Source organism: Xiphophorus hellerii, chromosome 6, assembly GCF_003331165.1.
Source record: "Xiphophorus hellerii strain 12219 chromosome 6, Xiphophorus_hellerii-4.1, whole genome shotgun sequence".
Classification (NCBI taxonomy): Eukaryota; Metazoa; Chordata; class Actinopteri; order Cyprinodontiformes; family Poeciliidae; genus Xiphophorus; species Xiphophorus hellerii.
In genome coordinates, this window is record NC_045677.1 from 6,177,346 (window position 1) to 6,321,524 (window position 144,179).

The window sequence follows — 144,179 nt, forward strand, 5'->3', positions numbered from 1 at the left end:
TCCTTCAGAAAAGGGCCAGTTGAGACCAGTGCACCAGACTGGAGACTTTTATCATCCAGTTTTTGGTAGAGAGAGACGAGTAAAACGATGAATTATGCAAATGGATATTATTAAGCTCGTTTTAATTTAGCACGCGATTCATTGATTTGTTGCTTGTTAAGACAGGTCTACTCTATAATGCAAAGTCATCTGTACTGTGGTACTGACGAGGCTGGGACCGTGTTCAGCACCCTGGACAGCGCCAGGAGAAAGAGGAGCAGCTCCTGAAACTTTTAAGGCGGACTCGGTTAATCGAGGCCCTCGGCACATCAGCTGTCGGCACAGAATCCTCCCTGAAGCGCTGGATGGTCCCGCAGCTGGATTTCCAAGCGGCTCTTTCGTTAATTTGTTTTGGGGGTTTTTTTTCCCGTTTTTTAAAAATTGTATTTATTTTTTATTTCTGTTTCCCGCCCAACCGGTCCAGTCCTCCCCCCACCCCCACCCCTCCACTCCGGGAACGTCAGCTGCCGCAGAGCGGGGCGGCGGTGATTTAAATACGGTCCGAGAAGGGAAGGCGACTGGATGAGATACGGCAGCGTCTCTGGGAAGGATGAGAGTTAAGAGACTGCCACACGGTGGAGCAGAGCTTAACTAAACTTTTCTCCTGCAACATTTTTACAACACCTCTCCAGATCCCCCCCTCCCCTCCCCCTCTCCCATTTCTCCTCCCGTCCCCCACGAACCGACCAAAAAGAAAAAGAAAAAAGTTTTAAATTTCCCACCTGAACAGCTTATGATCTGAAATCTGCAGGTTTTTCCAACTTGATTTTGACTCTTTTTTTAAATTTTATTATTATTATTATTCTTTTGTAAAGGAAAGCGAGTGGGTTCATCTCTTTCTCCACAAAAACAAACTTAAAAAAAAAAAAAAAAATTCAGAAATGTCGCCGCCTCATTAGTCGCCGCGGCCGCCCGGTGTGTTTCCGCCGCAGTGACACGGACCGCCATGCTCGCGTCCAACGCGAGCCTCGGCGGCTGCGCGGAGTTCAACAGCGCCCTGTGCGCCGGAGCCGGGGAAGGGCAGCCGGGGGGCGGTTCGCTCCGGACCACCCTCAGCCCGACGGGGCACCTGGTCGTGGCCGTGTGCCTCGGCTTCATCGGAGCGTTCGGACTCCTCAGCAACCTGCTGGTGCTCGTCCTGTTCTGCCGCTACAAGATGCTGCGCTCCCCCATCAACCTGCTGCTGATCAACATCTCCGTCAGCGACCTGCTGGTGTGCGTGCTCGGGACTCCGTTCAGCTTTGCGGCCAGCACGCAGGGACGCTGGCTCATCGGAGCGGAGGGATGCGTGTGGTACGGCTTCGCCAACTCCCTCTGCGGTGAGTGCAATGCGCAATATCGGAGAGAAACAAAGAGAAAACAAATCATAATCTACGGGGTTTGTTTGTGTTTGTAGCCTTCTTTTTTTTTTTTTAACCGGGTTTATGTCACTTGGATTGAAAATCTCATTTTCCAAGAGAGAGAACCTGTCCAGGAGGAACATTTACCTAAAACCACACGTATCAAAAACCGAATAATGTTTGTTTCGCGTCTTTGTGTTTTGTTGTAAATCCACCTTTCGTGTCGCGTTGTTTCCGTTTTAGATGTGATTTGTTTGGGCACTCCGGGCAAAACGTCTTCGCAACGGTACCGACTTGTGGTCGTAAACTGTTAAAACGATTAGAAGAAACACTTTCAGCTCGGGAAACTTCCGGAGGGGGAAGAGACCAAATTGGATGATTTCATTTTTAAAAAAAAAATTATTATTACCGAGTTCAGCTGGCACGTTCAGGCGTCGATTTGATCGCATTCGAAGCTGAAAACATGCTTAATTTAAAAAAAAAAGAAAAAAGTTATGGTTGCATATTCAGCGCTGATTATCTTCTCTTAATAAAAATAACATTAGGTGCATAAGCGGTAAATTTCTGCAGCTGGAGGCTTAACACGTGTATGAATACTGTCATCTGTAGCAGGGAATACTTCATAAAAAATCAAACTGGTTAGGTGGAGTTTAAGAAAAACATAATGGTTATTATTATTATTATTATTATTAGGAAAACATGAACTATTGGGACGTTTCGCTGGTGTGTAAAGTGTTGCCTGGTCTGGCTCCGCCCCCACTGACTAATTTCATTAAACAGAACCAGAAGTTGTCCAGGAGGATCTGTAAAAGAAACAACTTTACAATTTACGGGAAGTTCTCCAAATCCTTACAATTCTACTTGGTGATTAAACTTGTGATGACTTGGAGATCGGTGTGTTAAACTTGCGTCTTGAACTTTTTCAGTCGTTATTTTACAACTTAGAAAATCCTGCTATGTATTTATATATCATTTTAAACCTCTTTTCATCAACCTCCCAGAATTGAAACTCTTTGGCAAAAAATCTCCAACGTTTCCGTGATGAAGCTTTAGGACTATGGTGCTTCCGTTGAAAACCGAGTTTATGTCAAAGCGTGAAACGGTTCCAGTTCAGATCCTAAAGCGAAAGATTCCAGTCAGGCCCAAATCAACCTCAAACTAATTTAGTTCCCTTTAATAAAAACTATTCATATTTTCACACTTAGACTCAGTGACAGACTTGATCCTAATCTAATCCAGCAGAGTCGTTTTAACGGGTCCGTTTAGGGATGGTGCTGGTGTCGCTGCAGCCACTGAGATTGTAGAAATCTGTCGCCGCGCCTCTTCTGCGGATGCGGCCGATGGACAGACTGTCGACTCGATTCCAGTCACCTGTGCGTTCAGAGATGTCGTCAGGAAAACAGGTTGTTTGGCTACTTAGTCTGACGATGCCTGGTGTGCTGCTGGCTCTGGCGATGACCTGTTAGCAGGTCCTCCGGTTGAATAAAGGTCCACTGAGGGCATTCTGAAGCTTCTAAAAATGACATCAGTCTACCTCATAAGTCATGTGTGCTGAATGATGATGAAACTCGGATTGTGGGCCGTTTACTCGTATAAAAACTATGTCGAGATGGAGAAGAGAAACGTCAAAGAGCTTCGTTGGGTTGCGCTGTAGATCAGAGATGCTGTCGGAGCTTAAGAGGAATCGGTGATCGGGTCCACATCAGGTAAATGGGGGTCAAACACCATGTTTGTGTGCGAGATGCTAAGCTACATCATGGTAAAACAGACGGATGCTAAAGCACAGCAAAAGAAAAAAGCATGACCACCCTGACAGAAGTTGGGGTTCAAAGGTCACTCCTACAATCTGCCACACCAACAACAAACCCACTGACTTTGTAAATACTGATTCAGGGGCGTCTCCAGAAAGTTTTCAAAGGGTTGGCCAGATGATGATAAACAATCATTTATGGTGATTAAACATCATAAATGAGTATTTAAATCGAAGTTTTCTCTTGCCTCATTTATAGATGAATCTTTTTCCATCTACATGCATATTATTTTATTTAAAATTTAGGTCGCATTGTAAATTACCTACAATATTACATTCATGTATATATAAACATTTTTATAAAAAAAATCATTTATGGTTATATTTGTATTTAGCAGTTACAGTGCAGTAGCTTGTGAACAAATATACTTTATTAACCCCTGTGGGATTAATAAAGTATATTCTAGTCTAGTCTATAAATCCATGTTTTTTTAAGTAGCTACGTGTAAACCAACCAAGATGGGTTTTTTTTGTTTGTTTTTTTTTAATAATACACCAAAAACTTTTCCTGCTTTTCTATGTTTAAACATTTTTCTCCAGCTCCCGTAAAGTTTTATCTTCTGTGACCTGAGCTACTTCCGCTCATTTCTGGCGTAAATAATCAATCACAGTAAAAAAAAACAACAAAAAAAACAAAAAACAAAGTTGATCGTAACATGATTTATTTATAACATGATCTTATTTATTCCTGCATTTTTTTTCTCCAGCTCAAAATAAACCTTCCAAAGCAAGATCTGTTTTTTTTTTTTTGAGTTAATTATATATGTGCTGCTGCTAATTTTTAAAAACGTAACTTGCTATTCTTCTTCACTTCTTCACTTAAAGGTTTTAAGCACTTCTTCTTTCTTGTTTTGTTTTTTTTCTTATGATTTCTTTAAAAGATTTCCACTGAGACAACCTTGGAAGAGCAGGCGGTCTGTGATATTGATTTTTAAGCTCTGTTTTATCCTCTCTCTCTCTGACATTAGTACATTATAAGATTCTCAAAGTCTTTTTTCCCCCCCTGTTGCTGCTCTGTCAGACTGCTTTTCAGTGGATGTTTGACAGGTTGTACACAAGTCTGGAAGGCGTTAGGATAAAGCAGGGCAAGAAGGAGAAGATGAATTTTGTATCAACTTGATTCCCCTCTGCGTTCGGTTCTGTCTGCTCAACGGTTGTCCAGTTGTAAGGCAGATCAGGTGAAAAAAACACCTGCGCAGGAATCGTTAATGAGCCCTAAATCAACTTTTACGAGGCAAAAGTTCGATTGTAAGAGAACCTGAGATAATTTGATCACCAGGAGTTCGTAGCTGAATGGCGCCCTGCGTGTGCGCCGTCTTTTTGTTCTCCAAAAAACAATCTAAAAATGATCGACAAAAGGAGTAAACATCTAGTTAGTCTCAAAGTTTTTCCAAAGGAATCTGCAGTCTGAATAATTATTTTTAGGTTTGATCAGGCGGCGTTTCAGAAAGGGACGCACCGATTAGCTTTTTTTCCACTTCCGATACCGATATCTCAGGTTTAGAATCGTCCGATACCGATCCGAATTGACTAATAATGTTTTTTTTTTTGGAAACACAGTCAAAAATATACTAAATTATAAACGTATCTCACACCTCTGAACTAGTGCAGCACACTTGCATACACCAACAGCGTCACAAGCTTGGTCAAACATGTGAAAACAACACGACTTTAATTTGTTCAGTCCGCATAATTAGGAGTAAAACAGACAATGCAAAGTAAATAAGTAAACTGACACTGACAAAAGGTCAAACGTGTAAAAAGTAAACTGCAATAAAATTTCTTCCAAATGGTTCTGAAAGTGGAATTAGGAGTTTCACATATAATGTAAAAATAAATAATAAATCATGATGTCACTCAGAGCACAAAGCATAGAATTAGACTAAATAGATCTGCCCCCATGACTGACGTCAAAACCCAATCTAGAATTTCTTTTCAATATCGGGACCGATACAGATCGTATCGGATTGCTGCATCTCTAATTTGATGATCAATTACAGTTTAGATTGGTGGGAAAAACATAAGAACACAAATAAACACATTTTTTTTAGCTAAACTCAGTGTACCTGAGTTTCACAGCCATATTAGTTTTTAGTTTTATTTATTTCAAACAAATTCAAATACCGTAAGAAAATGTATTTGATAACTACTTGTTTGAAAAGCAGGCAGCCAGATGTATAAACTTACTTAAACGGACAGGAAAGACTTGTTGATGCTCACAAAGCAACAAAAAGCTGTAAGAGCATCAAAAGTCATGTCTTTACTCTTTCATAAATACAGAATAATATTAGAAATAAATAGAAAATCAATGTAGCAGAAGTGGCAGTGATAGCAAATGTTAACTAATGAAACATATTCCTTACAGTAAAGTTAGTAAAATATTGCAAGTTAGACTGAAATAATTTTCTTTGGAGAATCTGAGGTGACTTTCAATATTCAATATTTCTCTGGTCTTGTTTTCAGCAGTTGTGCTCACTTTCTTTTGAAATCCTGACATTCATTGACCAAAAAGGAAAACATGTCAACCTTTTTTTTTCTTTACAAGTTTGAGAAATATTTTTTTGGTCAAATATTTTTGAGTTCCTGAAGCCTCAGCCTCTGTTGGTAACGTGAGAAGGTCGGCTGAAGGTCGGTGCTTTTCAGAGGGTCTATTCTCCCAAAAGTCAAACACTCAGACTAACTAAACATCAGAACTTCTAAATCTTTTCTCATTTTAGATGTTTGTTTAACTAGTGGGAAAGAGATTCATCTTGCAAGAGTGTTGGAACCGTGTGAAATATTTCACATGTTGTAACGTTACGGCCACAAACTTGATCGATTTTGCAAGCATCTGACATAGCAAACCAGTGGATGAACACAAAGATAATTTATCTTTTTCTGCTCAACACTAACTTAAGCGCCCAACATTTTTTCAGCTTTAAATCATAGATTTAAAATATTAAAAGGATCTTGCACATTTTTTGTAAAGAAAGGCCTAGAACATACATTCCATGTAGTGATGCACCAATACGACAATTCGTTCTGATATTGATAGCTTAAATTAATATTGCAGTTATGGTCGATAACTGATATTTACCGACATTATGTATATTGCCCTACCATTTTGACACCTTTGGGGAAAGAACCCCCACCAGAAACAGACGGCAACAACATAAAAATGAACATTGGTGGTTCCTATCAGCCCAGTTCTGTTTATTGGACCGATACAGAAATGTTAAAAAATGACTAATATATGTCGATACCAATGCTTGTGCCGATATATCGTACATGCCTAATTTCATGGGTCAATTTTGGTCAGTCAATTTGAAAACAGCTGTCTACGGGAGTGTGTTTCGATTCTTGAAGGCATGTTTGAGGAATCCTTAAATCTCCCGTTCAAAATGTGCTAAATGTTAGAAATGAAAGTTTCTCGACCTTTGACAGGGCGTACTTGTACTATTATGCCGTTGCCTTTATATTACTTGAAAATGAGCTTAAAATGAAAATACTATTTATCGCGATAACTTCTGGGACAATTTATCGACTAGCAAAAGTTATCGTGACAGCTGTAGTCGAATGTTGAAGGTGAACTTTTCCCCGACATGAACTCTGATGGAGCGCAGCAGGCAGAGCTCTTAATCTGGATGTTTGCTCAACGATGACGTTTCATTTTGATGATCGTCCTTCAACGCTAGATTTGGTTTTTTCCTTTCACTTCATAATTCTATGCCAACATGTATTTGTCTCGCATGGAATTGCAATAAAAGTTTTGATTTGTCAAAATGTTTAAATTTTCATAGTTTTGTAACAAATTTTAACTTGACCGTGCATTTTGTAAAGGATATCAAAATATTCATTGGGTATGAACTTAAATCCTGATATTTGAAATTCTTTTTTAATTCCATGGAATTAATTCCTGCCACTTTCACTTTTCCAACAAGAAGTTGTGAATTTTAACACTTTTCATGAGTTGTGTCACAGTGAAAGAAAACCCAGTCGTCCGATTACTCGTTCATTCATTTGGCGCTAAGACACGATAAACATCGTCTCAAGGCACTTTATGAAAAAAATCATTTCGATTCAATTGCACGTCAATTCCAGTTGATCCTGGTTACCAGACGGTACATTAAGCTGAACTAAATATTCAAAGTAGTTAAAAAAGTTTCCATCTAAGGAAACCCGGCGGGTCAGTTAAAACACGAGCTCTGACTATGTCCACAGTCTGTAACTGAAGGAGGACCGACATCCACAAGGAGCCAATTTCTTGAAATCTGCTCACCAGAACTTTTAAAAATTTTAACAAACTGAACCCTTTCCGAAACACAGACGGAACGCCGAGCATGTGAAAGACGGTGAGAGCTGCCAGATATGGTTAGAGTGGGCCGACATTGGTTAGGGGCGAGTAATTCCTCAATGGGCTCATAAAACAGGAGCGAAGGGGAAAAATGAAGGAGGATCTGAGAAAGGAAAGAAGAAGAAGCAAAACTGATTGTTTGGATGAATGGTGCTTGTCAGCGAGCTGTAACAAAGCGACTGTGTCCATCTTCACTGAAAATCGACGACGCTTCCTCCAGTGATCAATGCTCCTCCGTCGTGAGAGACGCCGCGAGGCGCCAGGACGGTGCGTTCGTGCGCCCTCGTTCAAATAGATTTCTGCTCTTCCTCCTGCTTGTGAGATCCTCCGCTCTGGCAACTGACATTTTGCAACGAAATTCACCTTTTTCTCCTTTGCAATAATCCCCGCTTTGTAACTTTTTTTTCTTTTTTCTTTTTTACTCCTTCACCTCTCCTCAGCTCCTTTTTAGTATTCTCCTTCTGCCTGTCTGGCTGAGCTAATATTTTCTCCCTCAGTTCTGAGGAGGAATGGCTCCAAATTCCCATTTCTGTCTCTGCGAGCGTGTTCCTGCATGCAGCCGGCCACCTTCTGCCACAAGTGGACTCTGCAAGCCACCAGTGAATTAACCTTGCACCACTGAGCCAATGTGCAGCATACTGAATCAGTGCATACACACACACACACACACACACCCACACACACACGCACGCAGATGAGAAGAGAAATGGCTCGAAACAAGAGAGGAAGTGATTATAGATGTACAATGTGTTGGCAGAAGCAGCACCTGACCTAAGTGAAGTTAATTTGTTGTGGCGGTGCGGAGCACAAAGAAGCAAAAGCAGAACAGCAGCGCGCTGGCAGAGCAGCCAGAATGACGAGCTGGGCAACGGGAAATGAAATATGTTTTTGAAAAAAAAAATGGAGTGGAAAGTAGAGATGCGAATCTTTCAGAAATCGGCTTTGATTCTGATTTTTAGTGTCACTATTTGATTCAGAAGTGATTTTTGAGAAACAATTTTTGATTCAGAAAAATGTTTGATTTCGAAACCGTTTTTAATCCGGAAAGGATTTTTGATTTGGATCATCAGAAATGATCTTTAAGTCAGAAACAATCTTTTTTTTTTTGTCCGAAGAGTTTTTGCGGCGCTAGTGGCTCGTATTTTTTGCGACAGTAGGCAGACAGAAAAGAGGGCAAGGAGAGGCGGGAGGACATGTGGCAAAGGTCGCCGGGACCGGGAATTGAACCTGCGACGTCTTCGTCCAAACGTGGGGCGTGCTAACCCCCTGCGCTACCACAGCACACCCCAGAAACAATCTTGGAGTCAGAAACAATCTTTGAGTCCGAAACTAATTTTTCTATTTAGGCTTGCTAGAGATTCTGTTTAAATGACGTGACTGACAAGAGAAAGTCAGTGTAAACAAATACATTTGTTTAAAACTCTTCCTTAAGGTTCCATGATGCATCAAATTCCATCAGCTTACTGGTATGCTGAAACAAAAATAGGTTTGAGTGTCAAATTCTGCGTCTTAAATCCCCACTGTTAGGTTAGCTTAGCTGCCTGGCTTTTTCTTAAGTTAAAAATAGTAATTATTCAAAATTCATACAGTTGGACAGACGGCCTTCGACAGTGTCAGAGTGGAAGCGTAATGCAGCATACTCTCAAATCGGAGCGGCAGGGATGTTTTGAATCGATTCAGAATTCCCAGGAAGAGGAATTTCACTTTTCTATAGAATAAATTTTTTTTCTGCACCTGTAACATAAAGTGTTAAGAGTGATCATAATGCTGAATTTGTGTGCCAAGCAATTCCAAATGGTCGAATGCTTTCAGATTGATGGATGTACCTGTGATGACTCAGGAAAAGAGGCTGGCGTGAGACTTCCAGAACAATCGCATCTTTCCTCAGTCTTGTGTTTTCCCATCGAACCGTCTTTGGATGGATCAACACTTCTTCTAAGTAGCTGACATGAAGACGCACAGGCACGGCGACTGGGGCGGTTCTAGAAACAGTCAGCTGTTTTGATTTTATTATCACGCCGTAAAACAACAAGTCGTCCTACGATTCAACTGCTGCGTCCCATTTAGTCAGAGTGTTGCCTTTCACAACCATATTACCGTACACTCCCTCGGATAAAAGTGTTTTTGTCTCCCACATAGCCTGCTGCGTAACCAGACACATGATGAAATCCTGAAGAGTGAAAGTACTCTACGTAACCAGCTGAGAGAAAAGTGTTTTAGAAACTGAAGAGTTCCCATTAGCAACAGTATGAAGCCTGGGAGCAGACAGTCTCAATTTGAAGTTTATTTTTGCATTCACTCAAAGTTGACACTCATGGACTGCAGGGATGAGTGTGATTGTTACGATCACTTCATTCTAGTCCATCTGCGGTTGTCGTTTGGTAACGGCAGCGGAGGAAGCGAACAAAGTCAGTCTGTGTTGGCCGCACTTCCAAATATCACGCAGTTAAACTCGGAGCTAGAGGAAGGTTTAATCTAGGGCTGCAACTAACGATTATTTAAGTAATCGATTTTTCTGACGATTAGTTGATTATTCATATAAAAAAACTATCACATTTTAGACTTTTCATCCAACAACTGAAGTCTTTTTTATACAATATTTGAAATACAGTGAAAGACGCAAGTAAACTATTAACTTCCATTTGTAAATAGAAACATTACATATTATCATTCCTTTAGTAAACGCTTGGTCATTGGTAGCAGAGGATGCTTAGGAAGCTCAGCCGTTTCTGCTTGACTTAGCATCACTACACTGAAGGGCTAAAGTGTTTATTTTATTTTGTACTAACCAACTAATCGGCTAGCAAAAGGTGGTGTATAATTTTTTATATATATTTTACTGAATTTAAACCAGGATGAAGCTAAAAACTATGCGACTGGAAGAGTTGTGGTTAGAACGTATTTACAGTAAAAATAGTTTTAAATCTTAAACGTAAAATGTCTATTTTGTATAGTTTTGGATTAATTACAGCTTTGACTGTTCTGTTAGAAAATGTTTATTTTGTTTTGAGTGTTTACTCCAGGTAACGATTAAGCAATTACGCGATGTTCACTATTAATCCGATCAATTGTTTCAGGTCTATTTAAGACGTTTTATAGCTGGCAAAAATGTGGTGGCCCTACTCCCTACGCAGATGGTTGTTTTACGGCGCATGCAATTTCTGGAATGCTCCTTAGCGTAGCTTCTTTTACGATTGATATGGCGCATTACAAACATCACGGCTAAATGTTAGCAATTAAGGAAAAATCATAAACAATTGTTTAAACTTTCGACACAGCCTTGAGGAAGCAATCATTTCTCGATATCCGAGAGTCCAGACCCTCTGAACGAAGCGAAGCGTAGAACGAGAGGCTGGTTTTTATAGGGCTAAAACTTCCAATCTGATATTGTTATTCATCAGTCAGACTAAAGGAAACACATTTAAAAACCTTCATATGTTCCCAAAAGTTACAGAAGATTTTTCTAACATTGAGGACCACCAGACTATTCTCCAAAGAAATGTTTTCTAACCCAACAGTGCTTCCACCCTCCTAAACACTCAAGTGATTTTTGCATCCTCAGTACTCTTGTAATTAGCAATGACGCTCGGCTGTTAACACTCCCGCTAAGTCTCCGGTTTGAGGATGACACCAGCTTGTCCGTGCGCTGCGAGCGGACAGTTCTGCCGTTGTCTTATTTCACACCTGACTGAGTGCGGAGAGGAAGCGGCGGAGGACGAGCTGGAGAAGCTGAGCGCCGAGCCAGGCGTCTTTCGTCAAAAACATATTACGTCTCAAACAGTTTTCAAGCTGCTCGCAACGAGTCACGGCAGATCAAACAGAAGCTTGTTTCTGACGCTGTGTTGACTCTTTGCTTCCACGGAAACTGAACTAATAGGAGCCATGAGGAATAGAGGAAAAGACAACACGAGTTTTAATACAAGAGAGCAAACAGACCAGCGCAACTGTGACGCTGCCATGTTGGTCGTTTTTCTCCACTATGCAATAAAAATATTCAAGTTCCCTTTTTTTTTTTCCACAATTGTCTCATCTATAACCCAAATGTCAAACAATCAATCAATCAAATTTTATTTGTATAGCACATTTCAGCAGCAAGGCATTTCAAAGTGCTTTACATCATTACAAACACAGAAACACAATGCAACATAGAATCAATAATCAAAACACGACATTAAGTCAAGTTCCTTCAATAAATTTGTAATTGATTACGTTTCAAATACAATCCTAAACAGGTAGGTTTTTAGTCTAGATTTAAAGAAAGTCAGTGTTTCAGCTGTTTTACAGTTTTCTGGAAGTTTGTTCCAAATTTATGGTGCATAGATGCTGAAAGCTGCTTCTCCTCGTTTGGTTCTGGTTCTGGGGATGCAGAGCAGAACCAGAACCAGAAGACCTGAGAGGTCTGGAAGGTTGATACAACAACAGCAGATCTTTAATGTATTGTGGTGCTAAGCCGTTCAGTGATTTGTAAACTAACAACAGTATTTTAAAGTCTATTCTTTGAGCTACAGGGAGCCAGTGGAGGGACTTTAAAACTGGTGTTATGTGCTCTATCTTCCTGGTTTTAGTGAGAACGACCAACATAAAGCATTGTAATAGTTGGTGGAAGGAAAACGATACATAAATTTAAGTTAAATAAAGGAACTAGTACATTTTCATTAGTATTGGGGAATGATTGACACAAAACAAGCTCTCGCATTTTGCTGAAAAGTTACTTGTAAGTTAGTTTTGTCTTGTTTCATGTGTACTAACCTACTTGCGTTAGAAAGTAGACCAAAACTACTTTGTATGATTTTGTACTTTTGCAGTCAGATTTTTCAAACTCTGAAAGGTTTGGTGTAGATAATCCCTCGTCACTGCCGTACGCCTAAATAAATCTATTGCTAGAAAGTCCGGTTCCTTTGGGGAGGTGTGAACACGCAGTCGAATTCTGACACGGACCAAAACGGCAAACACCGGTCCGCCTTTAAGCTCAGTTTGGTTGACATGAACTCTGTTACGGCTTGAATGCACATGTGAATAAAAGCTGACCAGAAACCACTCTTAAATCAGGAAGCAAACTATAACGCTGGGCATTCTGGGTAAATACAACCAAAACAAACAGCGGAGTCTAATGTGAGTCTGTCAGGACTCTGGGTTTTTGGCTTTCCATTTTGTTTTGCTTCATGTTTTAGTTCACTGTAGTTTAGCCCTTCATGGTCCTTTTGATATTATTATTTGAGGTATTTAGTCTAATTAGAATTGTCTTATTGCTTTCCTTGTTTTCAGTCCTTTATAGTGTTTCTAGTTGGGTTTTATTCTTTAGTTGCCTTAGCATGCTTTCACGACTATAGTTTAATTCTATTTTATCCTTCTAGTTATTTCTTATTTCAGCTTCCCTGCAGTGTTTCTAGTAATGTTTATTTCTTAATTTCATCATCCTGGGTTCAGTTATTCTTCCATGTCCTAGTCTATATTTCTTTAGTAATTCTAGTTAGGTTATTTCTTTGTTTAGATCTTCTAGTTTCTCTAGCTCTATGTTCCTTAGTTGTTCTTGTTGTTAGATCAGCCTTGTTTCCATTTAGGTTTGGTTATGGTTTCCCTCATATCTTTCTCTCCTACTTTATCAGGTTTTCTTTACTCTTAGTGTCTTTTGTATTAGTAGTATTTTTCAGTTCCCCGTTTCCTCCCTTTTGTGTTCCCAGCAGATCTCCTTAGATTCCCTGTGCCACCTTCTCCCCCCCTCAGCTCCTGTGCCAACTACTCACACCTGCAATCACTCCTCTCATCTAACTAGGCCATTGTTCCATTTACTACCTCCCAGTATTTAAGCTCCTCTGTCCCAGTCACAACTCGCCAGTCCGTCTCGTCACTACCCATGTTTCCCTTCCTGGATTACTTGTTGTTCCCTCGTGTTTCCAGTTTGTTTTGTTCTTGAATTTTCTTGTGTTCTTGGATTTTTGATTTTTTGTTGGTTGATTTTCTTCATTAAAACATCCACTTATTTCTACGTTTACTGCCTGCTGCGTTTGGGTCCACCGCCACACCACACCTTGACAACGACGAAGGCAAAAAAGAAATCCTACAACCGCTAAAATTTGATGAAGAAGGAAGTTGTGCTCAGGCTGAGTTTTTTTTATGAATTTATTTATTTTTGTTGCTTCTGTCAGTGATTCTCGGTGCAGCGCCACCACAGGTGAGGAGGTGAATAGGCTTTTCAGTTAGTTTGGATTGTTTGACAGTGCAGTGTGAAAGGGAACCACACCATGTGGAAATGTAGCAAAGGTTGTGAATGTGATCAAACCGAAGTTACTGGACTATCAAGCATGAAAACACCCTAAACTTGAGGCCGTAATGTGACAAAATATGGAAAACTTCTGCAAGGTGTTATGTGATCAGATGGCAAATTGTTACCACTTTGACTGGTGAGCTAAAATTTGTTTCCATCTCATTGTAATGGCTCTCACTTCCTGTTATTTTCCTCTTCCCCCTTTTGTGCTGAGTGGCCGGCAGACGGCTTTCGTAGAGGTGCTCCCACTTTAAGTCTCCTTCGCTGCCATTGAAAAGCAATGGGCTTTACTGACAGCCCCGTGGATCATTATAGCTTCAAAACAAATAGCAGGCAGGATGAAAAGGCCAAAGGACTGGAGTAAACACTGAGCTCAACGCCCTCGCTCTTCAGTGTCAGAACCACAATGCAATAGAGACGCGGGGAGAGCCAGAAAAGGCACAATGAAGATGTTGACTGAGCGATCAAAAGAAGACATTAAAGACTTTATAACGTGTCGTTTTTGACGAGCTCCTACAAGAGACAGCTCGGGTTTTTGCCATTGTTTGATTTACAACAACTGGGATCCGGTGTAGACAGCAGAAAGTGAACGAAAAATGCAGGCCTGTTGGAAACAGTTGAACCGTTCCGCACACCCAATTTAAAAGAAACATCATAAATCCCGTGTTGGCAGCGTCTTTTTTTTTTTTTTATTATTATTATTATTTCAGAGAGAGCTGTGAAATCTTTTCAAGGCAGTGGGAGGATACACACTTGGACATGCAGTGCGATTCAGTCTCCAGTTTATGATCCAATTGAACAGACAGAAGAACAAAAACATGTCTGCCGTACTTTCTGCCGGGCCCATGTGTTTTGTTTTCCGTTGCTCGCTGTTTGTCTGAAGTTCATCCGCGCCGTCTTCACTGCAAAAACACAAAGTCTTACCAAATATTTTTAGTCTAGTTTCTAGTGAAAATATCTTAGTACATTAGAAATAAGACAAAACTAACTTGCATTTCATCACAATATAGGCAATTATTTTAAGTCAACAATTCCTTATTGTTGATGAAAAAGTGCTAATTCCATTAGCAGATTATTTAACTTATAGTAAAGCATTTATCCCTTGTGTGGAACTAGTAATCCTACATCAATATTAAGGAATTATTGACTTAAAACAAGCTCCTATATCTTACAGAAAAGTTACTTGTGAATTTGTTTTATCTGGTTTCAACTCTGGGTGTTTTCACATCTGACAATCCGGTGGGGTCTGGTTAGATTTGGGACCAAAATTGCATCATTTTCAGCTGGTGTGGTTAAGTTTCACACAAACGGCCCAAACCCTTTGAAAAATCTGTTCACCTCCTCGCCTGTGGTGGCGCTGCAACCAAAAACTACTGAAGGAAACATTGAAACCTCAGAAGGAGATACTGAGTAGTACTTCCTTCTTAACAAAATGTAAACAAAAATGAAGTAGTGTCAGATTTTAGCGGTTGGAGGATTTCTCTTTTGTCATTGGTAAAAAAAAAAAAAACGCAAGATATTTCTCGTGCTAGTATTAGGCACTATAAGCTATGATCCAATCCAACGTTTGTTTTAGTTGTATTTACCCAGAATGCTCTGTGCTGTAGTTCTCTTCAGTGCACTTCTTTTTTTGGGGTGGGGATTGTCTCAGAGTTCGATTGCACATTCACACCTCCCCAAACAAATCAAACTTTCTAGGCAAATGAAGCAGAGTTTGATTAAAGTGGACTGAATAGGTTTAGTGTGAATACACCCTAAGATATTTGCAGTAGAAACTTAACAAAAATACTTGGATTTTATTGTTTTGGTGATGGTGAAACTACATTTTAAAATAACTTTATGTCACCTTTCTGTGTCCTGTAGGCATCGTGTCCCTGATCTCCTTGGCTGTCCTCTCCTATGAGCGCTACAGCACCATGATAACCCCGACCGAGGCCGACTCCTCTAACTACCGCAAGACCTCCCTGGGCATCCTTTTGTCCTGGGTCTACTCTCTCTTATGGACCCTTCCACCGCTCTTTGGCTGGAGCCACTACGGTCCAGAGGGCCCCGGAACCACCTGCTCAGTCGACTGGACAGCAAAGACTGCGAATAACATGTCTTACATCATCTGCCTGTTTGTGTTCTGCCTCATCGGACCTTTCCTGGTGATCGTCTACTGCTACGGGAAACTGTTGTACGCCATCAAACAGGTGAGTCACACAGGACAGCCGATGGGTACCTTTCTTAATTATATGGACATTTTAATTGATCATATACAGTAATTGCCCAGTTTGACATTTTGGAAAATACATTTGCTTAACAAGCAGGATTTCTCCCAGTGTATTATAAACCCCCAGGCCTTACTTGCCACCCTACCAGGCTAGGTGTTTATTTTGAACAGGGTTTTTTATAGACCAGCGACAGTAAAGACAGTGACAGTTAAATGCGTCAACTAACTTATAGTCTAACCTACAGTTGATGTATTGAACTGGGCCAATTGTGCCATCCCTGCACCTACCCATTGGCCTCACATGCTATTAATTATAATGCCTGCTTTGCATTTCCAATTTTTTTTAAACTTTTAACACTTTTAGCTGAAAAGCCCAGTTAGCTGCTGTTGGATTGTCCTAGAATCTCTACCACCAGGCTTGGTAGAGCATGTTCTCTGGGGGAGAAAAAAAAAACTCGTTTTTTTAATAAAACATTTTGCCAATAGGACAAAGTGGTTTCCAGCCATATCAAAATTGGTTTATATTGCAAAACTGCAAAGGAGACCCTTTTTTTCCCGCATTACACAAGTCATGTGATCAACAACCGGATGTTGCCACTGGTGCAAACCATGAAGAAGAAGACAACATCAGAAAGTAGTTGGAGAATGATGGCGTGATAATGACTTATCGGGTAAACAAACTTATTCAGGGCGTGCCGTGATGGCGTAGTGGTTAGCGCGACCCGTATTTGGAGGCCTTCAGTCCTCGACCCGGCCGTCGCGGGTTCGACTCCCGGACCCGACGACATTTGCCGCATGTCTTCCCCCCTCTCCTTCCCCGTTTCCTGTCAGCCTACTATCACATAAGGGACACCAGAGCCCACAAAAGACCCCCTGGAGGGGTAAAAAAACCCAACTTATTCACAAGTTATTTTTATTGTGTTTCTTATTAGCGGAATATTAACAAAGTTTTGCACACATTTGTATATAAACGCAGTCCGTGGCTGAAACATATTTTACACAAACAAAGGCTAAAGTTGTCCAAAACTTAGCCAACATTTCTGCCTTTGGTCTTGTCTGCTAGTGGAAATGGCAGCAATTACATGAAAATAGTACTGCTCAAGTTTCATTTATGTACTAAATAAGCACATTAACTTTAGAAAAATATTTCTTTTTATTCTGAAGGTAAAATAGTAATTTCAATTCAGCTTAAGTTAGCCCCAATTCCTGACAGATGCCATCTCAAGGCACTTTACAACATAGATGCAATTCATATGCAAAAATAGTTATTCCACTCAATCAAATCACATTGACAAACTTATATTCAACTAAATGCATCCCAATTTGAGTCTAGTTATACAAGAAGACATATAATATATAATAAACTGATCAAGTTCAGTTTATTATATGGGAAAAAAATCTAGATGGGGTGTCTGTGACGCTGTTCCCAATCAATAAGAGCAGATCTATTCAGTCACTGACTGAACAAATGAAAGTTACTTTTTACATGCTTGACCAAGCTTGTGAAGCTGTTGATGTGTTTTGAGTGTGCTCTTCTGGTGCAGGGTTATCAAGTAAATTTGTTATTCAAAAAATTAGGTCAAATCAGCTCCGTTTTTCTCTTTCTAAACCTCAGATATCTGTACCAGTTCATCCCTGGTAGTAAATGCTTGATTTGTCCAGCAAAAGGACAGTGCAAATGACATCCTACATAAAGAGACATTAAGTTTTTGTTCCTATTAAGTCAGCCGATGGCCGCCTCCATGAAGGTTTCACAGCTAAACATAAATGCTGGAACAGATGTTAACTTTTATGATGAGAAAACTTTTTCAAATAGAACGCAAAGCTAATGGCAGTAATAGTGCAGATAATGCACAATTGGAGAGGAATAAGAGAAAGTAATAGTGAGTGAGGTCAAGTGGTCAGTGTGTCCTCAAGCAGCCTAACCCTATGCAAACATAACTACAGTTGTGTTAGCTACTCAAACTAAAAGCTTTACTCAAAAGAAAGGTTAAACGCTTATTTTATGCTAGTAACAGTAAAAAAGATATATATATTCTTTCTATACTTTGACATATATTTCAGACTTTCCAAACAGTACAGGATGTGTGTTCTGGTTTGTTACGTTAAAAAGACATACTAGGGGGCGTGCCGTGGTGGCGTAGTGGTTAGCGCGACCCGTATTTGGAGGCCTTGAGTCCTCGACGCGGCCGTCGCAGGTTCGACTCCCAGACCCAACGACATTTGCCGCATGTCTTCCCTCCTCTCCTTCCCCGTTTCCTGTCAACCCACTGTCATATAAGGGACACTAGAGCCCACAAAAATACCCCCTGGAGGGGTAAAAAAAAAAAAAAAGACATACTAGCTGTTCCACCGTTGTTATGCGCTAAATGAAGCTATCCCGCTTGATGAAAAAAAAAGACAGCTGAAATCCCCTTGTTCTGTTTGAGCTGTATTGTGAGGTCGCACATTACTTCATGAACTCTCACGTTGAGGTGACAGTCAAGTTATTGTCCTTAATCTCCAATATCTTTTCTTCTTGTTCCCAAATGTACTCTTAACAAATAAATCCATGCTAGCTCTCACTTGAAGCCACAGCCCATCAACTAAACCCCAGCGTTGGCCGACGACGCAGCTTGTGCAGCAGATTTAGTCAGGTTTGTCTGAAAGAGTAATGGAATTTTTAATAGAACTTTGATTTAAATGGAAAGTCACAGTCACACCGTTTGGTTCACACATTTATTGGAATCCCTTTAAAGGAAAAAGTAGATTAATATGGTTGGAAGTCGAGCAGTCTGTTTGATTCAGCTGATGATTGTTCCCTAGCATGACTCAATCATTGCGTTGCCTCTATTCTGTCCTGCCTCGTGTTGCTGTTGCCTGAATCAGTTGGGGAAGTAAATAAAGGTCACTGGTACCAATTGTTACCGAAGCGTAAAGGTACATCAGGTAAGTGTGGCTAATGTCATTTTGACATAAACGTTCGAATTCTGGCAACATTTATAGAGATGTTGGTTTAATTAACCAGATGAAATCTAAATACTGCAAGTCTTGTTGTATGTGTGAGAAAAGTTGCCCCCCCAAAAAAGAAGCCATTCTAGTTTATAAAACAAAGAAGAGCTTAAATCGTCCAGTTTCAGTCGCCAACTTCTTGATGCATATCTGGTCGAAAGACGTCGATTAAACCTGACGACAAAGTTCTGTTATGTCACAGGTTGCTTCAGTGAAGGAGCCAATGATTCAGCCAGGGGTTTTCACAGTGTCTACAAAAGGCCAAAGAAAGTCATAAATTCAGTTTTGAAACGTCCACCCTGCCTGAGCAGTGCTTTAAATTCCATTTATTTCGGTCTTGAACTCCTTTCATTCATTTGTTTTCCCTTCAACAATATTTTCATGGAAGACATCTTTAAAAATAAATGTCTGGCTTACTTCTTCAAAAACTATTGGGCAATCTTCGGCTTCAGTATATTCTAAGGTTTGTACTGTAGTAGTCATAAGCTTGACTTGACTGTCAAACGATTGAAAAAACGTTTTGGGAAACCTGTTCCCCTCCTCGTCTGTGGTGGCGCTGCAACAAGAACCATTTAACACAAAAACCTCAGTAAAAGACTTTTACCCAAACTCCTTCTTCACAAAATGTGACAAAATGGAGTGCGTCAGATTTTAGTGGGTGTAGGATTTCTCTCCTGTTTTTTTCTTTTGGTAAAAGACCACGAAGTGTTTCAGCCGCTAGCGCTAGACTCATTGTTTGTTTTGGCTGTATTTACCCAGAATCCCTTGTGCTAAAGTTCACTTCTTGCTTTTGGAGCGTTCTCCAGTCTGCTTGGCATTCGCATATAAATTCGAACCGCACCAGAGTTCTCTTCAACCAAACCAAGACCTACGTTTTTAGGCGGACCAGAGTTCGATTGTGCTGTCACACCTCGGACCTTCAAACGAACCAGAGTTCAATTAAAGTGGAATAAACAGGGCAGAGCGTGAACCGCAGCAGAGTGACGTCTTGAAGTCACAGAATCTCTATGACAACCATTACACTGTTCATGTACAAATCTCTCCCAAAACTTTATTCTGTTACATGCTACATATGTAAAGGTGGATTTGAAGAAGAAAAACAAAACAGGACTTTAACTGAAACTGCATACTTTGGTCTGATGAGAGTAAAATTGAGCTCGGTGAAGGATGAGTGATGCTGAGGGTTTGTTTCTGTTCTGAAGACTCTTGTAAAGCACCAGAACATTTCACACTAGGAACATTTGTTTGTCTCCACCAGAAACCTTCAAATTAATCATCATTAAATCATTAAAACAACATCAAAGAAACCAGTCTGAGAAAACAAAGTCAAACTTCTTCCATAGAAACTAGGGACTCTGAATGATTTAGAGAGATCTTTTAAGAGGAATAGTCAAAGGTTTATCTCTGCGTGCTCCAACATTGTGGATCAAGTGCTGTGTACTGGGAAAGCCGGGTTACTTAACGGTTTGTGATTTTGTTAGAAACAAGTATTTCTTATCATGGAATTTGTTTTACTCTGAATAAATATATTCTGATTAAAGTTTGTTTTTTTCACAAAAAAAAACATCTTGAGTGTAAGGTTATGCCACTGGAATAAATGATTAATTTATTATTAATACTGCTAAAAGAGCCAGCACTGTATTTATCGCTTCCCGATTCGGAGACGCCATCAGACACTTGATGAATATTTGACCTGATGCGGCGCATAAATATTCAGCAGCAGTCGCCTCGCTCCGAGTAGCGGATCAGACCATGTTTTCCCAGATTTGCACCTTTTTCCCCCTCGGCTACAAACTGTAGCACGAGTTAAACCAGTGTTTGGGTTTCCGCGCTGACTCACTCACACCCCCCCCCCCCCCCCCCCCCCCCCCCCCCCCCCCCCCCCCCCCCACACACACACACACACACACACACACACGTCCCGACGGCCGGTTGAGGAGCAGTTTCATTCATTGCAACAGCTCGCTCCGGCTGCGTGATCATCACGTTTCCCCAGACAAACGGTGAGAAGTGAGTCTGTGGTAGATTCATGGGAACGATGTTCTCTTTTGGTTCAGATGATCAGTGCTGCCTGGTGTCAAGATATAAGGCAAGGAGATCAATTAAATTTACAGAGCCTGATGACATGGAAGGTAAAAACAAACAAAAAACAAATGTGTGAACAAACATGACTTTTGATGAAGTCTTTCTCACGAAATGAGTCGTTCCCATGAGACATGAAGTTGTGGGCACAAGTTATTATGGTGCATTCACACCAAACGCATTATGCATGTCAAAAACTTGTCCAACGCTTCGAGTTTGACGTGTGCGCACTTTGAATGCAGACACTTGACATTTCACTCTACACCACGTGTGTCAAACTCGAGGCCCGTGGGCCAAATCCGGCCCTTTGTAGCTTTTTATGTGACCCTCTAGATTCTATACTAAACACTAAGTGTGCTTAAATATTATGTTATCAATCAAATCAATGCAGTTTTTATCTGTTTATTGCCAAATTATATCAATCAGTCCCTCCAGTTTCTTGGGAATTGTCGTGGAAATTCACATAAAATCAACAAATCCCTGCACTTTTTTGCACTAATACATAACATTGAGTTTATTGCAGATTTTTCTCAAAAATTGTCAAAAACTTTCTTTCTTGTACTAACCAGCTGCCTCAGCCTTAATTGATGTCAGATTATAGTCTATGATCTAAATAAAACATCACATTTATCATCATAAATAAATTAAATTGAAAATATTCCAAATATCTCCAAATTAGTACCACAAACACTTTGATTTCTATTGCAAAAAATCACAAAAAAGATCACAAAATCCTGGAGGAACTGAAAATTTGTTCAATAGCATTTAATTTTAAGAAATCATTGCTATTCTAACAGTTTGTGATCAGGTTTTATCAATACACACAACCGGCCCTTTAAGAGCATTCATGATCTTGATTTGACCCAGAATGAAAACTAGTTTGACACCGCTGCTCTACACCTAGCGTTTTGCATGTCTGGTTTACATTCAAAGTCTATGTGGAGGAGCGTTGAGAACGCATCGGATGCGATAGATCTGGCTGTTGTTTTCCGTTGGGCGCTCTTGATGCGTCAAACATGCCAAACTGTTCAAATCACGCCACACTAAACGCTCAAAACGCACCTCCACGGCCCTCGACGCGCCTCCACAGAGTAGCATGTAAACCAGACGAGCCTGACGCTCAAAACACGTTTGGTGTGAACGTACCATTAAGTCGTTTCGACAAAATTATGTTGTTTCCACAAATTAATAAGTAAGTTGTTCCTACAAGTGAAGATTTTTAGTAATAGGCACAAGTTATACTGTCATCCCCACAAGATATTAAGTCATGGCCACAAATTAAGGAAATTGTTCCCACGAGTCAATTCGTGGACATGAGATTTTAAGTCGTGGGTGCGAGGTATTCTGTCGACGAAATATTAAGCCATTGTCATGAGATATTATGTTGTGCCCACAAAGTCTTGGGCAAGAGCTCAGTCTTTCCCACGAGATATTAAGTCATTCAATTAACACACAGAAACATTTGTGAAACCAAACCAGTGGTGTGTTGCTCCCAGTTCCCCAAGACAAGACTACCCTGGGTGGTGTAGCTCTGTGTCAGGACGAGAGCAAAGTCGTTGGTTGTTTTTCCACTGTTCGGAAAGGAATAACCGACCCGGATGGGGAAGGTAACTATTCAGAACAGACAGTTGGTTCAGATATCCCAGATGTGGTGAGGACAGAAGACACACAAAACGGACAAACGGACATGGAAAACACAGAGGAGAACGTCTTTAGATTTCCAACAAATTCCGAAATAGATGGGTGAATGCCAGTTTTCAAGCTATCTTTAACCTGACCGTTACTAGAAAGTGTTCCGATGGAGCTGAGAGACAAAACTTTCATCAGAGGTGGGAAAAGAGTTTGAAATAAAATGCTTACTGGAATCTGTGTTAGTCTGGCTGGACTCATTTGGTGGCAACACAGATAGGAAATTGTACCTAGTGTAAACGTGAGACAGATTCCTTAGAGCTCCTGAGTAACAGCCCCCTGGTTGTCCTTCCATCGGCAACATCTGTCACCAACATAGCTTCTTTCTTTAGCAGTTGGGTAGATTTGAAGGGCAAAACTTATTGTTCAGGTTGCAGGTCAACCTTGAAGAAAAAACACTGCCTTACTGAGAACAATCTGGTCGACTTTTTTCTGCAACGGTTGGCCGGGTGTAGGGATTTAAATCAAGTGATTCCCAATCCCACCATTGATGTTTCTTGAGAATGTGGGACTGAGTGGTACCACATGTACTCTGTGGTTTGTGGTGATTCTGAACCGGCCCACTTTTACAACTATTTAATTATTGGACAACAGACATGACAAACATGTCTTCACTGCAGGTAGGCACTGCAGTGAAGACATTTATAAAAGGGGATTCATCACAATACTCGACAGGAAATCACACCTAACAGGATGGTTTCTCCAGGACTCATCCCAAAGGAGAAGACCCAAAAATATTTAATTTGGAAGACAAAAAAAAAAAATCTCAGAAGACTAAATAAGCGACCATTTTGAGGCAGGAGAAGTTTAAGTGATTGGGACAGAAAATATGTGTAATGATGTTTTCATTCACGACCAGAGAAAAGAAAATGTATGGGATAAAAGGGCAAAAGGATTTTACAGTGTTCCTGTTTGCAGGTTTCTCTCTGGGCGCTCCGGCTTCCTGCTACAGTCTAAAATCATGACTGTTTGGTTAATTCAAGCACAACCGCAAGCCGAGCAGAGATTACGTTAAAAACATAACATTCAGTCCACTACGATATTAGGTTTTCAGGCCTGATATTTATTTTACAATTAATAATAGGTTCTCTCCTGAACACAGAGGTGGTTGATTAGCTAATTTAAACTCGGTCTGCGTTTCGCCTTTTTTTTTTTTGTCTGTTTTTTTAGTTCAATAAAATAGAACCGAAATGCACAGAATTGCGCAACACCTTGTTAAGACAATAGTTATTGAGATCATTATTCTTACTGGGTCATTAATTTCAACACGTTTTGTTAATTTAAAAAATATTCTTTAATAAAGTTACAAATGTTTTGGATCTTGGTGAATATTTTGATAAGTGCGTCAGAAGGGGACGTGCTGGTTTCAAATCTACGTATTGAGCTCCTTTGTATTAAGTCGTGGCCACAAATTAAGGAAATTGTTCCCACGAATCGATTCGTGGGAACAATTTCCTTAGCAGACTTGAAATTTTAAGTCGTGGGCACAAGTTATTCTGTCGATGAAATTGTCATGACATATTATGTCATACCCACAGAGTCTTGGGCAAGAGTTAAATCAATCCCACAAAATATTAATTCATGGCCATGAGTAAGTCATTCCTACGAATTAAGTCATTTCCATTAGTTAAGTCGCTTCTACAAGATTTTAAAGTAATTTCCACGAATTGAGCAACTCTTTCCCACAAGTTAAGTCAAGGGCACCAGTTGGCCACAAGTTATTTTGTTGTTCTCACAAGTTAAGTCGTAGCCACAAGTTATTAAATCGTTGCCACGTTATTGTTTTTATTTTCTCCCTTGACAGGATACGTAGACATTAATCAGAATAATATTTCTTTCACTTTGCTTTTCTTCGCATGTCATCTCAGTATTTAGAAAGGATTTTGCCCTTCTAAGCGCACCCTATTTCTTGTAAAGTTAAACGATTTTGCTTCCTTTTTTCCCCATCCTTTACTCATCGACAGTAACAGCATCGGCCTCTATGTTTTGCATTTCTTGCATTTTGTTCCTTTTTCGCGTAGGCTCACGCGAACGATCTTTGCTTGCACCTCTTTTTAATTGCTCGCAATGCAGCTCCCTGGTCCTCTCGCAATGGAGAGCAAAAGAGACCGCTCCAGCTCTGCTGTCAGGCCACATGGTTTAGCACCGGCTGGGCCGGATAAAAATAATTTCTCACTTCCTGTCTGAATGTGGAGAAAAGAAATGGACAGGTACACAAAGAGAAAGGGAGAGACACGCCGATAATCAGCCAGAAAAGTGTCTGCTGGCTTACTCACAGCTGACAGTCAGAGTTCTCCTTTTCTTTATGTCACTCCTCCCTGATAATGAGAGTGAGGCTTTTTATAAGAGCGGAAAGCAATTCCAGCAGTGGCAGGCTGTGCGTTTGCTACCTGGGACTTCAGAAGGAGTTTACTGATTTAATCCACCTCTTATGACACTACAAGTTATACAAGCCAACAATAGTGCCTCCAGAATGTTGAGATGTTTTTTAATGATTGTTGTGGCCTAAAATTACAGATTTTTTCCGCCCCCAGAAGCTGGGCATTTTTATTTAATCTATATTTTAGCCACAACATGGTCTTACAAGGAAGTTGAAATTTGTTGCACATTACTTTTCCAAAATGGCAGGATTTTAACATAGTTAAAATTTAATAAATGTAATATAAGCGCAAATAACATTTTCAAGCACCTTCTTGAAACAGCATCCATAATACAAATCATCTCCTGAGGAAATCATAAGGTGTAAAGGAAGAATTTCATGTTGGTTATTCAAGTTACCATGAACTGTATGACAGTATAAGCTGAAATGTATGAGCTAATAAATTTTGAGATGTATAAGGTAACATCTCAAAATAGTTTTTCTAAATAGCCTCACACATGCTTTTATCTTACAGATTCGGCTCTCGAGAGACATCGTGAAACAAGAAGTTACATTAGAAGGGAGCTGAGGGGATTGGTCAAAATTCAACCGGGTTGCAGTGATTGGCCAGAAAAGGAGGAGATACCGAAAATGCTGACGTGATTGGTCAGATTTGCCCTCAATGTGTCATTCAAACCTGGCATAAAATAAAAACAAACGAACAATTATTGCTGAGGTTGTGCTTCGCTAGCGAAACATAGGAGTTATACGTTGGTTCTGACTAGATGATCAGAGAGAGAAAAAACTTATGTCACTTTGGTTCTTCTAGCAGGATCTTTGAGGCTAACCTGAGATGCTGATTGGTTTTTAAAAAAACAGTTACACTGCTATTGCTGGGTTTCAGATGACGTAGTACTGACGTCACCCAATGCAGATGGAGGGCCGGAAGTAAATGCAGCCCATTTATTTTTTAGTTGATCCAGCATCAAAATGTCACCAGAACAACCAGTTACAGTGAAGCGACCAGTTTCTGTAGAACCAGTTTCAGCAAGGCTACCAGTTTTACCAGAACAATCAGAGGAATTAGAAAATCCACGGTGGCAACCAATACCTGAATGTTTCCATTTCGTACATTGTCTGGAAGGTACACCTGTACCTAGTCTTTTGAGAGTTGAATTGGTCCCCGACTCTCCTGGTTCTTCATCTCCTGCTGCTCTTCGTCCTCCTCTTCCTGTTCAGCCAATCTTTCCTTAAGCCGAGCATTTTCAGACTTTAAAGCCAAGTTTTGTCCACTAAGTTTCTTGATGTCTTCACAATCTCTCTCGTGCTGGCTTTGGAGATTGTCTAATTCATCTGAAACACTCTTGAGCTCTTCGGATCGCATTTCCATACATTGCTGTGCCTTTCTCAAGGCCATTTGAAGTTGCTGAAGTCTTCGTTTCAGAGACTGTAGTGTCATTTCCAAGAAACGCACTGCACCTCTCGTGTCCTTGTTTTTAAGCTCTGTCTTCTCAAGAGCTGCACGAAGAGATAGGAACTGTGGATAGAGTGCATCATTTTCATTTGCAAGCATATCATATTGTGCTTGCAGGTCTTGTTGCCTGGTACTTCCTGCAGTTTTGGAGCGCTCAATTTTGCGACAGAGATTTTCTATAATCTGTTTGAGTTCCTCATTCTCTTTCTCCAATCTCTCATGCGTCCTGTCAAGAGAAGACTAGCCAGATCAGCAGGCACACACCAGTTACAACCACCTTTGGCCATTTTTTAAATTTAGCAAATTGTTCCTCTGAAATGCAGGAATAAAAAAACTATACTTATCCATACCTGTTTGAATCAGTTAGTGATTCGGTGGAAAGTCTAAGATGTGTTGGCGTATTTTGTTCTTCAGTGTGAATGCAACTTAACATCTGGAACAAATGATGTTCCAGATCATTTGGTTAAATTTGTTTCACAATTATTCAATCAAAAAAAAAAATCTCAAAAAAATTAAATTGCGAACAAAACTTTTGGAACTGCCATCATTTTTTTTAAAACAAAAATATTTTTGTTAAATATATATATATTTTTATTCAAGTCAAACATTTTGTCTGAAGTGAGAAAGTTATTTGCAAAACAAACTTATTTGTGCATGTCAGAAATCCTTGTTAGCGATTTTCTTTTTTTTTTTGGTTGCGCTTCTCAAACTTTTGCTTGCGATTTTAAGTTTTTGCTTGCGAGTCAAAGTTTTAGTTTTTAGTTTTAGAATCTCACATGAACATCCTGGGCAGGACGTAAAGTCGAACATTGCAAATAGAATTATATTAATGTAGGCAAGTCAAGTATCCAATAGGAGTGCACCGATTTATCGGTGCAGATATCATTCATTTTGGGAGATCAATGATCGGTCAATTTTTACATGTGAAGCCAATCTCATTCATCGATCTTATCTAGCTTGGCAAAGGTATAAGAATCGACAACTGTCCTCTTTTGTTCTCTGGTGATAAAGGTTTGACTGAGAGATCGGCACACCAAGTTATGTCTGCACGTTTACAATTAACAACAATTACCCCACTGTAGCCAACCTAACAACTTTCTTGCTATATTGAGCAACATTTCAGACAAAAAAAATTGGTATCGGCCAAAATCGGACTGAGCAGGTGCAGCTTTTTAAAAGATCAGTGAACGGCCAGAAAATTATGAGGGTGCACCCCTCGTATCCAATGGTGCTGGTAAGAAATAATAAAAATATAACTTGTGATGTCAGCAAGTCCCTGGGTCTCAGGAAAATGGAATGTGTGGTAGAGTTTCATAAGTGCTGTAGTTTGTTGGTTCCAATGAGCTTTGTTGCTACCGGTCTTGTACTAATCAGATAAGCCTCATATTAAAGATATTTGATTGGTTAAGATGCTATGGCAAAGTTGGTTTTGACTGGACAAATGTAAACAAGAGCATGCATATTTGTTCATAATGGCACATTGTTTATGTTGTCTTTGGTTGGGTGAACAAAATCCTGCCTAAGAACAGAAGGCTGTAAGTGATCAGTAGCCCTCTGTTGGCGGATGTTTTGTGTTCTACGAAGCAGAAAGCTGACATTGTTGTTGTTTCTCCCTACATCCACTGGGTGGCGCAGGTTTCTACAATCGATAGTGGCCACACAGGCACACCGCTAGAAGGAAACAAATGCACCCAGTGCACCACACTTTCATTCTATTGGCTGAGAGGTTGCCAGGCGACTGTGCCAAAAGACAGTTTTATGTTTCGTAAGCGAGCAGAAAGTCCGAGCAGAGACTAAGTGTGAGCGCGAGGAGAAGTTTTGAGTACAATCGTTCAAGTTTTGAGAAGAAACACATGAAGTCCTGCTTTCAAAATGAAAATGTGTGCTCTTGGATTATGACAGAAAAATTCCCCTATACAATAGGTGAACTGTAAAAGTTGTGAACGATTTCCTGCGCTGCTTTATAATTATAGTCTGCCTATAGTTTTAGCAGAAAGTGAAGGAAGCCATTCAGTCCGTGTTGGACACGTTTCCAAATATTGAGCTATTAAAGTCTTAACAAGAGAAATGTTTAGGACATTTTTTTGCTTATTAACATAATAGTTTATTTAAGTTTGTGGTTTTATGTCATGTTTTCTGAGTTTTAAAATATTGCATTATTTTCCATTTCCCTTCAACCTGGGCAGATATGCAGCTAAACGCCTCAAGACAGCCGGTCTCCTTTCGTTTAGAGAATAATAAAGCACCAAATCTTTATTGCAGCAGACTAGGATCGGAAGATATTGTGCGTTGCGCATTCACAATCTCCAAAGCAAGATCGTACCAGGAAATTAACATATAGACAATATAAATATCTCTGAAATGAGCCTGGGGCTTAAAAGGGGGATTGAAAAATATTATCTTAATGCATCTGAAAATCCCTTGTGTGAAGGAAGGAATCCGGACAATTTCTTTGAGCATAAACAATAACATAAAAAAAAAAGCAGCAATTGATGGCCAGCACTTTCGAAAGACAAATTACAGGGTCTGCACTGAGGCAGCTGATTATTTCATCAGTAGTTGTTTAATCTTTGATTGGAAGCTGGTTCCACTGGAGACTGTGTGTGTTTTTTTTTTCTTCGTCTCTGGTCTTTATGAACGGCTGCAGCTTATCAAAGCACTGGAAGGGCGTTGCGGACTGTGGCGACACATTTTGTTTTCTTCTCACTCTCGAAGGAACGCTGTGACTCTGTGTGGTTGGAAAGGGAACACGCTGAAACACAGAGGCAGGAATTGTGTGTGCTCTGTGCACCACAACCAGATCACTATTAATTAGCTTCAGTAAAGTTGCAGCAGACTTCCGTTTTGTTTCGTTTCTTCCTCGTCTACGTCTCATACCCCTTTCACACTGCTGCTTTGAGGGATTTGAAAGGCATTTCACAGTGAGAAAATGATGGTTGCTGACTTGCTTCCTTTGCGTTTAACTTTATAAAATCATACACCACCCCATGTAGAGGTAAAGTACTTCTGCATGGTTAGGGGTTAGGTTTCTTTACCCAACTCCTAACCTTAAAGGGACACTATCATGTAAAAATGGACTTTTTTTGCTTTGCGTTATGTTATTATATTATTCCCTCCTCAAAAACAAATCTGGACTGTTGCTTTGATTCTTTCATACATGTTTTAGAAATCCTTTAATCTCCCACGGCAACTATTCAGCTGTGCAAAACGCCTTGTTAGACCATCCTGCAGGATGTGGGACGACGGAAACCATTATTGCTCTGAGAATTATTAGACTACTTTGTGTCACTTCTGGAATGTTGAGATTCCTTTTTCAGATTATTAGTTTATCCTCTTATTTTGAAAATAGTGACAATAAAACAAGAAGCTGATGTTGTGGAAAGTAACACACCCGGTCAGGAAGGAACAGGACACTGTGAATTTCCCCCCATCAATCTCCAGTTTCCGTAAACCTTTCACAGCAGGAGAACATCGAAAGTGACTTTGGTTTTTGTAACTCACCCTTGCCATTGAGCCTCACATATTTTCAGTTGGGTTTAGATCAGTTGAACATATATGATGGTCCAAAAGACAAACATTTTTCTCCTCCATAAACTGCCGGGTCAGATGTTGAAATGCCGTGTCATCAGACGAGGGGCCCTTCGTCGCCCCCTCACACTTCACCCGTTCCCATGGCAGCAGCAAGAGCCGAGCAGAAATGTGTCCCTGATCTAATCAAAGTATTTGTAATAGACCTATTGTTTCTGCACTTTAGGCAAAGCTCAGGGGTTCAAAAGATGTTTGCTCAGATACTTACTTGATTTATGTTGAGCGATTTAAAAAGGAATTTTGGTTTTGTTTAAATTCGGGCCGACCTTCGGAAACCGCTCAGATGCGGTCGAAGCGATAATGAAAAGCTTTTCATGAATCACAGCATAAGCAGACTCACAAGACGGGAGGCAAAATGGATTAAAGCTGAAAAGAGAACCAATAATGTTGGCGCTCACACATGCGCACACACACAGGCAAGTTCGTATTTCTACCAATATTAAGACCGTTCATGAACTTTCATTCATTTTAGTAACTGCATTTATGCCTAACCCAGACACTATCCCTGACCCTAACTATTACTAGTTTATTGACCTTAACCAAAACTTAATTCACACCATATTTCTAAACGTAACCCCCAACTCTTAAAGGGACAATAGCATGTAAAAATAGACTTTTTAGCGTTACTTCATGTTATTTTATTCTATCATCAAAAACAAACCTGGAGTGTTGCTCTGATTCTTTCATGCATGTTTGGGAATTCCTTTAATCTCCCATGGCAACCATTCAGATGGTCCTCATAAGTAAATATACCAGAAATGGTACAAAGAAGAATAGCTAAACAAGTGTACGCACACACACACACACACACACATATCAAGTGGTCTTCGGTGAGATAACCAGCACTTAATTGTAGAATTGGCATCTTAACACTTGGTTTGGATTTGTGTTAATCGTACGTCACTGTGGGTTTACTCCTGAGTGCTGCAACATTTCTTCCAGGTTCTGCATGTGGTGGAAACATGTTGGCAGGTAGGAAGACAGAATAGAAATGACATTTATTCAGGCGGACCAGCAGCAAAAAAGACACGCGAGGCATTCACTTCAATCCAGAAATTAAAAAGCAAAATATAAACGAGACAAATGAGGACACATTTACATCATTGAGAAAGATGGAGGCATCAGGAGCGAGCGAAGAAGGCAGTAGGATGAGAAGGTTATCTTACTAAACTAGTTTACTGCTGCTTGTTGGTGTTGCCAAGCCTCTCAGTGGGACAGATGTGCTGGTATCGATTAGCTGTAGCTAAAATGGAATTTCCTGGCTTCTTCACAAGTCGCCCACTCTGCTTTGACTTGAAATCCATGTAATAGTGAAAGCTTGATCATTTATTTCTATCCCACTTGAAATGTCAAGATCCACCGAGTACAGATATCCGTATGTGGGTCTGAATGTATACGCTTCCCAAGTCAAACGATGTGGTGCGTCAATCTGAGGTGAAGTTTCACAAACCAATGTTTGCTCGGTAGACCAGGGATTTTGTTAGCAAGAACCTTGAAACACACATCGGGAGAGTTTGAGAGAAGATCATGTTTGATTACAGCACGATGACAAAGCTGGTAAAAACCCATGAAGCAGCAGAATAGTTTGAGAATGGATTGTTATTGTTGATTCTCTCCATCTGCTTTGGCTGTATTTGACTTGCCATGGACTTCAGTTTTTATAATATTAGTAAAAATGTCTTAGTATCCCTTACACTGACTAGGTACTGTTGTACATTTAATGCACGACATTGATAAAAAACAAACTTCAAACACCTTCTAGAAAGATCTGTTCTGATACTGGTTATCCTAAAGGGCTCTGCACTGTCCCTTGGCAAACTTTTCCTCCCCGTCTCCATGCTAAACATTTGTATAATTGGTCTGAATTTAGTTTTTTGTGTTTGTTCATGTGGAAAACACCCCAACTACTCGACTTCCAGATGTCGGCTTTCCAGCCAGAGATTAGGACGGATAGTTTTGAAGAGCACATTGACCGAAGCCGTGAGGAAGTACGCGCTCGGTTCTGGTCCGACATAGTGGGGGGAACATCTCACCGGTGCCTTTGTTTGTTTTTTTTTCTCTCTTTTCTTTTGATGACGTGAAACGGACGTAATTTTCCAGCCCGTCAATTATTATCTCTTCCTCCTCCTCCGGACTTGTGAGGGAATCCACAGGAACTCGACCCGTGAAGGGTCTGTGCGAAAACAAACATCCGAAAAACTGCGCGAGCGCTCGTCAACAGTCCAACTTTTATCCAACCGTTCTGGGCCCACAGGATCCAGAAGATAAATTCTGAAAGTGCTGCTCTGAATCAGACGTAGCACTGGGAATAACGTTTAGCTGAAAACGGATTTTGTCTCGATCCATCTTATCATTTTATGGCCTGCTGTCATTTTTCCCCCTCTCCTCCCACCCAAAACATCCCAGCCAGAGTTGACTTGTGTTTGGGGTGATTTCAATGTAAATGAATTGCCACAGTTGGGATTAGGAAATTTCTCAAATAATTGCTTGCTTCTCTACTTTTTTTTTCTTGCTAATGGCAGCGGGGAAAACTTCCCCAACCTAATTCACATCTGCATTTTATCTGCGTTTTAGTCTTTACAAGCCAAGATTGTAGGTTTCTGCACCAGAAGGCCTCTGATGTTCTTTTTTTTTCTTTTCCTCCTCAAACTCTTTATAAAATAGAAACTGTTGGTGCTTCACCAGTCTTGTCTGTGTGTGTGAATAGGTAAATAACTGAATGTTGGGTAAAAAGCTACACAAACAGCAGCCATTCACCGTTTCCCATGTCAATATATTGACATTACCTTGACAGTGCTTATTGCTTTATCGAAATGTGTTACCATGGAAATGCAGACGGATCAGTAAGGCAAATGAGAGAAAAGTAATTAGCATTGGCTAATCGGGTTAAATCACTTAAAAAAATAAAAGACTAGACACTTTCAGACCTTGGGTTCTGAGGAATTACCACACGCACCTTTAGAAATCTTTTATTTTTCTTAAAAATAAGCAAACAAGTTTTACATATATGCGAAGAAAGGAAGATATCTGAAATTTCTGCAAAGCCTTGGCCTAAAACGAAGGCATTTGTTGGATACTATTTGAGAAAAGCTTTTCATAATCAAACAGAAATGGCAGGTTATAAAAATGGATAACGAGACTTTTTGTTTTCTTGAATTAACCTGGAAGTATTTGCTGTTACAGATGAGTTTTATAAAGGTCTTTCTTAACAAATGATCAAGCAAGCACAGAAATGAACTCAGGACTCCTAATACATTGACAGTTAGCATGCTTCCTAAATTGTCAAAGACTTACTCTGTAGTAATCCTTAACACCTTCAGCAATTCTCTTAATCATGTACATCTACACAAAAAAAATTCAGCCAAATGCATCAGTATTGCCAGAAGAAATCATTAGCTGTAACACTTTGTTACTGTTATTTTACCACCGATTAACTTTCAACTAATAGAATAAAAATTCTGGTTTAATGTTTGACCTAAATGTTGGGACCAGCTGAAAACTTTTTTTTTTTTTTTTTTGCATTGGAGCAACTTTTTTCTTTTTTTAAACGACAAACTGAAACATCAATGACAAAGACCACAATGCAACATTCTGTGGTTCGACTTTAACAAAAACGGAGAGGATTAAAGGGACACTATTTACCTTTGCATCATGTTATAATGTTATTCCCTCATCAAAAACACACCTGGAGTGTTGTTGTGATTCTTTCATGCATGTTTCAGAAATCCTTTAATCTCCCATGGCAACCATTCAGCTGGGCAAAACGCCTGGGTGGATCTGGTGCTCCTTCAGACTAGCCGGCAGCAATTAGCAAACACCTGGTGGAGCTGTATGTCTGCTGAGCTCATTACAGGACCTGCTTCTCTGTCAGCGCTCCTAAGAATGATGTTAAAGGCTTTTTCAACAATTTTAAAGGCCTTCGTTTTTAATAAAGGCTTTTTAAACCATGTTAAAGACTTTTTTAGCAATAAATGTGTTTTTGACCATGTTAGTCTTCTTTTTCACAATGCTAAATAATTTTTTCAAAACATTGTAGGCATTTGCTAGCAATACTAATGTAAAGGCTTTTTTGTAATAAAAATGGCTTGGAAGAGGAGCGGTGTGATGACATGCTGAAAGCAGAACGTCTTAAAGAGCAGGAGCTTCTTAAAGAGACAGAGGCCCAATTTCAAGTTGATTTACGAAGTCAAATTTTGTTGAAAATGCTTGATTTACACACAATTTTTATAACAACTGAACAAAGTTACTTGATTGTGTTATAAAATGACACCATCTGACTAGAACATCTAATGACTTATGTGAAAGTTATTCACATGTGACTTTAATCGCATTTCTTATTCATTTCGCAATTGAGAATTTATTTTTGGGACATTAGCACAATATGAAAGTCTTGCGCACATTTGTGATGGAAACGCAGCTGGTCTTGTTTTCCTATATCATGAATCCATAATATACTCCAGGGTCCCTGATCACACATTAAAAGGAAAAAAAAAAAAATCAACAACACACTGATGTCTGTGATAAGTTCTTGACCGCAACGTCTATAACAGGACCTCGACTCGTAATGGAGCTCCTCCCGTTAACGCGAGAGACACGAGGAGACGCAGCTGTGGGGGGTTGGGAGGTTCTTGGGAAATGCTCTGAATGAAAACCACTAACACTCTGCTTGATACGAGGGGATGTTGGAGGCTAGACGGAACAATTCAGGCGGAAATTGGTTCTCAGATGGTGCTGGGATGAATCCCTCGCTCTGTTTATCCGTGGTCCATGAGTGGCTTGCTTCTTGGTACTTGATTTTGTGTTTCTTGTTTGTTTTTTTGGGTTTTTTTCTTTTCGTTTTCAATCTTCTTTTCTAAGTGTCTAACTCTGATTTCATTTCAGCCCCTTTGATGTTTTAGACCATAAGGACCGTCGCGCGTGCGTTTTCTCAGTTCTACTTCCTGATTGCTCACGTTAAAGCCCTCCTTTTGGGAATCCTGCGTACGCGCCATAAACCAGCAACTCCCTTCATTTTTATATGCTGACAGCTTCAATCCATGCTCTCCTCCCTGTTTTTTCTTTCTTTTCTCAATCTTCCTGAGGCTCCCTTGCTCACATTTTCCTCCCCCGTTCACACGGGCTCCCCCTTTCTGTGCCATTATCATCCATCTTCTTCACCTTGGTTGTCGTGGTTGCCATTATTACTTCCATTCCATCTCCACCCCTCATCGCCTCTGTGTGGAGCAACTCGAATTGCACGGTTTGTGTTCAGGCGACACAGATGTTGACCCCAGACGGCAAAAGTTTCTCGTCTGGGGAAGAAATAGTGCAAAAGTGTTCACACCCCTCTAACTTTTACGCATTTGATCTCATGACAAAAACAAACTTAAATGTGTTTTATTGGGATTTTATGCAACACATGGTAGAGTATCAATTGATCAATCAGTCAAGTTTATTTGCAGAGCACAGTTCATGAGGCTTTACATCATGGAAATATAAAAACATAAATGCATTGTACAGCCAACAATTGTGAAAACCAGTAGCAGACATTACATTTTATCAATCGCCATCATCAAAAATCATCAATGCACGTCAAATTCATTGCTCAATGTTTCATTTAGTATTATTCTGAACAGGTGCGTTTTTAAGTCTTGATTCAAAGGAACTCAGTGTTTCAGCTGTTTTGCAGTTTGAAACTGAAATGGGAGATGGTTTCCAGAGTTTTATTAACAAGGAATCTGAAAGCTGTGGCATTCGAATTATAATCAAGTTCAACCGCTTGCCTTCACAAGCCGCCGCGCTTGTGAACCGCTTGTGAAGGTCAACCATATTTAATTTGTGAATATGGCTGACCTATTCGTAAAGACCAAGGGACCCAGTCGACAAGGTTAGGTGACAAAACAATGTGCAGAACTTTGAATTTCTCAAAGTCTCTGCAAACCGTTTATCTATGACCGTTAGTTGTGCAGTACACAAATCAGGTCTTTGATGAAAACTGAAAAAGAATAAATGAAAGGAGCGAGCTATTGTTGTCGAAAGCCAAAGAAGTCCAATTTGATGTTTTCCTCCAACCTTTTACACAAAACCATCACTTAGCTTTTTGGCTGACGTGCAAAGCATTAGGGGAAGCAAAACAACTAACGCTGTATACAATACCATGTGTCTATATCATGAGAGTATAACATGAGATAACCTGTGAAAAAAAATCTAACTTCTCTGGCTTCTTCCTATGCTCCTATCTACTGCTGAAATACATCACTCAACCAACCAAACAGAGCCAGGAGGAGGGCTTTAGTGCTGTCAATCATGCTTGTGTACTCATTGCATATAACTTTCTCACTTTCTCTTTTGCTGTAGCTGGTTCAGCGCAACATACCGTGTCATGAATGCTAAGGCTAGTTAGCCTAGTCACTGATGACTACGGTAACTAGCGCATACACAAGCTGATTAACAGCGCTAAGACACTCCTCCTAGCGCTGATTGGTTGTTTTCGACCACTGACACATTTCTTTTTAAAGTTAAATGAATCAGTGTTCCAGAATCCAAACCTAAAATGTGTAATTTCTTGACATTTTTTTATCCATAATTTGCCTGATCAAAGTCAATTTCTACAAGTATTTAAAAAAACATTTTGAGATTATAATGACGCTCAGCAAGTAAAATTCATTTATAAAACTTGACTTACGAAGCACACTGAAGACTACAGTGTAGAAATTGGTGATAGTGGTTTGTAATGTACATAAATAAGTTTGTAATAAGAATTTATGGGTCAAATTTTCAGGTAAAGAGGCAGAATACAGCCTTATAATTTGTGCAACATGTGGAGAGAGAATAGTAAAAGTATTGCAAGATGTTTGCGTAACGTCGTGATGATGATGATGATGATAAGATGTTGCCAATTACTGTGAAAAAGCCAAACAAGGAACTTGGAGCACACTTCTGACCCCAGTCAGTGTCACTGATCTATGGTCCAGATATTAAGGTCGGATCAAAAACTTTAATGAGACGCTCAAAATTCAATCCAGGCTGGATTTAACTGCGATTCTTCTTTATGCTTTTGGTGAGCATGACATAAATAAAATGATCTTCCTTTGATGTGATCCATCAGCAATCGATTGCAACAGTTTCTTTCATTTTCTCGAGGAACGTTTAGTTTTTATTTATCTGCTGTTTTCCAACGGCAGAGCTGTGAACTGCACACTATACAAAACCCGGCTTCATTGGACACTGTTATTGCATCTTGAATTATATATCACTGAATTAATGTTTAGTTTCTGCGGTCTGTGTTGCTTTGGGGACGCTGCACAGAAATAAGATGCACTCAGAAAGATTGTGTTTGGCCATTTCACAGAGGTGCCACGTAATCCAAATAAATCTGAAAAAGAAGAAAACAATCTTTATCTACATGCAGACGCAGCTCTACTTAAAAACGAACTAGTTTGTGTTGAATTCTGCTAATGGGTTCAAGATCAGGTCAAAGATTTTTGACTTTAAAGTTGGAAGGAAAAGCAGATGTGCCACACATAAGCAGAGCCATCCCTGGCATCATGGACAGACTGTGGGGTCTGAGCGCTGAGCTAAATGGACGCTGAGGGAACAGCTGGAGCGGATTTTATGACCGGAGCCAGGCACGGTTTGATGAGCCAGCAAAAGGAGGACAGATCCAAAGTCACTGACGACTATGCAGCTGTAATCTTTCTTGAACGGGATTTTTGTCTATTAGATTGTCCAGGAAGCTTTCCTACTTTTTCTTTACATTTGAATTAAATAGGGCAAGTGTGACACACAATCCCCTGGTTGTTGTCCCCACACTGTGAAGCTTTAACAGCTTTACTACTTCAGTGAGCATTGTCAAGGTTGAGGTGTGTTAACGCGCTTCATCCACCCCTTTTGTTGGGGTGACAGTGGCAAGTTCCAGGGTAGCTGTGGCTACAATGTAGCTAACCACCATCAGTGTGTGTATGTGTGTGTGAATGACTGGATGTAGTGTGAAGTGCTTTGGAGTTCTCTGGACTAGATAAAACCTTATAAAAGTACATGATTTCATCCAGAGGCATGTATTTGAGGTCAGACACTGATGTTGGTCTGGATCACAACTTCTGCTTTAATTGATTGCAATTGTGTTCTGTTTAAGACTCAGTCAAAGCTGGTTTGCAGAGACTTTCACACCAAACTTACTCAAGCCTAACATCATTGACCTTGTTTTGTGTATTGGCGCAAAGTCACGTGAAGACGTGAAATGGCCGCACGATCGTTCCTACAAAGTTATGAGTATGAAATTTTTCAAAATGTCCTGGCATTCTGAAACATTGAGAGACTTACCTAAGCTTCTAAAAATAAAGGCCCACCACAAAATCTTCCCTCCATCTAAAGAAACACTTGACAAATGACATCCTGGTAATCGCCAAACCCAGTCATGCCCACTGGATTTCTTGAGAAGCGTAACTTATCATGCCAGAGAATTTGTCTCCACTGCTCTAGAAGTCAGTGATGATGTGCTTGTAAAACCTTGCTAGATGATGGAAACCACTTGCATAAAGGTCCTTAAGCAACGTCTTTGTGGATGCGTGTCCAGGGTGAGTCGAGAAGTCTCGCGGCACATCCTGAGCGTCTAGCGCTGCACATTTGAAGCATTAAAAACATTCAGCATGCGTCAAGCACATCCAACATGGCTGTTGCTAGAGTTGGAAAATCTGAACTTTTGCCACTGGACACGGAGCGTCAACCAAGCAAAAAGACTAATCAAACTGGATTCGGGTGAGATGACAGTAGCGCTGAAGGCAACCCTCGTCACCACGCATGTAGGTCGTGAAACACGTAACACCTCTGAATTATCTGGAGAATTCAAACACACCCGACAGCATTCTCTCGCTTTCAGTAAATAAAGCCAAGACACTCCGGCAATATTTCATCCACCATTGTACAAAGAGACCGATGGAGGAAAAGAAGCCAAGAGGTTCCTCCCAACGGTCGATATCAAGCGTTTGACTTCAAAGTTCACAAGCGTCCAACTCGAGGTTGGAGGCGGAACAGGTCCAGTCTGAACGCAGCATTACACAAATCACAGCAATGGAAGTTCAAAGAGTTTCAAAGACCTAAAGGGCCAAGTCAGGTTGTATGAGGGTGCAGCAGTTTCAGCAACTGGTTGGCTTGTCAACTACGGACCTGGTGCCCTCTTCTCTCTGTCAATGGGGAGAAACTTCATCATCAGCATAACTAAAGACAGATTTGTCTCCTCCTAAACAACCAACCTCTGATTGTGCTAGGCTTTGACCACACACTGCTAGTTACTGTTTCTGCAGTGGATGATTTCCGGATTCTGTTTCAAAGTTTCTTTTTCGAAGGTTCAACGTCTTTTATTCAACCAAGAAGCTCAAGATGTTTCATCCTTACGGGGTGCCAGGATGAAAGGCAAACTTTCTGTCTATGTGTCGGCCTTTATATGTCAGTGACGTCAGCAAAGTTTCTGGCACCATAGTAAATGCTTGCAGATCTAGTTTGATCAGTTTGTTCTGTTCATCCCGTTAGATTGGCCAAACACATTTTTGTCTCCAAACGTCCACTTGATCCTTAAATATGGAACAAAATATGAGGGTGACATCGTGTAACCCAGATATAATTACACACTGTGAATTTTACACCTTACATCACAATACTCTCACGCTATTCAAGACGGGCTTGCGTCATTGCCATGGGACTTGCTGTTCCTAACAATTCACTTAACTTTCTCACATTTAGGCCCATATGACATTAGCTTTTTTTAGATGTGCCAGCAGACGTTGCCAGAATAGAAACGGCATGACAGCAGTCAGTCAGTCAGTCAGTCAGTCAGTCAGTCAGTCAGTCAGAAAAGCCACCATCCTGGGGAAATCTACATCCTTAAACCTGACGTAGATTATCGTCAGTTTGTGGCGGCTCGTTAATAATGTGATAACATTTTTTTAGAAAACTTTAACATAATGTTTTATGGTGACACAAATGATTTCATAAATCCAAGATTAAACTAATTATAGGGCATTTCAGAAGTTCAAGGTGAGGACCTGGCAGAGGGTTGGACACACTCTGCTTGCTTCTTTACTATCTAAAGCACAAAAACGGCATGTTTTCACTTTTAAAGAACTAAAAATTCAAATCTAAGAGAATTACTCATTTAACATGAAACAAACATTGGTAATTCTTTATAAGTAGGGCTTTTTATTAGTAAAGACGACTTCAGTAGGCGACATGTACGATAATATTTCTCTGTGTAGATTCAGGGAATAGATTCTCTTTCTCTGGCAGCACAAAACGCCCCGTCTCCTGTTGTTCAAACATGGCTGACGAAGTCCATGTAAGCCTTCCAAACACTGATGACCTTTTATATCTGTCAGTGCAATTTGACAATTATGGTTTTATTTATGTTAACAAGCTCTTACCCTAAAACCACCTTCATCATTCCAGTGTATTAATAGCAAAAAATCCTTGAAGAATATGTCCAAGTTGGGTGTCAGTAGAATCAGTCTCCAACCCGGTTAGGTCTGTGGATTTTATTTTTCATTTATTTTTTTTATTGGGTTTGCACTGCTTAATTGGACTTGGATCTCCCTGAAGCCTAGCTGTGTCCTTCATGCATGTCAAGGTGTCCTGGTTATCCCACAGAAGCTGTGGTGCCGCTAAGAAATATTAGATCAGGTGATGAGGGGGAGATGCAGCCGATAGTGATGGTGGAAGTCAAAAACAAACAGCATCCTGTTTGTTTTTAAGGCCCTTAAAGGGATTGTTTAGAATCATAGGAGTGAGGTTTGGTTTGAAGGTTGAAAGCGATTCATGGTCTACCTGTGGCAAGGATCTCTCTTGGTGTCCATTTTCAATGAGATGTTGATGCCAGAGACTGGTGACAACAAGTAGTTCATGACGGACACAGATTAAAGTGGACTTCTACTGTTTTAAAACCAGAGAAAGCTACAAAACTTTACACCAGTTTATGCAAAACCAAGGTTATGAACGCTTAAAGAGGCAGTGTTACGTGTTTTAAAGCCACAAACACCGTGTTCCAAATTATTATGCAAACTGGATTTAAGTGTCATAAAGATTACATTTTTTGTTGTGCTATTAAATTTATAGATGGTATTGTGAGTCAGGGCTCTTTGAATCACTATAATTTTAGAGAGCTGGTTGATTAGTTTGTCTGGTGAGCTCAATTAAAGGAAATCTGCTTAAGAAGGATGTTCCACATTATTAAACAGGCCACAGGTTTCAAGCAATATGGGAAAGAGAAAGGATCTCTGCTGACGAAAATCATCAGATAGTGTAGTGCCATATGACAAGGTATGAAAACATTAGATATTTAATGAAAACTGAAGCGTTGTCGTACTGTGAAAAAATTTGTGGCTGATTCAGAACAAAGATGGGTTTGTGCAGATACAGGCAGAATGAGGAAGTAGAAAGCTTTCTGCTTTACACCTTCCCTCTTCAGTATTTGCTCCGCACCGCCTCCTTCCTCCACTGCATAATCATGGCTCTCTGCTTAAATAACCGCTCAATGCAAATGTGAGAGCTGCGTAAAGATTGATAAAACAGCTTTTGCATAAACCGCTGAGATGTTTCATGATTGAAGTTGTCTTAAGATGATGGACATCTGCTTCGTTCTGGGCCTCTCTGAGACTGGCGGTCAGCTTTAGTCTGTTTGACCAACTATTCTGGTTTTATACTGAATGAAGAGGCCAAACAAAGAAAAGAAAAAAAATTAAGGTAACTGCTTCTAACATTGTCACAGATCACACACTTGTACACCTTTAAGTTTTTTATGAATTAATTATTACATTCATAGTAAAAAAAAAAACAACAACAAAGAAGCACACTCATTTCACACACATTTCCATCTTAGCTAATTCTAATGTTATGCTAATAAACGTTGTCCTGTCTGAATCTACGTTTGAATAGGAAACAGAAAACCAGTTTTAGATCAATTTCAGATACAAAAATTATTTATATTTCAGTAGGCAGCTATTGTATTTTGAAAATAATAGCAATGAAAAATGCATCCTTAAGTTCATTCATCTGAACCTAAGGCTTTGAAATAAATCAATTAAAAAAAACTAAAAGTTGGTCTTAAATACAGGTCTTAAATTTTGTCATGGCATAACTATTTAATCTTGTATTTTGTATGTAACTAGGGTTAGCAGTGTATGTAAATATTGGTCTCAACTGGAGATATATATACAGTATATATACATGAATAATAATAATAATCACATTCAATGTGATTAACAAAAAAGTACACTTGTTGGCTCAAAGACTGTTGGGTAAATTAATTAGACTTTCCTATGATGTAAAAGTTTCAAAATAATGAGATGCATTTAGCTTAGGAATTCCCATGCTCGGTTGTCAGCGTCATTCCTAGTGAGATGGAAAGTTTTCTGTATTTATTTATTGACCCAGGAACTCAAATACATTCACCACTTGGGTAAAAGCAACTTAATTATTTATAACCACGCTGCATTAATTATTGACACACAAGCCAAGGCCCTCTGCCCAAAGGTTAAAAAATTTGCAGGATGGCCTCAAATTGTATTTTTTTTTTTTTTTTTTTTGAAAGCCGTTTGCAGGCAGCGCACATCTGGTAATTCCCATCGCATGTGTTCTCACATCAAACTGGGACAGGAAAATCTGAAAATATCAACCCCGTTCTAGCTTTGCCCACGCTTTCATGTGGCGTCCCAGAAAGGAAGCTGAAGTTGTTGCCTTCAAAGTTATAGGGAAAAAAGTAAAAAAGACAAAAACACTCTCCAGTTGCATTATTGAATGATCACATAGTTTTCAAATTTTTTCAGACGCAACATCCTGAAGTTGTACAGTCGTTAAAAATCTTACACACCAGTTTGACGTCGACTCTGGAATGCTCGTCTTTTGTATGCTAGCCTAAACGCTCACAAGCAGTCAGAACAGTGACTCGCATGCACAAACGTTCAAAAAACTCGGTCAAGATAATAAAATCTTGTATTTGTCATGTGACCAAATTCATTACCGCCCTGCGATAAATAAGAAGCCTCGGGTCGTCGTTTTTCTCCGTTTGGGTGTGGATTGAGGAACGCCACGTTTCTCCAGGAAGTCGGCTGCAATGTATTAATGCGTTGATGAGGAAGTACTTTTGTCTGGCACTGCCAACTTCAGGAGCCATCTGTCTGTAAGACATAGCACCGTTGCAATGTTTGGCTGAGGCGCACACCTCACACCCATTTATTGAGCAGAACAGATGAACAGCGAAGCCTTCCATGGAATTATTGCTGACTCCCATCGCTATATCTTACAGGCCACAGGTTTATTAAGGATGGCTGCCTGCTATTGTGACAGAAAGGCGCGCTGCCTGTTTTTTGGCAAAGGTTATAAACCTGCCACATTCAATTTGGAAAGTAGAGCTGCACGTTTATTATGTCTTTTGGAGTCTTAGCATTGATTTGAGTTACTTACTTTTTTCTCTCAGATAATCTTTAACACATGTATGTACGGTATTCTGTTTCACACTGCTGGGGCTGCATTATACGGCTGAAAAACTTATCACAATATGAGCATTTTACATAAGTCTACATCAATAATTATTGATTTGTTCTTTTGTGTTCTAAATATTTTAAACGCTGCCGAACTGGTGGCATGTCCTTTTCTCTTTCAGTCACAGTTTTCACTCCACGACATTGTTTCATTTTAAGTAGTTATGTGGCACAGCAGCGTAGCATGAAAGGGTTCGGGTTAGGGAAGCTACTCAACTTGCTGTTGCTACGTAACCAAAGAGCGAGAGAGTTAGTTGATGCCACCAACCTTGCTTAGGTAGCTGTGGGAGGTGGAACAGCTAAGGTCATTCCTCTGCCTACATCTCCCAAAGTGCTGTGCTGTTCTGGATTGGAGTTCAGAGTCAGATATGTATTATCTATTGATGGATCACGTTTCTATTGTAAAATATATCATTGATTTGTTGTCAAGCCATACACACTTGTGTTACAAATTCTTTTCACTTTTTTGAAAGGTCTGAACTAGTTTTTTGTTCAGGAAAGACTTTTTTTCTCTCTGTTCTCTAAAGAACCTCAACATAACTTTTTAATGGATGTAGGATCCCTAAAAAGAAAAGCTATACTAGCTTGCTAGTATTGCTATTATAGTATAACATAGCATACTAGCATAGCTATTATGTACTAGTATAGTATAGCATATTAGTATAAAATGCTATACTATATTAGCTAGCTTTACCTGTATACCTAGCTATGCAAGCTAGATATCTAGCTAGCATAGCTAGCTGTACTAAGATAGCTAGTATCCTAGAATAGCATACTATTGCTAGGTGGCTCTGCTATACCAGCTATGCTGTGTTGTGTTAAATTAGATAAGTCATGCAACTTCTAGACCCGTGTTGAAGCAGAAGAAACTGTTCAAAACACCTTGCAAAATTAAATATTAATCACACTAAATAAATAAATATTGTGCAAATGGTTCCCTGGTGAAATGCAATAAACTTAAAGTATTTTTTTTATTTTATAAGAGGAACTTATAAAATAATAGCTTTAATATGAAATGTGTGTCTGACACTTTCATTACAATAACTCCTTTAGATACCAGACTCGTCTGTTTTTAAGAGCTGTAACAGATTAAATTACTTTGAATAACTCGTAGTTATTATGCAGTTGTACAGTTGAAACTGTGTACAATTAGGTCATCTTCAAGGCTGACTTTGTAAAATATGAAACTCTGATTAATAAAAGCATGCAGAAAAAGTGAAGGTTCCAGGTTTAGACGGCTTATTGAAGGCAGATAGTTTCACGTTTCGCACTATGATGCTCTGCATTATGACTGTCTCTGCTAGAGATGATTCCAGGCTCCCTTAGGGGCGCCTCAGCAAGAACAAATAGTTTGTCGTAATTACATTTGTTAACCTAATGAAAGATGATTTATAACTCTGATACCGGATGGATTATGAAACACAGGAGGAGAAAAATCATCATCCACAAACGCCTGTTATTTCAAAGATTGACACACATTATTTCTTTAATATACTTTAATCTACTCTACAAGAAAAAAGTGTAATATGTAAAATCCATTTTCTCCCGGTGTTGCAATAAGAGCCTGTTTTTGAAATACACTTGAACTACTTTTAGAAAACAAAAGCATGCAGTTTCTCGCTGGTGTCTTTGACAAAACAGCGTCTCTAGCTATCACATTTTAAATCTGCAATCTGTTCTCCAGGAAAGCCGTTCTTTCTCTTCGCTCTGAAGTGCAGCTCAGTTAAATCAGGAATTGTCTGTTCCTACACTGGAACAGTTTGCACCTTTTCTTTTTAACAACTGAGATCTGTTTGCCTATATCCCGCCACGTTAGCAACATCTCCAAATGACTAAACTTTCAAATTAATCCTCTGGTACCCCCCCACCCCCAGACGTGCTGGATGAGTCCAGAGACGTATAAATCTTGAAGTCACATCAGTAAAGTCGCCGAATTACCATTTCCACTATTTTTCTAAACTAAATATTCTTCCAGATGATTAATTTCCTTCTTGCAACTTAACGTCCCCCTGCGATATTAAAGAAGTTCTGTAACAGGGGCAATCAATTACGCTCAACCTGAAAGGTGTTTGCAGCGGCGTTGTGGGCAGAACTCCTGGTTTAGTGTGTGTGTGAATGCGCGTGTGTGTGTGTTAGGCAGTTCCAGGACACGCTGAGTGATGAGCTGAAACTCCCTGCTGTGAACTGATGAAACACAAGGAAATAACGGTTATCTTTTGTGTTTGGGTATTTATATGCACATGTGGCTTGTGTTGGCCCGTTTGAGCGTGTGTGAGGGAGCAGGATACAGCTCCATGCGGTACACCCAATTAGCAAGGGTTTCGTTGTGCCAAATCGTTAAAGGGGCATCCCGCAGATTCCACGGATATAATTCATCCTGTCGGCAGACGCCAATGACGCCATTGAGCAATTTCTGCATCAAAACCTCAGAAAGATCAACAGACAAAAAAAAGCCTCTTTGAGGATTATTTATGAGCGCCCCAGTGCACTTTGCATGCAATCTAAAATAGTTCTGATAAAACTTTTATCGCCTCAGAGCAGAAGAAAGGTTGTTGTGAATTGTTATAGGCCAACGCCAAACTATGGTTTATGATTTCTAAGGTTTTATTTTTGTTTTTTTGAGCCATCGACTCATTCAAGCTGAAAACAACGGTGGAACAAAAAAGATTTATTTGTGGACTTCTGCACAAGGTGCGAGGCAGTCATTTCGTGCTTTCGCTCAACGTTGTTGCATACGAAACGGTTCGATGTGAACGCCGTTTTCCGCCAAGCAGCTTCCTGTAGGCGGTCGTTCAAATTGACGTTTGTGCGGACGTGTCTGGCGAAGTCGAGTACGAGCGGACGTCCACGCAGTGAAGTACACCCGAGTATGTGGGCGCTTTACGCAACAGGCATTACGCCTTCGAGAGGAAAAAAAAAGTTTGTTCAACAAATCTGAAACCATTTTTGACCTTCCCAAATCAAATGTAATTGCATACCATGGCATTGAAGTATTAACCGGTGTACTTTGTACCCAACTTTTCACCCTAGTGATCACCTAACCTCCCTGTCAAACGCATGTCATGCTGCCTATGAGGCGTCCTCTGTTTCTGCTGACCTTCATTTACTGTTTTCATCGAATGTCAGATCCTGGAAAAACATCACTGGACTGGCGATGCCTCTACAGTCCCCTGTGGTGCCGTCCTAAATGCGCCAGCCTCTTGCGAATGAAACCAGCTACATCCGCCTCTGGTCTGCAAGTGCGCTAAATTACCTGCCAAGAAACACGTGGCTCTTTATTACACAAAAACCTTCAAGGGAAAGCTGGCGTAGTTTGGTGGCAATGCCTGGATATTTTGGGATCTAAGTTTGAGGCGTTTACTGAATGTCAGAAATGTTGTGTGCGCTCGCTGAAATTAACTCATCTTTGACACCTTTCATGCAGCCGGCGGACATAATTCATTTTGTTCTCAGTGCTTTGTGACCCCTATAAAGACTTCTGACATTGAAAAGAACATCAGTCTGTTCCTTTTTTCTTTTCTTTTGCTCCCCAATCTACAGTCCTGTCAGCACTCCAGGAATCAGGACAGGAGGCAGGATCTCCAGACGCTACCAAAAGCAATCTAATGGTGGAAAAAAAAAAAGGGTCAACAATTGAACAACTCAATTCCACACCGCCTCTTACAGTGCTCCTCGCTCCCCTCTGTCCTCAGAGTGTTATTACTCTAAATGAAAATGAATGCACCCGTGCTCCCCCTCCACACCGAAGGCACACGCGCGCACACACACACATGCAGCTTCAGAGCGTGTTCATTCAGCACATCTGGTCCTCCTGTCCCCTGCAGCCAGACAGTCTCACCATCAATTTCATTCCCGAGTCATTCCCTTACAACTTGTTTGCCTGTGAATGGAGACGGTGTTGCTCATTCTTTCTGCCTGCCAGATGTAAGTTGTCAACTTTCCCTCATTCAATAAAACTTTATCACTTTGCTCTTTTTTGTTGTTCTTTCCTTTTTTTCCCCTGAAATCACGGACTCCATGATGGGTTTGCAAGCGGAGGAGCGAGGGTCACGGGTATCCCATCAGCGACATTCCTGCCACTTTTGGATTATGGAGATGTTTTATATATGAATGCTTCGACCAAATGTCTTCAATCATTAAATACTGTGTATCATTGCGCTTTAAGATTTATAACCGGTAGTAGACGTCTGACACGTCATTGTGATTTGTACGCAAAAGCTGAATGGCCTCCTTTAAGTGTACGGAGAAACAATCATTTAATGATCCTGATGTATAAATCTTTACTCGGTCTAACCCCAGCATATTTATCCACTCTCCTACATAGAACTGTCAGTTCTCGTTCTCTTCGCTCCAATAACATTATTCTTCTGCATGTCCCACGCTTTCGAACTGAAAAAGGGAAGCAGGCATTCAGTGTGTTGGCCCCCACAGCGTGGAATCAGTTGCAGTCTGAACTTAAGATGTCGGAAATTATTTCACTGGACTTATTTCGCGCAGTTCTTAAAGATAGGCAACAAGATTCTATGAAACAGTGTCATTGTTTTTAAATTGTTTTTATTGTTTTATACTTGTGCATATGTATTAATTGTTTTTATCTTGTAACCAGGTTGCTATGTATTGCAAATTTTTTGCTCAGGTCCCTCTTGAAAATGAGATCTAGATCTCAACGGGGTTTACCTGATTAAATAAATAAAGGAAAATCCCGCAGTAATCCGGCGGACACAGTGAGGCGTTCGGGATTCTAGCTGAGAGGGGCGCTTTGATTGCTGACAGGCAGGCACGGTGTTTGCAGGCCACGCGAGGCTGACGGTGTTGGAAGACAAATTCAGCAGAAGCGCATCCTACAATCAATCAGATTTAGCAGTCGACGACTTTGCAGGCAGAACGTCCAATCAGAAGCCGCAGAGCTCAGGCGAAACATGACGGTTGAAAGTGCTTCATCTACGTCTTTTCAACTTCTACTTGTTGTGAGATTGTCTACTCTCAAATTGCCTTTGTTGCATTTCTGATTCGAATGTTAGAGATATGTGTTTTGGTTTTTAGAGCCGGGAGCATGTCTGTTTTGATCAAAGACAACTTTGACTTTTTTGCGGTTGATCATCAGGTTGATTTTTTTAAGGATTTTTTTTACTCTGGTGGCCTTTATTTGACAGTGGATTGACAGGAAAGTGGGTTGGGAGAGAGGAGGAGGAACACGTGCAGCAACGGTGAACAACCTGTGACGTCCGCGTAGAAGGCTTTGTACATGGGTCGCTTGCTTTGCCCCAGTGCCACTGCTGCACGCTGGTCGTCAGGTTTCCTTTAGGTGTCATGGCTGCCCCTTGGCAACTTAATGTTTTAGCTCCCCATGTAGATGTTTAGCATGACATTATTGAAATCTGGAGACTGGCAAGGCTGCCCCATGACCTTAATGTGCTTTTTCTGAACTACTCCAAAAGTGCCTTGAATGTTGTTGGGCATTGGTTTGTTCTGGCTGAGATGAAAGAAGTTCTTTCCAAGATTTCATGGCAGATGGCCTCTTTCTAGTTACTTAATAATATTGCTCTACTGGAGACACAGCAGAGGTGCTTCGATGTGGGAGTTCTTACTTTTATGGAAGGGAACAATGTGTTTGGGCTGTTCAACTCATCTCTTTAAGGCAAGATTTTCCTTGGCCACATTTAGGGTCTTAACTGACCCCTAAATATGGATAAGTCCTCAGTACCCTTTGCATATACCAAAGTTTACCACCTCTATGCTTGACTACATGGATGGTGTTGCTTGAGTCATACTCAACCTTTTCCTTAATCCAAACATGGCGGGTCAGACTGACCCGCCAACAAAGAGCTGTTGTCTTGTTGTTATTGTTGTCTTATTATTGTTATTGTTGTCATTGTCTGATTGTGGTTTCTATTGGCTTCAGATCCTCCTAGTTCATTGGGGGGGGTGATCCCTACACACCACACAAGGAAGTAATAAGGTTGTGGTGAAAGAGGTTTATGTCATAAAATAATATTCCAAATTTTGAACTTCATTGAAAGAGAACAGATCCCAGTAGAAACTCCAAGACTCGGGATTTAGATCAAATCCTATCCATGTTCCACCCAGTCAAAGTTCAGAGATAAATCAAAGTGAGGACTTAGAGAATTGTTCATAGATACTCTCCAGCAAGCCTAACAGAGCTAAGAAATATTTTTTGCAAAGAATGGAGACAAAAACTCTATTGATGAGTAACTGCAGGAAAAGATTGTTCCACTAAGTTTGGACTCTACAGGCCTGAATACAAATCCTCTCTACACTCCTCTGTTTCAAAGCCAGGTGTCACTTAATTATGCACTGCTTTAAGTTAGTCTGCCATATAAAATTCAAAGAAGTTCAAATGTTAAGGGGGTATTAATAAATTGGCAAGACACTATACTGTACTGTAGGAAGTTGAGATCAGGCGTAGCAGCCATTGATTTACTCTTGGTGCCACATGGGTAACACAGCAACCATAAAACTAACAAGAAACTTTTTTTTGTAAGTTGGCGAACTCACAGAATACCGCAGGAGATCAAATTATTTCACCAATTGTCCACGGATCCCACAAAACACCATCTTGTTGCAGTTGTGTTCAGATGATTAACGCCACGTTCCCCCATCAAGCTCCCTTCTGCTAAGTAATTTCAGACAAATGTCACCCTCACAATCACTAATGGGTTTTCATGCGACTCCCTGCGTCGGCTGAAATGCCCCGTCTCCGCAACTGCACTTCCCCCTCCGCCGCCCCTCTGGCAGAGTGGGGAAGGAAGTTGATGGAAGGGTGAAGAGTGTGATTAGACTGGCGAGCGTGTAGCTTTCCGAGGCGTTCGTGTTCGGCTGCCAGCATTCGACTTTAGCTTTGATGTCGCGGTGACGTTACGGCCGTCTCAAGTCCTGCCAAAGGCCTGGAATAACTAATCACACACAGATACAGTTTCTCAACAGAGATGTGCTTTTTTAGCTTTAGCTTAAATCTCCAGCTGTCAAACAAAAATGAGTTACATTACATTTATAATTCCAGTGCTGCGGGTCTTAAAAAGCTCCGGCTGTCAGTCAGAAGCCAGGGGTGAGGGGGGGTATTTTGACAGAGACACATGCTTCTGTTTAATAAATTATTGGAAGAAAATTGTGGAAAAAAAAGACCGCAAGTTATGAGGAAACATGTTTTTTTTAAAAGGGACAGTTGCTGAAGAGTAGTGAAGTTAAAACTGAACAAAGTGCAGAAGTACGTGTGTTTTGCTCCTTTTTAAAAATAAAACTTTGGATCATAGCATGACAGTTACAGTGCTGTGGAAAGGTTTTGGCTCCCTTATGGATTTTGCCTGTTTTTGCCTTTTGTCACCCTTACACACTTATTAAACAGCAAACCATCTAACTGACACCATTGCAACTTGTCCTTACAAGTACTTTTTTTGAAATGTGTTTAGTTTTCCACTAGATGTAAGAGAACACACACCTTCCCAAAGTTTCCTCCTTTGTTTCGTTAGTCCAAAGACTTATTTTCCCAAAATGTTTTTTGGGACATATGAGGAATGCCAAAGGGACCGGAGACTTCTCCAAAAGCAGGAACCGGACTATAGCACAGGGCATTCTGGGTAAATACAACCAAAACATACACGAGTCTAGGGCTAGTGGGTGAATTAGTCTTGTTGCCTTTTTTTTTTTCTCCGAAGAGTTTTTGCGGCGCTAGTGGCTCGTGTTTTTTCGACAGTAGGCAGACAGGAAGGAGGGTGAGGAGAGGGGGGAAGACATGCGGCAAAGGTCGTCGGGACCGGGAGTCGAACCCGCGATGTCCGCGTCGAGGACTAAGGCCTCCAAACGTGGGGCGTGCTAACCCCCTGTGCCACCACAGCACGCCCCCTGTTGCCTTTTACCAAAGACGAAAAAGAAGTCCCAAAATCTGACGCCACTCCATTTTCCTTTACATTTTGTGAAGAAGGAAGTTGCGCTCTTGTCTTCTTTTTTCCTTCGGTGGTTCTTGTTGCAGCGCCACCACAGGCAAGAAGGGGAACAGGTTTATTGAAGCGTTTGGTTCATTTCACACTGCAGTGTAAAAGCGAACCTCACCAGCTGAAAATGTGATTTTGGCAATTTATGGACCCGAATCGAACCGAGTCTACCGGACTTGTCAGGTGTGAAAGCACTCGTGTAACCCTTTCCTGATGTTGATGTTAATGATTTTCGTCTTGCATTTCTTTAGATTGGGGCTTGAAGTGCTGCTTTTTGAGATCTCATGACCTCATGTTGTCAGGCGGGTTTTAATTACGTCAATTATTGACCTGAAATTGTTTTAATTCATGTAATTGAGCCAAAAATTTGACTTTAATGAATGGGAAATTTTTATTTGAATACTGCAGTACTTAGTCTTGATCTCGACATTTATTGTATTATCTGAAAAACGTAAGAGACAATGTTTTACCATAGCACGGTAGACACAATCAGCTGACAGACTTGCTGGGAAAAAAAGGAAACAGTTTTATGTAAAGACAGGAGGTAGACAGAATATACGGTAAATTGCTTCTACTCCTTTCTTTCCAGTTGAGCTAACATCAACCTGCTCCACTTCACCTCTCCCAGGGGGTGTTCCGGCGCTTCCAGCACATTCCAGCAGCAAAAGAAAAAAAAAAAAAGAAAACTCTCCAGGTGTGGTAGATACTAATTGCCTCAAATCACTTGGCTCTGGTCCGTTTCCCTCGAAGGTTACGAGGCGGTTATTTGTGGCGGCTTGCGTAGTGAAGAGAGCCTACATGACAGCCCTGTCTCTTAAGGTTGAACGGCCGTGTAGCCGGCGAGTCGGCCGTGACTGCTGCTGCTGCGTGTTTCTCTGCAGTCAGCTAAATCTGCTCACACTGGAATCCAAACCCAGCCGGTGGCGGCGCGGGCCGGACCCCTCATGACAACGCTCCATCCAGACAACCACGAAGACGGCAACAGGGGGGGGGGAGGCTTATCTGCCACGACACCTCAATGCTAATTTGATGTTAATATTTGACTCGCAGGAGAAGTCGGTTACACACCTGCAAGGACTTCCTTCTGTTTCCCCTCCATCTCTCGCCCTCTGGGAAATCCACTCTTCCATCACTACTGCTCTGGTTTCTCTCCACTTCGCTGTTCCCTCTCCTTCCCGCTGTGCACATTTTCCTCTCTTTGCCCTATTTCACAATTTGATTCCCCCTTCCTCACTGCCTCCATCTTCACTTTTCTCTCTCTGTTCGTCCTGTGTAGTTTAAGTTTCAACCTCCCTGGTTTCTGGTTTGCCCAGCAGACCAGAACCTGGCCAACATGGCGGCTTTATTCTAAGACCCAATAAGTAATTGAGTTACTTTTATTTTATTTTTTATCTGTGCTTGCTATCCACTGCTATAGTGATGCTTGGGTTTTATCAGTCTGGTTTTCATGACATGTCAGTAAGTCCAAGTTACAAAAATATATTTTTTCATTTGTTAAAACTGTCACTGTGTTGTGACAGTATAATATGAGAAAGATCATCTGTGAAAAGATTGATCTCCTCCCCCTCCTTCTTTTGCTACTGACTGTCTGAAGAAAAGTACAGCTCCCGGTCAGAAACAACCAATCAAAGCCCGGGAGAGGGTCTTAGCGCCGTTAGTCAAGCTCAGGTATGTGCTGCTAACTGTGCTAATGTCGGAGGAACAACTAACAGTTCCAGGAAAATAGTTTAACCGCTGTCATCTAGCCTTAGCTTTCATGGTAGGCTATGCTGTTGTGAACCAGCAGTAGCGTAGATTGACAGCGCTAAGACCCGCCTCCTGGTTCTGATTGGTTGATTCTGACGGAGCGGTGTATTTGTTCAGTTGACAGCAAATCAATAGGGAAAATTCATAGGAGCTTCATTTTTTATTATTTTCAGATTATCTCTCTCATGTGGTAACGACATAGTCACTGTTGTAACAAATATTGAATGTGTCAGCGTGTGAATTTGTCTGATGAAGTAGTTAAAAGTTATTTATATGGACTGCTGGGTGTGAAAACGTGTGTTGAGGCTTGACATCACGTTGTTTCTGTCTTTGAAACTCAAAATTTGAAGTAAGAAAGGAAGACGTTTTTGAGTTGCTCTGTTGTGTGGACAAAGTTAGCTAATAAAGACCGCATCAGTCACTGATGTATTGCTTTTATATCATGCTAAGCTATGCAAATGCACTCACCTCAGCATGTTTAATGCTTAATTGTTGAACCCATTGGACCACTCCTAGGTTGTGTGTGAGGCACTAAATTTTCAATCTGACATGTTGAGTCTATTAATAAACAGATTAGTGACATTACAGTAAAAATGTCACTAAGCTGAAGGCAGAGGACCTGCAGCTTTATACATGTCTTAATTACGTAATATCAAAAATAATTTAATAATGCAAAAAAATTAAGTCATATATTTGTAAATAAGTGTGCAATAATCCTCTGTTTTGATGTTTATATTAGGGATGTTTAATATGTCATGTTTTCATGCCCAAGTTGAGTGGTCTGCTTTATGAACAGAAGAAGTCCGTTTGCTTTACAGACTTTTAAATTGTTCTTATACACGGCCCCTCACCTGGGATAGGTGATGCTGGTCGAAGGAAAACAAGTGGGGGGGAGGGGGCGTCTTATTGAAGAGCAGGCGTCCACAGAGTGTGGCAAAGTCTTTAGAAACAAAGGCCGCATGTAATGACTGGAGTTCTTGTCAGAGCTGTCTCTGAAACGGACATGTATTGATTTATTTCTACAACACAACACCAGACCTATAGACTCACCTGGAGACCCGTTCTTCTGTGTGATAGTAACATGCTGAAGGTGAGTTTTCTTTCTAAAGAAATGCAGACTGACACGCTGTGATTCTCTTTAAAAAATAAAATACAATTTAAAGAAAAGACGAATGCACCATGTAAGAAATAAGAAAAGTCTCTATCATCTAACTTCTGGTGAGTATTATAATGGTAAAAAGACTTATTGTAGTACAAAATTCTGATTGTAACATAACGGAGGGAAAATATCATGGTCTAACTGTATTGCAGTATTTATCCATGGCATACATCGATACCGATAATGGGCCCATTACTAAATTATTCCTTCCCAATGCCAGGATGCTTCCTTAAGAGATTAATGATCAAGGGGGAAATTTTCCCATTTTCAGCTGTTTTTGTCTAAATATGACTGATGAGACTATTTGATTATACTTATTGATGTAAGGATAACCCAATAGTCCATTTGTCCATACTTGTATAAGAAGCAGCTGATCCCATTCATGGGTTTTGAGGCTTCTGGGATGATTACAGGCCAACCCAAGTGAATGCATGCATGAAACTCGTACATGAAATGATGTGTGCTGGAATGAGTCCAAACGACGTCTATGTAATATATTGCCTTGCAAAAGTATTCACACACTTTGTCACATTTTGTCATATTACAAACCCAAAGTACCACGGTAATCAGCACCAGTTTCCTTATAGATAGATAGATAGATAGATAGATAGATAGATAGATAGATAGATAGCATTTATTGTCATTGAACAGAATTCAACGAAATTTCCATTGCAGCTCCCGTGCAAAAGGGATACGTAGTGGAAAGATGTTGCTTGTTGGAAACGTTAACGAATCCTCAGAGACATGGAAGCTAACAAGTCGAACACGCAGCTAACTTTTAGCTGACTTTAGGTTACAATGATGCTAGCCGATATTAGCATTTCCACAGTTTCTCAACAGAAACGTTTAGCTGCCGCGTTGCCTTTAGCCAAACAACTTATGTGTTGCTATGTGAACTTACATTGCTTTATCGTGCAGATTGTATACATTTGCCTTAGCGGCTAATTTGGCTGAGTTGATTGAGTCCACTAATATAGTTTGTTTTTTTTAAACTAGCAAAGAACAGGAAAATGGCATTGTGATGAAGCTGTACATTTATAATAATCAATAATCAATTTTTAATAAAAAAAAAATTCATAGATGTTAATAGCCAAGCCAAATTACATTTAATTAAAATCAATGTTTTTGAGCTTTACATCATGTTATAATGTTATCTCCTGATCAAAAACATTCCTGGAGTTTTGCCTTGATTCTTTCGTGCACGTTTGAGGAATCCTTAAATCTCCCGTGGCAACCATTCAGGACGGCCAAAACGCCTAGTTATACAAAGCACCACCTGTTGACGTAAAGCTCCTCCCTGGAGCTACAATCTCCTGCAGAGCTCTCGCCATACAGACCCTCTAGACTAGTGGCAGCAGCAATGATCAAACACCTTGTGAAACAGAGCGTAAGTTGGAAGCGACATAACGAAAAGGCATTGTTGTGATGACTTCCTGAAGGCGGAGTGTCAGAAAGAGTAGGAGCTTCTTAAAGAGACAGAGGCCCAATTTCAAGGTGTCAAAATTCAATCAAGTCGTATTTGGCATATGCAGCATTTTTATAAGAATTGAAGGTAACATAATTATCTTGGTTGTGCCTGAAAAACACATTAAACTTTCGTTGTTACAGTTTCAAAGCTGCGTGCCAACGCAGATGTGTATTTCTATTAGCTTTGACATGAATGACTTTCTTAAAAAAATGTATTTGCTCAGATGGATCAACCCTAGGCCACACAGTGAGCTTTTTAATGAAAACAAATCACTGCTCATTCAGCAGTCCCTCCCTCTCCCTACAAGACAGCCTACACCAAACATTAAGCACAGTCAGGAATTCTCTAGAAGAAAAAAGAAACACACACACACACACACAGTGGATCTCGTGATTCTGCTGCAGCAAGAAATTCCTGCTCTGATCTCATAAGATCAAGTTTGCACGGTGTGACATGTACAAGTCGTCTCTGTTTTCTGAGACCACCAGCATGCAGCAGCCACCGTAGAGGGCACAGAGCCGAGGAAACGTTTTTCCCTCCAGGCAGCTTTTGCTCTCGACTCGGCGCTCCCTCACGCCCGGTCTCAATAAACAACCTTTTATGGGTCGCTCTGCGGGACACTGGAGAGAACAGTGAGTAAAGCAGTCCAAGTGGCATGCTTCCCCTCTGGTGTTCTGTAATTTATGTAGTTCATCTGGCAAATTAAGAGGTAAAAAAAGAAAAAAGATTAGTCTAGGTTTTCTACTGCCTTTCTCGCAGATTAAAAAAACCAGAAAGAAAAGGAAATAAGGACAGTAAAGCTGAAAGGCGAAAACGGAGAGAAGCGCATCCAACTATGGAATATGACCAAATATGAGTGGACCATGGTTAGAAAATGGTTATAAAATTACGAGAATAAAGTCAAAATAATACGTGAATAAAGTCGCAGAAAAAAGACAATATTACAAAAATAAAGTCGTACAAGAATAAAGTCAAAATAATACAATATTAGCATAATATTACAAGAATAAAGTAGTAATGTAACTTTATTTTTGTAATACTAACGACTTTATTCTTGTACGACTTCTCGTAATATAAGCTCATTTTTTTAATTTCATCACTTTATTCGGGTACTTTTAGTATTTTATTTTCTTAATTTTCCTAGCATTGTCCTGATGCTCCATTGTAACTGAATGACACCAGAATCCCAGAATTATTTGAGTTCTCTTTATCCAACTTCTCCCCCAAACTGTGCAGGCGAGGAAATACTTGTCAGCCAACAACAAGCGATAAAAAAAAAAAAAAAAAATTCTCTTTGGGAAGCAACGTTGAAAAATAGATAAGGTGGATGTCAGGACTCCTGCCTCATTTTTATGTTTTATTTATTTATTTTTTTTCTGCTTCTCTGGACCTTTCCATCACCGCTGACAAAACCTGCAGGAGTTCTGACTTGCCTTCAGACAAGGAAGTGTCAAACAAAGCATCCACAACCTTGGGATGGAGTGTTTTGGGTTTTTTTTGCTTTGAGTGAAACATATGAAATCTGAACCCATCTCCCCGTCAGTCCGGTTCCGTCCTGCTCTTTGCTGAAACTTTAATCAGCCCCAGGCCTGACCCCGGCTACAAAGCCGCGCTCGCTGCTTCGCTTTGGACTCGGTCCGCGGCGCCGCAGGTCATACCAGACCTTCCGCCGTCCGCGCTTTGAACGCGGCGACCTGCTGCCTGATGAGGCTCTTCGCATGTTTCGCTGCTGATTGATTTTCTGCCAAAAAACAAAAACGGACTTCCGCTTTCTGTTTTTGGTAAACATCTTCATGCCAGTGAGCCGAATGCTTTCTAAATGCGCAGAACTTAGGAGGCGTTCATAAAAGCATTTGCACGGCTGAAGTTTGCCAGAGTTTATCTTCTTACAAAGCACAAACTATGCGACGCACTGACACAGATTAGCAAATGATTAGGAAGTGGAAGAACAATAGCACAGTGTTTATTTAGAGTTATTTACAAGTGTATTTAGCCTCCTTTACTCTGATGCCCTTAAATAAAATTCTACCAGGGAGCTGGTAGAAATGATGCTAAAGTGTTGATAAAGTTACTCCTCCGTCTAATGGCAGAATTTTTTTTTTCTTACTTGTACTTGCTGTAAAACAAACTGTTTACGTGAAATGATGTCTTAATGTGTAGTGTCATGTACTTCTGCAGTTGTAGCCAAATAATAAGTTGAAGAGATTTGATTATGTATTTAAAACAACAACTTAGTACTTGTAAGTACGTATGTTGTACGTTTTGAAACTTTTGCAAATGAATTCTGCTGGCTTCGTATATAAAAGTAGTTTTCAGATCGTTTTTAATCCAGTCTTTATATGGTGAATTTTAAAATAAATAAAAATCTTTTCTTTTATTATACCCAATTATAATGGTACGAAACCCCTTGTGAATGGTTATGAGTTTCAACCTAAATTTTGGGTAATTTTAACTTTAAACAATGGTCTATTTAACCCAACCTTTGGGTAGTTTACCTAACCCAGTATGTTGGGTCAAACCATCAACCCAACCCAGTTGAGTTAAAACGCAGCGTTGGTACAAATTTGACCCACCACTGGGTCACAAATTGAGTTATTTTTAACCCAGCAGTTTTTAGTGTGTAAGTTCTTCATTAGTTAGTGTTATTGGGGGGAAATAAGCCCGATCTGCAACTGTTTAAAGAGCCAGTATTGTGTAAAATCACCCCCTTTTTTTAGCTTGACATCATGTTGTAATGTTATTCCCTCAAAGACAAACCTGCGCTGTTTCTACGTCAGTCAGTTTTCCTCGTGCAGCGTCCTCTTCTTTACGTAGAGCGTGAACAGCCTGAACGCCTCACAGCGTCCGTCGCTGTCAGAAGCAATGGAGCCACGCGGCGTCACGCGCCTCCCTCACTTCACGCGCCATTATTCTTTCTTTCTGCGCGTGACAAGCTGTGATTAGAATAGATGGCTTTGCCCACAGACGGCACATTTCTGCAGCGCGTCTCCGTGTGACAGACAGACAGACAGACAGCGCAGGACCACAGAGGGAAACGTCTTTCTGCGCCGAGGAGCAGCCCGGCTGACACGTACTGGAAGCAGGCTGTTAATGTCGGCTTCATTGACATCTGGAAGGGAAAGAGAGAGAGAAAAACGCCCCTCCAACAGAAAACTGAACCACCGGGGCAGAAAAAAAAAAGTTTCGCCGCTCTCCTTAGTGGTCCGTCACGTTCACTCCTACTGGAAAAAGTCGACAGTATTTGTCCGTTTTTGATCCATTCGGAACTGAGAACGTTCGCCTCTTCCGGAGGAAATCATTCTGAAGTTTAGTTTCTGACAGCACCCCTCTTCTCACTTTTTTTTTTTTTATATCCAGTCCGACTCGCGTTTACGACGACAACTTGTCCGTCGATGCCGTCACGTGGGCGCGCGTTTTTACACCCTCCTCCTTCACACTCAGCAGTCTGGACGGTCCCAGCGGTGCTCTCTGCTCTGCCAGCGTCAGCGCTTTCATGCGGGGCCTTTTCAGACGGACGGCCTGTCGCACGTCGCTCAAACCGCGCCGCAGGAACCCGGCCGGGGCTCGCTGCGCTCACGGTTCTTTCACCTAACAAAGGAACCGCTGCGGCTTTGACCAACTGACACAAACAAGCTGCAAGTAAAAAACCCCAAAAAATTAAGAAGTTAACGGCCTTTGTTTGGTATTAAAAGGACCGCTGTAGAATATATAGGGAGATTGTGAACAGCTGGCCAATATGAACTGGTAAGGTGCCAGACTGTCATCTGTCCATATCACCTTCCACACACTTTCACAAGTCCAGTTATTATTCAAGAAATCTGTTAAGAACAACAGGTTTTCTCTTAAATTTACCTTTGAAGGTGTTGCTGCTCTGTTCTATGGCACATACTGATCAAAAGTGAAATCTAAGAACTTGTTTTTTTTCCTGCGGCAAATGAGAGAAAAGTAAATAGCAAAATCTGAGCTACAACTTAGGTTTTCTTTTTGTTTTTTTGCTTTAAATGTGCAGTGTTATGTGTTTTCCAGCCACCGAGTATCATTTTATAGCAAAATCAAGTGCAATAAGGGGGGTTGGTTGGCCATATGGAAATTAGTTTATTTCACAAAATTGCGAAGAAACTTTTTTTTCTCACATCACACAAGTCACATGATCAACAACCGGATGTCGCTACTGGCAGAAACATCAAAGAAGACGACAGGAAGTAGTTGGAGGACGAAGGCATTGCATGTTTGTTGTCAACTTATCGCGTGAACAAACTTATTCACGTGATTTTAACTGTGTTCCTTGGTTAATGGAAAAACCAAGGAACCTTCCACCGTCTGCGCTTTGAACGTGGCTCTGACGTACGAGCTGGTCGCTCCGCGGAATTGCAGAATTTTGTTTTTTCAACATTAGAGGAATATTGACAAGGAAAAGCAGCTACTGTTGGTTACTAAGAGAACATGTAACGTGCCTTGTTACATTCTCTGTTATTTCGTAAGCGTTGACTGCTGAGAACATATTTCAGTACTGAGAATTTAACCAATGTTGTGAGTGCCCGCATTTTTTTTATTATTGTTAATATTTTAGTACAAGATGGTGTACAGAACTTCGATCATTACTCAGTTTTCCTTTTCTTTTTCCAAAACAAGCAACTTTCACATATAGGGACAAAGTACAACATGTTAAATTTTCTTCCAAAGTAGACTAAAGCTTAGTTCACAAAAACAGGCAAATCTGTGCATATAAACAATTTAATAAAGAAGGATCTGAGGTTCCATGATGGCAGCATCAGTCCTTGTGAGGAACGCCGCCTCAGCTGTCTAGACGTTTTGTTTCTCCCTGTTGTTTTCTGTCAACAGGTAGTTGTACAATTTTTATCATTTTCAACTTGAGCCTCACCAGGCATTCAGACATGTCTGCTCTGCTCAGCGGAGCGTTGATGCCATTTGCCTGTGTAATCCTCAAGGTAAACTGATGGAGAGAAAAAAAAATCATTCATCGAATATAATCCGCCATAAACAGCAGCTGAAACCTTCGGCTGCTTAGCATCATTCAGATGTACGATAGAGTAATAATGCTCTAATTTCATATTTTCTAAGTTTGGACGGCACCGCAAATCCACAAATCTTTATTCTCAACCTGACATTGAAGTTTGTCTAATTCTCTAGAGCTTGGAAGAATGTGTTTATTGGCTATTTGAGTGCTGCATTGAGTGGAAATTGGCAATATGGACTTGGAATCCTGTCATCATATTTTGAGGTCTTATTGTGATATTGATATAGATTATGATAAAAAAAACGGTAATTGTTTATTTGGCGGTGTCTGTACGGCACAGCATTGTTCTTTAAAAACATTCCCATTTGAAATAGGCTCCATCGGGACGGCAAATACTTAAAAAAAAATAATTTTATTGACGCTCTCATGGAACAAACAGCGGAGAAAATGGCAAAAATTACATTTCCAATAACACTGTCAATTCTTTTGCTTCAAATTTATAGTGACAACGATAAATTGAATTTCTTATCATGAATAAGAAATTTTTCACGATAAACAATACGATAAATGCCCACCAAAGTATTTTTGGTCTAGTTTTTAGTGCAAATATCTTGAAATGAGATGAGACCAACTTGCATGTAACTTTTCAGCAAGACAGGAACTTGCCGAAAATGGAACAAAAAGTACTAGTTTCTCTGATAACATGAGTAAAATGTCTTGTTATAAGTGAAATATTCGGCCAGTGGAACTAGAAATGTTCCTCCAGTATTATTATTGACTTTAAACAAGCTCCTATGTCTTGTTAAAAAGTGACTTGTAAGTTAGTTTTGACTTATTTCAAGTGTACAAAGATGTTTACACACGAAAGTAGGCCAAAATTACTTGGTAAGATTTTGTGTTTTTGCAGTTATCTAACATCTTTCCTCATAAAGCAACAATAATTTGATTTTTTTTTCCCCACCAGTTTTTATGGTGAAGTGACTGTGGAAAAAACTTTTACAATTTCCTACTTTTGTGAGGATTCTAGTTTTCTCTCTGTTTTGGACCCAACGCAGTTAACAGTTCATAGCCACATAAAATTTTTTTTTTTTTTTTTTACCCCTCCAGGGGGTCTTTTGTGGGCTCTAGTGTTCGTTATATCACAGTAGGCTGACAGGAAACGGGAAAGGAAAGGGGGAAGACATGCGGCAAATGTCGTCGGGTACGGGAGTCGAACCCGCGACTGCCACGTCGAGGACTCAAGGCCTCCAAATACGGGTCGCGCTAACCACTACGCCACCACGGCACGCCCCACATTTAAATATTTAAGACTTCTTCTCCACGTTAAACCAAAAACAAGTTACCAAAAACTCACCGTTCGCATGTAAACTCCGACCGTCGCGGCAAAATCTTCTTGCTTCCCGTCCCCCAGAGCCGACCATTGTAAACCCATCGTTTGTAAAAGCGGCTAATCCAGCAGCCTTTCCACAAACCTTTTCAGAGAAAGTAAACACTCGAGAGTTTGAAGTTCTGCACAAATATCTTCCTGAGCAAAACAAAATCTCCACTTCAGAGGGTTATTGAAGACTCTTGGGGGGTAAATGAGAAAAATGTGAAGTGGCTGTCAGTCCCCGGAAAAGTTTGATTAGCCTGCCACAATGGAGGAGCGTTTATCTGCGCAGGAACTCGCTGTTCAACAAGTACAAACACACCTGTCTGATGAAAAGCCCAGCTCTGGGTATGAATGCTAAAAGAATGACAAGCTACAGGCGGCCAAAACCGCACATGGTGCTACTGGCTCTTCCTTTAAATGGGAACTGGTTTTACTTTCAATTCCACTGTTTTCTCACATGTAACGGTCAAGTGTCTTTCTTGCGATTCGTATTTTTGTTTCTCTTTGGGTGTTGGAATGTTTCTTAGGACCAGAGCCGCAAACGTCGGTGAAATGCCATAAAACAAAGGCTGCCACAGCTGGAGATCTTCTTGGAGGTCGTGACCTTTGTCATTTTGGCTAAGAAACGAAGTGGCAGAGCTGGCCATCGGTCGGTGACACTGATGGATAGAGGCTCTAATTGTGCCGGAGGGAAAGTGTTTTTGAGCGTGGAAGTGTTTCACGTCGTGGTTTATGTGGTAAGGTTTTGTTTTTGGCAGCTTCCTCTCCTGTTTTTCAGTCTGGTGAGGAAAAACTCCAGTTTAAAACCGTTTCCTCCTGACTTCAACTAGTACATTTAGCAAAAAAAAAGAAAAAAAGCAACTACAATTTTCTCAGAATTTTTAAAGTTGTTTTTTTTTCTATTTCTGCTCTAATGACTTGTTCCCAGCTTTCCCACGTCACGTTTTTACTTAAATTCATATTCAATCAGTTTGAATAATTTCTGTTTGTCAGATTAAAAGAACCTTTTCAAAATAACAACCATTAAGGCATTAAGCACTTCTCATCAAGCCCACATTTCTATTTTAAATGTTATATGGAAAATCACAATTGACAGAAACAAAGGCTTTCTAGTATCCATCTGTGTGCAATTAATCTATGTAATGTCTCACTTAGTGATAAAGTTTCTAAAATAAATCGGCTTTTCAAAAATAATCTAATTTCTTTCCCGCATAGAGGATCTTTGGTGAACAGAAGAGTGCTCACTCCGTCTTTTTATGTGAGCAAGCAGTTACATGTCCATTTAGCAAAATCCTGTTAGAAAGCTCTGTTCTGCTGACAAAGCAAAATTTAAGTGTGCCCTTTTTCTTTTGAAGTAGCAATGCCAACTTTATTTATCCTGCAATTTACTGTACAACAATCGGGTTGCACCAAAGGACTGTACAGCAAGAACAAAATAACTGGTAGAAGTTGTTAAAAAGAGGAAAAAAAATAACAGTAGATATGAGTTAAAATAATTAATTAGCTTAAAAAGTAAAAAATAAAACGTGTAAAAAAACAGAACTAGTTTAAAAAATCAAGTCAAAGAATTCTGGCGATTGAGTTAAACTAGCTAATGTCTAGCTGAGTTTATTGAAAACATTTGATCATTTCATAGTCATGTTTCACCAGGTGTATTTGTGAAGCCCTTTCTCCTCTAACGTCCAACATTTCACCGTCATCGTTTACCTCCAGCGAAACCTGAGCTCTCACTTAGCAGGTTAAATGCTCTGTTTCCATTAAGCGCGCACACACACACACACACACCCCCACCCCCGCACACACACACACACACACACACACACACAGTTATTCTGTTTAATGCAAAATCACATCCCTTCCTATGAGAAGTGGCAATATCCGACTTCACAGCTCGAGCACTGAGCTCGTCCTGGTTGACTCTGGGGAAGGACACACTTATTAGAGGGATTGGTTCCAGAGTCACAACGCTGAATGAACTTGTCTCCAGCTTTATTGAGCTAATGTAATATAGCAACTATTATTATCATTAAAACATATCTGGTTTCTTTCAATGTACCAGATTACATATGTTCACAAATCTTCAATATTCTGCTAATGTCAAAAATTCAGCATTTGTGACATTATCATTAAATAAGAAATGAAATTTAAAGTTACACGTGAACAAGCTTCCTCACGCGACGAGTCGTTACAAATCGTGGCGGCGACAGATGTAAACAGTTACATCAATTAGTTCAGTCATGGGGCCAGAACTTATCTGTCAGCCGTCAGAGGAGATAGACGAGGAGACGCTTGTTCAGACGCTGGAGCGACAAGTCATTTATTTTTGGGAACATTTTAGGGATAATGTAGTTGCAGATTTTACCAAAGAGTTACTGATTCAAATGACACTCAACTATTAAAAACTGAGTGGCGCTGTCAAAGAGATAAAAATAAACCATCATACTCCCACTACTTCCTGTCGTCTTCTTTGTTGTTTCCACCAGTAGTAACATCTGCCTGTCGATCAAGCGACTCATATGATGCGAAAAAAGTGTTTATGTTGAAGTTTTGGAAAATGCATCAATTTGGATATGACGAAAAAAACCACCTCATCCTAACCCTCGAATTATTTACCAAAATACAAGAGTTTTTTTTTTTAATTGGTGTTTTCATTAAGCAAATTTATTATTGTAATTTCAATTTGAGTAACTTTATGGTGATCAAAAGCACATCTAATATAAAAGCAACACCTGTGCTTCTACGTCATTGGCGCAATTTTTGTAAACTTCCCAAAAACGCAGCATCAGCCTCATCAACAGATATAAACTACAATACCCACAAGCCCACAGGACGTTACTAATAAGCAGTATGAATGCACTTTAATTGTTTAAGAATGAGCCAGTGAGTGCTAAGAGATACCAGGTCTCCCTATCCAACACACTCTTCAGTGTGGAAGTTGTTACTGAGTGAAGAAAACTCAACTCAGTGATCAGTTACATGTTAACAAAGGAAGACAGAGGAAGAATCAAAGTGTGAGTAGCTATTAAAAGAAAACTGTACCACATAAGAAGGCATGTCAGTTGTTTCTTACAGGCAGATCAACAGAAAGTGTGAATTTGTCTGACCTTTTCCATCCTGAGTGACCTCGTACTTCGTTAGTTTTCATCGTTTCATACTCAATTGTTTCAGTATACAAACAGGACGGCAGTCATACCCCTGATTCCTTTATTGAATCAGGACAGAGAGAGAGAGACTCGGGCAGAAAACAGGAAGGCTAAATTCACATTCAGTCTGTCCTGGAACATTCAGTATTTGGACATGTTGGCCACCTTTTTTAAAACGAGGTGAAGGACTGCGTTCACTTTTCACAAATCTGAAATTCCAAAGACGGTTTAAATTGTAACTCAATAATCATTTTTGCTCTTATTTTTTTTTTCCTAGTAAAACCGTGTTTCACAGGTCTGTTCCTCACAAACACGATGGAACTTTTGATTCTTTTTTGCTTTGTTTTTGATTCTGATTCATCTCCGTCGGCTGGCAGCAGGGTACTAGCAGGAAAAAAACGAGTTATAATATCGACTGAACGAAACAAGGAAGCTGTTCAGTTTTTGTTATATAGTAAGTGTTGATTTTTAGCTAAGCTCTGAAAGCATCTTATTTTTGTCAGACACATTCGAATAAAAAGGGTAAACAGTATTTTCTCTAACTCTCAAGTCATCCTTCAGTTTTTGCCAACATCTCATTCCTCTGGATTCTCCTCTTTCTCTTTTTTTATCCTCCTCACAAACCTGTTCCTTCTCACGTCAGTGTTTCTGATTGGCTCTTTTGTCTTTCTTCCATCAGCTCTGACAAGCGGCAGACATCCAGCCATCAAAAACCTAAACCTAAACAGATCCCGTCATCTCGGGAGCCTCTTCTGTCCTTAAGCCTCTGATTCCTCTCCTCTCTTGTGCTGCCTGCAGGTGAGCGGGATCAACGCGTCGCTGAGCAGGAAGCGCGAGCAGCGCGTCCTGCTCATGGTGGTGATCATGGTGATCTGCTACCTGCTCTGCTGGATGCCGTACGGGATCATGGCGCTGTTGGCCACCTTCGGGCCGCCCGGCCTGGTCACGCCCGAGGCGAGCATCATCCCCTCGGTCCTGGCCAAGACCAGCACCGTCATCAACCCGGTCATCTACGTCTTCATGAATAAACAGGTGAGAGGTAGCAGAGAGCGAGGATTCGAGCTGAGGTCACTGTTTTTTTTTTTTTTGTGTTGTTTTTGATTTTTGGTTTGAAACTCTTACAGCAGATTTCTCAAAAGTTTTGAAGGTGTTTTGATTTAACATCTGCTTCGTGTTTCTGTAAGGAACTGTCTGAAATGTACATACTGAATAATTTACGTTCCCATGTGAGCAAATAAGATAAAAAGCTGGTGTTTTGCTATTTCTTATTTGGTTAAAATAAAATGTGCTGAAAACACAACCTTGAGGAATCCCAGTGCAATAATTTGGAATGTGATGGCGATAAAATCTATATAGGTCCATCATTTATATCTGTATTGGATATTGAAAAAAAAATCTAGATTGGGTATCGTGATGATGTATCCGGTCCGTCGGGACAGATCTAATTAGTCTAATTCTGGGCTGTTCTACTCCTAATTGCACTGACTGAACAGATTAAAGTTGTTTTTACATGTTTGACCGAACTTGTGAAGCTATTGGTACATTTATGTGTGCTGTTCTGGTGCAGTTATCTAATTAATCTGTAATTCATTACATTTGTTGGGGGGGGAAGGAAGGAAAATTTTCAGTCAATTCTCCAGTTTTCCTGTATCGGATCGGTATCGGCAAATACTAAACCTCAGATATTGGTATCGGTATCGGATGTGAAAAACGTGGATCGGTGCATGCCTATTGATCAAACAATAATCTTCCCATTTCCATAAATCCCAGGTCACTTTGAACAAATCTACTTAATACATTTTGCTGTCAACGTATGGACGCCCTTCCTGTCATTCCACCAAATTCATGGTTTGAAATTCCCGTCAGAACATTCTGGCTGTGCGCCGTGTCGTGAAAGGATTCATCATCCAAAGTGTTGACGTTTAAATTCACACTCTGCCTCGCTTCATCTTGTCAGACGTCCTCTTAAAATAGGAAGTTAACTTTCTATTATTCAGCCATATCACAGGGGTTCCCAAACTTTCCCAAAATTAAATGTAAACCCACAGACAATTATGTAAAGACACATCAACTTTCATAATGTTTACTTTTATTAATGTAATTAATACCTATTGTAATAATGCAAACCATTACTTTTGGGAAAAATGAAGTGTGATTATCACTTTGAAATATGAAAAGTACACCATTATTATGAGATAAACAACCGAAATGATGCTATACCTTTTATTATATATATATATATATATATATATATATATATATATATATATATACTGTATATGGATGCAATACCTTGATTACATTAGCTTAAAAAGCTAATGCAGGAAAAAAAAAGTTTCAAGTTTGACGTTTATAATCATGTCGAAGGGCAAAACTACATTTTTTTTTAAAGTTGAATTGAATACACAAATTACTGGGTTCTGGTAAACAAGTCGGTCTCGGCCTGGCTTATTGTTTCATGACCGAGGAGCCGTAGGGTGACGAGATGAAAGCCAAAACAACAGAAAGAGCTGGGAAACGAACTCCAACATCAGATATTTTCTCCGGCGGCACATCTGATCAGAAACCAGCTGTATGCACACACCGAATGGGAAACACAAAGACTTTGAGTAGAAATATTCAATCACAGCCGACCATACAAGCAATGTCACATAATTTTATGCACTTCTTGCTCGTTTTTTTTTTTGTTTGTTTTTTGTTATTTAATTAGATCCAGTGAGCAATGAAAACAAGCCTGTTTTTGTTCCATAATTCTGCCGGATTTCTCTTATCCAGCGGTTTCCTTTTCACCCAGGAAGGGAGTTTGGAGGTCAGAAAACAATGGCCGAGGCAGATCCGAGAATCTCCTTACTGAAAATTAGATTAATCTCTTTTGAGGAGAAGATGTGCTGAATATAAATCGGATTTATTGACCCTCGTTGACTTATTAAGACGAATGCTCCTGCAGCGAAGCCGCAAAGAGAAAGTGGGGAAAAGAAAGAGTTGTGAGCAGGAATTGTTGAAGCAGGACTTCAGTTACTTTTAATTTGGTCTCATTTGTCAGTCTTGTTCTTTCATGAAAATATATTATTATTATTACTGATAATTGTTGATGTGGCACCTTTGTTCTCACAGGACAAATAAATCATTTTTTTTCTGTTCTCCAGGGTCTCTCAGTAATTTCAACTATTCCAGCTGTTTTTCTTAGTGGACTTCAGAACATGTTTTCAATTTCAGGGCTTTTTTAAAAAAAAGAAAATCCTTCACGTGAAGAGCTCTTAACCTACTGTGTAGCTGTAGAAATATTTCCTGAATAGTTGAATACGGTCAGAACCTTGAGAGTTCTGGGAATCTTGTGGGATTAAATACATTTTACGAAATAAATGGTTAGTGTAGCAGTTTTCAAATTTAGATTAACAAGCTAAATTACAACAAGCTGTTTATCGCCTCATGCACAGAGTCCACATGCTGCAGAGGGCTAATGACAACACTCTGGTCTGGTTGGGTAATCTTCAATTTAGTTTTGCTTATTGTTTGATTTTTTTCTTTTCTCCTCTGGATTCTTGTGCTGGATTCTGTTTTGAAGTTGTTTAAGACAGTGGTGTTCAAAGTCGGGTCTCAAGGGTTTGCGTCCTATAAATTTTAGATGTCACCGTAATTGTCTCATTACCAGCCTGGTAGAGAACTGGAGAACATGCTGATTAGGTAATTTAGCCCTTTAAATCAGCTGAGTTGGAACAAGGACGCAACTTAAAGCTGCAGGAGGCTACCTGTGGAAGACCGGAGCTGGACAGCTTTGGTCTGAACACACAAGTGTGTTCAGTCATAGGACAAAATCTAGGCAAAAATACAGTCCAGTCCAGAGTGAGTTGGATCTCCAAAGGTTGCCTACAAAGTATAGATGGGGCACATATAGGTGAGCTCAAAAGGTTACCTACCTCAGCCCTGTCCACGTGGAAATGAACACGGTAAACTTTTGTAAACAAAGAAAAAATGTGCATCTGGTAACACTGATTGACCAGTAGCGCTGTTACACTTCCACTGAACGATGCGCAGAAATCGTAAAACACCGAACAGCGCCATGTTTATGTGTAAGAGTAAGGTGCCTTATCACAGGGTTCATTATTATAGGTGGAGAAAATATTATCACACATTATCTCTCTAGTATTGTACCGACACATCATGGTGACAGGTTTGACACATTTTTATAAAAGTCACTTTCCTCAGCTTTAAAAATGATGCACAACTTGTTGGTCTTTCCCTTGCTATCTAAATAAAATACACAGAAGTTTCTTGTTGTGATGTGATAAAATGTGAAAAGGTTGAATGGGTGTTCACAGCTTCACAGATTGTCTGCTTTTTCTCTCTTTTTTTTTATGGGGCATAAAGAGAATGTCAGCAGAAAAATGCAGACACAGACCGCTGCTGTGTTTATATCCTGCAACATAAATGTGGTTATTGGAGGTATTGTCACACCCTTTCTGTGCAGAGAACTGATCAAAAATCCCAGCAAAAGAGTTTGTAGTTAGTTATTTTAGCCATTTATTTTACACAATTAAATGTAGATTTTCTTATCCCGTCGGAACAGATGACTTGTATAACTCGCTAAGGGACTTCGCACATTTAATTAGAGATTATGTCGTCCCAGATGTCTTAACACCACTTCTGCCAGTGAGGCGAAAAAAAATGTTATGAAGCAAAATTCATCAGCCTTGATGACATAAAACCACAGCAAAAATTCAAACTCAAATGAATCACACTATCCAGCTATTGGCTTCCTGTTCTTTTTAGTTGTTTAATGACTTCTTGAATGATTTTATAATGTGCCTTTTTATCCAAAGTTTACTGCTCACAATTCCTGCTGTGCTTGCTCTCTACGCCTCCTTTTCAAGTCGCACTGTAAAGCAAATCCCTTTGTGCCAACCAATACGTTTAAACACATGATTAAAGATGTTTTCTTCCCCTTCTGAAATATTGTTCATCATGGTGAGAAAACATAATGGGAGATAACTGAGATTGTCCCGCCAGAGCAGACGAATAAAACATTTTCCTCAACGTAATCTTTATTATCGCTTCCAAGTGAAGCTCAAAAAGGTTTAGAAAAATATTCCCCTCAGACCTTGTCAGACAGATTTATACTGTACCAAAAAATAAAATAATGTACAGTTCTCTGTGCTGGAAAAGGAAATCTTATCTCCAAAGCCATTTGAAGTGTAAACTTTCTGCTCAGAGTTATAGTCAAGAGTTTTATTATTGTACAGACGGAAAGTTGGAAAAAGGAAAAAAGACATAGTAATTGTTTCCTTTTTGGGTGACAATGTTAGCTTGTTAGTTGACTTGCTGATTGACCTCAGAGAGACATTGGAGTCCAAACGCCATCGACCTCGAAGCAACGAGCTGGGGGGGAAACCCAGAATGTCCTGTATGTCATTTTCAGTCTTCAATTCCTCCCAGCCCGTTACTATGGAAACTGTGAGTTGAGGCGAGTTGAAGACTAAAAATGCTGTACAGATACAAGTAGCAGCTGGTTTGCGTTTGTCAGCGGCGGTCACGGCGAAGAGGCCTGGGGATGAAGGGTAAGTTTTCTCTGAATCCTGTGTGGTCTCTGTGTCAGCTGTGCTGTTACAAAGGTGTAAGTGTTTTTGTCTGTGTCCTATAACGCCTGTTTTTCCTTCACAGTCTACAAATGTGTTGGCTATATAACAGTGGGGTATAACAGTGACCCACAAGGGGTCTCTAGGAGTGAATTTGATAGAGAAAAAAAGATTTTTCTAGGAAATTACTAGCCTGGCCTTTAGCTTCCTGCGCTATTCCTCTGTATTTAAATCTACCTTCACAACACAGTCTGGGCTTTCTCCCATTTACTTGAACTCCCTTTGGTAGATTTGTATGTATAATTTTATTTATTTTTTTTGCATCGTTTTAGAATTGTAGTCTGCCTGTAGTTTTAGCAATGGCAGCGGAGGAAGGGAATGTAGCCTTTAAGTCCAAATATTAAATCAACATTAACAGTCGCTTCGTTTGGATTAGCATTTCTCTCTTCGCAGTGGAGGGCGGTTGTTTACAGCGAAGGCAATTTCCGGTAAGCTTCCTAGCATCGAACTGGCATATTACATACGTCGTGGCCAAACGTTAGCGTTTGGGTAAAATTTGAAACTTCAACAGAGTGCACACTTCAGGAAGCAATTGTTAATAGCCAAGAGCCCAGACTCTCCGTACGAAGCGAAGCGTGGAACAAGAGGCTGGTTTTTACCAAGCTAACTCTGACCGCAGGGAAAAACGTTAGCTATTGGGTAAAATTTAAAATCTCAACAGAGTCTGATAGCCAAGAGCACAAACACTCTGTACGAAGCGAAGCGTAAATATCATATTCATTGTTCCAGGTAGAGAAAGCCATGCCTTGCTGCATTTTACAATGAAGTTAAGTTTTATATCCTGACTATCAAAGACTCTGACAAAAAATAGCTACTAAAACAATTTAAATCTGTACTGCTTTGAGTTGGGAACCGAAGCCCCTTAGCTTTTTCTTGAATATGTTTATCTGTATTTGTTTTTCTGGAGGCATAACAAATGTTTCACTCTGTCGTTATACAGTGTATCTGAGAATAAAGTTTAAAAAAAAACATCCTCCCCCTCCCATCCCCCCCCCGCCCACGCAACAGACTTCTTGTGGCTTTGATGTGAAGCAGTGATGTCACTCATCCTGTCTGTGACATCACTGGTCACTGTCTCTGTATTCCCAGATTCCACAGAAAAATTCATTTGCGCTTTCAGGTTCGACACGAAGAGACAAGTATCATGGCAGAGAAAGATTATTTTTTGGCAAAAGTAAAGACTACATCAATGGGAGGAAACGTTTTCCTGGTGGAAAGAAAAAACAGTTTTGAGAGGAGCTGCGAGAAATACGAGCGCGAAAACAAGCAGCTCAAAGACATGGTGGCAATGTTGAGGAAAAAAATCGGGTGTCTCCAACATAGCCAGAGCAAGAGCGACGTTAGAAACTGTCAAACAGTGAATGAGATGCTACGATGTCGCAATGAACATTATGAACATAAAATCAGACGACTCAATTCAGATTTGGACGAAGCCAGGAATATGACACAACGATTACAAACTGACTACGACTCCATGGCGAGAATCAATGTGCTCCTGGAACGGACAAACAGAACTATTAAAGAAGACGCACGAGATTCTCTGAGGAAGATGACTGAAAAGATTGAATGGCTGGAAAGGGAAAATGATCAACTTAACAAAGAAATTGTTGTATTGAAAATGAAGCTGGACAGAGCCAAATCCAGGACAGCAAAAAAATCAGAGGATGAGATCTTGTTGTTGGAAGAAATTCCAAAGAGAACAATATTTCAGAGAATCGGGCGCACTTTTCTGGATATGTACGAGTCAGGAACGATAGGGAACTGGTTGTCTTTTAATTTCTAAAGTCTTCTGTGTCCGTTCCAGGAGCACATTGGTTCTCACCATGGCCTGATTCTACCCCGGAAAAGGGTAGAGTGCCTTCTCCGGGTCCGGGGGGGTGTCCTGCCCCAAGTGGAGGAGTTCAAGTATCTCGGGATCTTGTTCACGAATGGGGGAAGAAGCGAGCGGGAGATCGACAGGTGGATTGGCGCAGCGTCTGCCATTAAGCGGGTGCTGTACCAGTCCGTCGTGGTGAAGAGAGAGCTGAGCCAAAAAGCGAAGCTCTCGATTTACCGGTTGATCTACGTTCCCACCCTCATCTATGGTCATGAGCTTTGGGTCATGACCGAAAGAACGAGATCGTGGATACAAGCGGCCGAAATGGGTTTTCTCCATAGGGTGGCTGGGCTCTCCCTTAGAGATAGGGTGAGAAGCTCAGTCATCCGGGAGGGACTCAGAGTAGAGCCGCTGCTGCTTCACGTCGAGAGGAGCCAGTTGAGGTGGCTCGGGCATCTGGTCAGGATGCCTCCTGGATGCCTCCCTGGTGAGGTGGCTCGGGCACGTCCCACCGGGAGGAGACCCCAGGGAAGACCCAGGACACGCTGGAGGGACTATGTCTATATGAGGGGCTATAAACAATGACTATAGCCTGGGAACGCCTTGGGATTCCCCCGGGAGAGCTGGAAGAAGTGGCTGGGGAGAGGGAAGTCTGGGCCTCCCTTCTGAAGCTGCTACCCCCGCGACCCGATCCCGGATAAGCAGAAGAAGATGGATGGATGGATTTGCAGTGAGTAGCTTTGTCCCATGTTTATTAAGATTGCGTCCGCCTCTTCCAAAAAAGGTGAAAGCGCTGCCAATAGATCTAGAGGTTATTGATGAAGGTCACTGAGCTGGCAGAGCAGGTTTTAATCAGCCATTTGCTTATCATGCCCAGCCTGGAGTGTTTTTTGTCTGATGGAATTGGACCACTGAGAAATAACTTCATTTTTAACTTTCCCATAGTGTTCAGAAGAATATTAAAGTCCTTTTTCAGAAGTTTCTGCTTTGCCAGATTGTTGGCTCCAACATGCACAACTAAAGTAACATAAATATTTGGCTGATCAGCGGTTAGAGAGAGAACTTTGCGAGTTAAATCAGATACAGTGTCACCAGGAGAAGAAATCACTCTCATTTTCTTGTGATTGCAAACGTGACTGATTCCATTTACTGCCTCATCTCCAACAATAAGCACTTTTGGGATACCTTTCGTTTAGCTGGTGGTTTACCTGCTTTGTCTTTTGGGGTTTGGGGGGGTGGATGTGTTGGTATTGCCTCATTGTTGATGTTTGAAGGCGAGGTTTCACTCAGAGGCTCAGGCTGGAGTGCAGAAAATCTGTTTTTCAGTGGGATTCCCACAGAATCAGAATGTCTTGAGGCCCGGGCTGGTCGCTCTGTCCTTGGGAGCGCGGTCGGTAGAACCGTTTTGGTTGCAGCTGCTTGTTTGTTTTCTTTTGGTTTAGCAGGTGTTGAAGTTGAAGGTGGGTTTCGGCTCAGAGCCGGCCACGCCGATTCGTCCAGGTGAGGGATTTCTCCCTGTTAGTTGTCTCCACGGATCTGTAGTGTGAGACTTTTGCTTCGGCTTGGCACCCAGAGCGTTCCAGGGTGAGCTGCTTGATGCGAGGCGTACGGCCTCTCCGTTGATTTGAGGAAGAGTTGTCTGATTTCCACAGGTAGCGTTGATCTCAAAGTTCACCTCCAGCTGTTTGATCTTCATTTCTATAGACTGAAGTCGTTGTATAATACTGCTAATGTCCCTTGGGGTTAGCTGGAGGCATTTTGCCCTGGTTCAACTTGGAGATGAAGAAAAGTAAGGTAAAAAAATAAAGGTAAAAGTAAGAAAATCCCCCAGTCCTTAGGTTTGAAGTAATCCAGTTATCATGTCGATAATGTAAATATAACTATAAAAACTGTCACTTTAAAAAGTAACTCACAGGCAAAGTTATCAGTAAAGACGAGAGAGAGCAGGATAAGCTGTTTCTCCTTCAGCTACCACAGCACAATATGTCAAAATTTAATCGATAGAGTGATTTATGACCTTAATAATTAATTGCTTTTAATTTCTGGTGACTGGATGCCTCCCTCTCTCCCCCTCCTTAAAAAAATAATCATTCTTTTGACATCTGTTAATCCCATCTTTGTGACACTTTGTTTTCATAAACTCCTTCTCACCTCTATGATTTTTAAAAAAGAATACAATTAAGTATGAAAAACAATAAGTGTTAACACTTAATCAATAATAATATATAGTATATATTATACCTAGAGAAATGTAAATAGATTTGGAGTGTTGTAATACCTCTAGTTTTAAACAGATTGTCTTCCTGATACACAGCGTGAAGGGGAGAGGGGTGACCCCTGCCCTGCTCAGCACACCATCTGTGTGTCTGTGTCTGTGGGTGTTTCTGTGTGTGTGTGTAGGGGGTGGGGGGCATTTTGACATAAGGGTGACTCTATAGTCTCTATTGTTCACTTATTTATGTTGTTGAAGCCTGATCCTAATGCTGTGAAGCATTATATTTAGTATCTGGGTTAAGGTGTAGATTAAGTTTAGACTGAGGTTAGGAGTAGTTTTGTGTTCTGGTAACGTCAAGGTTTGGGGTTGTCTAATGGTGCGTTCACACCAAACGCGTTACGTCAAAAACGTGCCCAAAGCTTCAAGTTCGACGCGTGTCCACTTTGCTGCGTTCACACCAAACTCGTTTTGAGCGTCGGGCGCGTCTGGTTTACAGTCAAAGTCTATGTGGAGGCTCGACGAAGGCCGTTGGGCGTTTTGAATCGTTTGGAGCGTTTGACGCGTCAAGAGCATCCAATGGAAAACGACTAGAGCTGACGTGCCCTCGACGCGCCTCCACAGTCTTTTAATGCACACCAGACGCACCAAATGCTAGTTGTCAAGCATTTGGCATCAAGCGTCTGCATTCAAAGTGCACAGGCGTCGACCTTGAAGCATCGGAGGCGTTTTTGATGCAAGTAACGTGTTTGGTGTGAACGCACCATTATGGTGCGTTTACCACGAAGCAATAAACCACTTTAAATATACAAGATTACAGTCCTGTTTCCACTAAGTTATTGGTATGATTTTCATATCTGTATTGACACATTTCGAGCTGAAAAACAGGGCTTGCAAATATCAGCAGGCTAATAATTTGCTGTGCCAAAATAAGCATCCCTGCTAACTCAGACACATAGTAAGGCTTTCTGCATAATCACACCTATTATATGAACTACTGGTATGAGTTTCATATCAATAAGATTATATTTGTGGGAAGTAGACAGGCCATGTATATATCGGCAAGCTAATAATTAGCTTTGCCAAAAAATGCATCCCCCTCTTATCTTGAAGAAATAAGGAGTTAAGTGGGATTTCACCTTTTCTACATAATCACACTTGTTCTCTAAACTACTGGTATAAGTTTCATATCAATAGGACAATAGACAGGAGATGCAGATATTGTCAGACTCAGACATTAAAATGAATCTTCTCCTATATTAATAGACTGGACAGTTAAGGGCGATATCAAATGTCCTACATAATGGACCTCTGTTTTCTCATGCTTTAAGTCAGGGGTGTCAAACTCACTTTTTTTAGGGGCCGCATACAGCTTAGTCTGATCTCAAGGGGGCCACACTAGTAAACTCATTGCAAGATTAAATAGAACTAAAACTAAAGTGGACTTGTTGATTTTATATTAAACAAATTTCACTTTTACCAAATATATTGTGAATAACCTCAGAGTTTTTAAGAAAGGTATGGGCAATTTCAACAATACTTTTACTCAGTTAAACGTTTATTTAAGTGCATTATGCATAAGAACTGATCACAGTGATCGCACAATGTTGCAAAAACATTTATTCATTATTAACTTAAAACATTGCCCTGCATGACAGAATACATTAAACAGATACAAATTAAGAAATGATTTAAAATCAATTTTCCACATCTGGGAAGCAATTTGAACAAATTATTTGACTTCACACATTTGAAGTCTTTAGTGGCAGCTGTTTCAAACAGACGTTTGATTAAGTAGATTCCTCACCTTTCTTGTTGATGCACAAAATGTATACATATAGAAAAACTTACATACATAACATGTATATTTTACTCAACAAAACTCTTTGTTGTAAATCTGTTGCTGACTAGCACTAACTTTAACAGAATGAATTCAGCAAATATTCAAAGCTATATTTCTTTAATAGTGCAACATTGTCAGTAACATTCCATAGGATTTAGTTTTACTCAGTTTTTGCCCCTGAAATTTGGCATCTTTTATCCTGGACAAGAACATCAACATCAGGCATCATGTCCTGAGCAGCAGCCAGTTTCAGAATCTCATTAAAGTGCTTATATGTGAGCTTTGAGCGCAGCTTTGTTTTATTTATATTCATTAGTGAGACAATTTGCTCACCAAGGCAGGTAGTCCCAAACATGGACATTTTTGCAGCCAGTGCTGTCAATTTAGGACAGCCTGGTAGGAGACACTTGTAAAATGTGTCCAAGCCAGCTGATGCAAATTTGTCCTTCAATTCCACATCACTCTGAAAATCAATGATTTCAAGTTGCATGTCAATGGGCACATCAGAAGCTCTGACTGTGAGCGGTGAGCGAAAAACTGAGAGTTCTGTCTCGAGTTCGCTGAACACTGAAATGCAGCATCGCTGTATTTCACCGCAGCATCACTGGCGTCAATATCATCAACATCTTTTTGTTTTATTCTATTGTTATTTTTAAGAGCAAATATGCGTTGGGTCTTTGCGTCCTTTTTGGCCAGCAGTAGTTTCCCCACGAAAACTCTATTGCGGAGTTCCAATTTTTGCCAGTGTCTCCTTATTGTTGAGTCGTAAGAACTGAACTCAACCCAGGGAAGATGGCTCGTCGTAGATTGCTAGTTGGTTGGCCTAATGGATGAGGCTCTGATGCAGTATTAAAAATGTTGTTAGCTGTAATACGAAGGTTCCCTGCTGTTTCACGTTTTCTCCATCCGTAGATAATGTAGATAATGACTCTCACTGTGGTTCACCAGAGTCCTAAATCCCTAGCAAAGGCTTTGGAAGCATTTTCAAGCAGATACACATCAGTTTGTTTAGATCCGGGGCGTGATGCGTTACTTTTTAAGATGTTTTAGCCTACTTTATGTTATTTCTTAAATCTAAAGGTCTGGCAGTAATTAGTAATAAAAAATAAAGTTTTTGATTTAACAAAGGGGATTTAAATTCAATTCTATATTGGGATTTGGTTTGTTTTGAAATCCTTTCCCACCTGATAAAGTCCGTCATTCGAAATCTGCGTCATGGAAACCTGTGAGGGAATGTCAATTGAAGTGGCCAAGCTACAAAGCACTGCGTTTGCAACATCTGCTATTTTATAGCACAGCTCATGGTAAAGTAGCTCAAAGTTCTTCAGTAATAGGAAAGTTGCACGAACATAAAAGTTGCACAAACTAACACCTTCGTCTCTGAAATGTCGTCCGCCTTCCATTTACACCCTGCTTTATAAATCACGCAGCTCCATAATTAGACTCGACAGCCGATCTGATGACAAATATTTTTATTGCGTTAACAGCAAAACATCAAATATACACGTCACTGTCCGTTTTAAATAGGCTGTTTGTTTTTACATGGCCTCAGTCTTTCTTTCTCTTCATATTTAAGCCAAACTCTGCATTATTGGTACAGTACACTCACAGCAACAAGACTGGCATCTAATGTAAAACACATGCCCTTAAAATGAATAGAAACCAGTGTTAAACAACTGGAGTTATCTGGAGGCCCTTTGGCATAACAAGAGTAGGCTGTCTGAATTACTTAAATATACAAAAAGAAACAACAGCAACTAAAAACATGCAAGCTGAAGACAATTTAGAACAGAAAGCTGAAGCTTGAAAGACTGTCTTATGGGAATAAGTGAACAATAACTATGTACAAATAAACCACTGGTTTTCCATTATATAAAAGATCAATTCTGTTTCATTAAATATCCTGTAGTTCATCTAAACAGATTTAAAAAAGTAAATTGTAGCTGACTACATCGTCAAGCAGCTTATGGAAGAAAAAAAAATTAAGAGAAATGTAATTTCTTTGTTTTGCCATCAGTAGGCGATATTTACAAGATATTTTCCAGATGACAAAAACTCTGGGAGCGTCTGCTACACAGCGGCAGAGTGAAACGGTATGGAGGAAACAGCGGGCTTTTGCTGTGTCTTTTGAACTTCAGCGGGGCGATGAACTCTGACCTTGTGCTGGGGGGGGGGGGGTGAACAGTATGGTGCTTACTGCTGACGAAGTACAGACGCTCTAGTTTCAAAGATTTATGTTCCACCGCATACTTCAGCGTGAGCAACATCCAGTTTAAAGGCCTTGACGTTGTTGGATTAATAATTGTGAGACTGTAGGCCACTCAGTTTTATAGCTGATCAACCAGCTTTAAAACTGCATGTAAAATTAAATGAATATGAATAGTTGGAGTGGTAGGAAGTTTACTTTGAAGCTGGTTTATGTAACTCATAAAAGTATTTTCACCTTCCTAAAATAATAGCCAACGTCATTTTTTGCCAATAAGTGATTTAAGCAAAAAAAGAAAAAAAAAAAATCAGTTTTGGCAAAAAAAAAAAAAAAAAGACTGTCCATTATTTTTAGGAAGGTGAAAATATTTGGGGGGTTTTTACACATATGTGTTAAAATGATCATTTTGATGCGACTTAGACAGATGAGCTGTGAAAAGCTCAAGTTCCTCCATCTCATGCCGGTTCTGCTATTGCCGTCTGAAGAAACGCACTGCTCCGGTCAAAAACAACCAATCAGAGCCAGGAGGAGCATCTTAGTGCTGTCAATCATGCTTGTGATCGACAGCGACATCCTGGGTTTGAATTCTAGCTTGGAGTCTCTTTCTATGAAGCTTACCTGTTCTCCCTTTGCATCCTTAGATTCGCTCCAGGTTCTGCTTGGTAATAGCTAATTGATGAATGGATGGCTGGAAGCTTTATGCAATAAATAGCCATGATAGGAGTTAAAAATGAAGCCAATTCCACTAGATTCACCTCCTGCTAACAGATGTATTTATTTGAGTCATATAATTTTTTGTTCTTAGAGTACTAGATTATGATTACAATATAGGAAAATAATGAAACATCCCCATTGGATGTGGATTGAGGCATTGCTAGTACAAAACCTCCCAGAGTAAAAGAGGGGATTCACACCAGAAAAGTGACAAATGAAACATCTAACTGAGCCAAATGAGTACACTGCAAAAACACAACATTTTTGCCACGTTTCGTTTGTCTAGTTTCTAGTGCAAATATCTTAGTACATTTGAAATAAGACAAAAACTAATTTAAAAGTAAATTTTCAGCAAGATATAGGAGCTCGTTTTGAGCCAATTATTCTTTAATATTAAGGAAAAGGTAGATTATCTCACATATAACATGGGGAAAATGTCTTATGCGAAGTAATCTGCCAGTATTTATTAAAGTCAATATTAAGAAACGACAGACATGAAACAAGTTCCTGGATCTTGCTGAAAAGTTACTTGTAAGTTGGTTATGTCTTATTCCAAATTTACTAATATATTTGGATGAGAGACATAAAATACTTGATAATATTTTCTGTTTTTGTGGTGCAGCAACTTTGTCATTTAACTTAGAGGTATTGATGCAAATGTTAAGTGAAACTTTCGGGTTAGCATTTATTACCTTAAATGACAATGCGTCTGAGTAAGATTATGAATGTCTGTGGCCTTATTGTTAAACTCAAATAGGAAGAATCAATATGGGAAGGTTTTGCCCTTTCTGGCTGTTTGTTATCATGCTGCCACCCAAACCGCTGACACCCCACTTCCTGCCTGGTGACTGATTTGATTGACTCGTCCACGTACACAGTCTAGGATGAAGAAGACAGCGGTGCCATTATAAACCTGAAAGGATGCTCGTAGACTCAAGCTGGCCCACTGGCACCCCTCAAGCATCTGACCCGCCACCTGCTGGGCTATGGGTACAGGCCGCAGACCCTCTGCTTCACGGCCCCCTTCAGAGTCACTCCGCCTCAGCAGAGTCACTTTGACCAAGTTGCAGGAGTGAATGAGTTTGAAGTCCAACGCCACACTGACTGTGCCACTCTCCCTGAAGACAAAGTCCTTTTTCTGATTCGGAGATCCTTTCCCCAACAGCCCCATTTGCGGCACCTGGGGGCTGGTCTGGTGGAAGAACAGAGGCTTGTTCCGTACTGCTCCAGATGGAAGGCCAGTGTTGGCCACAGAAGCAGTCATAGAGGATGAGATGGCAGCAGGGACCCAAAATAGACTGAGAAGACTGATGCCAGACTCATCGCCAAAGAAGCGTACATTGCACTGAGCTGGAGAGAGGATCTCAAAGCCAATGGCATCCCCGGGACTGACTGTGGCGGCTCCAGACAGAGATATAGATGTGTCTCGGTAGTGAACCCCTGGTTTGAAGACCCGAAACATCTCAGTGGAGGTTCCATTTTTGTTGAGATATGCCACGAGCTGAAAGCCGTCACTCACACAAGCTTGGCCCATAGAGTACAATGCTTGCTGGAACACAAAACGCACAGATCCGTTCTCTGCGAAACGGATCCCTCGACTGTCGTGACTCAGCCCCACTACGTAGGGGTCAGAGGTGGAGGAGATGCGGAAGGCCGGGCGGTAATTTGTGTGGTAATGTGCAGAAACCACGGCCTGTGCTGTCATGGCAACAGCCCCGGTGTCGTGAGAGAGCCAGAGGAGGGAGAGCATGGCTGCAGAGGTGTCGTAAAGCTGCAGACCTTCGCTGCTTTGGTTGCAGTGATGGCTGGCGCTCCGAAGAAACAGGGACATAAGGTGACCCGGGGCGACTTCCGCGACCCCACTGATGCTGACGCCTTGAAGAGACCTTCGTTCCTGGTGCTCCACCCGTATGCCGCTCAGGTCACGGCCGTCGGACCCGTCTGTGTGGTTTACACGTAGGCAGACCTGGATGAAGCTACGGCAGCCGTGACCAAGCGACAGAACTCCGTCGAGCCAGACCAAACCGTGCTGCTTTAGGACCAGCTGCCCATCCTCAGCTGAAACCAGACCCATGTCGTCTCTTCCCTGTATGTGAAGCTGCGCGCTGGGGAAGGCCTGACCCAGGATCTGGCCTTTTGGACCCTTCAGACTTATGTCTCCAGGCCAGGAGAGCGACAAAGCGGGAACATCGGTAACGGAGCCGGAGCAGACAGCGTCTGTGACTAAGGTGCAAGGGGAAACAACCGGTTCCCCATCGCACTCGCTGCAGGCCTGACATTCATCCATCTCAGAGTTGTAGAAGTAGCCATGGCCACACATTCCAGAGTTGGCGTCACGTACCGTCATGCCCTGACACTTGAACCCGCCTGGTGATACGACAGGAAGCAAATTGGACAAGTAGGAATAAAAATCCGTCAATCGGAAAAAGGAGAGAAAATATTGCAATGTCGATAAATAAAAGCATGATTCATCGTACCTGGAGTGTTAATGCACTTCTGTTTATCTCTGCACAAGTCTGATATTTCAAGACATTCATCTCGGTCCTGTAATAACAACAAACTTGTTGGAGCCACTGGTTGCAGTGAGCAGATGATGAATCAAGACTCTGCCTGCTTGTTCCCTTTACTGGAGAAATACAGTTCAACCATTATTTTATGTTTCATTAGCACATAATAGCCGACAATAGCTGTGTTTCCATTGACAGTGCAATTATGGGAATTGGAACTGGAAAATAAATTTGCTAAATGGAGACATGTTAACTTTGAAAAAAACTTAAATTTTTCGAGAGAAGGTTTTTACGGATGAGGTGGCTTTTCAGCAGAATTGAAATGGGTGTGTATTTCACAAATCTCCAATATAAACACTTTTTTGCATCTCACGAGTCATGTGACCTGTGTGACGTTACTACCGGTGGAAAAAACAAAGAAGAAAAAAGCAGTAGGAGGATGACGGTGGGACATGTTTTTAAGATGTTCTATAGAACAAGATGCTGGTTTTTACCAGGCTAGAAAATGACAGACTTAAGAATTTTCTGTTGTTTTCCTTGACTGGTACAGTGGTGGCCACATTTATGGGTGCCGGAGGAAAAGACGAGTATATTTCTTAACTGAGGCCAACATTAAAGGTGGAGTATTATGTAAAATCAACTTTTTTGAGCTTTATGTCATATTATAATGTTATTCACTCCTCAAAAATATAGCTGACCGTTGACTCTTTCATGCATGTCTCACGTGGCAACCTGCTTCCTTCTTGGATACAATAAATACAACTAACAAAGACGTTGGGGTAAAAAAAAATATATAACTCATAGTTTGTTCTGATGTTAATCCCAAAACTATTTATGGAGGCTCTGTAGAAGGCATTAACAAATTAGAATTAACACACTGTTCAGTAGTTTTAGTCCCATGTTTAAAATTTTACACTGTGCTCTTGGTTTGAATGGAGACATTTTCTGTCAGATTTCTGTCAGACATTACAGCTTAAATATTGAACTCCACAACTTGCTACCCAGAGATTCTCATTCATGATAAGTTAAAAGGACGCCGGAGCCTTCAGAAGCTCATCTGCTGTGTCTCTGGGAGATGTTATGATTTATCTTACCAAAGCACATCAGTATTCATGTATTTATTTTCTTAGTCGGGAAAGAAACTTGATTTCTAATCCTATCTTTCTTTCACATTTTCATCAGCTGGAAAGAGGAATCCCTCATACTATTGACTGATCTTAAATCAAAGTGGAGGAACACACAGATGGTCCTTTTTTCACAGTTCGGGCAGGTTTTGGTTTCTGGATTCTCTCATCACAAACCAGTAATGGAAAATTAAAAAGTAAAACTTGAGGACTTTCTTTTTAATTAATTAATTAATTAATTAATTTAAAAAAAAAGCAGGTTTAACTTTAAAAACTAAATTTTTTTGGTTCTCAAAAAAGAAGTGGTGCACTCTCAGACAAAAGAAATGACAAATAACCTTGCTAAGCAGATAAAGTTGGAGAGATCCAATCAATATGCTTGGAAGCATTGAAGCAAATCTTCTGTTCGCATAGCAAAACTTTGAAGATTCTGGTAAATATAAAACTCCAGGATTGTTTCAGTCAGAGAAAATGCCTTATTTCTGGCTATCAGCAGGGCAGTAATGTTTGGAGCCGAGAGTAGAGTCCCAGGAAACCCAAGAGGAAGTCAGATGATTCATTCTTTTCACTCGTTCCAGTGTGCCGGAGCTGTCGGATCTATTAATTTTTCCCGTTGCACTCGGTGGACCGTGGGCTTTACCGCAACAACACTGGGGAGTTTACAGAAACAGATTAAGTCAAAAACAATTTTCAGGTAAGGTTTTGGGTCATCCTGCTGACACCCGTTAAAGAAAGTTAAAATTCTTCCCATCATGGTGTCTTTCTGTCGTTTCTGTCAGCTGCAACAAACTTAATGAAGAAACTTGTAGAATCATTTCTGCTCCCAGCTAATACAAGTTCACCTCAGCGAGTCAGTATATAATTAAAATATGTTTCTGTCAGTTCAGTTTGTCAGAAAATTAAAAAGTAAACTTTTAAGGGGTTTTAAAGTACAAGTCATGCTATGACCTGGACAATCACGGAAGCAAAGGCAGACTGGACAGCAGTCCAGCAGACGGTCATTAATACCCAGCTTCAATTGGTCACTTCTACTGAAGCTAACGCACTTAATGCTGCATCAAAAGGTATTGAGAGAAAATAGAGTGGAAGGAAAAAGTAGAAAAATATGCACAAGGAACAAGGATAAATGTGAATTAAAGTTTATTGAAGAATCTTGGATGGATGAGTGAAGGTATCGAAGGCCTCAATCAGATCAAGAGAGACAAGAATGGATAAGCAACCAGTCAGAAGCAAGAAGGTCTTTTGTCATTTATATCACGTATTTCGGTACAATGAAGGAGTTGAAAGTCAGATTAAAACTCTTCATTTTATTTGATAGGTTTAAATTCAAGTGATTAACTTTTTCGAGAACTTTGGAAACGGCGGGTAGATCTGATGTAGGACGAAGAGTATTGAAGTTCAAAGGGTCGAGAGTCGGTTTCTTGATAGTGGGAGTAATGGCGGCGGATTGAAATGCTGCAGGTACGATTCCAGAAGACGGAGAGGAGTGGATGATGTCAGTGACGATGCAGAGAAGAGAAGGAACAGGTTTTGACAAGGACTGTAGGAAAAAGATCGAGCTGACGAGAAGAGGCCTCAGACTGGAGAATAATATCTTCATTTTTTAGCAGAGGGGAGAGAAAAAACCAGAACAACTTCTGCATTTCTTCTGCTAAGTTGGTCTTGTTCAAACTTTAGAAGCATCTAACCTGGACTAAGGAGAAAAACTACTAGACTGTTTCTCTGTGGTTTAAAGTCCTCTTTCCAGAAAAGAGTGAGTTTTGCATTTTCATTGGTAATTGATTTGGAAAGCCATTTTATCTTCTAGCAAAACGTATCAATGCCTGCTTTAATGGCCAGCAAACTGGACAGATTCTCATCCTGCAGGAGTACTGCCACGAGAAAGACAAGAGACAGCAGAACAACAGTTCTGTTTCAGCAGCTGAAAGGAACTACTGAAACATCCTCAACGCCTCGGTAGACCCGGACGCTGATCACGTCCAACACAGTATCTTAATTCATTTCTTGTTGGACACTTAATCTGGAAACACTTTAAATATGTTGAATTACTGAAATAAATCAACTTTCATTTGATGGAATATAGTAAAATAATGGTCTTCTCATAGAACAACACTCTTCATTCTTCATGACAGGCGAGTCACTTTCATGAGAGGCGATTCGTGACATTTTAACCTTGCACTTTTTCTCTAGCTGCACTGCAGTGAGCTGTGATCCTAGAGAACACCGTATGAACAAACTGCATGCGGATAATCTCAGATGCAACCCTTCCTTATGTGTTGTTTCCAGCACAAACCCCTCTGTCCAACACTTCCTGTCAGTCCACGTCTTTCATCTGTCTCCCTGACATGCTCCGCGTCATCCGTCAAAGCCTTCACCTTCGTCTCCACCGCCTCCAAACAAATGCTTCTCAACTAACTTCCTCCTCCACCACTTACCTGTCGTCTCCGTCACACTTCCCTCCGTCCTTCCCACCTGCCCGTATTGTGGCACACGTGGGTGCCGATCATCTCGTTTTCCCTACACCTCCTCTCGCAAGCTTTCCTTTTCGGATGACCTACTGGTTGTGTGCCGACGGGCGCCGGGGATGAACGTGTTGCTTGTGCAGACGGTGTGAGGAGATGTTTTTGTTAGATCCTGGGGCACTTCTCGCTTTCTGTCCCGCCGTGCATCCCTTCCCACACAGAACACGCTCGACAGAAAGCAGAATGCTGGAGAAGCTCGGTGTTGCGTCAAACAGCTCCTAATTCTCAATAAGGTAATGAGTAAATGTGTTCCTAAGATACGTTTGTGGCAGCAGCGGAGTTTTTTGTAAAACTGTAAACCTTTACATGCTTATGGCTTTACATGGCCTGTGTTAGATAAGTACTTTTTTGTATCCACAGGTTGTATGTAATAAATGGAAAAACTTTAATAAAAAAGTCAGTGATTAAAACATGTAAGAAAAGATTCCAGGTATGCATTTGATAAGAGGAATAGCATAACATGACATTAAGCTAAAAAAAGAGTCAATTTTAGATGCTACTGCCCTTTTAAAGACGAGAGGTAAACATGCCTAAGAAACATTTTTAATAAACCCTCTTCAATCAATCTTATTGATTGAAGATTGTGTCTACAGCCACTCTAAATAGTTAGAACCTGCTGGAAATTGAATTTAGTTGAAATGTCCTTCAGACTGCAAGACTTAGCTGAGATATTTGGGTATCTACAAGATTCTTGCTAGAAATTACATCTAAGTAAGACGTAGTAATGTACAACAGACGCTGACAGAAACATAAAATAATCGTCTGAGCTTTCCCAAACTTTTCAGTGTCGTAGAAATCTTACCGAATGTGAAACTTTAGTTTGAAAAAGATGAAATTTTCTTAGAAAATGTCCAATTCTGGTGAACCGAAAATAGAAACGGTTTCGGTGGTATTGACTGACCTTAAACAGAAAAAGTTTAAACCAGTGTAATGTTGGGGGAAAAGGGCTTAATATCTGGTTTCTACTCTCACTATTACGCTTTAGAAATATGACACATTTTTTTACTTTTCTCAGTACTACACCACACATAGCGCCCGCGAGAAAATGTAGTAGACTATGAGTATACGTGAATCTCTGAAAGTATACTAAGTATACTACGTTTACTTGAGAGCGGTTTCTTTTCCACCTACAGGATCTTGGCAGGAGGAGCGGATAAATTGTGCGAGGCGTGCCTCAGCCTTGACCGTGTGCTGAGAAGGTTTGTCACGGACGTGCCAAGAATTTAAACGTGGAAAGCATTGTTATGCTTTCAACCTGTCGCTGTGGCCCTCACTTATTTATAATCTTCCTATCTGTCCATCATTACGGCCAGGTTCTAGCTGGGGGAACATCAGGGCTCTGTTTTATGCTGGGGGGGTTTGTTGTAGAACAGGAAAATGTGCATGAAATCACAACTTCAAATCTGTGAGGCTGAATGTATTGTGATATAAGGTGTTTGCATGTTTTTGCCCTTCATGTCTGTCTTGAACGTTTCCTGTCCCACTCTGATGGTCAATACAGTTCAGAGCTGAATTTTTGGTAGGTTTGAAAGCTAGCTTAGACTAGCTAGCTTTCCCTAAAAGTATCCCAAGTTTTTTAAGGGAAGTTCTTTTGAAGGAAAACCCCTTTTTTAAGGGAAAACGGGATTTAAATGGTTTAATTTGTTCAAAGTAGCAACTCACCAATCCATATTAACTTCCGATACCGATATCTGAAGTTTGGTATCAGCCGATATGATACAGAAATGGTGCTAACTGACTTGTATTTTTTCTTCTTCTTTTTTTTTTAATAAACATGGACATATTCACTTACAAATTAATTTGATAACTCAGGACCAGTACACCAGTCTTAAATTCTCGGCTAGCTTCACAAGCTTGGTCAACAGTACTGTTGTCTGTAAAACAGCAAATGTTTGACTGGCTTTATCATGTTTTTATCAAATGTTTTATACCAGATGTCTTAAAAAAAAAAAGCTTTGTCAAAGGTCTCTGGGATCATAAATGTTTTTTCCTTGATTTTTCCCAAATCTAAAACAGCCGTTTGTGTTCTTTCTAGTTAGGAGTGGTTTAGTCTCCCGCGGATGATAATTTTGACTTCTTCTTGTAGTCAAATCATGACTAATGACTTAAACTAATACAAGCGAGGCCTACCGAAATTTAGATTTGGTTCTAGATTCCTTTTTTTAATCAACGAGATGAGATTTGGACCATTTTTGGAAGACCGGCCTCATGTTCCCTTCATCTGTAAATAACGGCTCTCATTGTTATATGATGAAATGATTTTTCATACTGATTGATGTCAGTAGCTTTTTCTCATCTATTGCTGAGTTTTTTTACATTCCAACATGGTGTGGCGTTGTTCGGGAACCTTTAGTCTCCTTGTAGACGTACAGGTCTGACAGTCCTGGGTGAAGCTAGTGGTGTAAAACACAATTTTCCACAAAAGAGGAAATAAATAAATACATATATACAGTATATATATATATATAAACAAAAATGTTTTGCTTTTTATCCTTTTAAGTTCCAAGTGCCATTGGAGTTCACAGGCTCAAATGGTTCTAAGTTACTACATTCATTTTTCTTTTTGACAAAAGATCAGCAGTTGGGTCTGAAAATTATCTTAATAGTTACAAATTTAAGAAAACTTTGGTCCATATTTTGACCACAGGAAGTAATTATGTTGCTGTGGTTTCCACGCTGTTTACGTCCCAACGCTGCGACCTCTTGGCAACATATTCAACTACGATTGCGTCTGTTTTTTTCCTTTGCAAAACCGCGCACTACAATGCAAAAACTTAGTCTCACCAAGTATTTTAGTCTATTTTCTTATTGAAAATATCTTAATACACGTGAAATGAGACTAAACTAACTTTTTTCAGGAAGACACAGGAACTTGTTTTAAGTGAATAATTAATTTATATTGATGAAAAAGGTGCCGTTGCCAAATTATAGATTATTTCACTTATAACAAAAGTGTAAAATCCGCCTGTGGAATTAGTACTACTTTAATCAATATTAATGAATTATTTACTTGAAACAATCTCCTGTATCTTGCTGATAGGTTACTTGAGTCTTATTTCAAGTTTGGTAAAAATATTCATAGTAAAGTCTAGATACTATAAAACACCTGGTAAGCTTCTGTGTTTTTGCAGTGTAACTGGTTAACTACTGTCAAAATTGTTTTCTATAATAAAAAAATACAAAAACTGGAAAGAGCAGCTCAGTGTTGAGAGCAAGGAAACACAAAAAAGGAAAGTATGGAGAGTAAAAGATCAAATTGTTCTACTTGAGCTCACCATCCCAAACCTTCCTGGGGTTTTGTTCAATTTTTATTTTTTTGTTTCCCCCACAAACCGCTGTAGGTTCAATCCATTTTCTCGTAAGGCAGACCACACGTCGATCCGTTTGTAACAGACTTTTCACACGTTTCCCATGCAGCTGTTATCTAACCGGAGCGCCGTGCTTTGCCCGCTCTCCTCGTCGTATTCAGCCTCTTCGGCGCTACAGAGTCGCGGGCACCGCGACTCTCAACCTCTCATCTCTCAAGAGCTCTCGTGTTTTTCCACAGCAGCACGAAGCGCCACGAACGCAGCTGCCGCTTCACACCCGATCACCAGGAGGCCTCGCCCGCCTAATGAATAAATTATCCAGGTCAGGATGGTGGCAGCGTCTGTTTATTTTTCCCAGTTTCGAATTCATCTTCTTCAAGTCGCCGTAACTCATGGTTTTTCTTCCTTTAGACGTCCTCTCTTATTCCTGAGAGGAATCCATATTCAGTTTCTGAGCTGCTGACCTAGATGAATCTCCCACATATATGTGAGACAGACGTCTGAAAGCCCCAGGCTTACTGGCGGTTAAACTTGCCTAACCTGTGTCACACGGTCTTCTGGGTCGCTGGTAGCGCGGATGTTAGCGGCGCCCCCGCTGCGTTTCTGGGCCACAAACACGAGTATGATTCATGAAAGTTTGGGGGGGAAAAGCAGCGAAAATGAGGTCCCTTAACTTTAAGTTGTTTCCCCCAGAGGAGCCCAGAGGCCAACAGAGCGACTATATTTAAAAGCGATCCATACATAATTACTTATTAATATCATTTCTCTCCCTCCTCCGTCTGCTTCTTCTGGTCTGGGTCATCTCTGACAACTTCCAGGTGTGAAACTCCTGGAAACCAGAAAAAGAGGCCAGCGCTCAGAGAGACCTACCTGGTTTAAAAAAAAAATAAAAAAAATCTTGTTTTGTTAAAACCCAACAGTGAAGGTTGGATACGAAGGACTTTCAAGGTGTCCTCTTCCTGTTTAATTCACTTCTTGTGGCAGAAATTGTTTTAGTGCTACGTTGAATGAGACCACACACACACACACATTCAGATGGATAATACACACTATGCACATTGTATCGGGGTTTGCAGCTTTGTAGCTGGAGTGTGTAACTTTTATAAAAAATACTTTTTTTAACATATTTGTCTAAACTGTCACTTTGTCTTGACAGCATTGTATGAAACAGAATATCTGTTAAAAGAAACAAAAATAATCTTTTCTGCCTTCTCTTGAAAACAACCAATCAGAGCCAGGAGGCGGGTCTTAGCGATGTCAATCATAAGGCTATTTAGCATGGGCACTGATGACAGCTTGTAAATGGTTTTTCTGTAGTGGTCATCTGTTTTATTTTTGCCATTAGCACATTTAGCAGCTCATACACAAGATTGATTGACAACGATAAGACCCTCCCCCCGGTTGGGAGCTGCATTTCTTCACATGGCGATAGCAGCACAGAGAGGAGACGGAGGAGATCAATCTTTGTTCAGATTGTCTGTCTCATATTAGAGTCGCAATATGGTTGTACTATTAACAAATATGTAAAAAAAAAAAAAGCACTTTTTATTATTTTTTTTTTATCTGTTTAGAAATTCAGTAGCTGGATCATGCATAAAGTGTTGATTCCACACATAAATCAAAATATGTTGCCTTTTTTTTCTTTTTATAATCAGTTTTTATTGTGAAAAGTCTGGATTTACTGGAGCTCAGCGGTGGAGTTCACAGAGTTTCTCTGCTTCAAAGATGGATACAAAATTTCTCAATGACATCACGGTTGGTTGGTTTTTTTCCTCATATTAAAGGCTCAAACTGACCAAGGTGGCCCAATAAGTATTAATCATGGCTTAAGTTTCACTTTCAGCTTAGATTGGTAATCAAAAAATATTTACAAAGATCTCTGTATATTTTAGAAGTTTACATAAGTAAGTCATATTTGATGTGACAACCCTTCCAAAATGACATTTGTTCCTGAGTTCCTGATTTTACATATGCTAGCATTTGTCTTAAGATAAGAATCGGTAACATTTAACAAAAACTCATACTATTTTATGTTTTAACATTCAGTAGCTTTATGCTCATTTCTTTTAAGCAAAGGTTTTCAAACAGGGCGTAAAACTTACACCTCATCAAAAAGCCCTTGTAATGGATCTGAACACCCACTGAAAACGCTGAACGTACATTAGCACTCTGCTGCTGGAGGTGTCATGAATAGAAGAGAACGAGGCGTTTCTCTTTTCAGCCACACTAATAAGAAGCATACACTTGCACACTGACTTTTCTCTTCTCATTGCGAACGCCATTACCTGATTAATTTGGGAGCAAGTAATTTGTTGCCATTGGTGTATTGTTCCGCAACACAAAGCAGGCGACACAATTATCCCAATGAGCAAGTTTATAATGAAGTGTGTGGAACACGGGGAGAAAGCAGAAGGCTGAGGTTGGACATAATTAGTTGCTTTTTGCCCAAAGGGTGAACAATGAGGTGTGCAGAAAATGCAACTGAACATTCTTTTTGCAGAGACCTACTTTGGACAAATCCGAGCTAAATGTTTTACTGAGCAAAAGCACACCTTCCGTGTTCATTCGGTGTGTTGAGACGAAAGCTGCGTTTCCATTACAAACGTGCAAAACTCTTGTCAACGTTCCACTAATTTAAAAAAAAAAAATACAATTTCGCAATCGTGGTCTTTCCAATAAATAAGAAACGCAATTTAAATCACACGTGAATAGGTTTCACGTAATAGGTCATTAAAAACTCCTGCCGTCCTCCTACCACTTCCTGTCGTCTTGTTTGTTGTTTGCACCAGTAGTAACATCCGGTTGTTGATCACATGACCCATGTGATGGGGGGGAAAAAAGTGTTTCCATCGTAGTTTTGCAAACTAATCAAATTTCGATATGGTCAAAGAAAACGACAAAATGTTTTATCGAGAAACACCTTTTTTTTTTTTTTTTAATTGCAGTGTTTCCAGTAACACTCCCACAGCGTTAGTAGTTTAGAGCCCACAGGATTTTTTTCCTATGTGTGGATGTATGTCTGGCTGGGTCGCACTGTCCCCGCATGTGCTTTTATGAGTTTCTGTTTTTTTGTGTGTGGAAACAGACGGTCTGATGGGACAACACCCACTTCCCCACTCTCCAGTCGTGACATTTGCTGCACTCCTCCTGAGCGTCAAACTAAAACCGCGAGAAGTTTAAGAGAATTCATTTTCGAAATGTCAAATTGCGTAATTACATGGCCAAAGGAAACACAACTGAAATTGGAGATGCTTTATGTTGTGCTCTAACTTTGTGTTTGTGTGCTTGCCCCAGTTTTACAGATGTTTCCGAGCCCTGCTGCACTGTGCCGCTCCTCGCAGAGGCTCCAGCTTGAAGAGCTCTTCCAAGGCCGGTACCAAAGCTGTGAAGGGAGTGGCGGTGACCGGCCCCCGCCGGACCGACGACTTGTTGTTTATGGTCGCCTCTCTGGGCAAACCGGCTGCCACTGTACCCCAGCTGGGCCCGTCCTGTGAACCGACCATTGACTTCACCAAAGCCCCGTCGTCTTACAACCAACCTGTGGTTGTGGTTTCACTGGTGGCCCACTCTGAGGGCTGACACTTGGCTATTGCCGTGAAAACGTCAAATCCCTGTCCTGGAAATCATTAACAATGTTGTAGGGCTGCGGATATCATCTCTGCCTCGGCCTGCCTGGTGGTAGACTGGTAACAAAGGGAAACCATGAAATGCCTCTGGACAACGTGAGCAAAAACCCACTGCAGTGAACACACAGAACCTTTGAGGCCTTTGTTTATCTGCAGAACATTTGACTTTTCAACTTTTCTTTCAAAGAAACATACAAAAAAGGAGAATTATCTGGTCCATTCAAAGGGCCTTATGTGTTTTGAAGCTGAACATTGACTGAGGTATATTTTTCGATTGATTTGTTACTAACAGCACAAGAAGAACCAGGGCAGTTTATGACCCAAAGTATTTTAAAGTTTTGTTACTCAGAGGTAAAGTTTTGACAAAATGTTTGAGCGCAAGAAAAATGCTGTACAAATTATTTTAGACCTTTAATTATTTAAAGCTTTTAACTTGCTGCAATTTCGCGGAAGGACTTCAACCTGCATCAAACAACCTGGTTCTAAATAGGGACTTACTCTATATGTAGCACTGCTGATGTAGCATGCTAACGACATTAAAGTTCCTCCGGTGCAACATGGCTTTGAGTGCCGTCTGCGCATGGACACTGTTACTAGGAGGAATGGTAGAGCAAGGTTTAGGAATGACAAGAAGAATCTCAATAGCTTCACGTAGTAATCTATCCCCAAGCTTGCTTTTTAAAATCAATAAATAAGGGTTAGGATTAGCAAAACAATTTGTTAGGCTCTCAAATTCATTGATTGAATGAGTCATGTGATCTAATCTCAGATAAACAGGAGAGAACAGAGGACATTTCCCCTTCTGTCTGACTGTGACCTCTGACATCTTCTTCTACCTGCTCATTTGTGCACCACTTTATATCGCCAGCTGTGTGTGTGAGTTTCTAAGGTTGTAACTTAGCAACTTGCTTTAAAGGACCACCAGACGGCACAGCCGCCCGTCGTGCCTGTTCAAAAATCGGACGCCACTCTCGGCAAGAATAAAATGTCTAAATCTAATTACATAGTCAATTAGAAAATGTTTTGCAGTCCGGCCTAAACCCCCCCTCTGGGTCCGGATTTGGACCGCAGTCCAGCGAATCCCTGATCTCGATTCATGGAGGGACTTTAACGTGTCGATTTCAACAGAATAGGTAATTACATTGTTAAATGTTTAATCACACAATGAATGGTATGTAAACATATCTGCTGTCTGAACTATTTGTTTACTTGACTAATTGAAGTGTTGGCTGATTAACAGTACTGGATAGGAATGAGTGTAAGTGGACTTTTGAGAGCAAACTGTACAGATAAATACTGCAGATCACAGTAACACATTTTGAACTCAAATGCATTTGGATCCATAAGGTTGGATGAACAACAGCATGACAACCTTTTAGTTCCACAAGCCCCAGGTAGAAATCACTATTTACCTTCATAATACAAACCCTATGTTAACTGTTTATTAATAATAATATTATTCCCACAGTTAACATAACTCATCCTGCTCGGTGCAACTGAAACAACAAAATAGTTGTTTGGTGTGTGTGCGTGTGTGTGCGTGGGTGTGTGTGTGTGTGTGTTAGATTGACCTCGTAAAGTTACAGAGGATTAAAAGAAGCATACTGTGCAAAGGTATCAGTCAGGAAAAAGATACGAAACAATTTCTAACACAGACCTTTGGTCTTGTGTAATCTCTTGTAGTGTCCACATGTTTAGACTAAGCAGTAGGGTTTAGAGTCAGAAGCACATCTGGATTAAATCCACCAGATGTGCAGGTGGACATCTGGTGGATTCTAATGGAAACACACCAAGTTGTTTTAAAATGTATTATGCTACAGTTTATACAATAATATAACATTACTAAAACTATGCTTTGGATAATCGCTTTAAAGTACACTGCATGCATTTATAAAAATGCATATTTTAAATGTGTATATATGTTACATACTGTATATATGCTAATGTTGTACTTCAGATGGCATTTTCAAATAGATTTTGTGTATTTTCCTAAACAGTTTTTAATCATTCTTAAAATAATTGTAAGGACTCTTGTGTTATGAAACACGTCCAGTGGTGGACATGATCTTTCTAACATAGTATGCCTTATTAAGTGCCTTAATTGGTTATGATTTTGTTTAAAAAAAAAAAAATTGAGCAAAATTCTTATTAGAATTACTGTAAAAAAATATAGGAGACTTTACATTTCCTCATCTTTTAATCTCTTTCAATACTGACAAAGGAATAGCAAATAATTTGTTCATGGCTCCTAATGTCACGCATTTATGTCTAGACAGAGCATCTACAGCAAATCCATAACTGATCCTTAACACTTCATTAATCAATGCGGAAGGTGTCTTCAGCTCCACATCTGTCTAAATGTGATCCGTTTTCTTCAGTTCTTTAAAAAACAGAAGCCGTTTTCTCCAGACAATCCATTTTCAGATATAAAATCTATTAGTGAACAGCATTATCTCCAGTACACACTCCATACCAGTTGGTGGCAGTAATGTACGCCTTCGGGTTTTTTTTGAAAACCACCACCAAAAAAATAAGAAAAAAATCAACTCTACCAGAAGAACAGGATCACCTACAACAGGGAAACAGAAAAGATTATTTCCTTAAAATTCACCATTTTTTCTTGTACAATTAAACCATATCAGTAGAGAGCAGCTTGATGGTGGGTTATGGTTTTGGTAAATTCAAGAAAATTGCTACCCAGCTGGATTTAGATAATACCTAGCTAACTAAGTAGCTACCTTGCTAACTAGCTACCTATTACTAGATAGCTGTCTAGCTAACTAGCTGTCTATTTATCTAGCTAGCTATTTATCTAGCCATCAAACTAGCTGTCTATCTAGATATATATTTCCCACCACAGCAGATTGTACCATTGTTATTGCAATGAATCTTCTCTGCTTTTATACTTAATATTATCCTAGTCTGTTATTCTCCTCAGTCTGCTGCAGTGAATGTATTTTTTACCTGCACACGATGGAGACTAAAAAAATAAATAAATAATAAAAAAAAAAAATGTGAGCACAATAAATGAGCTCTCAGGTGAGAAGTGGATTCCAGCCTTCATGCTAATGAGCCCTGGAAGAGAAACAGACGGGCACAGTGCTGCATAGATAGCAGCGGCTGATGCCCCTTTTACCAAAAACACCAGTGCATTACTTACCGCGGGCTTCATAAGACGATGGGCTGGAAAAAAATGTAACAGACGGTAAACTTGCTGATGGTCTGTATGCCTGAGCGTTCCCTCTGTGACTGATGGTGTGTTCTTTGGGACTGGCGACAGAGAAGTGGGACAGCGAGGATATTTATGCATGTGTGTGAAAGAGAGCGCAGGGAAAAGGTGGTGAGCATTGTGTCGGAGGACCCCGAACAGACAGCGCAGGCCACATTTGTTTGCACCGCTGGTAAAAATCCTTAATACGAATTATTCTTTTATCACGGCAACGTGCTCTCCCACATCATTTTTTCAAAAAGCAAGCTCTTAATTTGAGTATACTTTTTCAGTGTCAGGAAAACAAAATCGTAGGATGATTGTTTTTAAACGAGGCGTCGCACGCATTCGTACTTTTGTTGATGGCGCACTCTGACCAGCAGGGTGTTCTTTAAGGCAGCAGTATATAACTCATAAAAATCTTTATGTTTTTTGTACATTTGCTAAAACTGACACTGTGTCATAAAAGCAAGCTATTAGACAATCTGAATAAAATCTAACAAATACGCTGCTGTATTTGTCAGAAACAACCAATCAGAGCCAGGAGGGGTGGGCTCTTAGCGCGGCCAATCATGCTCGTATACCCGCCACGCACATTCTCACATTTTCTCTCTGCTACACCAGCTGATTCACCACATCAAAGCCCGCCATGAATGCTAACACTACTTAGCATGGCCACTGATGATAACAAGAGACAAACGGTTTTCCTGGAAAAGGTAAGTTGTTTCGCAGCCATTAGCATATTTAGCAGCACGTACAGAAGGTGCGCAAAGACCCTCCTCCTTGTTGTGATTGGTTGTTTCCGACCAGGAGCGGCGCATTCCTTCAGACGACAACAATAGTTCAGGAAAGAGGTGGAGGAAATCAATCTTTTCACAGATCATCTGTCTCACATTAAACTGTCACAACATGGTGACAGTTTTAACAAATATGTAAAAATCATATTTTTGTAAAAGTTACATACTGTAGCTTTAATGTGCCACCCTGTTGGAGCATAGAGAGAGGATGTTCTTTGACCATTCCCCTTAATAAATTGATGTAAATTATCCATGTGATGATTTATCTTCTCACTTATTACAGTGATGATCTGGTACCAATTTTCTGGCTGAGAATAAAACTTTTTTTTTTTTTTTCTAAAATGGACAACGACGGCAAAAGGTCACAGTATAAAACACTCGGTAGGTCAAAATCACAACCATGCTGATGCAAACAAGTTTCCCAGGATGCTTTGCAGAGAAACGGTCTCACCTCATCGTGGATTCTTCACCGTACTCAACGGCAAGCATAACACGCTTTTCCGCTTTGGTTTCACATCAATCCTGCTGTTTGTTGCTAAAAACCTCAATCTTTGTCTCATCTTGAGGTTAGCAATTTTCACATTTTAACAAATGAAAACAATGTTTTATCCTCTGGTTTTATTTTTGATAGCCTAAGGTCTGCGTTACATTATGTCTGACGGAACGAATTATTCTACGTAGTAGCAGGCTCTGCCTGCAACTGCATTTTTTTAAAAAGAAAAAACTGTTCTTAAATAACTGCAATGGTCTTCAAGTATTTTTATTCCTTTGTTGCTTCTTTGTTAAATTCATTTAAAATGCTGTGCACCACAATGCTCTGGCTTGGCTTTGACTGTTGCTGGTAGTTCATAAATACTTTATGGACACGTTGTTTGATGTCTTTCCACACTTTATTTGAATGTACGTGACCTGTGTGAGTTTTCATTAACCCAAAAAACTTTGGGCATGTATGGAGCAATCATCAAAATGCTCTTCTTTACTTTTTTTTGTACCTTCCTTACTGTAAATTATGGCAAAGATAATATCCAGAAGCATTGTGACGACTTCCTGAAGGCAGAGTTTCAGAAAGAGCAGGAGCTTCTTAAAGAGACAGAGGCCCAATCTCAAGATGTCAAATTACAAACTCGAGTTTCTTTTGTCATAATTGACATATACAGCATTTTTATAACAACTGAAGGTACTATAGTTACTTGATTGTGCTGTAAAACACATAATACCACCCATTTAAAATAATGTCCCCATTTACTAAATCTTCTCATATTGAACGGTGGATTTTTAAGCTCTAGTTTAGAACTAGAGCTTAAAAATCGCAAACACTCTCAGAGAAAAAGATTTTATCCGGCTGCTGGTTGCAATATAAAGCAATATATTGTCTGTAGTCACTAATGTGTTGGTCCAATCATAATGTCCACACTTTAGAAAGCATTGCCTGTTCAGAAGCACCTCTGCAATTTTTTAAAAAAAATCTCTGAATCAAAATGAAACTTTAATTGAAAGTGATTAAAAAAAAGGAAACACTTTACCTTTTAAATATCTATTTTCCGGGGCATGGTTTTGGTTTGTATATGTTGTTTGCGATGCATCTTGTTCACTCTGTTGCTTTTTTCAAAAAATGTTAGAGAAGCTGCAAATGTTGTGCAATTTCTCGCTGTAAGGTGTAGACTCTGTGATTTCTTGTGCTTAAGTTTCAGCACCAACTTACATATTATTAATGTACATAAGTTGATACCAAAGCAGAGAACGTTTCAATATTTTTAGAAGAATGTTCAATAAAGTTTTTTTTTTTTTTTTTTGTTAATCTGATGCAGTGGGAAGTTGTTTTTTTTCCCAGTGTTCGGCAGAATTTCTTTAGCAACTGGAGAGTTCAGTGAATTCAGGAATAAAAAGGCTGTAAATGTAACGTGACAAAGTGGTAATATATAATTTCCAAATGTTTTGTAGGCATGAACAAAGGTCTTTGTTTCAGAGCGACTAATATTCTGACGTTAATACAACAAAATGACGTGTCCTGAATATTCAGTGTCTCAGAAGGTCCTGGAAATATCTACAGCAGGCGAACAAAATAGCTACGTTTCCACTGATTATAAAAATTGCACAAATCAGACTGAAGAAAATAAATCTGCTTAATAGAAACATCAATTTTGGAAAAAAAAAAAATCAAAAATTCTTCGATAACATTTTTTATGCTAGTATTAGGTGGTTTTTCGGCCATATTGAAACATGGACAGCAGCCAGATGTTACTCCTGCCTGAAAAGAAGAAGAGGAAGACAGGAAGTGGTAGGAAGATGATGGAACTGCGTGTTTTGAAATGGCTTATCACATGATATCACGAACATATTCATGTGTGTATCAATCGCATTTCTTATTTATTGGAACGTTGCAGTTGTGTGTTTTTGACATTAGTGGAATATCAACAAAGTTTTGCTGCAAAATCCTAATAGGAACGCAGCTAGTTTTGAAATTCAGTACGATTATTTACCCTTTGTTCAGCTCTTTTCTTTGTATTGAAAGCAGCTCCGGTATTTATTGAAGCCAGCATGATGAGTTCAGTGTTGAAACTGTTAAAGCCGATGTTTTTTTTCTCTTCCAGAGCAGGACTTTTTCCAGATTTTCCTTATGACCAGAACAGATTAAATGAACCCAAACAAGCCGACTCTGATTATCCTTGAGCTGAACAAGTGCCGATAAGGATGACTTCTCGACATGAATTTATTTAGACTCCATTTTTAAGTTTTTTTTCTGTTTTCCCTTAACTTTAGCTGAGAATAAAAATCCCAGTATTTTTCCCCGTCAGCTGGCCTCACACCGCTACATCCAGTTTGTTTTTCTTCTTCATCTTTACCAGTGTTTCCTCTTGGCTTCTTGCTCCCATCTGTCACCGCAGAAGCTCGTGGTGTTGAGTCATAACCTGTTGACCCTTCGGCCTGAAGTGGCAGGCGTATTTGTTTTGTGTGTCAGGGAATAACAGCCCCAAAAGAATCAGAAGGCCTTTTTAGACTCCATACGTCGCGTTTAGTTATTCTGCTCACTAAAACTGATTTGAAGTCACTTCCAGGCTCCGGCGTTCCTCCAGGACTCTCCTGCTAATTGTTCCTGTGTAATGTTTGGGCCAGAGCCTCCCCTGTTTACGAAAAAGCCCCTGGTGGAGCGCAGATAAGAGGCACCTGAATAAATGAAATATGCAAAACACGACATTTTCATTCCAGAGTCGTCTTTACAAGACGCTTTCTGCTAAATAAACCACCTGTGGTCCCGAAGCCACACAGAAATACTGTTATTTTTTAAATTACTTCAGATATTAGCTGTGTATTTTTAAAAAAATCATTTTAAACTTTAAGTGAGATGCGTCATTGTCGGAGCAAAAGAAGTGCACGTTATCCCACAGACTCAAAATTTGTGTTCTTATATTTATGAAAGAGCATTTTAAACCCTAAAAGTTTGATCTACTCTACGTTTACAGACTTGACAGTTCTGAGTCTAGTCAAAGCCCAAATCCACCGTGTTTCCATGACAAATGTGGGCAAAACTTTTTCCATATTCCGCTAATGTTTAAAAAGAAAACAATGTGGTGTTTCCCTTAAATAAGAAACTAGAAGAAATTAAATCACATGTGAATCATCTTGTTCACGTGTTAAGCCATTAAAAAACATCCAGCGACATCATCCTTCCACCACTTCCTGTCGTCTTCTTTGTCTTTTCCACCAGTAGTAACATCCAGTTGTTGATCATGTGACTCTTGATGGAGGGGAAAAAAATGTTTCCGTAGCTGTTTTGCGAAATACACAAATTTCATTGCGGCCGAAAAAAAAAAACAACACACAAACATTTGAGTAAAAAACGTGATTTACATAAAGCGAATTTAGTTTCCTAATTCCAATTTGCCCAAATCCTATGATCAACGGAAACGCAGCAGCGAGATTCTGGAGAGCGACTTCACTTTCCTCAAAATGTTTATTAAATCTTTCAGTGTAAAATTGGCCACAAATTCCATCTGATGCCAAAAAGATTTAAGAACCAGTTAAATTATGACGCAAAAACAAAACTACGATGAAAGCAAGTAAAATCCTCTGCAAATAATGAATATAATAATAGCCTCAGCAGTAACCAATATTATAGTCAATGTAATTTTTCCTTTTAACATTTTTGATGAAGTTATTAATCTTTCCAACAACGCTTGACTGATCTGAGGAACCTACAGAAGAAGAAGGAAAAGTACCATGACGAAGTTTTGATTTTAGAGTGAACATTTCCAACTTTCATTCTCCCCACAGCAGCCAAGCTAGAAGGTGGGACGGCTTTCATCCTGCAAAATATAAAATATACAGTGTGTGCTGGAAATAAATATTCTTAGCATCCGACGGCTTTGTGTTGCACTGAAAGCCTCATGCCTGGAATGCCGAACCTGTACTCAGCAGAAATCCGTTTCATACGCCTCGCTCTTTGGATGTCATCCCTGCACCGCCTGGCTGTTCTACAAGCCTGTAAACTCGGCTGGAAGGTGATAAAAATGTCAGGTTTTTTTTCTATGAAGAAAAATAAAAAGATGCTGGAGAATATTCTGTTGTTCCCCCCCAAAAGATACAGTTTCAAAACTGACTCTGCCCTTAAAAAGTAGAGGCCATAGGCACCTCATCTGCCCTGAAATAAACATTTTGCCGCAATGCTCAAACAAATTCAAGCATTAATCTGTTTTCATTACGTATATGCGAGACAAAACAGCACAAAGTTGTTCTTGGAGTAGAAGGAAAACGTCGTGTGGTTTTCAAATATTTTTAGAAATAAAAATCAGATGTAGCGGCTCTTGCTTTCAGAAGTCAACCTGTATATAAATAGAGGCACCAGGATGTGAATTTGAACATTTCTCACAGCTCATTGTACGATTTTAAACTCCTCGGTCATTTGTGAACCTGAAACACCGACGAAGAGTGAAGTGAAACACTGAGCCCAGTTGTGTCTACAACTCAATATAACTCAGACTAGATGGAAGAAGACAAAAACCTAGAAATGATCCGAAAACAAACCCAGAACTAGCCTGGAGATTTCCTTCCTGCGCTATTCCGCTCAATTCTACTCCAGCTCAGTCTGGGTTTTTTTTTCCCCCTTGACTTGGATTCAGTCCAGTAGATTTTAAACAGCGATAGGATGAAATTTAAAACTTCTCTCCATACGCTGCTAGTTGTGCTTTCTTTTTATGAACACCCTTCGTCTTGTTGTGATCTTGTGATGATAGTGTTGACTCCTAATGCTGAATAAGCTTTAAAAATCGAGCCGTAATTTTCCCCACACATTATTCTGTGCGACGTCGACGTTCTGGGAATGCTGGGCGCTTTGTGAACGTAAATGATTGAAGTCTGATTGTGGTCAGGTTTAACTAGCAGCATGAATGACCAGACAAAAGCAAAAAAAAAAGTGATAATGATAAAAAAAACACAAAAAAACAGCAAACATTTGCTTAATAGAAGCACGGCAATTTAAAAAAATAAAATAAAATACAAACAATTTTGTGCTAGTAAGAGGTGGTTTTTCACTTGAATATATCTGTTTCACTAATGACATATCTATTTTATTAGGTTTCACTAATGAAATAGATATATTTCGCAAAACCGCAGTGGAAACACTTTTTTCCCCACATCAGGAGTCACTTGATCAACAGCTGGATGTTACTCCTGGCGAAAACGACAAAGAAGATCACAGGAAGTGGTAAGAGCATAATGTTTTGGGTTGTTTTGCGGGGGGAGGGGCGTTGTTTTGATTTTGTTTGTTTTTTCAGAAAATGTGCAGCTGGCTCCCTTAAAAGGTTGTGCGTCGTTCGTGTTGAATCCATAGCTCTTTTGTAAATTTGCCGACTACAAATTCACCCAGAACGCAGCACGCACAGCCGCTTCCTGCTCCAACACCTGAATAGGACGCCGACGTCTCCTATGGTGGCTGATAGATGATGAGCGCCAGCATCATGGTGGAATTATGAACACATCTCATGTAACCATTTACACCAGCTGCTTCCGTGAGCTTTCCACGACTTATTATGTGAACAAGCTTAAATTTCTTCTTTAATGGAAACACCGCAATTGCAAAATAGTTTTTTTCTGTTTGTCAACGGTAGCAGAATAGCGACAGAGATTTGCGCCCAAGAGAAGAGATTATATATAGGAGACAGGATGGAGAAAGACATTGGATGCAGGGGAGCCAATCAGATACAGCCGAGACAGAGGGAAGGTGAATGATTAACACACAGGAAGCTACAAAACCAGGGAGGGAAGACTAACACTGATTTAGAAGGTTTAAACTAACATCAGACGGAGCAGAATGCAAGAAAAAAGCAAGCTGAAGCTCAACGTATGAGCCTGTGTGGGAGCACTTTTCTAATAACAATGTAGAGAAATTAACTGTACTTGGCCGAACATTTCAAACACAAATAAACAAGGATCACAACATTAAACGGGTCGATTCGGGTGCGGTGTTGTGCTCTGTGGTCGCGCTGTCACTTTACCAGATATCCACTGCAAGCCCGCTCTGGTCTCATTAGAACCCCGGTACCAGCCGGAGTTTCAGCCCGCCGCTCGCCTGCTGCAGGTAGGACACCAACCGCTAACCATGGGTAAGTCGCAAAACCTACACTTTAAAATACAACCAAACAAACTTTTTAATTGGAGAAATTGTGGGTGCTCTCCACCTGACAGCTACAACTAGTTAAAAAAAACTTAAAAATAGCACCCAAAGTTGAAACAATACTGCATCTAATTGGATGCACCGGTTTTGGAGGTGCTGTATGTCTTATAACAACCAATGATTTTTTATATATATATATATATACATGTAGTTTGGGACCATATTTTATGCCGTCTGCAGTAACCATGGCTCCACTATGCAAACTAAGCACAAATAATGGTAAGTCCAGTTTTTTTTATAGTAACATCAACTACTTTCCGGATAATACCCGACGTTTTATTAGTGACCATAGTTACGCTCTGGCTGTTGACCGCCTTGTGGAATAGAAAGTCCTCTGCATTGTGATGTGTTGATGATAAACGCTGTACCATTAGTTCTCTCGTGTGACAGAATGACGGAGAGCATCGTGGGCCTTTCAGCCGACGCCAAACTTTCCCCGACTGTCAAATCTTCATCATTAGAGCTTGACTGTGCGCTCCCATTAGTCCAACCCGCTCGCAGCGCACTGAGGGCCAGCCATAAGATTTTAATTAGAGCCGAGGGATTCGGATCGGGTCACAGCTGTCTGTGAAGTCTTCATATACGGTTAAAACCACATATTTACACAGACTGTATAAAAAGGCATTCAATGTATTTCCCCTCTCATTATTGACATTAATACATTTCTTCTTCTTTTTTCCAGCTTAGTTAGGATTAACCAAATAATTTGGACTGGCAAATGCCAGATAAGCTTTTCGCAATCAGCAATTCATCAATAAATCGCTTGATAAATTAAAATTAGCTCAATTTTCATTTAGTTGTTGTGGTTTTGGTTGGGTTCCTTACAAAATGAAAGTTTATTGGTCTTTAAGAGGGTGAACTTACATCATTGGATCATTATCGAGATAAAGTGGTTTCAAAACAACAATATTATTGTTTACCGTGATAATTACTGGAACAATTTATCATTCGGCAAAAGTTGTTATTCTGACAGGCCTAATGCCTAAATACTGAGAGGGAATATTTCTTTGTGTACACACATGTGTGTATATATATATATATATATATATATATATATAAACTTATGCTGCGACAGACTGGCAGCCTGTCCAGGGTGACCCCGCCTCTCACCCAGAATGTTAGCTGGAGATCGGCACCAGCTAATCTCTAGCTAACGACCCCACTAGGGACAAGGGTGTTAGAAAATGGATGGATATAAACTTGTGTATTTGAAACATTAATAGTCTTTAAAATATGCTATTATGGAACTGGTTAATAAATATTGGTCATCCTAATGGACCGAAACAGGAAAACATTAAGCCTCATTTAATGTCAGACCGTGAGAAAAATGGTTATCTGTCTTTTTATAGTGTGTGGGTGTGTGTGTGTGTGTGTGTAAACATCTGTTTTCAGCTATAGATTCCATATTTAGGTTGACATTTAAAAAAAGGCTTTTGTAATTCATTACAATGCAAACACAAACACACAGACTGAGACAGTACTCTCACTTATTTACAGAAATAGTGTGTGTACACATTCTCCTCTCCACTGGTGCCGTTTCTGCCTGAAGACGTGCAGCAGCACAACAGCCTGAAAGCAATCAATTTGAGCCAAAAAATAGCAGATTAAATGAGTTACCTTTCGTCCTTTGTACGAATGTCATGGAGATTTATGTCGAGCTTGCATCGTCCCTGGAATCATCCGCGAGCTTCGGGTTCGAGTTCATTTACTGCGACAGAAACTAATGGGGCCTTACGGAGGTAAAGCAGCAAAAATGGAAGGTTATTACGCCATGCTAATTGTCCCATCTGGTATTATAGAAGTCCATTGATATAAAACAAAACCCCGGCTGGAAATAAGCCCCAATTAGACACTGTTCACACACAGCCAGACTCAGAGAGCTGGATGGATGGCGAAGTGAAGAAAGGTTTGTCCGGACGGCTGAATAGGAACGGATGGGGAAAATGGAATACTTATGGAATTATATATATTAGATTAATGTATTAGAGCTTACTGTAATTCGAGTGGGCTATTAAAATAAACTCAGGGATCAGACAAAGTGAAAACAGTGTAGCACAAAAGATAATTTAGAACAAAATGCAAAAGAAGAAGTTCATTTAATTGGGGGGTTTTGGGCCAATTAAATGAACTGAGCCCAGTGAAACTTTTCAGTCATTTAGAAACACTTAGCATATTATTGGTCCTCGTTTCTTAATCTGTAGCTAATGCAAATCTTCAGCTTTCTCTCACTGTTGAGTTTCATTGACTTGGACAAAAACTCCTGTTGAAACTTTTGAATTTGTTCAGTTTTAACTAGTGCAGGATGGTGAGAGGAAGGGAAAAAACCTGCCGGTTTTTTGATTTTACAAGCAACAATCCATAAAGTTTGGTGAACTCTGATATATTCAGCCAAATTTATTACAATAACCCAATTTTACTTAAGTAAAAATTGTGACCAATTCTTTGGGTTTTAAAACTAACATTCCAGATTTTGAACATTTTCACAAAAGGACAAACCTACCAAAACATGGCCGTCCACCTCGACTGGACTGACTCAGAGAAGCTGCCATGGTAACTCTGGAGGAGCTGCAGATATCCACAGTCGTGTCCTGTTTAAAGGTGACCTATTATGCTTCCTTTTAAACAAGTTGGGATAGATCTGTGGTATGCACTGCAACATATTCATTACATTTTTTGCATGAAACCATTATCAGATAATGAGATTTCACCAGCTCAGTTCTCCCCATTTTGTACTTCTTTCCGAGATCTGTCACTTTTATGCAAATAGGCTGCTGCTGGCCACGCCCCCTCCAATACAATCACTTGCAGTTAAACGTGTGAAAGTGGAGGCAAACTACAATGGTGTGTATTGTAGATTGGGAAAAAGGGGAGGAGTCAATTTCCACCAAAAAACAAGGAACTGTCTGCACTCCAAAAGTCTGATTTTGCTTGGAAAAAAAGAGATGTTAATTTCCATTTCATGTTTGCGTCAAAAGGATTTTTTACATTTTGCCAATGTAAATTAAGTTTGATAGAAGTAATAAAAATTAAAAATAAAATACATCAAACACCAAAAAGTCTGTTGTTTTCCAAGCATCTACCATTGTAGACAGGTGGTAAATAACAATAATAATAATAATAAAAACCAATGTAATATGTTGTACTCCCAGGACAATGATGATGGAGAATGATGTCCAACATGTCGACTTCAAAAAGCCCCACAGACTGAAATATGAAGCTGTAGCAGAATCGCTGACGTTATTGTTCTCCTAATCAATGGACCCATCATGTTGTCATCCTGCCAGACATGTTTTATTACCCAACAGAGGCGATCACCAGAAACACCGCATTGATTGGCGGGGTGACATATTTCTGTTATTTAACGCATCATTACAAACCAGCCTCCATGTTTAGGGTACCACCGTCTACAAAACCAGGGTAAAAATAGAGTTTTTAACTCGGAGACCCCGCTGCCTCTTGTGTATGTCTAATTTAAAGCGATCGTTTTCGCTCTAAGGCCCCGATTAGCTGTTGCGTCGTTCTCGTTCATCCACCAACACAAAGACCTCTCCAGCCTCTTCTCAACTCACTTCTCTGCAAACCAGTTTCCTCCTTTGCTTGAACTGCCGCTCTGATTTTACCAGCATGAAGCAGAAGTGGCTCACTTGGCCCGACCTAGACGCAAAGAGAGATTCGAAACTCTGGCACCGTTGTAGCTTGTGTGTCAATTGAAAAAAAATCTGTTTTTATTAAGCGAAGAGTCTCGTGACTCAGAGCCTCACCTGCCATCATGGAAAAATAATATATATTTCTATTTTCACCCTGTGTTTTTACTACCTATTTGTCATTTAGCTTAACCAATTCTGATTCTTTTTTTCTTTAAAATGGCTGAATTTTCGCAATTTCCATTTCAAATGCTCAGATGTGCAGCTGGTGAGGCAGCAGCGAGTTGAGCCTCACCAGGGATTGATCAACCTCTCGCTAACTGCGCCGGCTGCCGTTCTATGGGAGCATGCTCCTGCTGTCTGTACGTCGCCAATAATATTTGAGTGTTTGTTTTTTGTGGCGGTGTCAGTTGCTATGGCAACGAGCCTGCTCGTAGCTGTGCTGATACAGAGAGCGAGAAAGAAGCGGTTTCGAGTTGTACTTGAAAATTTTTCCCCTTTGCTGTGGAGCACAGCACGAAATTAATAATATCTACGTGTCCAAGTTCGATTGAGTTAACGGAATTGTTCAACGGCGGCAGCGCGGCTATGATGACGTGTTAAAGAATTGTCTTTTTGCCGTCCAGCGTTGTCCGCATGCGCAAAATTTCCTTATGCAAACAATAACATGTAGGGGATCTATGTTTGTAAATATGATTATGATTAAGTCAGTGCCTCACCAAATATGAACCTCACCGCACGTCACTGATTCTGATAGACAATTTATGAATAAAACTGTGATAGTTAAATGTCCTCTCAGGAGTTACAAAGAGACCTGGATGGAATGCTGCCTTCCAGTTGTACTTGAAAGCGGGAAATTCCGACTTCTAAGTCGGAAAGACTCAATTGGAACGAACTCTGAAGGGGAATGTCCCAGTGGGGAACTGGGAGCAACTTCCGACTTTACTCCCATAACATTCTAACTTTATTCTCGTGATTTTATTATTTTTATTCTCTTAGCGTGGCCCTAAGAAAAAAAAAATTGTTGTTGATATTTGTCTTAATCCAAACTGGGCTTCACAATACAGTCGATTTTCTTTGAAAGCAACAAGAAACCAAATCAAAATCCCAAAAGAAGTCCCCAAATATCCCTTACTATGAAAAATAACCAGTTTTTAATATTTTCACTCTGTTGACGGCAGCAATTTTTCCAGTCATTTTGACCACTCAAAGCGCTTTACACTAGAGTCACATTCACCCAGTCGCACTCGCAAACACACACACTTATACACCGATACGCAGATCGGCAGGCAATTTGGGGTTAAGTGCCTTGCCCAGAGGCACATCAACATGTGGCAGGAGGAAGCTGGAATCGAACCTACAACCTTCCGAACGCAAGACGACTACATAGAGCCACAGTCTCCCAAGTGCAGCCGTTGTTCCTCGGTTTTCCATCTTTCCACTTCGGTGTCACGTTTGCTGCTACAAACATCAACAACAACAGTAACTGGGTCCCCAATTACTGAACGTAAGCAGAAAAGCAGAGCAGGTTCGGGGCGGGGAAAGATTCAGACACAGGATAGCGAGAGACCAGCTCTGTGTCTGGAGGGGTGAAAGTCCCTGGGAAGACAGATGAGATTCCATACTTCATTAATCACAAGTCAGGGTGACAGCCAGACTCAATTGGAAAGGCAGACAGTCTTTCTCCATCATCCTTCCTCCCCCCTACTCTTCTTTTTTCGTCTTCATCAGCAGCACTTTTTCTGACCTCTCTGCCTAGTTTTACTTGTTTACACACACACACACCCGTCCCAATTTTCTCCACAAAACCTCCAATCAAACGCTCCCTTCTGATGCCATTAGAGCTCGTCTTTCGTCTGCTTGTTTCACACGAGGCGCTTTGTGAGCAGATGTCGTCGGGTGTCAGGTTTTCACAGAGTGATGATTCGATTACTTTCACGTAAAACCAACAAAACAGAAACCCAACAATTATATAACGAGTTCTGAAATAACTTATGACGATTATTATAATCTTAACAATGTTATCTATAGACAAAACATCTTCATCAATGTAGCCGCTGCTATGCTCCTCAAGCTAGCATAGCAACAGCGAATTGGAAAAGTTCTTGACAAAGAGCAAATAAACCAAAGTTCAGTAAAAAATAAAACAAACAAAAACCTAAGAACTCGTGTCCAACTAAAATCAGAAGGTGCTACACAATATAATGATTTTTGAATAGTGAATAAAGGTGGGGAAAAAATATGTTGTACGTATTTAGCATTGTCTGTAGGTTTTTAGTCACGGGGTCCTCGGCCAAGAGGCTAATGCTCTTTGGGGAAGGGTTAGCATCAGTTCACACTGTGTCTTCTAGTTATCACTAAACTACATAGTGTTTGCCCTAGAGCGAGTTGTCATTCATAATCCAGTTGTTGCGGTGCAATCCCCCAGGATATCCTTCAAATGGTGATGCAAGCAGTACCAGCAGTGTGATGTCAAAAACGAACCCTGCAACAAAAACAGCCCATCTGCACAATTTGGCTACAATATTAAGAAACAAAGTACGACAGTATCTCAAACAAAAACTCCAAGATGAGACAAAGAATAATATATTTTATAATGAATGAAACAAACATGAAACTGTTTTTTTTTAATCTAATCCTCTGTTATCAAATGGTAATCCACTGCGCCGTGGAAGCCTTTCAAATTCATTTCTGCCGAGTCGACATTTTGTGTTTTTCTGCTGTTAATTTTAGGCGTGAGGCGCAGCGGCACATCTGCTTAATACAGGCATTTTTTGTTTTTTGTGCTTTTGTTTGCATATGATTTTTAGCATATTTAATTTTTTTATATTCTGGACCCCTATTTGAGTCCCTACATTTAACTATGCATTGTTATACAGTACAGACCAAAAGTTTGGACACACCTTTCTAATTCAATGGGTTTTCTTTATTTTCATGACTATTTATAAGGCAAGAAATCCCACTTATTAACCTGACAGGGCACACCTATGAAGTGAAAACCATTTCAGGTGACTACCTCTTGAAGCTCATCAAGAAAATGCAGAGTGTGCGCAAAGCAGTAATCACAGCAAAAGGTTGCTACTTTGAAGAAACTAGAATATAAGGGGTATTTTCAGTTGTTTTACACTTTTTTGTTTAGTGCATATTTCCACATGTGTTATTCATAGTTTTGATGCCTTCAGTGTGAATCTGCAATGTCAATAGTCATGAAAATAAAGGAAACTCATTGAATTAAAAGGTGTGTCCAAACTTTTGGTCTGTACTATAGATTGACAGGTAGCTATATCACTCTTCAGAGCTAGATAGCTAGAAAGATAGGTAGATATAGCTAGCAAGACACATGAATAGATATTTAGCTAACTAGATAGATAGATTAGATAGATGGATGTCTATAGCTTTCTTCTAGCAACCTGCCTATCAATCTATAGATCTAGCTAGCTAAATTACTAGCTAGCTATAGATGGATAGATAGATATACATATATGGGTAGATGACGAGTGGTAATTTGAGCCCCTGTTGCCGTTTTTATGTCTAACCAGTCTGCATTGTCCTCTAATTGCTGACATCAACAAAGTAGTTTTAGTCACCTACCTGCCCACTCTGGATATTTTACATGTTCTCAATAAACTCGGTCCATGAACCCGGTTTGAACCTTAATAAGTCAGGCTTTGCTCCAGGGTTTACAGTCCTTAATCCACTGAGTTGCCACAATGTCATTGTTCGATTCCCTCTCCGTTAACAAACAGTTCAACAAGTGTACCTAATAAAGTGGCCAGCATTTTTCAATAAGCGCTTCAGTATTTCCATGTTCACGTCTCACATGGCTCTATTAGACCGTCATCAACATGTCAGAGGATTACATGAAAAGGAACCTTATCAGGAAGTCGTGGATTGGATTTAACAAATTCTCGACTTATTATTCACCGTAGGAGGAAAAACGCTAGCGCCACTACCCGAGTCATTTCTGCCCCTAAGAGAACATAACGCCATCCGATCGGCATTTCTTCAAAGCTGCTAATTCTGTCAATTTCACTTGAGGCTGCAGCTGTAGCCGGATAAAACTTTCACCAGTTGTCACAGATCTGTTAAATCTTCCGTGTTGCGGATCGCAAGAATCCAAGATGGGGCCATTCGTGGGGGAAGAACGACCTGTCAGCTCAATGAGGTTTACCGACTTTCTTTTCTCCTCTCTGCTGAGAAAATCAAACCAATTACCAACACTGCGGGTGTGACATCTGTCAAAAAGCAGACGGCTGTTCACAAGCCGACTCGACCTCCCTTTGTTTTCAGTGTGATCTTTAAAAACGCTAAGAGGAGCTGAACTGCATTAAAATATCAATTAGACCATGTTCAAGGTGCTACCGTGGACATGAAGTAACATGTTCAAGTTTTTTAAATGAATTTACTGAATGACTGCTAAACCCCACAGTTCTGGTCATAGGTTTTCAAATGCAAATAGCCGGCATAAATATCATAATATTTAGCAATATTGTTTTGGAACTGTGAAATGTATGAAGAAGCAAAATACAGTTTCAGTTTCTGGGACGTTTATCTATCAAAAGCAGTGGTCCCCAACCACCGGGCCGTGGACCGGTGCCGGTCCGCGGACCAATTGGTACCGGGCCGCGCAAGAAATAATGAACTACTTCCCGATCTTTTATTTTGAAAATCCTAAACCGGATTTTACCGGTTATGTCTTGCGCATCAAAATTGAGCCAACTTGCAGCAGAATGAGTAAGTACTGCGGCGCACCACTCCCCCGAACAACAGCATCGGACTCGATGCTTACCACACTCCCCCCACCCCCGGTCAAAATTGCGAAGGGTTGAACGGTCCGTGCGACTAAAAAGGTTGGGGACCGCTGATCTAAAGTCTATACTATACTATAGTCTATCTCTCACTTTCAAGACAAAAGAACTAGAATTTGATTACAGCAACTAAACAGGGCCGGTGTGAATACATCTTCCATCGAACTGTACTTTGGTTGCCTACAAAAGTCCGGTTCCTTTGAGGAAGTGTGAACGCGCAATTGACCTCTACTGCGTACCAAAAAAGGCAAACTGGTCCGCCTAAAAGACCCAAGTCTTGATTCGGTTGATGTGAACTCTGATGTGATTCATATGTCTGGAGTCGAACCAAATCAACTCAGATCAAGAGAAATGCAGTTATAACTTAGATTAACTTTGTGCATATTGCATAAAAACAGTCGCTGTTAGTGAGTTTGTGACTCTCACTGTAATATACAAAATGTCTAAAATATCTGCCCACCAGGCTTGCTTTACTTTTGATCCCCAACATCTCGCACATAGGAAAGAAATATAGGACTCGACAGAAACTATTAAAAGTAGATTGGGTTGTTTTGTCGCTGCCTGGCGTTGTTTGCATGTAAGCACAGCGACACTACCAGAGTTATTGCTGTAAGGCATCATTTGTTCCTCAGACGGCTGTAGGGGGTTAATGAGCCTACAAGGAGCACGGAGCGACCGTTAACAACTCCAAAGTTACTGATGCTCCTGGTTAAAACTCTGCAAATATTGAAAGAGTTGCTTTCTTATGATTCCAACACACTATCGAACATATTTCCACCAAACATAGCAGCGGCACATGGCTCGTCTTGAATTCGTTGTGCTTTGAGTCATCCATTAGAGCCCAGCACACACGCTTCAAGGTCAGACCGAACCGACAAAGCTTCACTTTGCTCACTTGTTCTGCGAGTTAGACTGCTTTTGTGCATCACACTTCCCACCGCGTGTAACCCTATCGGACCGAACGGAGCGCTGGCGATCCAACCAAATCTGCGGTACCGTAATTCCGCCACACTTTGCGCTGTCTGAGAAATTCAAACGGTTTCTGAAAGGGGAGACGTTGCGCTTTCCGGCCTATATCGGGTTTTTACGGTGAAATTAATCTGATGTGTCACTCTTTCAATAGACAGTAAATTGTGAAAATAACTTGTTTAGTTTTTTACAGGCGTTATGGATAAATGGGCAAATATATTTACTCACAGGACATTTGTAGAACTGCGTACAATCAATATATGTAAAAATATCCAGGCAGAGATTTTAAATTTAGGACTATAGGTTAATAATAGATATTTACACTGTAAAAAGAGAACAGATTATCCAACTTAAATATATTGCGTTAATAGGCCACAAGGAATCAGATTAAAGTGTATCCCAGTTAATTTTCTTAAGATTATTCATTTATATTGATTTTTGGATTAATTGATTTTTACTCCGAGTAATTTATGCCATCTGGAGAGGGTAGAGAGTGTTGAAATTTTTGTAGTGAAAAATAAATTAAATTCTACTTCAATCTAAAAATGATAAATAAAGCTGAATAACAAATGAGTCTCTTAAGTTGTCATATTAAACAAATGTACATAAAGTAAGTTTGAGAAACTTTTTTCAGTTACTTGTGACCAATTAGCACTTTTTTTTTTTTTAAAGTTGGATCTCCCTTTTTTTTTCAGCGTATAACCTTCCTCTGGTTTTATTTAAATATGCTCATATTTATCTGAATGTTTTACATAATTATTCTATTTTACCAGAAACAGATTTTTTTTTTTTTTTTTTTTTGGTCCCAATCTAAACATAAGCAGGCACATTAGCGGACAGCAAGTCATTGCTGACCGTGTGCGGCTAATAAAGTCCCGGCGGGACGGCCGGGCGGGCTTCCTCTCTGAACCGCAAAATGCAAGGGGCGGAGGGCGTTGTCAGGGGAACGCGACGGAAAGTTAATGAAGAGCATTCACGGCTGACAGAAACAAAAAAAAAAAAAAAAAACGTGCGACTTTGGCAAACCAAAGTTTGAGAAAGTTTGCCTCCCTCCCGCTGCCCTTTGTGCCCTCCGCCGCCCCGTCCTCCCCTCCGCAGGCCGAGAGGAGCAGAGTCGGAGGAAGGAAGACGGGAGCCTGCGAGAACTGGACTGCGGGGAAATCAATGTGTCGTTCCTGAGGTCCTGAGGGGAAGAAGAGGGGGCTCCGCAGCTGTTGGAAGGTGGGAGAAAGAGAGCTTGTCATTTTCAGACATTTAATTACTTTCCCTGCTCCCTGAAGCTGGCGGCCGTGGGATTTTACAGCGAGGGCAGAGAGAGTGAGGCAGGGCCAGACTGAAGGAGGGGAAACGAGAGCCGGGCTGAGATATGCAAGACGTTCGCATTGAAGCCGCTTATGGTTTTCACTGGAAAACAGCTCAAATGGCTTTAACCTGGGAAACTATAAGAAGCTAAGACATTAAGCTGTATGAAGAATACAAGTAAATTATACATTTATACATGTGTTTCTATGGCTTAGTTTTATTCCCTCATGCATGTTTTGAGAAATCTTCTAATCTCCCGTGGCAACCGTCCCTCCTCAGAGCGGTAGTTCGCAAGCTACTGAGCTTTTGCCTCACAGAGCAGCTCTCCCCTCCCACTCGGCTCCTTCAGACTAGCCAGCAGCAATTAGCAAACACCTGCTGAGCTCATTATAGCGGCCGCTTCTCAGTAAAAATGTTGCTGAAGGCGGAGGAGACAGAGGCCCAATTTCAAGGCATTGAATTATGAAATCAAATTTCTTTTAAGTCATATTTGATATACATTTTTATAACATCTGAAGGTGACAGTTTGTTTTGCTACAAAATGGCTCTATGGGCTTGGAGACTACATATATACATGTAAGATATAAACAATTACTAGAAATGCACTCTCAATGCGCTTTGAGAGCACAAACCCATTCAATGCATTACTGAAATTCAATTTATTTCATCACCAAGTGAAACACATTATATAGATTAATTACACACTGATTGGTGTTTATTTCTGGTAATTATGATAATTTTCTATATGTAAATTGTGAAAATATGGCATTTAATGTCAAAAGTTTTTTACAGTTTGTTTGTTTTTCTCAAAGGGGCATTTAATCCGACAAACTAACATCATCTGATCTCTTAATTTATTGAATATGACCGTAAATCCAGTTACAAAGGGATGAATTTCTTTGTAAACTTTATTTAAATCGATCCAGATCTTCACAAAACAATTCAGTCGCCTCGACAGATCCAGATTCGGTTGCATGCAGTCCACTATAATACAGTACAAGCAAAGTCCACCATACCCCTTATGGTGGCAGGAAGGTAACTTTTCGGATTACCCCTGAACACACCACAGTAAAACATGATGGTGGCACCATCATGTTGTGGGGAAGCTATATTTTTTCAGACTTGAGACAACATTAAACAGCCAGAGAGCAACGGATTGGTTCAGAACAAACAACCCGTATTAATGTGTTGCAACGGCCTAGTCAAAGTGCAGAGATAAATTCAATTGAGAATACATAGCAATATTTTAATTGATATTATATTGCTAATATGAAGCTATTTTGCTGAAAAGACATGGCTCTAGGCGTGCTGGAAGCTTGTTAAATAGATAAAATACTCTCAGTCATAGCAGATAAACAGCTTTCCTTATTTTCACAGTAACGTTTTGTGCTTTTCAGCGCTCATCTCAGGCCTGGTGTCAGTGGCTGAGAAATTGCGAGTAAATAAAAATGTTTGCATGCCATCATTCTGTTGTGCAGCCCTGCAGAGAGGAGTCTGGAGCGCCTGCGGAGCTGAAATGTGGAGCTGTCATGGTCGGGCACACAGTGGCAGACGAAGGACGCTGTGACCCAGCCAGGAAGTTTGGTGCAGATGTGGTGGGACGAGTTCAGACAGCTTTATGCCTACTGCTGGTTGTCAGCGCCCTCACTCAAGTCCTTCCTTGATCACTTTAGAGAGAGAAAAAAAACGAAGCAAACAACGATAAAATTGCCACAACGTAAACCCTCCATCAGAGGGGGGGGCTCGCGATAGACGCGGCGGTTGTTTAAACTGGATGGAGCGCCGCATCAAAACGCGCCCTGCGCTCTCAACAGTTTGCGAGTTCAGATTATAAGCCGTTCTCCGAATGCAAATAAGCTGTAACTGTCAGCGCCGTCCTCCTCACATTCAACATCCAGTCTCGCTGTGGTGCTGGCACTCACACCCCGCAAAGTGGCAACTGGCTGCACTTTCCAGGGCAATGAGGTTTGGCTCCTACGACGACTGCCGCTGGGTCGTCCTTGAACAAAACCAAAAGAATAAAGCGGTCATGTCGTGTGAGCCGGCTGGACAGAAGGCGGAAGGAGAAACCGTTAAGGTGGAGGCCAGTGATGGCGCTTATGGCTCTTTGAAGGGAACTTGAAGAGTCTTCAGCCCTGTTTAGTCCGTTTTAATCTAACTCCGGTTCATTTGTCAAGAAAGTCCAGTTTGTTTGGAGAGGTGTGAATGCAAAATGGATCTCTGATGCGAACCAAAACATCAAAGTCTGGTGTGATTTCAATTGCTTTTCTTATTTTCTTATAAACTCTGGTCTTGTGAATTTCTTTTTTTCTTTACCTTAGCGCAACATTCACACTGGTTTTGCGCACTTTTTTAATGGACACTCAGCTATTTTGCTGGATTTTACACTTCAAATGGGATTAAAGGATCTAATCAGAGTAACTGCACCTTCAGTGTTTTGACTCTGGGATGAGTTGATGGAACAAGGCTCTCCAGTTCAACCATTCAACCTGCAGCAAGTCGACGGCGGCGGCAGAGGTTGTGTCTGCTCGCACGCGTTCGCCGAAACGGGGAAACTTGCGAGACAGAACTCGCGATTCTACATCTGCTCCGCCGCTCTCTCGCCCGTGAATGTGCGGCCTTCGGTGATTATTCATTTTGTGTAGCTGAGAAATGTTTACGTTTTGAAATTAGCCACAGAAGATTTATGGGGCAGATGGAAGTGTCGGCGTTGCCGCTCTGCAAATGACAACGGCGAGGTGTGATTGTGCGCCTGTGTATGGTTCCTCAGATGGGTGGATGTATACAAAACAGGAATCGCGTCGGCTGCTCTCGCATGTGTGCGCAACAATGCGTGCATGAGAGGTATTTGGCGGCAGGGGCGGCTTGCGGCCGTGCGATAACAGCGATGAATGGAGCCGCCAAGCGTCTAATGAAGCATTAGTGACACGGGGAGGAAGGGCAACGTTTGCCTCCTCTGCAGCCGCTGCTTTTAGTTCCCATTTTTCATCCGGCACTCGAAGGAAGTGGACAAAAGATTAAAACAGAGGCGCAGAAAGCGGCGTGGAGGAGGTGCGTATGACAAGCCCTCACCTTAAGGCAAAGGACTGTCAGCTCAGCGTTAAGCACCAAAACTCTGCATCTCGTTTAATACATTCATTAGCCACAAGCATTTGCTGAATATGCTAAATGCAGAATGTCTCTATGTATCAGCATGACAGTATTGGTTGTTGGCTGAGTGTGGAAAAATGAAAAAAGGGCGTAATTGAAAATCCATGTGTGGGTACTACCAGCTGGTGCCACTTTAACGAACCACTGAAAACAAGTCGGATACAGAGCATCGGGAATTTATTTATAGCTCTCCTGGTTCCCTCCATTTTGTTACAACCTCGTTTCTAAACAGATCATCTTCATTCCCCCCCCCCCCCCTCCTAACTAGTTCTAATTTTTACAAATAAAAGAAATAAAGCTGGGCGACTGTTGGATTAAAATCCATCCATTCATTTTCTAACACCCTTCTCGCTAGTGGAGAGGTGCTGGTTCCTATCTCCAGCTAGCGTTCCGGGCGAGAGGCGGGGTTCACCCTGGACGGGTCGCCAGTCTGTCGCAGGGCAGGATTAAAAATCAAATCTTCGATGTTTTTTTTTTTTCCTTGCCAGATGCGATTTTAATGAATTGTTGTTGTTGTTTTTCCCGCTTGCTTTCATTTCTAATTAAGAAATTACAAATTGCGGAAGATATTTTGGGAAAAGTGGCTTATTTCAAGCATTCTTGATGTGAGTTGTGTGACGCAGTATCGCTTTTGTGGAATTTTGAGAATATAGTCATGTAAGCAGAAAAACTGCACAACTTTACCAGGAAAAAAATGTCTTAAAGTTGCAAGAAAAAAAGTTATTCAAATGTCAGGATCTGACATGACCAGGTCAGTTCGTGTGGATTTTTACTTGAAATACTGTTTGCTGAATCCCTTCAAACGCCTGCTACTGATAATAACTTGATGCCTACTTCTTCTGTTGGTCATCAGCATTAGCAATAGACAGGCTAGCATTAGCATGGCTAGGCTGGCATTAGCAATGGTCAGTCTAGCATTAGCATTGAATAGGCAGGCAACTAACATCGGTAGGCTGGTAACCTGTGATGTACTTCATTTTTAAAGGAGAAAACAATTTGTATTTTGTAAAAAACAATATACATTAGATGCATTGACGTGTTCTTTTGACAGTTTCCTGTAATCCAACGTGACACCAAGTATATTCATTGGACCATTCATCTACCAATCACCGGCCTACATGCGTATCGACTTATTGTATGTATTTAGGGTGTTTCCAACACACCTTCATAAACAACCACGTTACATAATTTTGTCAATTTAAGACATTTATTCAAATGGATTCGTTGAGTGTTGTCACCTCTGCAACGACCTTGAGTTTCACTACCTGCACCTCATTGCCTTCCCCTTCAAAGTGTCAACTATGGACATGAAATGAGTTACGGCCGGCTGCTGGATCAACATGCGATCTATCCATCATGTTGCTGACAGCGCTTCACTGCTTTCTTGAGACAGAGGGCATCGTTCCCCCAAATACTCCGAGCATATGTGCCTGAAATTGACCACCAACTCGCATAAAACCCTCCGACAGCCATTCTGAGCAACCTCACCCATCAATAATGTAAAAACATTTGGTCAGGGACAAGGTGACCTCAACAGAAAGTAGTAAAGTATACGACTGTGGTTAAGGTTGAAATTCAACTGGATTCTACGTTGCCTTTCATGGAACAAAATTCTACAAAGATGCCACAGTTTGCTACATTTTCTGCTTTCTCACTGCAAAATTTAGTAACCTTTACCTATGTGACCACTCTGAACTTTAAAGATATGGGGTAACTTGATAGTACCTACAGGGAACAATGATACTGAGTAACTTTGACCAGTTTTTTAAAGCTAAACATAGTTGGTGTCAACCTCTTTCAAATTGACAATATTCCATTAAGAAAAATGTTTCAGGGCCTTAAACATGTATAGCCAAGATGGAATTGCAACGCTTTCCCCAATTCCCCAATGTTATTTTTATACGAAATAGCCGATGCATCTCATTCCTGGCTTTGTTGGCATAGCTTTGGTTGTGGGTGCAACTTCTGGTACTATGATGACAGCACTAAAGGTTGGTTTTGGTACTAACCTTTTGCTTCGTATTGAGGGTCTGAACCCATTGCTTCCTTGAGGCGTGCACTCTGTTGATGTTTTAAATGCAGTGATGGCATAGTTACTTTGAAAAAGTAACTTTAATTGGATTACTGATTACTCCTTGAAAAAGTAACTCAGTTAGATTACTGACTACTTGATTTGGAAAGTAACTAAGTTACATTAAAAGTAACTTTTTTAGTTACTTTCAGCAGCTGCTAACAACAACGCTGTGAAAATGACATTGATCTTTGCCAAAACTTAATTGTAAGCTATTTTATAACGGTAACATCAACAATGTGTCTCCACTTATAAGGTTGAACTGAAGGGGAGATTTTTTTAATGGTTACAGTACAAAAAAAAAAAAGTTAGTAATTTGTGCATGTTTTTGCGTGTTCACTATTGTCTGGAAAACTCTAAGAAGGATTTAACCCCCTCCTCCCAGCCTCCAGGTTGTGCGTTGCGGCCCTGCGTTTGGTGTCAGAGCGCAGCGCTCCTCCTGCGGCTCCACAACTCAGATGGCTGCTGCACAGATTTGTGACACTTATCTTAATATTAATAATTATAATGGCGTTTAGTTGCACAACTTTACGGACTCGTTCATTCGTGGCTGTTTTCACGTTTATTGCTCTGTTCATATTAGTCTCGATGTTTCCAATGTTCTGGATAGCTCGACGTAATTGACAGGTAATATATTAACTTGACATTAACAAAGACACAGCGGGACGGATCATCCGGGAAATGATGGACAGGGAGAGTCTGACTAAAACTACCTGGAGGTCAGACACATTCTGGGGTTTCTGTCGGCTCATTTCCAAGCCCAAATTTTGAACTTCACGTTCAAAAACCCGCGACTCATACATTTGCTTGCAGCTTTAAAAAAAAAAAAAAAAAAAAGCCCACAGCCACTTATAATAATCGGACTTGGCGACAGAAACTCAAAATAGTTCCTGTTTTTCTAACAACAAAATGCAAAATGCGCGTCTCCCTCCTCCCTCCATTGTTTACGTTTCTGTCGCTGCTGATACTGTCGCATAAAAACAGCGATGACTCGACAAGACGCGTAGAGGAAATAAAATTAAATTCCAAAAGAAAATAGTAACGCAAAATGATTTTGATAAGTAACTGTAGTCTGACTACTGGAGATGAAACAGCAACGTGTTAGATTACTCGTTACTGAAAAAAGTGGTCCGACGTCAGTAACGCGTTACTGACATCACTGTTTAAATGTTACCCAATCTCTAACGTTTAGCAACGACGTATGTATGAACCTTCTGTACCAACCGTAGAGATTAGTGATGATCCAAATGTTAATTAATGTTAATTTAATATTTATAAGTGTGCCAACGCCGAGTGAACGCCTTCGTTCACTTCCTCTGCTGCCATCGCTAAAACTACGGCAGTGGCAGCAGGTCTTGCAACTAGAAGATGTGAATTGAGCGGATTAGTGCAGGAAGGCAATGGACAAGGTACCTAAAGGTTGGTTTGGTATTTTTCAAGTGACTGCATTGCAATCTCGTCAAACTCTGGCTACTTCTTGATAATCACAGGCTGACAGACATACTGCTGCCAAGATACCTTGTTTGTGGCTTTAACTATAAACAGTCAAAGCTGCACCCTTGTCCTCAAGTGTTTGCTAAACATGCACCCAAAGTGAAACTGAATTATTCCTGTGCTCAGTGGCGCATTTTCTTTTGACATGAGCTTCTCCTTGACACATCTCGCGGTCTGTGGTCACAGGAAATGTCAAAGATAACTGAGTATTTAAATTATTTTACAAGCATATCTTAAGGTTTTCTTTCCCATGATGCCAACATGGCAACACTTTCCAGTTCTCCTTGAAAGCAGCAACACTTCCCACTAAATTGTGTCCAGAGACCCAGACTGAAAATGTCTATACTGCGTTCTGTGTTCACTTCTCTTTGCCTGAATCACATTATCAGAATACGACAACTTTAATTTATAAGGTTGGGCTGCATCTGCCTGAGATACACTGTAAGTGCCTCAAAGTAGTCATTCAGCACAACCCTAATCAGCAAAATGAATAATAAGCTCTCAGGATGGAAACACATGCTGAAAGAACGGACCTCAAACACTGCTTGCACAAGCTCTTCGCTTAGAGAGCAATTTTTCACAAACGATTTAAAGTAGAGCGCTACTTTAGCAAGTTTTTTTTTTGGTAATTATTCTGGGAAGCAGATCAGTCTAACATCTTTTTAGGAAGCCTTCCAGTAGCAGTGGGCATTTTTTTTCCCCACAGAGGAAATAAATCATTCATTCAATTTATCCATTATCTATCCATTCATAGCCAAAAATAATAATAATAATAATGCACGCTTATCAAATATGAACACTTAGAAATCTAATTGACAAGGCACAAAAGTTGCAACTTTTGGTCAATTTTTTTGGGTTCTTTGAAAACCATTTGCTGCTTCACAGCTGTGAAAAACTGAATATTTTTGTATTTATCCGATACCAAGTCGATACACTGCCTGTATCATTGATACCAATACTGATATTTTTTTTATATATCACCAAACATATAATTTTAAGGTGTTTTCCTTTGAATAATTTTGTTCAAAATGTGGACATAAATTTCAACAAAGTTTATAGGTATCTACAAAATACTTTAATAATATTAAATAATTAAAACTATTGTCATTTGAGAGCGAATCATAAAATCTCTTTTCGAAGTAGAAAGTGGCACCACCAGTTTTAAATTTGGGCTACACAGATCCAACACAGACACTTGGCAACAATAGAAATTTTACCCAGCATACCTTGGGGTGAGAAGTGGGTAGAAACAACTTAATAACAGTTCAGACACGCAATAAATCCTATTTGAAAACAAAATATTAAAAAAAAATCCAGGAGTTATATAACCATGAAAAGCAATGGCACTTGAAAGGCACAGCAAATCCAAAGAGAGCCGTGTGAAACGAATCCCTTTATTTGACGTTGCAAAGAAAATCAAAATGGGGATTTGCAACTGAAAAAAAATATATTCATTTCTTCCCGGGGTGCTTTTGATCTAGGTTCAGAATCAATCTTTTGTATAAAGCAACTCTGAACAGCACAAAATAAAATACCACGAAAGGATATTACGAAAGGATATTCTGGGTTTTTTTGCGACTCACTCAGTTTGACAAAAAAAAAAAAAAAAAAAAAGCAAAAATAGCCTTTATACTGTGTAATTACTTAGCTGCAGATTCTTCAAGTCTGTGTGAAATTGGATTCTCATTTGAAATTTGAAGACGTATCAGAGAAAGATTTGATGTTTATGTACCGTCTACTTCGTCCGTAAGTTCAATTTGTGCAGCGGCCGTCAGCAAACAAACATCAACTCGAGGCACTTTTTATGACAAAAACATTCAAATAACATCCAAATGTAGAGAATTCAAATAAGCCAACGTTCGACGCAAATCAATCCAATTTTCGGTTAAATTTAGCTCAACGTCTTGTGGTGACGATGAAATTCAGTTTAGCATTTCATGGCAATGCAGATCTGGTACGTGACAGCAGTCAAAGTGACCTCTCTCCAATAATTGCCAGAGGAATCGAACCACTGAACAACTGGACCAGAACTTACCTTTATAGGAAAGAAGAACAAAGAATATACTGAGTTAAAAGCAAACGCAGGTCCTTAAATTACTCCACTGAGCACAGAAATGACCATAATCTTCAATGTGAAGAAAGGTTTTAAGTTGAACTGTAAAAGTAAGTTGCTTTCCTCGTGGTGTTTCTGTGTGCTATAACTTCTAATTATGGGGAATTTACTTTATTTTTGTTTCCTTTTCGCAGCCTTATTGCTAATCTTACTCGAGTTAGTGAGCCATTAACCGTCTTCGTTAACAGACCCGCTGTGCTGACGGTAAATCACAAACAGCTGATTTCACCGATGTTACTCTTCCGCATTAATTACGTGTTTTTGTCTGCATCCCATTTCTTCTACTTGTAAGCTTTTCTTTTCGAGAGAGATTTTTTTTCCACCGAGAATAATAATAATAATAGCTACTAATGATAATAGTTACTGCATTTCTCTCCAACAAACACTTTAAGATTTGCCTTCCTCAGGAAAGTCATCCCTTTCTTTTTTACTTGCCCATTTGCTGTCAAGGTTGCAGGTGCAATTGCAACCAGTCGCTTGCCTGGATGAAAACATAAGCGCCTTTACATTTTACAGAGGACATCTGTGTTTATTCCGTGCGAGTAGACAACACAGGAGGGGGACTGATGTAAGCTTCTGCAACACAAAGCACACAGAATATATAACCAAAGTATTTAGTTTCTGCAAATCCCTCTGGATGCCTTTCTCGATGCGTTGTCTGGCGTAGGTTTCTATTTTCCTTTCAGTTTATAAACTGTGGACTACTGTCAATTATGTACTCCACAGTTTGCCACATCAAGGGTTGATCGAGAGCAGCAGAGGTGTGGGGCTGAAGAGGTTCCTGCTTGCTAGATTTGATCGATGGAAAAGACGGAGAGACTGTAATCACAATTGTTCTTTTATCCATAAACTTGCACAAATTTAAATTGTGAAAATAAACGTGCGTCATGGAAACGTATTGATCTCGAAAAAACGTGTTTTTCGATAAAAGGTTTTAGCACCAAGAACCTGATGTACTGTAGGTCTTCAGCCGAATCAAAAATAGATGTACTTGACAAAACTGCAATGGAAACACTTTTCTTCATGTCAGCTGGATGTTACCACTGGCGAAAAACCATGAAGAAGACAACTGGAAGCAGTAGTGGGATGATGGTTTTTTGTTTTGCTTTTCAGACAATGTGCACTCGGCTCCACCAGAGCGCTCGCAGCATCATACGGTTCATAAAATGTTTCGTGTCATTCCAACCTGTTGAATCCACAGCCCCTCTCTAAAACTGCCAATTGTAATTTCCCCAAAACGCAAACGCTTACGGAGCCACTGCCAAACATTAGAGGCTTGCCGCGCCAACGCCTGAATGAGTCTCCTCTGATTGGCTGTTGGATGATGTTAAAGCGCCATGGCTGAATTATGAATATATATCATGTAACTGTTTACATCCGTTGCTACCATGATATTAATCAATTTATAACGCGAACAGGCTTATCTAATGGGTCATCAAAACCCAAAGAGCTGTTGCGTTTTGTTGCCGTTCTATTCGTCCTCTCCTCAGTCCTGCCATGTCCAGGGTCTCCTCTGGTGTGCAGTTTGTTTTGGAGCATCCACATGGCACCTGAATGGTCATTTTGCCTCGAGGCTGAGAAAGCAGAGCTGGAGTACTGTGACTCTCTAAGGACGGTGTGTATTTGTGTGTGAGGAGTTTATGGTAACTTTATTTAACACACAAGTATACATATGTACGGGATATGAATCGTTTTGAGAAACATGTCAGTCTATTACAGCATCCATCTACTCTCAGGAGCTTAAAGTTGTCTTTGTCGTGAACTTTAGATCATCCCTCTCTCCAACGTTCGTCATAAAACGCATCCGGAAATTTATTTTCCTGGCAACACGTGTGACAGCAATAACAGATGCGTTGTTTTCTGAGATTGCACTGTGATTTTCTTTCAATACCAATAAGCAAAAGTAATTTCCCACTCTGTTTATCTACTAAGATGTGTGACTTATTGCAAAATGTGAAAACAGAAATCAAAGAACCTGTTTACACCCTCACCTGTGGCGGCGCTGCACCAAGAACCACTGAGGGAAACGACACAAAAACATCCAAAGAAGACACACAGACCAGAATCTGTCTAAGCAAAATGTACATAAAAATAGAGCAGCATCAGAGATCAGTGGGTGAAAGATTTCTCCTTTGTCTTTGGTAAGAGACCACGAGCCATTTCTTCCGCTAGCGGTAGACTCCGGCATTTGTGTTGGTCGTATTTACCCAGAATGCCCTTGATCAACATCAAGACTTTGAGATATTTGATTACTTACGAGTCAATGCCCTATTCAGGTCCATGTTCACAATTCAAGGCCATAGTTGGAGGTTTTTGTAACTGCAGAGAAACGATTACATTGATGTGTGATGGCATCATATGGATTCTCTGTTCAGCTAGTTAAATATTAAACTGAATGAAAATGAAACGCCACTCTTTATTACTTTAAAAACTGTCAGGTAAAAGTAGATTATGATGGCTTTTTTTTTTTTTTTTTTAAACTACGGTTAAGACCGGCTTGGTGTCAAAAGATTCAAGACTGCGTTGTTTCTAAAAACTTGTAAAATATAAAAATCTTAATTTTAATTAATTAATACGTTCTTGGTTCTCTGGAACTATTTTGCCTGCTGAAACTGCCGTAGAAATACGGACATTTGTGGTAACGTGACACTTCAAGATCAAAGACACTATCACATCTTCGCCTCAGTTCATTTCTCTGAAACAAACAGTCAACTAACTTTCACAAACTGAATTGGGAAAAGCCACCATTTTTTTTTCAATTTGTCGACTCCGTATTGGAGTTAACTGACTAGTTCAAGTATACCCAAACTTCACTTAAGTTCGTCATGCTTTTAATTATTCAGCTCCCTGTTGTGGTGATGACTGAGACTTGATGCTTCTTGCTGTTTCTGGATGAACTAGTTTGACTTTAGCCGACACAGCTACTTCAGTTCCCAAACTTTGCTTTGTGTGTTGGGGACCTTTAGTGGCATTTAGAAACCCACAGAAAATGACCGCCGGTCGCCCTCTGGGCTGCTGCGAGTTGAGTGTAATCGACAGTGTTTAAAAGTTGTTGAGCCATTATTTGAAAGCTTTTGTCCTGATACGTAGGGACGAGCGAATGCTGCAGGAACAATGTGTGTCCTTGGAGAATGGGAGACTGCAGGAGTCATACAGCCTGCATCACAAACACTTCTCGGCGAGTATGACAGGTGAGACACGAGATTAATGGTCTCTTTTTTTCCCCTTCTTTCCCCCCCCCCCTTATAAAGAAAGTCACCAAAGCGATCGCCGAGAGATCTGAGGTCAGATAGTACTTTGAATCATGTCAAAATGTGAGGCGAGGTTTTGAATTTAAAGGGAAAATCAGATTTATATCAGATGTGAACGCATTGGGCTACTGTAGGTTCACAGTGCAGATTATTTTAGTGGACTAAATCTACGTAACGAAGAAGACAGAAAGGGCAGGCGTGTAATGCCCGAGCACAAGGTGATCACCGTTGTCATCTCGCTGCCCGTTTGGACACAGTTAAATCCAATCCAGAACAATAATTTCACATTTATGTACAAAGCACATTAGAAGCTTTTACCAAGCAATATTCCGAACAGATTTGTACGACTTACAGAAACTGGTGTAAAAAAAAAAGATTCAGAACAGCGTCAAAGGAAAGATGCTTTTCGATTGAATCTTTATTGGTGAGATTAATAAATGCAAATCTTTCTCCATTCAAAAGAAATTTTAAAATTATGATGAAGAGACATTTTGTTGAATAATTTTGTTTTTGTGTATTTGAAATATGTTTGCAATAGTCTTCTGAGTTGACTAATTTAATTTTCATGCTCTTTTCCATTTATGATTTCCTTCAGTTGTGGGCGGAGCTAGGTAAGGTCCATTGTCACAAGTGTCTTATCCCTGAAACCCCGCCACAGCAACACCGACTGGCGAAGAGAAGCAACCAGAGAGGCACTTTGAATCAACCTCAGATCACCCGGCGCCCTCCTGGCCCGGCATGTACCGAGGGAAATTGCTTGTTAGCAATGCCCGCCTTCCCCTCCCTCCGTCTGGATGTGTGAAGCTCATAGATTCTGCAGCTGATCAGCACGTAGGTGTCACACAGAGGCACTTTTATGGGATTTATATGACGGCTGCCTGCAAGATGAAGGCTAGCCGCGGCTGGCTGGGTTCGTTTCAGAGGCCGCAGCTGTTCGCTGTCACCGAGTCGAGACGTGACTTATACCAGACAACACCTAGACGCACCTGACCGCCGTAAACGAGAGATTGATGCGTCGTGGATTTTCGCGAACCCATTCGCCCGTTGTGCTTGCAGGGGGGTTTCTATTTATCACTTTATACAATCGGAGCAAAAATAAACTTCTTTTTTTTTTATAACTTTATTGCGTATGTCTGTTCTTTATTGTGAAAGACGATAGTAACTTTTCTTTGTTCTTTACTACCCAGACCTGAGTGAGACAGTTTGAAATCCTTTCATCGAACAAGCAGGGGAATCGATCACAAGCCGTTGTGCCGCCTCTGCTAAATAAAACATGACTTTTGTTTAAATTTATTTTCTTTCTTTTCGTCTTTTTCTCCACAAAGCCATGAGCAAAATATTCCATGGCATTCATTTGATCACAGATAATAAATTTTGCGCGCACGTCTCTCCAGGACGGCAATTCAAGCTTTAATAAATAAAGCAACAAAACATCCGTCGAGCTTTTCTCTCTTTCTTTTTTTGTCCTTCCTCAGTTTCTCTAAACTGAGGCGAGTGTCTGCATGTAAAATTAATCTAACAACAAGAATGCATTGCATTAATCGCGTTTTTGTATTAACCCGCAACAGAAGGTCGATCTCTGAACACTGGCAGGGAAAATGAGTACGCCGCTTCGTCTCACCTGTAACACGTGAAAGGAGACTTGATTGGAACATAGAAAATAAATGAGAGAATATGAACCACGACATAATTTTTGTTTTCTTTTGAGGAATCCTTTTTTTCATTTATTCATTTGCCTACAATAACCAAACTGCAGTAGCACAGCTGAAACCAGGTATTTACATACACTATATACGCTTTTATCTCACTAAAATTAAAGCAGATGTTTGATGCTTAAGGTCAGTTTTGATTATTTTGCAATATGGCAAAAATAGTGAGAAATGGACTTTTACTATTACTTTCTTCCAAATCAAGTTTGTGTGCACCGAAATGATCATAGACCTGGTCGGTTCCTCAGCCATGTGGATTAAGGATTCAAACTTTCACACTGAATCATAACTAAATTTGGCCACTGCCAGGTACCGGTAGGTGAATTACTCACCCGCAGCACAAACCCAACATCACAGCTATATAGCAAAGTTCACCATTTTTAAAAACCGACTTTAAGGAAACAGAAAATGCTAAAAGACTGACGATAAATGAGGTAGCTCCCACCAATTCCAGTCATAAAGCTCTAGTGTGATTATTTTATTGAGGTCATCTTAAATTGGATGTTTGGTTTTTTTTTCTTTTTTTGCCAACTACAAAGTAGCATCTGCCACATCGACGTGTGAAAAAGTTTAAAAGTCCTCTTTGCAGGGGCATAATTTCACAGTGAAAAACATTCTATTTCTTAGTAAAGTATGTTTATGTTTTGCAGAAATGCTGCAAGTCAACTCAATGAGATCTGCTGGGTTTTCTTAGATGGGGAGCTTTTTCTTTAAGCAATTTGAATGAGAAACTGAACTGGACTGTGTTTGGAAACTAGGATAGATTGGATTGAGGTTTTTTTGTAACATGGTCAAGAAGACATATTTCAAATTGGTGCCACTTAAATACACTAAAATGAAATAAATTAGTAGTGAGTTGGGAGTTTGTCACATTATTCTGTGATGGGCAGGATTTATAAAAAAAATGCAATAGTCTTTTTATTATTATTTTTTTACAACATAATGAAAAAGAAGCTACATTATAATAATCACACTGAACCAGACATTATTACAAGTTAAATGAAGTTTTTTTCCCATTATTACTAAATTACAACATCAATATTTCAGTGTTTGCTTCTTCAGCTTTCACCTTTTTCATTTTATTCAATTTTCTGCGAGTCACAAAACTTTGTGAGAGAGAGATGCTCATTTTCTGGAGTGCCTTCTGGTGCGTCGTCACCTTCTGAAAACTAAACTGATCCGATGTCAAGCGTTTCCACTGAACCTGAGGAAAAATACCTTCTAATGTTTCAGTGACAGAGAAACCAGAATGACGATAAAATAAGTTTGCTGCTGCCAACGTAGACGTTTGTACCATATGAAATCACAAAAAGCATTTTTATTTATGAGGACTCTGTTCTTTTGAAATAACTGTTGGGCACGAAAAAGTAGATGTAATGCATAGGAAGCCAGGTTTATGTAGAAACTAGGATTTAATAAATTCTGGTTGAAATATGCTGAACCGTATTTTATTTTGCACCACCAGCCATGTATTAACCAACTTTCAGCAGCAAGAAGATCAGGAGCTTCAGAAGGACGCTTATGTTACATAGTTAAAAATGCACTTTGTTAATTAACAAGTTTACTCCACTATTTATTTATATGTGAATTTTTTCTTTTGAACTTTTATTTTGAAGGTCCAGCTTTCTGCGCATTGTTCTACTTGTGTGTTTGCAACTTCCTCTCCCCCACGTAAGTCACATTTTGAAAAGTTGCTGATGTTTTTTTTCTTTTTCTACATTTCATTTGTAAATGTTTCCTCTTTTGGTACAAACTCACTGGAAGGTTTAGTTTCTTAAATGTTACTGTAGCACTTCGTTATAATTTTGGCTGTGAATACAACTTCAACAGTTGCTGTTTCAAGCCCTCTTGTGGCAAATTACTTATTGGTATTAGCCTTGTTTTCTTACAGCTGTCGAAGACCGAACTATAGAAAACCAGAAGACATCTGATTTATGTTTTTCTTTTTTGTCTTCTGCAGGTTTGTGTAACATGTTAAAGGTGTTAAAGGTCAGACATGAACGTTCAAGCTGTTTGTTTTTATATATTTCTGACCACTACCTGGTACTGCTGTACTAAAAATATCCTGGTTTTGGAAAAACAAATGTTGGGATAAAATATTTTCGTACTGTTTCCAAGACTGTATTTGGTGATGGAAAATTATTGTATTTTTATTTATTTATGTATTTGCATATTTGTTTATTTATTCACGTACTTATTTATTTATTCGTCGAGTGTTGCCTGACGCCGCTCAAAGAAGACGCGCCAATTTATCAAAGTTGAGCTACGCTAGCAACGCATAGCTGCTACTAACTCTTCTAGCTGATGAGGTGACTCTGGACCGCCGCTAGCCTGTAACGGTAAACTAGCAGTTATTTCATGGCCGCAGTTGAAGATGCAACACTTCCTGGATGTTTTTACCATTGCTGAGAGCCCCAGGCTAGCTTTCCAGAACCCCAAGCTGCTAGCCACAGCAGCTAACGTCTCCCGACACAGACGCCATCAGCCGAGTCTCCAAACTCCTCTCGTGCATCGGAACGCTTTTCACAGTAAGCGTGGTACCTGGGCAGTAATCATAGCTTAGGATCTTCATTTGAAGTGTTTTGTGCATTTTTAACGTTTAGAACGGCATCCAAACGGAGCAGGCCGCAGATGCTACAGCCAAAGCGCTAATGTTGAACTGCACCAATGGGTGACCTGATAAATGGGTGAAGAATCAATTTTCTGAAGAGTTGCATATTTCTGTTTCCGTCTGAATTTAATAAAACTTCCTCGAGAAATAAGTGTTCTCAATATTCACAATTCATGACATCGCTGCATCATTTTGATTTGTTCTATTTTCACATCTAATTTCATCATTTCCCCAAATATTTTGTTAGAATTTTCTGCTACACAGACATACAAAAATAAAACAACAAAAACATGAAAAATAAAACAAAATAGATTAAAAAAATTTACATACAGTGCAATCCCTCCTTCCACCCCCAAAAAACACACAACCCCAGGACTCACTCCATCTACACACAGAAAAATAAAAAAAATACTTTGCACGTTACAGTGTTTGACAAGATGTAGGAAGGGAAACCAAATTTCTTTAACCCTCCTGTTATGTTGCGGGTCAATTTGACCCGTTTCAAAGTTAAAAAAAAAAAAAAAATAGTTAGAAGTATTTTTTCTGCATGAAACTTTTTCTATTTGTCTTAATAGGTGCACTCTATGTATAAAATAAAAATGGTTCATTTTACACACTTGCAGCCCCCTCTGCGTCTATTTGTTACATAGATACTGTTCGGGTCAATTTGACCCAGCATACAAGTTGAAGGGTAAAAAGTTTTAAAAAATGTCCAATTCTGTTTGTTTCCTTGCACCTATGAGACATATTTCACCACACACACACTCACGCACGCACACGCATGCATGCACACAAGCCTACATTCTCACTATTCTCTTTACTTCACAAGGAAACTGAGAAAGCAGGTGTTTATAAAACTTTTGACGGGAACCTTTTCTCTTTTCTGTTCTCGTGGAAAAACTCCACCCACACTGAGTGACACTCACTAGAAGGGGAGGGGTGGGAGGGCATAAATACTCTCTGCAAGGGAGTCCTAAACACATTACACACTAAAGGTACATGTGATATCGTCACTGTCAGAGGTCAGGAAATGAGCAGCAGGAAAAAAAAGATGACAGCCCTGGAAGCTCTGGAACTTCTTGTTGATCATGACAGTGAAATAGAAGAGGAGGTTTCTGAAGCTGAAGACAGTATTGAGGTCAATTCTGAGTCTGATGATTCTGATTATGAAGCAATTGATGAAAATGATGTTCATGTTTCTCGAAGCAAGACATTCATGTCAAAAAATGGTGAAATTCAGTGGTCTTCATCTCCAACTAAGCACCTCGGAAAACAGTGTGCAGAAAATATAATAAAGACAGTGCCAGGGCCGACTAGGATGGCAGTAACTCGAGTCACAGATATCAAGTCGGTCTTTGAGCTATTCATGCCTAATGCAATACAAAAAATCATTCTTCAAATGACAAATCTAGAAGGAAGGCGAGTTTTTGGAGAGAACTGGAAAGAGCTGGACAAAATGCATTTACATGCATATTTGGGGGTTCTCATTCTGTCTGGAGTTTTCAAGTCAAAGGATGAATCAACAGCCAGTCTATGGGATACAGAGACAGGCAGGGCAATATTTCGGGCCACAATGTCTCTGGAGACTTTTCATATTTTTTTCCAGAGTAATCCGATTTGACAATCGAGAGACAAGAACTGTCAGACAGGAAACAGACAAACTAGCAGCTATTAGGACAGTGTGGGACAAGTGGGTTGAGCATCTTCCTCTGTTCTATAACCCAGGCCCTAATGTCACAGTGGATGAAAGACTTGTGGCATTCAGAGGTCGCTGCTCATTTAGGCAATATATGCCTTCCAAGCCAGCTAAATATGGCATAAAAATCTGGGCAGCATGTGATGCAAAAACCAGCTATGTTTTGAACATGCAGGTTTACACTGGAAAGCCAGCTGGAGGAGCCCCAGAAAAAAATCAAGGTACCAGGGTTGTGCTCGACATGTCAAATGGTCTCAGGAGGCACAACATAACCTGTGACAATTTTTTCACAAGCTATAACTTGGGTCAAGAACTTCTAAAAAGAAAGCTCACGATGGTTGGGACAGTCCGAAAGAACAGAGCTGAACTCCCCGCTGAGCTACTGGTGACAAAGAACAGGGACCCTCACTCATCCATGTTTGCCTTTACAGACAATACAGCCCTGGTGTCATATTGCCCTAAAAAGGGGAAAAATGTTGTGCTCATGAGCACTTTGCATAAAAATGCTGAATTCAGCACACGAGAGGACCATAAACCAACTATGATCCTTGACTACAATGCTACCAAAGGCGGGGTGGACAATCTGGACAAGGTCACAGGATCATACAGCACCAAGAGAATGACTGCACGCTGGCCACTGGTCATCTTTTACAACATCATTGATGTATCAGCATACAACGCATTTGTCATTTGGACAGAAATCTTTCCGGAGTGGAATGTGTCAAAGCTGTACAAGAGACGCATTTTCTTAGAAGAGCTGGGCAAGGCACTTGTCATATACAACGAAGACACCATATGCCAAGGACCCCAGCTACTGCAGCTGTAGTAAAGGAGATCCAGGAGAGGACTACACCCAGTACATCAGTGTGTGAGGTAAGTAAAAGTGTGTGTTTGTGTTTGTGCAAGTGCATGTTATGTGTGTCTTAGGAGCATCAAAAAATATAGTAACCATTTTATTCTTCTTTCTAGGTTGCTACTGGAGGAAAAAAGAAGAGGAAGAGGTGCCAGGTTCGCAAGCCATCTGATGATGTCAAAACGAGCATGACTTGTGTGAAATGTGCAAAATATATTTGCACAAAGCACAGTCTGATGACATGTCCTTCGTGTGTTGTGTAGATGACAAAACTAAAGCATCTAGTTCATTTACATATATTCATTTTTGTGGTATTTCTGATTGTATTCATTGCATGTTTACTATCACAATATGATGACATATTACTCATGAGCTGTGGAGATTCACAGACATACATGCACTGTGTTAGTGTTCCTGAGATCTTGTTTTGTTCATTTCTGGTTCAAAAAACAGTGGTTGAATAAAGTTTACTTTCAATACAAATCTTCATGACTTGTTTGTCTTGATTTTAATCAGCGGGTCAATTTTACCCAGAACAGTAAATGTGTCTCAAGTTCAATTATAAAGATCACCCTTTGAAAAAAAATTAAAAATGTAATACAAAAAATTTTACAAAAAATCACTTTCAAAGATAATTAGTGTTATTTTGTGTTTAGGTTTTTCAGTGGGCATAAAAAAAAATGTAAATCACATTTTTTATGTCCGAATGAGTAAATTGTCATCATTGATCCTTTATTTGTGAGGAATAAAAAAACATAATTGCACAAATATTGATTGGAATGGTTAGTATAGGAGTTAATAATCAGACACAAAAAAGATTTGGAGGATTTTTTTGGTTTCTGACACTATAGCATGACTAAACACTCCCCGGGTCAAATTGACCCGCGAACATTATTGCTGTACCTCAGAAACGAACATAACAGGAGGGTTAAAGTCTTCAAGCTTTCCTTTTATTATATAAGTCAGTTTTTCCATTGCCAGGTTGTTGCTCAGTAGTTTGATCCATTCATTCAGAGCAAGCAAATGTTTAGCCTGCAAAAGGCAAAAACTCGCAAGCTTCCTTCTCTAAATCCATCTGGAAAAACGTGCGGCAAAATTTTAAAGCAAAGTTTACTGTCCATTGGAACATCCTGCTCAATCAAATGAGAGATGAACGTGATAACCTCCTTCCAGAAAGTCTGAAGCTCTATACACATACACTTAACAGAAACATCAGGAATATTTGAATTGAAATGGTGAAGTTTTACAGGAGTGATATACGTTCTAAATAACCATTTGTATTGTAATAGTCTAAACCTTGTTAATAGTTTGTGTCAATAGACATGAGTTATTCCATTCATGCTCAGGGATTTCCGTTTGCATATTTGCAAGCACATTTTCCATGCTTGTAAATATGAAAGACTATTTTCTTTTAAAGCTAAAAGTAAAATATTATAAAATTTGGAAAGTAGGCCTCTACTCTGATTATGGTGAGCAGCTGTATTCTCTATGGAGGTTCAGCCGTAGATTTTAGTGAGGCAGTAACAAAGCTTCTAATCTGTAAATACTTAAAAAATATGTTTTTGGGGGGCAGACTGTACTTGTTTACCAGGACATCAAAACTCCTTCACTATAAAGGTCCCCTATTTTATTTAAGCCTTATTTATTTCTGCCATATTCTAAACCCTCTGTCTGCTCTTCCTGGTTTGAATCCGTTATTTCCCCAAATAGGTGACAGACATGAGATCTTGGACGCCTCATCTAAAATCGTATGGGAGTGGTGCCAAACTGATGCTGCGTTTTTGAGAAAATCTAGTTTCATCATTTATATTTTTCTTAGTAGCTTTAGTTGTGTCTTGCTAGCTTAGCGAGTTGGTTGTGTCAAATGCTTTTAACAGAAGTTAATTTCCTTTTGTTAATAAACTTGTATGTTGGTAAGGAGTTGACTGTTAACTCCATCCTGCTGTACAAGATAAGGCCAGTGCTGGACTTGTGTCTATTTATTATTATTTTAAAACCTAAGTTCCTATTTTTATTAATAATTGCCATAAGCAAATACATTTTCATAGCTAAAGTACTGAAGTTTAACATTTTTGATGCCCCCGTTGATGCGTCGGCACAACATTTTTATTGTGAGGCGCCCATACAACACTTATGAGCCAGAGATTCTAATTTATGCAAGCTGCACCAGATGTAGTTGAGCTATGAAAACATTCTATTATCCCACATTTTATATTTATATTTATGTAAATACTTTATTTACCCGAGGAGATACAATGAATCAGGAAGATTAATAAGGTTAATTCCAGGTTTTATAGTTTCTTTTGCTTACGGACTGCATCTGTGTCGCTCTACCCGACATCATCCTAATCTTCTTACTCTTGTGAGAAACAGAGAGAATGTTAGCAGACCTTCACAACTCACCAAGAGATTTGCTTCCTGCGGCAGAAGAAGAACCTGTGGATGGAAGTGCTTTGCAAAAACTTGTTTAAAAAAAACTGTCCTTACTTTTTCTATTCTTTGTCTCAGAGAATTTGAGCTACCCTGGCAAATGAAATTGGAAAGCTCGGAGCACAAAAACAGAGCCGCAAACCTCACCGCAGGAACATTTCCCCCAACGCCTCTCTGCCCGGCTGTCAGACTTTTACAAGCGCAAAGACATCACAAACCAAAGGTTGTGGTGTTTGATGCGACAGATGGAAGTTCTAGACCTGTTCCTGTCTCTGTATAACCCAGATGAAATCTCTTAGTTTCTGGCCGTAGCGTCTATCAGGAAAGAGAGTATGGTAATATCATTTAACAAAAAAAAAAGATAGTGAGAGCAGCTTGTACCCAGCTGTGGGGAAAAATGCTCAAAAGTACAATAAGAGACCTTATCTTGCCTAATAAATGGAGGTCTACGAAGTTCAAAGCTTTTAAGCGAGAGTCTTTTTGCTGGTTAAACTCTGACCGAGCCCATGGTGGTGAATGAAAAGGCACTCTGCCTTTTAAAAGTTCTCACACACGGATATCTTTAAGGTCAGTTCATGGAGGGCCCTAAAAAGCTGTGCGAGTTTGGCATATTTCCCCTGGGCAGCACAGGTGGAGTGCCGCTCATCAACTAGCTAACAACAAGACGGCCAGGAGTTACTCTCAGAAGATGAGGGCTCCTCCAGCTGTGATCGCTGGCCCGGCGTTTACCGGCGAAGACGCCGGTGGAGAGAGTCTGAGCTGCATTCATACCTGCCGCCTGAAAGTAAAAGTGAAGCTCAAGAGCCAAGTGAAAGTCAGGGATCGGCGTCAGAACTCAAACTGAAGGCCAAAGCGAACACGTTGACGATTTCGAAGCGCTTAATTCATACGTTCTCTGACAGAACAATCGTTGCTTATTGCTGTGTTACGCTTTGGACACCGCTTTTCTCCTTCTTTTTTTCTTTTTTTACTTGGCACACCATTCCCGACCACTTTCTTTCTCTCTGATTGACTCCCTCTTTCTCTCGAGATCTGTCCTTTCCTTCCTGTTCTGTCCTGTCCTGCCCGGTACGAGCCGGATAAATGAAAGACCATCGAGAAGATATCAAGATAAACATAAAAGTACTCTAGGGTTGACAAGAAAATAAGAGTCATCCATCAAAGGGCCAAGCTACTTTCACGACGTGTCAGAAGAAACCCAGGATTCTCAAGGCAATGCCCAGCTCACTTTAATTCAGGACAGTGAACCGGATCAACACGTCAGCACAGCAAGCCTGAGAGATGGAGAATGGGGGAAAAAACCCGCCTAAATGTCATTTTTACAAAGGTTACTTCATTGACCTGTTCAGACTCCAAGCATTGTATTAATTATTTTTGAGAGTGAGAAAAATCTAAATAAAGCTTTTACACCTGTAAAAGACATTAAAAAAATATGCTGCTATACGGGAAAAGATCTGGAAAAATATTTTTTTATCTTATGTTAGCTGTATCTTACTTGGCATCCACTTGAATTAGATGACACAAATTTTAAAACCCCGTCTTAAAGATAAAGATTTAACTCCTTGTAGTTATGTTCTATTATAAAATATATCCCTCGCCTGTAGTAGAAAACAAATCCTCAGACCGGTTGTTTTGTCTGATTTTAGGAAACTAAAACTACTCAAACCAAAATGTCACGCTGTCAGCTCCCGGTCAGAAAGACACATTTAGTTCAGAGTCCATGAGGTGATATTCAGAAAGGATTTTTTTAATTAACTGATTTTAGTTTCCTCTGTGATGAAATCTTTCAGTAATAATGTCTGCCCATGTGCACCAGTCAGGGGTGTTAATTATAACCTGTCAAATGACGGAGGGGCTTCACCGGTCAAATACGGAAAATATTCCGTTAACGCAACCTCTCTCATACTATATATCTAGATAGATAGATAGATAGATAGTGTTGAGACGTTTACTCCAGACACGCACCATACATGCACGCACACACAACTACGGACACAAAGATTCTGCACAAAAGCCTTTTGTTTTATATGGACACTTTCTGTAGAAACGAAACTTAACTTTAGCCCATCGTCTGACCACTAGGAGGACCTTAGTGGCGTAACACATCAGCAGACCAGGAGGCAGACTTTAGGATATAAGCAATGTGTCTTCCGTGTTTGAGCAGATGCTGTATAGATTCGGGCCTTTACATCCACATAAGCCTGTAAGGGTAAGCGTCTCTTTCTTTTTAGCGCTAAAAAGAATAAAATAAGTAAAGTCTGATTATTCTGTGTTGGCTGATTTCCTGTTCGTGTGCTCACACGTTTTGGGTCCGTCGAGTTTAAATCACAACAATAGATAGACAGACAGACAGACAGACATGTATACACATATACATGTGTGTACATGCATATATCGATCTATCAAATAGATAGATCTATATATACTGTAGATGTATACACACACACACTCATTCTTGCCACACCCTGCACCCCCTCGAGATACCCCTGGCCCCCAACTTTAAAACTCTAGCTCTGTCACTGGCGAGCTGTTGAGACTGACTCCAATTCACTGTAACAAGTACAGATGGCAGATATCGTAAAAAAAAATATATATATATATATATATATATATAACTTGTGGAATATTGTAAGATTTTAGCGTATTGGGGAGAAAATGAGTACCCAAAATTGAACTTTTTTGACAGATTGGTAGAGGATTATAATCCATAAACTCCCATTATTCATGGAGCTTACTTCTTAAAAAAACTTATATTTGATCCAAGAGATCAGCTATATATCCTGATGTCAGGTTATATTTAACCTGATCTCAAGAATATAAAATAGTTGTTCATCTTATTGATTCATGTCAGAGATAAAACATCGGTTACACAGTTTTAGCCTCAATAACTATGTATGACATAGTTTAAATAAATTTGACACGAGTGAAGCAAAAAAAACTTGATTTAATCTCACCCTTTGTCACTTTTTATAAATCATACCTTTACTAAATAGAAAGAAAAAACACTAAGAGGTTCTGTAAATTGCAGGGTGGGATTATTGACAAAAGAGAAAGTAAACCCAGCAAATCTGTTAACAAGTGACGTGTTGGAGTGGATTAGTTGTAGAAACCTCATGAATTTAATGCGACTCACAGTTTACCAAAAGTGGCTGACATGCAATAGGGACTTTATATAAGCCCACTTTATGAATCATTACCTTTGAGTCAGTACTTCATCGTAATGAAGTGTTAACGGCGCCGCATATCGGCATGTCTACTGTAGTGAACTGCACTTGGTGATGTAATTAAATATTAGTAAGTAGGGGTTACTGCTCAGCATATTTTTGGTTTTTTACTGATGTTATAGTGACTCTCACCAGTTCCCAGATAAATGAGTCCCAAACATATCAGAGTTTGGGTTTCTGTGTGGAATCTTGCATTGTCATGAATGAATGCAAACACAATAAAGTGAATTCCCATCAGAATACCTTTACACATAAATAGCAAATCAGTTCTTGGGTTGCATTGTAACTTCAGCTTCCTGTAAACGTGGCCACTATTTTTGGTGGAAAATGCTGCTCGGGTCTCTGACAAATTTGTGCGTTTCGCAGTCCTTCGTTTCCTTTTTTAAAAATTTTTTTAAATCTTAGACACCTGAGTTAATTTGCGAATAAAACAGAGCGTTGAATGTCTGTCGGGATATTACAAATGCGCATGTTTTAACTCTGGGAAAAAAAAGAAAGGCGTCAGACAAGCTCCATCCATAATGTGTGCCTGTACAGAGACCTTTAGCTGTCGGATGATGAGGTCAGATTAAATATGTTTATCTTGTTTCAAAAGCGTATGCAATATGCATCGATGTCAGAAACCTTCCATTCTCTGCCCAAAAACAGGAGGCAGTGATGTAACGTTAGCATTGTTTGCCGTTATCTGTAACCAGTTCACCCAGTGAAAACAAACCTGGAGCCTCTTTCATCTGACCCTGAGAAAGGTGGAGAGCTTAGCCGCCTACGGTGGAGAAACGCTATTAAAATGTCAAGGTATTTCTCTTCAAAGTGAAGTCTTAATCACAATACGCTATCCAGTCGCTGCTAGCATGTGATTTTACCTAGTGAAAAAAGTAAACTAAGGTCTTATGAGCCTACATGAAGGTGACTGCATGGTTTAATGCTTTAAGTGTTTTTTATATACTGTATACATCCTGTATCTTTGCTTGAGACTCTTTGAGGTCAAATGTAAAAAAGAAAAGTAAAAAAAGGCGCTTCTGTTGTTTCGACAAAGTGGACCAATATGGCCAACAACGGTCAGTTACTTAAACGTTGAAGGTTTCGTCGCCTTAAAACCTGCCAGGATTTTGGGTCACTCTGTAGCTTATAGATAAAATGACATGTATGTAACGGGTAGATTGTTGGCCACTAACATGAATGTTCATCCTATTCATCCAAATTAAAGAGCTACGGCGCCCTCTAGGGGACATGGGGAATTTTTTTTTCCTTTTGTGTTCCCACGCAAAAATGTACTGAGCGGTTCATGCGGCATAATTGAATACTGTAAGGTTTTCTTACGGTGGCCATCGTACTTTTTACTATTATATAAGGTTTTCATGAGGTTTTTCCGTGTATCTTATTACCTTGTTGTGAAATATCTTAAGTTTTGTATATTTTTCTTTAGAATAGAAAAGCACCACAAACCAGGGATATGAATGGAAACTTTCCGTAAGTAGGAAAGAGAAAAAAATACATCCAAACTATTTGACTTATTATCACGGGTTTTCTGAATGGTTTAAAGGGATGTTTCCATGTGCATTTCCATCTCAACCATATACCGACATAATCATGCAGTGAATAAATCCATCTTCAACTTCCCTGTTTGGCAGAATATTCTATCGTAGATAAAAAGAAAAGAAAAAAAAGAATAGATTTCCGGCAAAAAAAACTCAGAAATTTTTAGCTTAATCTCAGAAGGTTTGGGGGAACAAAACAGTTTGAAAAGTGTAAAATCAAAAAATATTTAAATTACAAAAACGTTTTCAAAAAGTCAAAAGGTTAAAAAAAAAAAAAATTGAAAGGTGTTTTTTGTGACAAAGGTATTGCATTGTATCGCATCGTTATCTGCCAGGCACTTCGTCTTTCCTGAGGTGTTGCTATTTGCCATGTCTATTACTATTTATATAGAACACATTGTTTTTCCATTTTAATGCATTCATATCAACCTGGAAAATGTGGCGGGGCGGGGTGGGTTGTTTGTCAATTTCACGTCAGACAAAGTCTGTGGGGTTTCTCTTGCCAGACAAGTGGAAAACCAAGGTGCTTACCAACCTTTAAGTATCTAACTTTAACAACGAGCAATAAAATCCCACTTCCTCAGTGTTTCAGAGTTTATTAGGAACATCATTGGGAGACACTTTATAACACTCGCTCTTAATGGTTTCAGCCCCCCTCGTAGGGCTGTTAAAGCATTAGTTTTAAAAAATAACGACCAGGCAATCTGGCAGCAAGCTGAAGAGCTACTAAAACTGCGAAAGCAAATCATTATCATTTATCATTACTCTTTGATTTTGTGCTTCTCAGTCACTTTTAGTGATGACTTAAATTGCTATATTTTTTTTAAATCCTGGAAATTAAAACCGAATTTTTTTTTCCCTCTCGTGTCTGCATCATGGGTGTCACCATAAATAAACTGTAGAACATAAAGGTTAAAGTATTGCTCACAATTCAGATTTATTGGTGAGGTGTCATTTTGAAACAGATTCCATCCCAAGGTGCTTTACAAAGATAGCAATAGGGAAGCAATGGGAAACGGGGTTGTTTGATTAATGCGCTGCAGTTAAATCGAGCCGAGCGCAACGCAGACCGTTTGTCCAGCGGCCTGGATGAAAGCAGCAGCTGACGATGACGATACGTTGAATATTTGCTGCGATTCAATGCTGAGCGACATGCATCAGTGAACTGCAAGAGACGTAAGCGGAGTCAAAATTAACGAACCGTTTCCAGTCGGAGGGGAGAGTGGGACAAAGTCTTTCAAAAAGAAGAAAATCTGCAACAGGACAGAGGAAAATGAAAAGATAAAGTTAATGATTCAAATCATGGCTTAGACAGAGAGGAAGAAAAGCAGAGAGAGGCGTGTACATTGTTTTATTTCTGTAGTGTCAAAAAACTACATTTATTACTTGTGAGGAAAGCTGGAAAAATTCATATGCAGTTCATTCAAACACATCCAATAATATTGGATTGATATTTAATTGGACACATGCAATTCAACACAAAATAATCTCAGATACAGTGAAATTCAATTAAAAATTTAGTGCTGGGGCGTGCCGTGCTGGCGTAGGGGTTAGCGCGACCCGTATTTGGAGGCCTTGAGTCCTCAACGCGGCCGTCGCGGGTTCGACTCCCGGACCCGACGACATTTGCCGCATGTCTTCCCCCCTCCCCTTCCCCGTTTCTTGTCAGTCTACTGTCGTATAAGGGACACTAGAGCCCACAAAAAAGACCCCCTGGAGGGGTAAAAAAATAAAATAAAATTTGTGCTAAAATGGTAAAAAGTTACTAGCCGTTTGTCCAGCCTGGGCCTTCCTGTGCAATACCGCTCAGAAACGTTCTCCTGTATAGCTCAGGTTGGGCTTTCTACCGTTCACTGTACAATTTCTACCGAGCCAATCAGCAAACAGAAGGAGAAGTTGTGAACCATGACGTCAATTTTCTGCTCTGTTTTAGAACTGCAGTCTGCCTGTAGTTTGTCGCTTGGGTATAGTAGTTGTAGTTTGTGGTAGCGAAGGAAGTGAACAAAGCCGTTGAGTCGGTTTTGGCCACGCCTACAAATACTGAATTGACATTAACAGCCGCCTCGTTTGGATCGGTGCCTCTCGTCTCTCTTCACAGTGGATGATGGTTGTTTACATCACAGGAAATTTCTGGTAAGCTTCATAGCATTGGACTGACGCATTTTACGTCACAGGCAAATGTCAGCGATCGGGTAAGATTGAAAACATCAGCGTCCGGTCTGTATTGATAATGTGCTGAAATATTATGTGTTTATGCATGACATGCTAACTCTTACTTAGCAGGCTTAGCAAGTGGGACACTCCTCTAAGAAGCTCAGTAAAATGAATATTAGTTTAGAAAATTGATATTCTAGAAAACCGTTAAGTAAAAAAATAAAAATGTGCACCTTTGTTTACACTTTATTTAAAACGACGTGTCAAATATGAACGATTCTCTTCTCAATAAGCAGTGGGAAAAACCAGAAACCTGGAAGTCTCTCTACAATTCATCCTGGGGGGGAAAAAGAGCCACCAAGCATAAATGAATTGCCAGCTACCATAAATTAAAGGAGAGCGCTGCAGATGAGAGGAAATGAATTAAGGAGAACATGGAGCCTGGTTCTCCATTATAAAGGTCCCAAGTTTCTCTTAAAACAGTTTCTAGGATGAAAACATATCATCAGCTTCTTGCACATCTCTGCATTTAGCCCCCCAATGATTCCCCTTTGCACAATATGGATGCCTCCTGCTGTCCAGGCTATCACTTCTACAGCATTTTAGTTTTCATTTTCTCTGCAGCATGCTACAAAGTTATTAAATGTGGCTTTTAATAACCGATCATTTGAAATGACAAAACCAATATTGAGCTTCATCTCTTGTAATAGTGGGGATGGCATGTTCATGTTAATTTTCCTGCAAGCAAGAGACAAAAAAAATAAATAAATTTTTGGTCTGATTTGTTCAAAGTATCTTTATCTGCTTACGTTAAACTGTCTATCTGGGCTCTGTGGGCGGTTGCCCAGGGTGGCATAAAGGTGAGGGGCGCCCAAGAACTAGAAAGTAAAATATATCTTCTGTCAGTTGTGCCCTGAACAAGTTTGTTTTTATTTATACACAGAGTAAGTTTCCTTTACTTGCTTTACTTAGAAAGCTTAAAACGACATCTATTGACAAACTATTTGTTGTTAATTAAAGAATTATTGACTTAAAACAAGCTGCTATATCTTAATGAAAAGTTGCTTCAAAGTTAGTTTTCTTATTTAAATTGTGCTACGATATTATGCACTAGAAACTAGATTAAAAATCCTTGGTAGGATTTTGGGGACCAAAAATAGAAAACCATTTGTGTATTTTTCTCCTACTTAACCATTTGCGTTGGTTTATTAAAAAAAAACAAAAAACATCCCAATTAAATAAGGCTTGAGCTGACGAAATCTAAAACAGGTCAAAGGTCGAATGGATTTGCAAGTCTGCAATACAAGCTGAGCTTTTAACGATGTTGCAATTACTTTAAAAGGACACGGATCTTGCTGCAGGTCCGCCTTAAGTCACAAGCCATTCTGGCTTGTTGCCATGTTTCCCTAACATCCCCAACAATATGGAGGGGAGTCTGGAGAGCTACACAGGCTTTACTCTGGCAACCCTCCAA

The 144,179-nt window shown here is 40.1% G+C and overlaps 2 protein-coding genes and 1 pseudogene across 2 annotated transcripts; 2 read left to right on the top strand and 1 right to left on the bottom strand.

The window, feature by feature from the left end:
- Window positions 1–480: 480 nt before the first annotated feature.
- On the top strand, window positions 481–93,801 carry LOC116722138 (vertebrate ancient opsin-like). The gene is made up of 4 exons (XM_032566315.1): window positions 481–1,358; window positions 15,651–15,979; window positions 66,301–66,534; window positions 92,682–93,801. Exons 1-4 carry the CDS (start codon window positions 986–988, stop codon window positions 92,964–92,966), a joined length of 1,221 nt encoding a protein of 406 aa, XP_032422206.1. The 5' UTR covers window positions 481–985; the 3' UTR covers window positions 92,967–93,801.
- Window positions 78,462–82,862, bottom strand: LOC116722127 (uncharacterized). Its single transcript, XM_032566292.1, has 2 exons — window positions 82,404–82,862; window positions 78,462–82,293 (listed from the first exon to the last, which is right to left on the bottom strand). The coding sequence occupies exon 2, from the start codon at window positions 82,271–82,273 to the stop codon at window positions 80,729–80,731; it is 1,545 nt and encodes a 514-aa protein (XP_032422183.1). The 5' UTR covers window positions 82,274–82,293; window positions 82,404–82,862; the 3' UTR covers window positions 78,462–80,728.
- Window positions 93,802–131,791: 37,990 nt separating the features above from the next.
- Window positions 131,792–136,633, top strand: LOC116721890 (piggyBac transposable element-derived protein 4-like; annotated as a pseudogene).
- Window positions 136,634–144,179: the final 7,546 nt, after the last annotated feature.

Excerpts from the sequence above, each read along its gene's own strand:
- LOC116722127 (XM_032566292.1), bottom strand. The coding sequence starts at position 82,273 with ATGACGGTACGTGACGCCAACTCTGGAATGTGTGGCCATGGCTACTTC.
- LOC116722138 (XM_032566315.1), top strand. The coding sequence starts at position 986 with ATGCTCGCGTCCAACGCGAGCCTCGGCGGCTGCGCGGAGTTCAACAGC. Across the intron at positions 1,359-15,650 it reads CTTCGCCAACTCCCTCTGCG|GCATCGTGTCCCTGATCTCC; the intron begins GTGAGTGCAATG and ends TGTGTCCTGTAG. Across the intron at positions 15,980-66,300 it reads TGTTGTACGCCATCAAACAG|GTGAGCGGGATCAACGCGTC; the intron begins GTGAGTCACACA and ends TGCTGCCTGCAG.